At 39.1% G+C, this 144179-nt stretch overlaps 5 protein-coding genes across 8 annotated transcripts; 2 read left to right on the forward strand and 3 right to left on the reverse strand.

Annotated features, from left to right (window-relative positions):
- The first annotated feature begins 1414 nt into the window (after nucleotides 1-1414).
- Nucleotides 1415-16778, forward strand: chs1 (chitin synthase 1). The gene is made up of 19 exons (XM_035400152.1): nucleotides 1415-1511; nucleotides 4090-4225; nucleotides 5171-5353; nucleotides 5574-6616; nucleotides 7195-7290; nucleotides 9332-9496; nucleotides 9760-9907; nucleotides 10173-10238; nucleotides 10352-10586; nucleotides 11536-11736; nucleotides 11973-12257; nucleotides 12508-12687; nucleotides 13343-13892; nucleotides 14090-14193; nucleotides 14387-14730; nucleotides 15308-15418; nucleotides 15514-15728; nucleotides 16308-16374; nucleotides 16687-16778. The coding sequence occupies exons 1-19, from the start codon at nucleotides 1465-1467 to the stop codon at nucleotides 16759-16761; spliced, it is 4251 nt and encodes a 1416-aa protein (XP_035256043.1). The 5' UTR covers nucleotides 1415-1464; the 3' UTR covers nucleotides 16762-16778.
- A 2952-nt stretch (nucleotides 16779-19730) lies between these two features.
- mpc1 (mitochondrial pyruvate carrier 1) lies at nucleotides 19731-27180 on the reverse strand. The gene is made up of 5 exons (XM_035400154.1): nucleotides 26920-27180; nucleotides 23973-23976; nucleotides 21784-21880; nucleotides 21319-21451; nucleotides 19731-20554 (listed from the first exon to the last, which is right to left on the reverse strand). Exons 1-5 carry the CDS (start codon nucleotides 26988-26990, stop codon nucleotides 20530-20532), a joined length of 330 nt encoding a protein of 109 aa, XP_035256045.1. The 5' UTR covers nucleotides 26991-27180; the 3' UTR covers nucleotides 19731-20529.
- A 4544-nt stretch (nucleotides 27181-31724) lies between these two features.
- rps6ka2 (ribosomal protein S6 kinase, polypeptide 2) lies at nucleotides 31725-65058 on the reverse strand. Of its 3 annotated transcripts, none has more exons than XM_035399415.1 (21): nucleotides 64340-65058; nucleotides 53786-53902; nucleotides 51349-51430; nucleotides 47907-47987; nucleotides 46808-46887; nucleotides 43595-43707; nucleotides 43259-43296; nucleotides 42894-43036; nucleotides 40968-41038; nucleotides 40502-40590; nucleotides 39883-39947; nucleotides 39531-39633; nucleotides 38900-39024; nucleotides 37453-37578; nucleotides 37189-37278; nucleotides 36729-36887; nucleotides 36471-36632; nucleotides 35956-36032; nucleotides 34549-34666; nucleotides 34128-34265; nucleotides 31725-33467 (listed from the first exon to the last, which is right to left on the reverse strand). In XM_035399415.1, exons 1-21 carry the CDS (start codon nucleotides 64436-64438, stop codon nucleotides 33342-33344), a joined length of 2202 nt encoding a protein of 733 aa, XP_035255306.1. In that variant the 5' UTR covers nucleotides 64439-65058; the 3' UTR covers nucleotides 31725-33341. The 3 variants fall into 3 exon arrangements, with proteins under 3 accessions (XP_035255306.1, XP_035255307.1, XP_035255308.1); XM_035399416.1 differs by having other exon boundaries at nucleotides 43595-43701; nucleotides 64340-65057; XM_035399417.1 differs by lacking the exon at nucleotides 64340-65058 and adding an exon at nucleotides 48095-50412 and having other exon boundaries at nucleotides 53786-53837.
- Nucleotides 65059-73946: 8888 nt separating this feature from the next.
- On the reverse strand, nucleotides 73947-80545 carry rnaset2 (ribonuclease T2). The gene is made up of 10 exons (XM_035400281.1): nucleotides 80277-80545; nucleotides 79231-79322; nucleotides 79020-79074; nucleotides 78705-78754; nucleotides 78423-78480; nucleotides 77929-78002; nucleotides 77382-77495; nucleotides 76397-76442; nucleotides 76090-76164; nucleotides 73947-75001 (listed from the first exon to the last, which is right to left on the reverse strand). Exons 2-10 carry the CDS (start codon nucleotides 79302-79304, stop codon nucleotides 74774-74776), a joined length of 774 nt encoding a protein of 257 aa, XP_035256172.1. The 5' UTR covers nucleotides 79305-79322; nucleotides 80277-80545; the 3' UTR covers nucleotides 73947-74773.
- An 84-nt stretch (nucleotides 80546-80629) lies between these two features.
- Nucleotides 80630-118335, forward strand: myom2b (myomesin 2b). Of its 2 annotated transcripts, none has more exons than XM_035400279.1 (37): nucleotides 80630-80679; nucleotides 81867-81930; nucleotides 83029-83157; nucleotides 85011-85326; nucleotides 85849-86003; nucleotides 86823-86915; nucleotides 88528-88616; nucleotides 88894-88944; nucleotides 89420-89584; nucleotides 90732-90893; nucleotides 91259-91400; nucleotides 91987-92186; nucleotides 93897-93950; nucleotides 94740-94867; nucleotides 95559-95742; nucleotides 97329-97503; nucleotides 97863-97984; nucleotides 98938-99125; nucleotides 99476-99602; nucleotides 100014-100192; nucleotides 100420-100534; nucleotides 101404-101566; nucleotides 101923-102029; nucleotides 102357-102401; nucleotides 102987-103123; nucleotides 103498-103642; nucleotides 103747-103809; nucleotides 111206-111273; nucleotides 111459-111566; nucleotides 111968-112055; nucleotides 112239-112277; nucleotides 112958-113063; nucleotides 114281-114444; nucleotides 115355-115391; nucleotides 115562-115584; nucleotides 115698-115753; nucleotides 117314-118335. In XM_035400279.1, the coding sequence occupies exons 3-37, from the start codon at nucleotides 83054-83056 to the stop codon at nucleotides 117743-117745; spliced, it is 4530 nt and encodes a 1509-aa protein (XP_035256170.1). In that variant the 5' UTR covers nucleotides 80630-80679; nucleotides 81867-81930; nucleotides 83029-83053; the 3' UTR covers nucleotides 117746-118335. The 2 variants fall into 2 exon arrangements, with proteins under 2 accessions (XP_035256170.1, XP_035256171.1); XM_035400280.1 differs by lacking the exon at nucleotides 80630-80679 and adding an exon at nucleotides 82122-82181 and having other exon boundaries at nucleotides 81869-81930.
- Nucleotides 118336-144179: the final 25844 nt, after the last annotated feature.

Here is a 144179-nt window from a genome sequence, read left to right on the forward strand (position 1 = left end):
GTTTTAATGTTGTGGCTGATTGGTGTATATCTTAATTTATATCCCCCACAGATTTGTTTAGGGACACCAAAATCCTATGGCCGGCCCTGCTACCCCCGCTTTATATTTGTGTGTTTATTTCTCAAGTGGATTGTTCAAGGCAATATATGACCACTGAATCTTGAAAGGGACATATTTACATGAAAAACCAATGGTAAGATTATATATTTATTCCATATTTAGTTCCAGATATTAATAGTAAAATGATGTGGTATAACTCCACACTATGAGTGGAAACAACAAACTCTAGCTTAATTAGATCATATTATTGTCCACCATTGTTGCTCAGGTGGCCATTTAATAAGTACTTCCTCCCTGCAGTCTCATCAGCAGCTACAACCCTAAACATGTTGCACTAGACAATAGTGTCTATCTGGGTATTCATAAAAATATTATTTCGCCACCAAAAATTAGTATTCCATCATAGCAACAAGATAAAGCCAGCAATAACCCGAAGGTATTTGATCACTGAATGGCTGAGTTGAGCAATCTAAGGATTCCAGTGTCCAGGCCACTAGGGGGCTTGTGCAAAGGGATGGATTTAATTAGCATCATTTCATCATAAATCTTATAACTTACACCTTACTCTACACAATGCAGAATGAAAAGATATGTTACACACACACACACACACACGCGCGCCTATATAAATTGTCTAACAACCTGTAAATGTAAATTAAAGGCATTTGAAGGTTGCAATGATTCCATTGCAGGAAACTGGATGATTTAATTCCCTACATTCTACTCTGTTTATCAATTCAGTAAAATAATTCAAACATTGGCAAGGGATCTTTTCATCATTCGTTTTTCCAGTGACTTCATGTGACAAATCAATTAATCACTTCTAAAACCCTATGAAAAAATGCTGGCAACATTGGGTCCAATGCATCACAATTCAAATGGAACTGAAAATTTGTTACTATCAAGGTTTGATACAATCATTGGAGTTATATTCGTCAAAGCGATTGTCGAATGTGAACAATTATCAAGTATAGTGTGATCTTATGAAACCAATTGACAGTTACTAACAATGACCTTGATTTTACTAGTTGTTGCCACAACTAATTCTAGTTCACACAACTGCACAGGACAATATTAAAATGTAAAAGCATATGTAGACAGTGTTGATTATGGCAGAACAGCTATGATTCTCAGTAAAGGGAATTTCATAACCAGAGATAATTCTGTGAGGGTAAATTATAAGCGTTGGCAGTATCACACGCAAGTGAAGTCGTTAAACAGTAACATCTCCAAGGTGATCCTTCTATTACTGTGTAACAATAAACAATAAAAAGGCGGGCCTAAGCAGAAGTGATAACTGCTTTACTGATAAATGTTTAAAGTAAACTTACTTAATTCTTTTATTACTCTAGTGTGTTATGCCTGACTGTGGTTTCAACCAACACATCCAGGTATCAGCCAGACATGGAGGAACTGAAAAATCGGGGGAGGAAAAGAGAGGGTCGTCATAAGTGAGCCCCTTTTTTTTACCCATTTATATCTGTCTGACCTGACTGTGTTTGTCTTACCTAGCTGTGTTTGTCTTACCTGACCGTGTCTGTCTCACCTGGCTGTGTCTGTCTCACCTAACTGTGTCCACCTCACCTGGCTATGTCTTTCACTTGGCTGTATTGTGCATTAAACGATCATTGACAGCAACCAAAAATGTAGTTTATGATCAGGTTAAAAACTAAGGTCAACATTCAATCAAAATTTGTCCTCAAGTTTGACTTACAAAAAATCTAGTCAAAGTTTTTATTTTCTTCAAAAAACAGTTGGCAAAATTGATTCCAAATGCCAACAGCAACCTAAAACTGTCTTGTAGTCATTGTTCTGTGGGACTGCTATGCATGCTGTTTATATTGCTGTTATTCAGCTATGTGCGAATAATTCAATTAATTTAACTTTTGGTTGAATTATATTGAACATTACTGATCGTAATCTGCTATAGATTGTAAGAGAGAATAGTTTCAGAGGTTCTGTGCAAAAAGGTATAATACTCCTGAATTTACCTGTTACAGAGGTTCAAAAATGTGCTAGGTTTTGTTTCCAGTTCATACCTTCAAATTATACTTCTGAAGAAATAAAACATACGATCAATTCATTAACAGTCTACTACACAAGTTAATTTAAGCTATATATTACCAATTCATGGGTACATGTTTTTGTTTGTAGGCAACTTAAGTAAATGAATAGTATGAATTTATAATATTAAAAAGAATAGAGCAAGTGACAATAATATGATAAGTGATTTACACACGACTGTTTTGAGTGTAAAAACGACTAATTTGAGGGTTGAATTTTTAAATAAAGGCACAAATGAGGAAAATAGAATAAGCTCAAGTAGGTCCTCCGCAAAACAGTTAACATACTGTACATTTTACCTGATTGTTTTATTTGTTGTTATTGTTACTCTTTTTGTTGCATTATTTAATTGGAGTCCACTGAAAAACACTTATCTTCCATTTACAGACTATGGGTTCAATTTTTAGGAGGTAATTTAACATTTTATTTTTTAGCTTGTAAATATAAGTTTATTATGCTTTCTTAAAATGTACTTATCTTGCTATTTGGCTCATTTTTGAAATAAAAATACTGTAGTCATCATTTAGAAACATACGGAACAGTAACATTTTACTGTGTGTGACTTTGACATCCATAAGGCTAAAAAGACTGTGGGGAAAAGGACTTTAATCAGCCTTGTTTGGGTCATTTTATTGAGAGGGCTTCCAGTGTTGTGTAAAGGTGCTATACCAGAAAAAGGCAGGTTTGATGAATGGGTCTAAAATGTCGTAGTAGAACTGTCTGAGTGAGCCTTTTTGTGTAAATGTTTAACATGAGCTGTTCTGAGATTTCCTCTGGATATCCTTTTTGCCAGAGTTGTGTTCAATTCCGAATGGAACTAGACATTGTGGTAAATTTCAAATGAATACTTTAACTGCAATTAGCCACAGAATCGGACGAATATATTAAAATGAACCATACTGCCCATAACTTACATGAAATTAAATTACATGAAATTAAATTTACCATAATAAATATTTACCTTTTCCTGTTAATTTTGTATGTATTTCTGACATTTCCTAATTCCACTGTTATACACAATCTGATTAGTCGGGATGGTGCCGAATACAAATACCATATTCGCAAACACTTGAATATTGCATTCTCTCCAATTGTTTTTTGGTCAATATTACTCGGATTTGAACATTTTCTCCCAACTCTTTGATGCGATTCGCTCAGATGTCGGCACCAAGTTTCTCAATTAAACACACACACCTGCAGAGACACAGTGAGTGAGAGTTTCCCTTAACACTAGATAGGCCAAAGCAACGCAATCGGACTTTGTGGACTTCAACATAGAAATGACTCAGATGCTGTAAATGCTATACACTCCTCCTTCCACGGCTTTCCTGAACAATTGGGGTTCAAATAGCTGCGTTTTTAAAATTGGAAAAATATTGACTCGGATAATATTGCACTTTGTATTTCATGTATTCAAACTACTTTAGCCATTTTGTGTTTTGTCATGCACATTTTAGCGCTTTTCTCATTTTCTTGTAATATGCCTTGATACATTTTTACCTTAGCCTATATAACAAAACTGCTATAATTTAGAAATACAAATGTAATTTATTCAGTTGGGTGAAAATAGTTTTGCAATAGATGGTTTTACAATCTTTGTAAAATTAGGTAATTGGTGGTGCAGAAATCGATGTAGTAATGCTGGATATGTCTGACTTTCTAGAGTTAAAACATTATACACACAGGTTGTTGACTAATGACACACCCAGCACTGGCTCCCGTGGCTGTAAAATATGTGACTTGCCCCCCAACAAATGTTTCCTCCAAGCAACTTTTCAGCATAGCAGGAGATGTTGTGTCTCTTCATCACTCTAGACTGCTACCAGCTTGTGTGCAGGAGCTTGTCTTCACACGAAATACAATTTGGGGAAGTTTGAGGTCATCATAGCTGAAGATATATTCCACCCAGCATCAGTATTCAGGTTTCATCTTTTATATGAAGTGAATTCATTTTACCTGTTGCAGAGACACTTGGGACCCCTTCCAGTTGAATCCTATCGGGGCTGAGAAAGAACAGAAGAGGCGATGCTTCTCTCTTGTACAGCATCTGGTGGCCCTGATTGTGGGGGTCCTTGTCCTGGCGAGTGCTGTCATCAGTAAGGTAAATCTCTACAGTCCAAAATTTCTGTAGCCTAAATCTTACTGTAAATCTCTACAGTCCAACAATTCTGTACCCTAACTCTTACTGTAAATCTCTACAGCCCAAATGTTCCATACCCTAAACCTTACTGTAAGTCTCTACAGTCCAACAGTTCTGTACCCTAAATCTTACTGTAAATCTTTACATATCCAACTGTTCTGTAGCCCAAACATCTAATATAAATCTCTAACCTTTACTGTATCTCTGTCTCTACAGTTCATAATTCCTCCTTAACCCTTGCAAACCCTTGCAAAACATAGACAACTACAATTGATAATGTCAAACTGGAATGTCAATTATGGAAAAAAACTTGTTGAACACATTGATGTTTAAAGTTAAGCTGCAGCTATTGTAAATAATATATTCTATACCAAGAAAAAACATGAGGATGATGTTTCTGACAGAGAAGAGAAGTACTGAGGACATGTATTTTATATAGCTGAAGGAGACATTTTAATCAAACCTTCACTCAGCTATCAAAATCTCATTTCTCACCTTCAAAAGCAAAATAAATCATCTAAACAGATCATCTTGACACCTAAAATAAATTACCCAGACAGGCACGTGCTGTCCTACGTAGGTGCTGTGGAAGTACAAATAACAGATTCATTGTTTGATTCAGTAGAAAAATAATTATACCACTGTAAACATAAAAAGATGCTTAATAGGTTGATACATCTGGAGTCAGAACAGGAAAGTGGCCATATGCGAATAAAGATATATATTCGACATTTACTAGTTAGTCACATTGTACTGCTTGTTGTCCTCTTTTTCCTCCATGTTCAAATAAACGCAAGAAAAGATACAAAAGAAGGGCAGTCTGTCTGCTCTCTTTAAAAAAAAAAAACATACAGATGTATGCTATGCACAGCCGATGAACAAATCATTTGTGTTTTTTAACACTAGGGTTCCCTGCTGGTGCTCACCATGCTCTCCAGTCCTGCTTCAATACAGAAGGATGATCACCAATTCTACGTCCTAATGCTGGTCTTCTGTTTAATTGTGCCAAACGTACTGATGTTCCTGAAGTCACTATGGAAATGTGCTTTCAAAAGCTTTGTAACTCCAAACATGAGGACAATGGGAATTGTGAGTTACTTCGCCTTTTTTGTTTTGTACAGTATTAGAAAAATGATGCTACTGTAGCATTGTTAATGATGTTGCAGTGCTGTGCAGCTCATATTTTTAACAATGCTGCATATTAATTGCACAGTTAAGCTGCTAAAAACCAAGCTGTTTTGCTGCTAACATTTAAGCTCCTGTGCAGTTCTGTCTATTAACTGCATTTTCATTTTTTTCTATCCGACAGATGTGTCTGATTGAGGTACTAGTGTCCCTGGGGACATCCATCCTTGTGTTGGTTGTGATGCCACAGTTTGACGTCCTTACAAACCTCTTCAACACTGGTGGCGTGTGTTTTCTGTCAGCCTTCTTACAGGTCTTGTTTCGCTTACAGAAAGAAAGCTGGAAAATCATCTTTCCAATTTGTTCCTTGTTTCTCGTCCTGACAGGCTATGTCCTTTTAGCACTTGACTATTATGTACGTGTCAGGACTTATGTTGACGGACAGCAATATAATTGTTATGTGTATGTGGGAATTGCACTTTTTGCATCTGTGCTGGTTTCCCTGAATTGGTGGGAAAATCCTTTTCAGGCCAGCAACAACATTCAAGACCTGCTGACAGAGCTAGATGGCTTCCGGGACTTTGTGTTTGCAATTTCCAGTCTTCTCAGGATAGTAGTTATTGGAGCCGTCTATGGCATTCACGCTCACTTTATTGAGAATTGTGACTGGCACTACTTATCTAATGTTCCTTCGGATGCGTTGAACATTGGCATCGGGCTAGTTCTTCTCCAAGCATTTTCATCTGTTCTATGCCACTGGTTTGGGGTTGTGGCCTGTAAGATCCACGCTGTCCAATTTAGCTTCGCCTTTCCTCTCTCCTGCACTGGGCCAACTGTACTCATTTTGGGCATGGTGCTTTTTCTGACACAGGCCAGCGAACTTGAGAATTCTTCTGCAGGTAATTTCACAACCTTTTGCTTGAGTGTGACAAAAATTCCAAACAAGAACACCACACAGGTCATACTAGCTGAAATCTCCAGGAGCATCTGCAGGACCACACTGAACAGCCACTGGGGGTCCTGGCCCTTTGCCATGCTGGCTCTGGAGGGGATGTGTATGTGGCTGGGGCTAATGACCGCCACATACTATGTATGGAAGATTAAGGTCCAGAGGATCGAGCGGACAACTCAGCTGTTTGTTCGACGACTGTATGAGTCTGCCTTCATTGATCAATCCATGCTGCTCAACACCAAAATGAAAGTTGTACGAGGAAGGAACCAGGAAAGGCAAGTTCCAGCTATCGTCTGCACACCACAGAAAAATCACTGAAATGAAACTGAAGCCTGACTGAAGCAAGACACACAAGTACAATTTATGGGTACCTACCACAGGGTGAGAGGAGGTCTGTGGATAAAATCACTGTTGCAGGGGAAGTTCAGCACACATCGTAATATACACCCCATAATGTGCTTTTGAGTGCTCCATTCTATACTTGTCCATGCAATACTTGTCCTTAACTTTGACTTACAAAAAATGTATTATTATTGCATAATTATATTATTTATGAATAATTTCTGAAAATTAATTTTGCAGATTGCTGTGCTTTCCAGTTTATATTCATTATTATTTTTTTTTTTACTGAGGTCTAGTGTTTTTTTACTTGTCTTTTATTTTTTACACAAATGGTGGCGAGATCTTTTAAGAAAGTCACAAATCTGGGAATCTTCATTCTGAAATCACACATTCTGAAACTTTTGTGCTAATTGAAACAGCTATGTACTGTACATATACAGCCTGTATGAATTAATATATGTATGTATATTCATCACTAAAATGCGCCTTCTTTATTTTTTCCATGCTGTAGCCATGATGAAATTGAAAGTTGTGTCATTTACCTTTGTGCAACAATGTGGCATGAAACTTACGACGAAATGCTTAAGATCCTCACATCCATGTTTCGGTAAGTAGAAGTTTACATGCAGTGTATTGAAACAAGTTGGATTTTTGAGATTTTGGGAACAGATTTGCTGAATTGGCTTTGTTCAAACGCACAAGATTCACAATGATATAAGCCGCGTTTCCACCAAAATTACCCGGAACTTTTAGTCCCAGGAACTACTTTTCAAGGAACTAAAAGTTTCCTTCAGCCCACTGTTGTCTGCGTTTCCACCGCGGTCTAAAGTCCCGTGAAGATTAGGCAAATTAGCCCACTGACGTATGAAAAAGCGATGTTGTCGTCGGTCCATCAGTCCTATGATTTCTTCTGTAACCCCATACTACCACCGAAGTAGCCTACATTATTTTCTAATAACCGGGACAGCCCGGAGGGGATTATTCCACTTATATACAACGGGTTACCAACAATGACTATATATGGTTACTTTTGTATTTATTGATTTTTATCGATTTAATCACCTGAAATTGAAATATTCTTCTGCAGCCGTTTGGGCATATTTTACCGTTGTCAAGCAAAACTGTCGTTGGTAGTTGAACTTGGACCGTTGTTATGCAACAAATAGGACATAACAGGCCAACAGTCAGATTGTAACTGTTTTATATATCTACTCAAACACATTCATTATGTTTTTATGCGAACATTCACTTTCATGTCTTGACATCCGAGGCGACAGAATGCATTCACATTCCACAAATAACTGGCAACAACAGCAGAAAACATGCACATGTTGTAAACAATTTGCTGTTGAATTGTTTGCTTTCTCATCGTCAATTCCATATAGGCTAATCGCAAAATGACAAGAATAGAACGAAAACTCGGACTTGCGTGAAAATTTAAATTAGCAGTGGTACAGCCACCGTTTACTTTCCTTCAAAGTTACTGCTAGCCGAGCAGCGAAGTGTGCCCTCCAGATGCGAACCATGCACCATAAATTAGTCCATAGTCTTCCTGGTCTTTTTGTGGAATTGAAGAATGGAAGAGTAAAATTACGGCAGTCTGAAAAAGCAAAAGGGACGATTACTATAATTAACCTGTTATTTTACCCTGACAAAAAGTGCGGAAGGTGATTTCCAGTTTGCTTTTACTGTATCACCAATGTAAATTACGCATAACTACCGCATACCTCACATAACTGTTTTGAGTCAATTACAACGGGCTAACAAAGAAAATCCGGAAGAAAATATTCAGCAACCGAATTAAACCGTTTGAATGTTTTGGTACGTAATATGCTGTCCCAGCACGAATGCTTAGCATTTTATAAAACAAATACTAAAGCAAGAAAAGAACAGAAGAGCTCACGTTATAATTCCAAGATGTTGGCAGGCTATAACCAAAAGTAGGCTACTGCGCCGCATAACATACACGTTTGATTTCAAGTTATTATGAAAACAAACTGGTTTGCGGCTGCAGGTTTTTTAAAAATGGCGGTTGAAATAAACAAAAAGACTACTTTCATAAGGTTTTATGGAAATGTTGTTGAATACACCCACTTAATTCATCACCTCCTCCCTTTACCAAAGGACTAGATCAACCTTGAATAAGTGGGAAAGTGAAAGCTATATATGTCATAACAAATACACTTAAATTACATTACAAGCATTTAGCAGACACTCTTATCCAGAGTGACACAACTTTTACATAGCATGTACACTGCATTCATGTATACAGCTGGATATATACTGAAGCAACGCAGGTACCTTACTCAAAGGTACAACAGCAGTGACCAGTTCCTTAACCATTATATTCTAAACATGTCTGCATTATTTTTGATAAAAGTTTTTAAAAATAATTTTATTTAATCTTTTTTCTTTTCAAAATAACTAAACATTAAGAATTTATGTTGTATGTGGAATAAATGGGGCCTCAGGGCTCTATGTTATGTGTTATTATTGTGATATACTGTATGTTATTATTATTACTATTTTTATAGAGTATATAACTCCAGTACTGTATTTTCATGGAATGATGAGAAAGGGGGTTTTGCCCTCCAACAATAATAATAATCATGACCATTATAATTTTTATTGTATATTGTATATTTCAGGTTGGATCGATACAGAGGAGACCCAAAAGAAGAGCATAAGGATAACTTTGAGTTTGAATGTCATATATTTGTGGATGATGCATTTCGGACAGATAAAGAAACGGGAAAACTGTTTGTCAACGAATATGTGAATGACCTCATCCATGTGGTGATAGAAGTGTACAGGTGAATTATTTGATATTTTCCCTCATGTCATACGGATGTGTGAACCAGGAGTGGTTTCTAATGGCTTGAATAGCATATGTTCACATGCATGCTATCATAAAAAGGCCAGTCACACATAATATTGCCAAATAATAATAAAATACAAGAAAACATATAACTAAACAAAGGACCATACTACTCTGAGAACTAAGCCACTTCTTTAAACAGTCACATTAACACAGTGAATATCTATTTATGCACCTCTAATATGGTTGCTTTTGCAGGGTATTTACCAACAAAGAGCCAGATGAAGTGTCAATTATTGAAGCGCCTTTTGGTGGCAGATTAATGTTTGTGATGCCAGAGGGAAACATGTTGTATGTTCATCTTAAAGATAAACAACGCATCCGCAACAAGAAGAGGTGGTCACAGGTATTGATCTTTTTAACCCTGTCTTTTGGTTCATTTGTGCACATTTAAATAGCATTTAGGCAAAGATGTGGCTGGATTGCAGATTTGAATTTGCTCCATTTAAACTGATAACCTGGTTTCTCCTGTTTGTCCAATGGAATTGTGCTTAAAAAGAAAACATACAAGAGCTGTTAAATATTAACATTGAAGTCAAATTTTTTTACATTTTTTACAATTTTATGAAACATCATTTATTTGTTTTAAAACTAAATGATTTTTGTTGTAGATAATGTATTTGTACTACCTGCTTGGCTGGAAAGGCTACAATGCCAAAAACCCTCAAAAAATAACGGTATGTTATTTCAGTATTGTTTCTCGTGAAATATATGTTTATTAATAAAAAATATTTCAGGTGAATTAAATAACTACATTTTTAATCCCATAAAACATTTTTTTACCTTGCAGAGGCAAAATAATCCATGCCGTGCAAGCCTCATATCACTGGATGGTGAAAGCTATCTTTTGCCCACTCATGACAATGACAGTAAGAGGAAATACATTTCAGATGACAACACGTACATTATGGCATTGGATGGGGACACAGATTTCCATCCCGCAGCTGTAATCTTATTGGTGGATCGTCTCCGAATGTATGGCAACGTAGGTGCGGCCTGTGGCAGGATTCACCCCACAGGAATGGGTGAGTTATTGTGCTGACCCACAGAGAACACCAAAAACGGGCTAAAGATTCAGGCCACATTGACCACTGGAAACTGTACAGGCCACACCCAATGCAACCAAACAGAGTGTGCAGCGGGATGGGCATGGTATTTAATCTACACAAAGTCAAACCCAGCCATTCTGCAACACCTTTTTATCCTCACGTGAGAACAAAGATGCCGGGAATACAGCCTTAACCTTTACAGTAGCCTGTCATGTCCCACCAAAGCATACATTTATCTAAGTACCCATGTTGTTTAGGGGTATCTTGGACAGGAGTTAAGTCGCTTGTAACCTACAAAACGAATTTCACCGGTGGCAAACGGAGAAATAAAATAGTAGGATGGGCTTATCAGTCTAGAGCTTGCATCCAGACCGACCTGTTAGTATGCTGCTGTCAGCGACCAGCTCCGTCCATCTGCTGCCAGGTTTATTTTAAGGGTGTATACTGTATACAATGTTCGTACTTCAAAGGGGAGAAGTGTGTCAAACCTCCGCCATCTTTCTGGTACTTTGAACAATATATTCATGGCATGTAATATGGAGACAATCTTACAAAAAAGAACAATCTGATGCATCGTAATCCTGCTGGAATTTGACTTTTGTTTATGATCTGATGAAATAGTTAGTTCTTCAGGGGCAGGGGACTCAAACTCAAATCCTGGAGGGCTGTTGTTTCTGCTGGCTTTTGTCCCTGCACTTACTTAAGTGCTTAACTAATTGGCTAAAGAATCCGCACAACCTGTTTCCAAGGCCTGAATTGGCTGTGGGTTACAAGGAAACCACAAAAACCAGCCGAGACTGCAGATCCTCCAGGACTGAAGTATGAGAGTCATGTTACCTGGGGATGTATACTGTAGGGCTGTTAAAATATCTTTTCATGAGGTCTGCACATGTTGCACAGGTTTACAGTCTGTCTATTTCTGCAGGGCCAATGGTCTGGTATCAGAAATTTGAGTATGCTGTGGGTCACTGGCTCCAGAAGACAGCTGAGCATGTCTTTGGATCTGTCCTGTGTAGCCCTGGATGCTTCAGTTTATTTAGAGGTTCAGCTCTAATGGATGACAACGTCCTGAAAAGATACACGACCACTGCCACCCGAGCATCGGAGTACGTCCAGTATGATCAAGGTGGGTCTGATTCAAAATCAACCTTAGTTTCAATGCACAAGCTTTTGTTGGTTATAACTAGTATTTGGTTAAATGAATGTATCTGGTGAATCATAAGCATCCTTATTTTTTATTTTATAATGGAAACCATGGGATCAATAACAGAAGAGGACTGCTGGCTGTTCACTTATTAAGCAATTTATTATGTTTAAAAAGAGAGGATGACTAATTGATTTTTTGTGGTTATGGTTATGAAGGGGAGGACCGCTGGCTGTGCACCCTCCTGCTGCAGCAGGGTTGGAGGGTCGAGTACAATGCAGCCTCGGATGCCTACACTAACGCCCCTCAGGAATTCAAGGAGTTCTACAACCAGAGGCGGCGCTGGGGGCCATCAACCCTGGCCAACACTCTGGACCTCCTGCACTCCGGGAAGGAAACGGCCAAGAGGAACTCCTCAATCTCCATGCTCTACATCATATACCAGATTTTCACTGTGGGCTCCTCTATCCTAGGGCCGGCCTCTGTCAGCTTGATGGTTGCTGGTGAGCGTCTTTAAGATGCATCTCACACACCGTCCGTATAGCAACAGTGTCCTGTCCTGAGGCTCAAAGAATCTTTTTTCATTGCACATTAAACAAAGCAAAAATGTACAATTCTTCAGCTGATTCAGTTAGTTTCAAGAAATGAACATGGCACAGTGTCAACACTGGAGTAGGTTCTTTATTAATAAGCCACATTCTTCTAGAAAACCTTAGTAGAGTGGTGGATGAAATGGGTCTGTTTGCGTTTCAGGTGCCTTCCAGTTTGTATTTAGGATGGAGGGGACCCTGGCCATCGTTGTTGCAATCATTCCGCCCATTGTATACATGGGGATATGCTTCACATGCAAACCCAACCTCCAAATTACAATAGCAGGGATCCTGAGTGTGCTCTATGCCTTCCTCATGACCGCGTCCTTCTTTTCCATCATTGGTAAGAGCTCCTCAGTGTACTCTGCCATGTGGACTGTATGCAGTGAACTTCCCTCCTTAAGTTTTGATTCCTAAATAAATCCCAACTGTTTCTTTTTTTTAACTTATTTTTCAACTAATTTAGTTTCCTGAATAACTGACATTAACCATTAGATGTATGTGTATGTCTTTGTGTCTATATGCGCACATATACACTGTAGTTTATAGTTATGTGTGCAGTATGTTTCTATGTTGAAGGTGATTTTGGTGCGGACGGACTGATATAAAAACCAGCATTCTTGCCAGTAAATTAAGCTTCATGACAGTTAATATGAACTCTTTGAAGAGTCAAACGTCGTTCTAGAACTATATGACTTACAATTACCAGTAGTGATTGTTACATCAGCATTAGAATGTTCTGTTAAGAGCAGTCTAATTTCATGTGATCTTATACCTTAAAAGGTTAATAGGGTTATTTATTTAAGGAAAATGTACAGGCTAGTATTATTTTAGGTTGAATAATAATGTTAAGTAGTGGCACTTCAGGCGCCCTGCTGTTTGTGTTTGGAGGGGACTTTGATCAACACTGTTTCCGTAATTCTATGTGGTAATACGTCTATGGTGATATGCTTCACATGCAAACCGCACCTCCAGATCACAATCGCTGTGTGCCGTAGGTGACATGGTTATTCAGGGGACCTTTATCACTCCGACTGGAATCTTCTTGGTGTCCATGACCATCCTGTACCTGGTGACGGCTTTACTCCATCCTCAGGAGTTCACCTTGATCATCTATGGCCTGATGTACTTCATCTGCATCCCGAGTGGCTATCTCCTACTCACCATCTACTCGCTGGTCAACATGCACATTGTGACCTGGGGCACACGAGAGTCCAGTCGGGAAAACGTGGAGGGGAAGACCGTTGGGCTCCTGTGTGACCGTGGCTGCAAGCTGTGCTGCTGGGACATTAAGTGTCAGGTCACCCAGGAGACGACGAATGCAGCCCTGATGCAGATCCAGAACACGATCAACCCCAACGCAATAGTTGCCCCGGTGAACGTAACGCCACAGCAGGCTCAGGAAATGCAGAAACTAAACAGCATACTCCCCGAGGAGAGGATTGCAGAAGGCACCACAGACAGTGATCAACACCCAAGCAAATTTAAATCCAAAGGGACCAAGGACAAGGGGCTTCCCAGAGATGGTGACAGCGGATCAGAAGGAAGGTACGCAAACAGACAAAAACTGCAACGGTGCATCTAATTATTATTTCTTTTACATTAACTTACATGAAACTCATCGTATTGTACTGACCATTTGAAAATACCTTCAAGACAAATATGCATAAACGTATTGTTAGCCCGTGCCTGTGCTTATACCTGCTTATATGTATATTGCCTTGACATATTTTGTTTGAAACCAGTACGAGTGAGGACTACAGTGATGTTAAGGATTACGACTATGACAGCATGGAAGAGGAGGACGACCACTCTGAAGAAAACAAATCAGAGGTTGTGCCTGAAAGTGGTGAGTCTTCATTTTGTACATTCCCCAGCTACATAAGCAGTGAATAGCAGAACAAGCTAGTACTGTACCTAGCTTTGCAGTCTCTGTTTAATTGTTTAATTTGGTGTTTATATTTAGCTCATAACCAAACTGCATTTACATTTATGTACAATACAATGCTGTATCCTGAATATTTCTGCCTTTCTGTCCAAAGACTGGGTGAATCCTGTTAAAACGGAATTTCTGAAGAAACTGACCTACGCCAACATGAAGAGGAACCTACAGGAGCAGATCCGCTATTCTCTGAGGAACAAGAACCAGGAAGAGACATGCGAGGAGCTGGTGATGATGCTGACAGACACCGTGAATGGAGAGCTGAAGGACAAGGTGGGGCCGGAGGACGTGCTGACGAGCAGCCAGCTGGAGGAACTACAGTATGCGCTCAACGAGACCGCCAGGAGGATCCTGAAGACCAACCGTATGGAGAGGCTCGAGAGGCGGGTGAAACAGGCTATAGAAAAAACTCTGATTGCTCCTCAGGTTGAGAAGATGAGTGAGGTAAAGACACTTCAGTAACACAACAACCTTTTCTTTCATTTTTGTTCAGGCAATTAATGTGAACTTGCATTTACAGTCCATATATGTATAGATATGAAACATTCATTTCACATAGGCTAACAATATTGCAGAGTAGAATTTAGCTGTTAACAGCAGCAGAGAGACAGAAAGAATGTTAAAATACAACCCCCTACAGTATATTTATCAGGACTATCTGGTAAAAGACTGGTATTTCAATTTAATAAACACACATACCTTCATATGTGCAATGATAAAAGACACATTATGATAAAAATTGAAGTTCTCCATTCACATAAACTGCTCTTACACACTCTATACACACTACAATTATGAAAACATAGAGTAGCATCTCAAATGTATAATAAAAAGGTAGCGTTGTTATGAATAATCTACCAATTATTATTTGAGGGAAATATTAAATATTGCATAAATTCTGATCACTGGGGAAAACTGAGTCACTATTAGATTTGACTGTACATGTTTGATTCAGGCATGACGTTGTCCTGTAAAATTGAGGTTGCTGCAGGCATAATTTTCTTTGACTGTTTTTAACCAGGATGAAAATGACTTCTGGGTGAAACTGCTAGAAAGGTACCTGAAACCTATAGTCGATGAAAAAGCACACAAAGAGGAGGTGACAAGGGAGCTTAAGTCACTCAGAAACAAGGTGTGACTCATTTGAAACTATCTATTTATTACCAGTTAGACATATCAGGAATCAAGGATTCAATTCCATGACGGCCTCATGGCTTTCTCTTGCAGGCAACCTTTCTGTACTTCATCGTGAACGTCCTTTGGGTTGTAGCTACCTTCTTCCTCCAAGCAATCGGCGACACGATCAGCATCAAGTTTCCAAAATTCTATCCAAATGGCCAAAAATCTAATGAAACTATGAATGTAGAACCTCTGAGTCTGATGTTCCTCCTGTCGTTCGCTGTGCTTCTAATCGTTCAGTTCCTGGCGATGCTATACCACAGGTAATACTTCACCTCCTCTTATTCTTATGATTCCCTGGCAGGTACCCTAATTAAAAGTGACTTGATACAAAGGGCAATTATAAAACTAGTATTAGCTAAATCCTGAGAAAATGCATTACATATCATATTTAATATTAGGCAAATCATACAAGAAAATATTGGTAATATTGGATCATGTTACAGAATATTAACTTCAAACAATAGTCAACCACATGAATGATATACACATACTAACATAAGTGGTAGCACTGCCTTAGTAAAATTTACATACTAACATAAGTGTACTGCCTTAGAAGATTTTACCACCATTAGTGGTAGTATTGCTTTAGTGCATTTTACATACTAACAAGTGCTTGCATAGCCTTATTATATTGGACATATAAACATTAGTAGCGATACTGAATTAAAGTCAGCAGTACAGTATATTTTACATAACAACATTAGTGACCATATTAGTCTATTTTACATCCTGACATTAGTGGTAGTGTTGCTTTAATATATTCTTCCTTTCCTGCTTTTCTTTGTTTTTTTCTCAAGTGTGACTGTTGCAAAGACTGACTGTCTTTCTATCTTCTGTAGGATTTACACACTGATACACGTGGTATCCTATAGAAGCACAGAAAAAGACTACAAGGTCAATGATGAAGTGAGTGATCTACATTACATTTTTCACAATAGTGTTTACATTGATACCGTTTAGATTGTAAACGATAAGGTGTGTCCAGGCATGATCTTTGCACTCTATCTCCTCTGTTAGTCTACTTATACTGCAAACTGGAATTTCCATGTGGTTCACTGAACAGAAAAGGAGTACAAATACAAATGCTTGCAATCAAAATATGATCAATTATTGGCAAAATAAAATGTATTCACTCAAAATAAACACATGTATTTGCACCCATGGATCATCAGGATGGTGGTGGTACCTGTAATTTAACTTCTTTTTTTGTTTTTGCAGGAGGATGAGGACAAAGGCTTAACACTTGAAAACCACATTGCAAGTGGTCTTGTGATCACCAGTGATGACTTGTGAGACTACACACATATCTCCATAATCACAGGCTACTGTATCTATGATTCTCTGCTGTACCTGTGATCCTGTATGCTGGACCCTGCTGTCATTTGTATCCATTCATGAGCCATCTTAAAGCACAGACCACAGCACAGTACTACTGCTCACTGCTTGAAATCTAATAGATTTTTTTTTTGATCAAAAACTTTAAATTAGTAATAAACACAATTTTTCAGTGGCTATAATTTTGAACATTATGTAAGAAATCTACCTGTGGTTTTAATACATTGGGCGTACAGTGCACTGGAGGATCTGGTTTGGGCCCCGGGGGAAGAGAAATATCAGGCAAATTTATTTGTTTCTGTTGTGAGTGCTGTTACAGCCTGGCAGGTATACTGTTTATACAGGCCTACAAACCCTGGAGAGGGTTGTTTCTGCAAGACAAGTGCTGTACGCCACTCAAATATTGATTTTTTTATGGCTTTCGGCAGGACATCACTTCCCAATCCATTTTTACGTGAAAATAACTAGCTGGTTCAATTTTGGGACAGTTTTGCACAGTACGTCAAACCTCTACCCACAGTGCATTATTTTGCTCTTAATACAGGAGATTCAGCAGATTAAATATCAGTTAATTACTTGCTTTGCCAAAAGGCATTTTGCCATATCATACAGACACACATCAGTTTTTAAGTGTTTTTAAGGTTGCAAAATATTTTTTGAAGAAAAATGAAGACTACTGTATTTATCATTTACTTTTTAGAATGTGTTCAGTATTGTGATTTGCTATTCTTAATATGTTAAAGAACTTGTTGAGTAACTGACTGTTAATTGTATGTGTATTTAATATAAATAAAAATGTACAAATTATTTTATCAAAGATTAAGAGAAAATGATTAGTTCAACATTTGTGCTTTTCACTGATATTAACAATTTTTTTAACTTTGTTTTTTAATTAATGTTTACCGTTCATAACAAGTGCTTAATTTGAAGACTTATTTACTTATTGGATTCAAACAACTAAAATATAGATGCTACATTTCCAAACGTATGTGGACACCTGAATATCACACCCATATGTACTTGTTGAACATCTTATTCCAAAACCATGGGCATTAATATGGATTTTGACCCCCTTCCACTCTTCTGGGAAAACTTTTCAGTAGATTTTGGAACATGGCTGTGGGGATTCGCTTCCATTCAGCCACAAGAGCATTAGTGAGTTTGGGCACTGATACTGGGCGTAAGGCCTGACCCACAGTCGGCATTCAAATTCATCACAAAGGCTTTGACAGGGTAGAGGTCAGGGCTCTGTGCAGGCCAGTCAAGTTCTTCCCCACCAAACTCAAAAAAACATTTTTTAATGGACCTTACTTTGTGCATGGGGGCACTGTCATGCTGAAACAGGAAAGGGCCTTCCCCAAACTGTTGCCACAAAGTTGGAAGCGCTCAATTCTCTAGATTGTATTCTGTAGAATTAAGATTTCCCTTCACTGGAACTAAGGGACCTAGCCCTAACCAAAAACAGCCCCAAATCAATATTCCACCTACACCAAACTTTCCATTTGCCCCTACGCTGTCCACAAACCCAGATTCATCCGTCACACTGCCAGATGGTGAAACGTGATTCATCACTCCAGAGAACGCATTTCCACTGCTGAGTCCAATCGCAGTGCGCTTTACACCGCTCCAGCCGACGCCCTAGCATTGCGCATGGTGATTTTAGGCTTGTGTACGGCTGCTCAGCCATGGAAACCCATTTCATGAAGCTCTTGGCAAACAGTTCTTGTGCTGTTTCCAGAGGTAGTTTGGAACACTGCAGCGAGTGTTGCAACCGAGGAAAGATGACTTTTACGCTTCTACACTCGGAGGGGTCCCCGTTATGTGAGCTTGTGTGGCCTACCGCTTTGTGGCTCAGCTGTTGTTGCTCCCATACGTTTCCAATTCACAATAATAGCACTTACAGTTGACTGGGACAGCACAAGCAAGCAGAAATTAGGCAAATTAACTTGTTAGAAAGATGCCATCCTATGAGTGCCATGTTGAAAGTCACTGGGCTCTTCAGTACAACCCATTCTACTTCCAATGTTTATCAATGGAGACTGCATGGCTGCGTGCTTAATTTTATGCACCTGTTAGCAATGGGTGTGACTGAAATAGCCAAAACCACTAATTATAAGCGATGTCCACATACTTTTGAAAATGTAGTGCATAAGAAAAAAGTATATTTTATAAATACATCCATAGCTTACCACACTAAAGTTCTCCACTTCTGTACATAACTCCAGACAAGAATGTTTGCTAAGTGACTGCAATGTAATGTCATGCACTGTAACAAACTGGCTAGCTTAATCTATTGCTTTTTCATGTAGCCATCACCCTCCCTAAACATACATAATGAAGTTTTCTGCCTTGGTCATTGTGCTATCTGTTGTTTTCAGGGTAGAATATCCTGAAGTGCACTCAACACTTACGGGATATCGGGGTAATACGTAGGTGCGTTAGATTATGGACATGGAATTTGAACTTTTATCAGTACAAAGGAGAATTGTAGACATTCATAGTACATGAATGTATTCCAAGGTTTATGCGATATAGTTTTAGATTAAACCCAGAGAATATTAGTAAAAATTATCACTAGAAAAAAGCCACAAAAAAAAAAGAAGACCAATTTCACAAATGGTCTCTAATAAACAGAGGTGGAAAATTGGAAACAGGTTCAGAAAGTAAAAGTCCTCCCCAGTATTTTGTTCCACTCACCTTGATTTGCTGATTAGCACAATTCTTCAACAAGGAGGAAATGAAATCAGCTTGGGTGCAATCAGTTTATGGGTGGAATAATCACATGCCAAGACTTGGACTTTCCACCTCAGCTAATAAATTAATAAAAATGCTAAGTGCAATCGGAAATATGAAAAAACACAGCCACGTCATACATAAATCTTTTAGAATCCAAGTTTCATTTTGAAGACAAGAATTGAAACAAGTAATTGAGAAGGTGATTGAGTTTCATTATGTAGGAGTATGTACCCGCGGTTATAGCAACAGAATGCAGAGTAACAGGCTTGGTAGGATCTTACGGGTAAAAGTACATTACATTCATTCATAAAAGATCATAAAAGAAAAGTCAGAAAGAACAGAAAGAAGAAGAGAGTATACGCTGTCAACCCTCTTGTGCTTAACCCCCATGTTCAGCACTTGATTATGCAGAGTATGCAGCTGTTGTTTGCAAAGGAAATGCAGAACAGGTTCAGCAGGTAAAGTACATCTACTTGGAGATCCTGATGAAAACACCTGCACATGTTGGCCTGCCCACACCTCAGCGCACGCAGGTACTCGTTAATAATTACTGCCCCCGTGAGAGCCATTTTCCAGTCTTACACTTACTGTAACTCAATATGCACAAATACTACAATAGTCCCTACTTTGTAAGAAAGACTAAAAACATGTCAGTATCAAATTTATTCGGTAAGGTAAGAATCTCATAAATTATCCTCAATTGTTATACAGAATAATTTAAAAAGCCTTAATTACAGATGACATTTAACATTTATACCACATCAACACTGTAAGATTTTGCAATAGACCTATGCTTGAAACCTGGATCGAAATTATACAGGATGCATTATAGTCTAATTTATCAAGGCATTTACCCAACAAAAACTAAAAATTAAAGCCAGATGGCAATGTTCACTTGACATTTGATGGCAAATTTGAATGGGCATAATTTTATTAAACACAGGCACTGGCTCTTGTTTTTCTGAGCAAATCTTCAGTGTTCACCCGTTCTTATGAAGCAAGCTTTTTCTCCAGCCTAAAACAGAAGTACATTATTCAGCAGATTATTCAGATTCTTTTTTAGTATTTAAAACTATAAAATAAAAATCTTTACAGTGTACTATAACTAACCCAGTATTGAATGTATAAATGGGTACACAACGGAAGAAAAGTAGTAGTTAACTATAAAATGAAAAACAAAGTATAACTATGGCAATATTGATCATTATGGGAGACTTAAATTGGATGTCTGCACCTTGAGATTAGAGGTTAAGGAAATGTTGGTTTACTGCTCTTTATGTGCAGTAAAGTTATAGGTGAGGAGATAAGATCTGCCATTTACCAAACTATGCGAGTGATCTTTGGACATCTCACTTCTTTAAAGCTATGTCACCCTACAAGAAGATGCTGCCTTCCTCGTCCTGCTATTCATTTTGTGTTTAAAAGGGAAACCCTGACCCCTGCTGGGAAACAGTTGCACTGTTTTTTGTGTTTCACTTATTCTAGGTTCAAGATTTTATAAATTGCCCATCCCATATGACAGGTAGGTAGGTCACAGGGGAACCTGAAACCAATTCATTTTTTCATTTGTCAATTTCATTATCGGTGGAAGGAATTACTTTTTTTAGTTTTCGTCCTCTGATGAGTCAGCGAAGTGAGTTTGTAGTTAAAACATTGGGTTTACAATAGAAGACACCTTTCACTGTCCTTACTCACTTGTACACTGGAGTTGCACCTTAAACTCTCCAATGCAAAAAAGGGCATACATTATTAACCAGTCTTTCTTTATAAGCCACTTACTTGTATTTAATTAGTCTTCCTCCTTGTATGAGCTGAGCTGTTTCATTGGTTACATGACAGGCAAAGAGGAGCCAATTCCTGGGCTGGACTTTATAGGCAAATCTCATGAACACCAGAGAGTAGCAGGTAAGAGCTGGACAAATAAATGATACTCGATTCATTTTACAGACAACAGACAACCTGCAGTATGAATTCTGTACACAACACAAACTGCATTCTCACAAAGAAAAACACAACAAAAAAATGAGATTTGTGGCCAATGCACAAAATGTTATGGCATGGGAATTAACTCATTTAGCATTAAAAGTAATTTTAGTTTTTAACCAGAGGTTTCAATTCATTTTGTTTTAAGTTTTTTTTTCCCCTTTTACTGCCAAGTCAAGTGATCATTAATAATCTATGAGCAGATGTTGTCACTGTGACACTGCATTGCACTGATGAAACACGGTGTGCAGTCTCTCTTACCGAAGGTCATCCTCCCACTGATGATCTCTGGGCTTTTCTTCATGTCACTGATGGCAGCTATAGGCAGTCCCCAGTTTGCTACTGGCCCCCAGAAATGCTGCGTCATATAGTACACAAAGTCAGCCTAAATTACGCTTTCAGTACATTCCACATAACAGCAACATTAGCTACTGCATATTAACATGCTACACCATGTTAACTGTAGCTTTGCAGTGGGGGGTCATAAGTCATAAGAAGCATTGATGAGGTAGTGATGATGACTTGTTTCCTGGGCCATTTCGCCTGTGAGTGAATGAACATGCAGCTAATTTAATGATGAGAAGCAAGATGGCTAGGATGAGCTTGCCATGTTCCCCCTAACTCTCATATGTGGTACTATAGATCATTAATACTGACACATCTATGGGGTTGCAGGTTAATTCTGTCTCATAAAAATTAAATAGCCTTTAATCATGCCAATATAAATAATACACTACACTAATACAATACATAATGTATTTCCAAAATGAATTTCTATTTATGTATTCAAAACATTTCCAAGCTATCTGAATGTTTAAAAAAGAATAATATTAATTATTCTTCAAACAATGAACATCGTGATAGTTTGTCCCAAAAATTTATTCATAGCTCAGACTCATTTAAAGCTTTTGTACTCTTAAATAAATGTTTTTAGCCAAAACCAAGGTAATCTTCTGATTATTAAATTTTTTTTTTTTTTAGGTGTGTGTGTACAGATAGTGGTGTGTAGTCATTCGTCACACTGCACTGCCACATACAGCTGCTGCATTTTGATATCTCAGGAAATACATATTATGCCAACTAATGCTACAGTAGCTAGTATGCTGGGTACTTTTTTCTGGATATCGACTGTTACTTTCCATTGCTGTCAGTTCCAATTTTTAATGACAGCTGCCTGTAACTGCAAAAACATCTTGTATTTGACCGCTGAAATGGATTAGTTAACCAGTTACTTCCAATACCTTACATATAAAACATCTGGGAACAGCACCAACAGCAACAGGAAAACTCTTTATGTTGATTCTGTCCCACTCAGTAGCCATTCTATTCCAGTAATGGTATTTAATATATGGTATTCTGTAAACTGACCTACACATGTAGGCCTACATTCCCTGTGTTTAAAGACATTTCATTATACATTAAAAAAAAACAAAAAAAAAAACAACGAGAATTCAGGTCATTATGCAATCAGGACCAGAACGACACAACTTATTGCCTAAAATTATCATTATTTGTTTATAGTGCAAACAGTAATTAACCTTGTCAGACTGATTTCACAACCTCTCTGGTGCTAGCCTGGTCACAAGCAGGTCCTTGCAGCTGTGTACTGTTTTTTTGAAATAACACCTCTCAAACAAGGACCAATATAAAACACAGGAAATTGTCTGAGAGCTCTAGAAGACTTTCTAGTGCACTAGAAGAAATCTAGAAGATCTTTCATTCTGCACATGAGTTTATAGCCGCTGGGAAATGGACATACACACTACTCAAAAATGTTTGTGGGGCTGGGAGCCGTGTTCAGAAATTCTAATAGAAAATAAAACCCACACACCTTCCTCTGTATCTGTCATTATATCTCAGGAATGTAAAGCCTGAATACTTCAGTGGAAATCACCTGAACCTAGTCAGCCTGCTATGGTTCAGCTTGGCTTCTGCATAGCTTCTCAGTTTGATTCTGTCACTGGAAAAGGGTCAAAGCATGTTATGAGAATTAGTATAAACTTCCCCTGTGGTGAGATATTAACTCCCATAAACACTTCCAGGATAATAAGTGATGACCACCACACTAAACTTTCTTCTTGATTGTAGTGACTAACTGGAGGATAATTACTTGGATCTGTTTACAGTAAATTTAAAAGTACCGTAAACAACTACTTTTATTAATAGCTTATAATTATGAGGAACCTTCCTGAAATTATATGCTATGAATAAAACCACATGGGTCCACTGGATCCTGCTTTGTGATTAAGACAAACTGTCATCATTTTCCATGTTTGCACTTTAAACATCAGAGCACCTTCCTCAGAAGCAAAAAGAAGACAAAAAATAATGACGCTAATAACTTGTGTAGCCTAATAATATCAAAGTGCCTCCCAGCCAAGAACACACTGGTGGTAATGAGAGATTAATGCAAGACAACACATGCAAGAAAATTAGGACAGTTTCCTCACCGTGCTGAGTTGGAAGGTTCCACAGAGACGTGCAGTGGTGAGGCATTTGGATGGCAGAGATAAGGCCACAAAAGAAAAAAGGATCAGACACCAGGAAGCAGATTAATGCAGACTTTTTAAAAAATTAGTAGAAATACAACAGACATAAGAACAGATTCAAGACATAACCGTGGCACCATATAAACATGTATTGTCTCCTTTATTCACTTTAAATACCTTTACAGTTAAGGTTTACTTTACTTGAAACCCAATATTATGTTGGAGTGAGGTATATGGAAACAAAGCTTTTCAAAACTTGCATGGTTACACACTCAGGGTGGCCTATATGCGATAACCTGGAAAGAATTATTGCACATTCAGGTTCCTTAACTTGGGGTGATGTTTTAATTCAAAGCATAGTTCCATGCTACACTTTCTAAATAGGTAGCTACTTATTATATCCCATCATTCTCCTCATGCAGCAAGTGTTTAAATGCAAAACATGCGTAACTTTGAGGCACAGTATGTAAAAGTCAGACCTGGATAAGCCAAAACAGTAGCCTACATGTTGGAGTCATTATAAAACTCAACGTAACCTGCTCGTACAGACCAGCCCTTGTAATGTGTAAAAGTGAAAAAAAAGAAGAAGGAAAAAAGCAGCCTTTTAACTTTTTTTACCTTCAAGCATCCAACTCGTTATGCAATTGTTGTGCATATTAATGTGATGCAGACAAGGCTTCTGGACAGTAATAATTCTCCAGTATGGTGCTTTTCAAATTTTTTTATTAGTATACTGCATACAACTCATAAAATATGTAGATTAAGGTGTCATAAACAGCAGTACTGATAGGCTACTATTCAGGTCAATAGTTGAAAGTTAGTACCCCATTTGAGACACTACTGTCATGTAGCATCACCCCTTATTTTACTACAGGGTGTAGCCTACATTGCTCCCAATTTAGGAGCATGTGCTCCTGAAAACTGAGGTGTGCCATAAAACTGGAAAAATAATTTAGGAGCACATCTGCAAATGGTGTGCTCCTAAATTTTTCAATTTAGGAGCATATGTGCTCCGTGAAAAAAATGTTAGTGTACAGCCCTGTACTAGAAAGTGAAATTGAGATTACAACCTCTTTTACAAGCGAGGCCTAGACCACAGAGGACAACAAGACAACCAACAGAATTAGAAACTAGCAAAGCATAAATTTAGGCCCACATCGGTCTACACACAGATACTAGGCTATACGAAACAACAAAAATATGCCATAAATATTAAAATAAAGTAACATGTGAAAGGTGGAAAGAAAAGATGTGCAGCATTCAACAAGCAGTACTGGCTAATAGGTTTAAACTTACAGAAATAAAATAATTAAGTTAGATTTTTGTCTGAAGATTGCTTCAAGGGCTGTAATAGGTTAGGCATTACTTTCTGTTCTCACACTAGTAACTTTGAATTTCAGCCAAATTGCGTGATCTACAGTTTTGTAACAGCTACAAGATTAAATTTCATGAAACGCATCCAGGTAGTTGGCTGTGAATGGCTCTAGAATGTCAGCTGTCCTCTGGATCCATTTACTGTATTGCTTTTATATGTTGGTGTAATTAAGCAAGGAATGGGCTGAAATTGAGATATAACAAGATGTGATCTGTAAAAGGGATGTATGTTATGTAATCTATTTTTGTATGCTATTTTTGATGTATTCTGAAATGTTATAAAATCAATAAAGTTATTTAAAAATCCTAATACTTTAAAACAAACACTTGTCGGTGGTCTACATAACGTGTAGCAGGCGTTACTCTGAATATTTTACAAAAGCAATACATATGAGACAGGGGTCTCTTAGACCTCCATGGTGGGGGAGGGATGTCTTTCAATGCGGTGCGCCCACACGTCCAAATGCAATACAATACAATATTTTACAAAGACGATGGTGCAATTCTTTTTTAAAAGCGCAAGCATATGTTGGACGACCGGCGATGGACCTGCTGATAGCTACAGCTGTACGCGTGGACGGACAACACGCAAGTACAATAGCCTACGATTTGTACAAACTACTCGGATGGCGTTGCGTACTGAAATACACAGAGTACCATACAGCCAACTGACCAAACAAAGGAAACGTCGCAATATCCCTCCTAGTATACTTCCTGGCTGCTCATGACCTAGCTGATATTTGCAGTCGACTGATTCAGAGTTGTTTGTGTTTAACCAATGGACGGACACCATGGTAGATGATTATGGGCTTTTATTCACAGTTGCCCCTGGCTTCTCAGATCTGATTTGAATGATCACCTTAGAAACAGTGTTTGTTATAAAATGTCAGCAAGTTCAGCAGTCTTAGTCACTGTAGTGAACATGCCAAACTTGCCAAAATAACCACCCTCTTTCAATGTCACTGAGAACTTTTCACAACCTGAGCATGCTGGGGTTAACTAAGTAACTCAGGCACCACACCTGTATGCAAGCGCCTGCTTTAAATTATCACGTTTACTTTGTTCCTTTATTTTGGCAGTAACCTGTAGTCTACGTGAAATGAACATAGCATGGGTATGCCATGTAATAGCAATAAGAGTTATAACAAATAAGTAACGTTAGCTAATATAGCATCATAAGCATTTTAAATGAGAATTCAAAGGCAAAATAATATACAGAGGAAACAAAAACAAATATCTTCGTGAGTGCAACGTTTGCTTTCTGCCAACAGTACTGTCAACGTCACATGCACTAGCTAGCTCGAGAAAGAAACTAACATACTATCAAGTAAGCGACACGTCATTAGCGAATAGCACCTGGTAAACCAGCAATAAATCAAGATTAAGAGATGCCAGAACTGTCATTCGCACGACTGCAATGATAATGCAACTCAACCGGAAACTACATTATCGTTAGCAACCCGACGTAGCTAACTGAGTAACACGACAGGAAGGTCACTTCTAACACTAATTTACAAAATTAACATTAACGTACCTCATCAAGTAATCCCTAAATTCCTTGCTTTTTAGATGGTCAATCGCTTTACGAGCCAAAGTGCCAGCCATTGTTCGTGGTTTAAGTTTATGAAATTTACGAGAAAATAGCTTCCTAAATGCCACCGTTATCTAAATGAACAAGACAGGTTCTTGTTTCCCTCTAAGCCATATAATGCATATTGACGACACTGTCGCAACGTCTCAATCATCGACACAGAATGAAAACCAGCGCCCATTGGCCATTGCTGTGTCGTACATACTGTTTTTGAAGTTCTTCGGCTGTCTGAGAAGTCCAATAGCTATTTCTAAATTCTGACTCTGGATCAGTTATTGAAAAGAGAGCATAGAGTAAGTAAAACGTCTATTTTGAATCGCGCCGCATAGGCTGATCCAGAATCAGCTATCTCATAACCCCTAACACAAACCATTTTGGTCGGGGGGAGGTTTTCATACTGGTGTATCATTGGTCCAGAACAAGCCAATGGCCATTATAGTTTGAAGGACAAAGCAAGCCATCTGTATTAAAATAATTATTTCACGGATTATTCCACCGGCTATTTTTACACTGACATTACATATCATCCTTCGATGAAAGTCCGATGAATACTGAATGTATTTATTATAAAGATTAATCATATTTTCATGCAAATGCAGTTTACATTTGCGATAGTTGATATTATGTTTCAGAGCGCTGCTTTTAAGCCTACTAGAATAGGCCTAATAAAATTGCTCAGCAAGTTATGTCTGATTCTGATAATGCAGTGTGGGCCAGTGAAGTACGTATCAGTTCACCTTTAACTCCATAACCCTGGACTGTGATAACATGACCTCATTATCTCCTTTCGTCATGTTTACACATTACACACGGAACATTTTGACAGCAGAACTAAATTACCAAACAATACATTTAAATCTTTTATTAAAAAGTGGTATTTTGCATTTCCATTATAACTTAGAATTAAATACCTTTGGTTATTTTTGTGCTGTAGAAACAATTCAACTCTCCACCTGAAGTTTTTTTTCCCTTAAAAATCAAACAATTAGCTCTGATGCATGCACAAATTCTTGTTTTATTTAAATATTACTTTTAATATCTGCTGACCACAATATGGGTTCCAGGAGCTCACACGGGCTCCTGCAATGACCGACATTACACAATAAAGTGTCCTTATTGAGGACTGTTTATTTATAAATGTTTGACATACCTGGCCAAGACAATGCGACCATGGGCTACATACAGCTCAGCTAACATACACATTCAATCTTATTTTGACATTGCTACAATATTATAAAGTAGCTACAATGTCACCATGAAGCTATGAGAACATATTTATTCATGTGTCCACCAGGAGGGCATTATTTTTTTCTAGTACATCACAGAAAAACATCTGCCAAACGCCCTGGGGCAGTTATGTTAGTATGGTTTTTAAAGATTTTCAGCATGCAGGAAATGTATCGCAGATGAAATATTCTTGGCCAGTCTATAAACGAGACACACCAACACTAGAAAAAATTATTCTTATTTAGGTCATCTACTGTGACAGTCCATGGGGAAGGCCGCTTGGACGTCTATCCTTTCCAGAGACTGCATTTGGAAATAGGAAAGAACTGTTACCTGTGTTACAAAAAATATTACTCTATAAACTCTTTAAAAGCTTATATACAAAATTGTGGCTTTTGTGCAGTGACCAATTTTTGAGCAATCACAAACATAAATGTTGAATGTATAAAAGTTTATATACGGGACTAACAATTTAGTCAAAATATTGAATGAAAATGTAAAGACAGGATGGTGACAGTTGCTGTGAACAAATGGTAGTGCATAACTGTAGTTCTGACAACCTAATGCATGCATTTGTAAAACCTCAGAGTCTAGTAGCACGGATGTTTTAAGGCTTTACAGTATATCCTCTGCAACCTGTCCCTTTTCGACTATTCTTCTGTCACAGTGCTAAATCATTCATGGTCAAAACCTTTCATTTTTTGTATACAGAACAGAATACTTATGCCTAATCCTGCAGCCTCAAACATGCCTGCGTGGCAAACAGCTAAATCACATGTCAAAATCACAGTAGGATCCACAGTTACACTTCAGACCAGGGGTCCTCAATGTTACCCAGAAAGGGCCGTTTCTGGTTTTGTCAGTTTTGTGAAATGTTGCATTTTCCGAGTTATCAATTTATTTTCTGAAACATTTGTGTTTTCTGTTTTGTTAATTTGTTTTGTGTAATGCAGCTGTGTTTTGCACCTATTGGCCACCATATGCAGTAAAATGTCTAATGTTAGTTCAACTCTTACAAAGTACACAAGTCCAATAGGGAATATATGTACTCTGTAAGAGTTGATTTAACACTGATCATTTTACTGTGTAGTAAGGTGACTGAAGACATTGAACAAACAGCATGATCTCACACTTTTAAAGGGATACTCTCAGTAGTGTCATACTTTTTAAAAGGGACACTTTCCAAGACTATGTTTGCAAAAATTCCATAATCGACCATTTGTAATAAATATTTTCACCAGCATACACAACTGATATAACTTTCAGTATGTAGGTCTGTGTTCTGTTTTACACCCAGAATCCTGGAAGCTTGTGCCATCTCTTTCAGTTAGGACTGAAAAGGAATACATAATACTTCAGAAAAATGGCCCAGGACTGACAGCCATTTGCTAAAACTAAAAGCTACTTTATTCCTTTTTAAAAATGAACCAAAAACTTAACATATTAAAGCTACTACAGTCAACACCAGGCTGTTTTTTTGAAGTGCACTTATAAAATAAAATGATAGAAAACACACAAATACATAGACAAATAAATAATTAAATATACAGTACAGGTGTATGGGGTATACAGCAATGGATGCCGTTAATTAAGACCACAGGCCCAAGTCTGCACAAGCAGACCCAGTGGTACAATGCTAATAAATGTGTACCAAGTTGCAATGAAAAATTCTACCTGTTGCAACCTGTTTTTTTCTGGCTTAAGTACTGTTCACATTCCAGTCATACATGTATTTCTTTATGGTTCAGTTATTTGGGAAATTCTGAGATTATATAAAATCTAACACATTGCAATGTAGAGAAGGATCCATCTTTGTCATTCAGTATCAACAAAAAAACAAAAAAAAACAAAAAAAAAAAAAACAGTTGACTAAAAATAACTGTGCTGATTAAAATGGTTTTATGAAACATAGCCCATAAAACCAATACCACTAAGGCTGGAAACATACTTGAATTTTATTGTGCTATGTGTATGTGAAGTGGTTGCATCCTGGGCTACATTATTCACATACTCATGTTTACTTTTTGTCTGAGGTTTAAAAGGTATATCCACTAGGGGCAGATAAGGGCTTCTCTTCAAATGATTCCACCATTCTTCCTGGTTTCCTAGCATCTGCTACATCACAAGGCATACAATGAATAGTGCCCCGCAGTATACACAGGCATTGCCCCTTGCAGATGCATGACATTAATGTTTAAGGACGAGCACAAAGTATGCTTTGAATGACCACAGGATACGCATGAGGCCCGAAACATACCCTACGTAAGTATGCACATACTCAACGTGCGTTCTTGTGTCCCTGTGGAGGTAATAAACCTCAGTCAAAATGTATCACCGGAAATTTTTACCGAAACGCAAGCGTGAGCTGCAGTTTCAATCGTGGCAGCGAGGGGTATTATAACAGGAAACGACAGTAGGAAGCTGCCTTCTTCCATTTGTGCTTTCTTCTGCTCAGTCTTTTCCATCTGTCCTGGATCGCCCACTTGAGGACTCGTGTTCATTACCTCCTTGTGGACATGAGAACGCACTTTGAGTATGCACAACCAGGACGAGTGTTTGAAGTGCGTCGGCCTGGCGTTGTCAACAAGTGACATCAACTTTGCATAACTTACTTACGTAGGGTATGTTTTGGGCCTGACAGCAATCTTGTGTACGTGTTTGCGTAAATTTTAATCAAGTATGTTTCCAGCCTAAAGCAACACCGTAACTGTGATCCATTTACTGTAATTAACATGATTATAATTATGATAAAAACAGTAGGCTTTTAGGCTCATTGGTAAATCCCATGATAAGGATATTTGTAAAACAAATAATTAACTTAAGTAATAAGTAATATTGTTTGACCTCATTAAACAATATTACGTAGATGGGTAGGAGCTAAGACACCATAGCATGTGTGCTTGTCCACACTGGAGTTCTTCGTATGCTGCTACTAGATGGCAGTCATATTTGAAATAGTAAATAAGTATTTATTTACTTATTTATTAAACATTATTATTATTATTATTATTTTTTGGAAATAGAAGTTGAAGTTTCCATGCTTAATTCAATGTAACCTGAATTTGAGGGTAGTGTGATTGTGATCAGCAGCAAAATACTAAATGTGTGAGAACGCCAAATTGACACACAGCTCATGTTTCATTGCAACTAGGCCACAGTGAAATATCCCTCTGGAATATTATAAAAGATAAATAACATTTCTTTTCTAAAATAAAAAAAAACAAACAAAAAAAACAGACAACATACACCATCCTCTTGCACACTACAGGCTGTTGATTACATAATACAAAAGCAAAAAGCAGGATTTTTTTTATCTCAGTAGGCATGCTATGATATCAGTAATACAGGAAAATCAGGGAAACTTTGTGAGGAAAGTCAATATTGTATTGACAGAATTCAATTTCTTGTAGTCTGACCTTTGAAAGACACATTTAGGTTTTAAAATAAAAAAGTCATTTAAAAATGGTTCAAACAGAAAATATTAAATGATTGATGAAAGTATTAGGGGAGAACTGAGTTCAGTCTTAACTGTTACACAGTTTAATGCAGCTGAATACATATCATCTTGTAGCCGTCACGTTCAGTGTGGACATATTTATTCATAATTTATGAATACTCTGTGCATATTTCAAGATGCATTTTCAATTTAAATACATTTGGTTTGACAATGAAGTATAGTGACACATTAAGTGTTGACAACTATGTACACCAATATACACGCAAAGTGTGGCTGCTGTATGTCTACGTTTCTGTGTTTATCCCGAAGATAAGTGTCATTTTGATTCCCGCGAGAGTACCATTACAACTGACATACTGTACAGTACATATAGATTACAACACATTTTAGCATAGCTTCCCCACATAAAAGGAGAACTACTGTACATTGCCTAGAATTTCTATATCAGAAAAATACATAAGTGTAATGAAAACTAACTTTTTAAATTAATTTACTAAACTCACAGTGCAATCACTAAATACCTGTTATTATCTGTGCTTGGAAGCCAGATCCCTGTCCAATAAGCATAGCTAAGAACCAAGTGGGTCTGACATTGCTCCTTGCTTTGCTCATACTAGAACCCATTACCAATGCCAAATCTATCAAAATGTGGCTGAGCAACCTGATGTAACAGGAAGTTCAAAGGATCACTTCTGGACTCTTTAGTCATTGCTAGCTTGCCTGGACGAGTGACTATGACAGAACTATTAGTATGAGCAAAAAAATGTTATTAAAGACATAAACTGTTTCACACTATCTGCAAAGTTTGGCAGATGCTGAGGTTGTGTCACAAGTGCAATATTGGTAAGACTGACTGTGAAAACATTTCATAACATGCATATATTTTTAGAAGGGAAAACACAATTAAGTACTTATTGTTCTAATTAAAGGCTTCTAACATGTAGGCTTGGTGGTTCCTACATATAAAATGCAGTAGGACAGAGGAACATATGAAAAGGACACATATACAATATTCAACATTATACACAGGTATTCAGTAAACCCTGTATGCTACAGCCTGTATAAATCATCAGTATTTCATCAATATCTTTTCTGTTTATCCTCACGCTCCCTGGTTAGAGCCACACATAATTCTGATTTAAATTGAACTCCATCATGTGGGTCCAAGAGAGAACAGTGCATGTAACAAAGCTTAGGACATTATAATGTATGCAGACGGCACTTTAAAAATTATTAGTAGCTGGTATAAAAATACAAGGCCTAAAAAGTTTAGATGGCAAAAGCTAGGTTTCCTCTTCACTGGATTGGAAGAACCCTTTGAATTAATGTTGGCTCTTCATGGTTTGTAATTTAAGGTTAAACTGAGGTTGTGCTTTTTCTTCTAAGGAGACTACTGTGGAGATCTTTTGCTTATCATGTTTCATCAAGTCGTATCTCTGCAGATAGAGAAAAGAGTCAGGATGATGTCTTGGGTGCAGTACCTGACAAAAAGGTCATCGCATGGAATGTGGCTGGGTCCCCGTAATTGCGCATGTCTGTTATGCATACCAATATTCCACTGCATTCTGCGCAACAGCTGTGGTCGCTGTTGCCAATGGGTGTTAGTCATGTGGTCAAACTCAAGCCAATACCTATAGAAGATGTGAGGGCACTTGGTTGGTCATTGGGTACTGAGCATATGCTACAAGCGTGTGGACGTGAGCCTCTTCATCCCTCGTCTCTGGGCCAGGCCAGAGGAAAGCACGGGTTCTAACTTTGGGGCCTGAGGGGATCGATTCAGAGCAAAGTACGTAGCAGCCATCGCTCCCTATAGACAGCAAAGAAAATCAATCAGCTTACATGGCCTGGGAAATAGCTTACATGCAACAAGAGGGACTACAATGAAATAAAAAAGACATACAACACTCCTCTTAGTTCTGATAGGTGTTTGTCAGGTGTAATTAAAGTACTGAACAGATGGTGGCAGCAGTGAACAGCAGCCAAAAGGGAAATTTATATAAGCAAGTCCCCTTTTGAAGGGCACATAATCAATACAGGCTTAAAATATTAATGTTCAAAGGTCTTGATATACCACTTCATAAATACTCTTAAAGTAAAAAAAATCTTAAAGTAACAACAGCGTTATATTAATATTCTGGAGCATATGTGCAGTGTACAATTTATCAAATTATAATGGTCATTGTACGTTCTGACATGTCCACACCATATCTTCTTAAAGTCCTGTCTGAGAGGGCAAATTAAAAAAATGTTCTTAATTTGTATTGTCAGATTTGGCTTTAAGCAGCTTTTTAAAAGGAGAAAGAATATTATTTCAAATGAGATCAAAGGGTTTGAAAACACTTGGCTTTCTTGCTGTGAAGACAGCGGAGAAAGACAAAGTAATCTGCATGCTTGTGTGTATGCACGTGTGTGTGTGTGTGTGTGTGTGTGTGTGTGTGTTTACACACACTTGGGTTAATGGTCTGACCTTCACCAGCTGTACATCCTGTCTGATGAGCTGGCTCTGTGAAAGTTGTTCTCTGTTCACAATCCAGGGGTGCCTTAGGACCTGGGGAGCTGTTAGACGCTGGTGGGGGTCAACATGGAGCATTTTAGACACTACGTCCTGGAGAAAGAGACATTCGATAGTCAGGACCACGTGGTTGCGGTGTTGATGTAGCAAGCAATTTGCAATGCGCTGCTTCTTTAGAGAGTGATTTAGAGCACAGTCCCAACCCCCCACCCCTTCCCACAGGTTAAGCCATCAACAATATGTGGTTTCCATGGATACTGTGATTGGAACTCAGCCAATATGTCAAATCACTGTCTGGATCCTAGCCACTTGGATGCCTTTTTTTTTCTTCAAAAATAAATAAATGAAAACACAACATAAGTGCATTAAACATCACCTTTGCTGCATCGGACACAGTGTCCCAGTTCCCCCCTGAAAGTGCGTACTTCCCGCTGCCGATACGTGCCAGAATTTCCTCTGGAGTGTCGTCAGGACCGTTAGCAAATGGGGTGAACCTTGGGAAGATGGGACAGGAAAGAAGGTCATGCCCAACCCACACCACACCGACACTGCTAAAATACAGTACTTAATTCAAAAATATCACCACACTAAAATACTACTGCACAGAACTGTCTGTACTATTTACTTTAGCAATTTTTTAATCCAATGGACTTAACTTAAGCTGTGCTCTTAAAATGCACAGATATTTATAATACTTACAAGTTTAGACAGATTCTAGTTCACTGAGCAAGTTCTTAATATGGGAAAAAGATCTCATTCTGATATTTTTAGAAGGGGTTTTAAGAACAGATTTGGATGCTGTGCTGTATTATAGCAACATAATGGTTTTTTTCAGATGCCCTGATTATGGAAGACTTAACCCCCCCCCCCCCCCCCCCCCCCCCCCAGCCACAGTCCAGAACACAAAACTGGCAGCAGTGTCCCTCATGGGTTTGGCTTTGTGTAAGAGTGCAATTAAAGTGAATCTGCTGCTGACCTGACCTCAGCTTACTGAAAAATCCCTCTTCTCCCGTTCTCAAAATTAGACCCTTCACCAGCAAGGGGGATGGGAGAAACTGAATTGTTTTCAATAATGCTTTGGTGTTGTATTATTAACACTAAATACTGTGAACCAAGCTTACCCTGTGTTGACGAGTTCCAACATTCACCAAAATATAATGTTTTAAATATATAAGATAACGTTAGCCAATAGAGGTATAGTTTCTCTCATGAAATCACACACACACAACTAATTTGATTTGCCTCATGTATAATAGGAAGTTCTGTTCTGCTTCATGCGGCTCAGTAAGTCAACAATCCTTTTTATCCCATTATGTTCTTATTAGAATTAAGGGTTGGCAATGTCAATGTGGGAAAGGATTGTCAATATAATTACTACATTGTAATTATATAAATTGACTAAGCACAAAATAACTCTTAAGTAAAACTAATATGAATAGCATTATTTCCATGAATAATACTAATGTTGTGATAATTAACATCATTTGGATACAGAACTAACCAATACTCCATTTCATTACCATTATTAAGGTACCATTCTGTAAAAAAAACATTCAATACAAGAACATTTTGTAAATTATGAAAACTATAAATCCATTTTAGCGCAGTTACTGACAATTACTGACAGAGATCAGGTAACATACATTTGTCTGTGTATGTGCAGTATATACAATTCTAAAGTAGATGAGAAGAAAAAAAAACCTGAAAAACAGATTCTGTGTCTCTGTTGCTATAATATATTTATCCTGAAGTATTTATAAGGAACCCCTGTTCCATGCCTCACCCAGCAAGCATCGTGTACAACAAGATCCCCAAACTCCAGATGTCACAGGCTGCATCATATCCCTGCCTCTTAAGGACCTTGAACAGGAAAAACACAAATCATCAGACTTCTGATGAAATAGAATGTTGGCTAAAATACTCATCACTTTACAATTACTTCAACTCACAGTTTTAGTATCTTTTACATGTGTATTTTTTGCCATTTTATCATTATTGGAGGCATTTTGATAATATAAAGGTGTATTTACCTTTTTAATTGCACATCATGACTTGAAAATACGCTTCAAATTTGAAATCATGAATATAATAGCTTTTCCCCACTAGGGGGAAGCAGTGTTGCACTTGGGTTATAGAGACCACAATGAGAGGCCCAAAGACTGAAACTGGGCTGAGAGGCTCCACCAGAAGTGGGCATTCAGACTCAAGTTTGCAATACATATATATCACAATCCCATATTCATATGAACAAAATACTCAAAGTAAACAAAAATAAAGTTGAAAAATTGTCCTGCATACCTCTGGGGCCACAAAGTTTGCTGTGTAGCAAGGCGTCATGAGCAGGCCGTTCTCAGCCCGCAGCTGCTTAGCGAAACCAAAATCACAAATACGGATGGACTCCGGGTCTCCAGTTTCATCCACATAGAGGATGTTGCTTGGCTTCAGGTCTCGATGGACTACCTTTGATGATGACACAATAAATAGAGGTTTATGAAAAGGCACTGAAACCATGGTTCTTCATATTGACTGCACGAAGATCAGATGATGGTTCCGTACCCCCTGTGAGTGCAGATACTCCACAGTTTTGGTGATGGTGCAGAGAACAGCGCTGGCCTCCCGCTCTGAGAAGCACTTCTGCCGCAGGATCCTGTCCAGAAGCTCCCCGCCCCTCATTAGCTCCATTACCAGGTACACGTACTTTCCATCGTCATACACCTGCAAGCACATGTATACCCCATGGATCACACACACCTACAGGTACATATATTCACCATGTATCACTGTACAACCGCAGGTACATGTACTTTCCATTTATTACACATATGCACACCTGCAGGTACATGCTTTTGCACAATTACTAAGATTAGCAGTTTGACCATCATATGTGAAGTTCACAATGATTAAAGTAAATTTCCCTTTATGATACATCAGATGAATGTGATTATTCTGAAATGCACTCAAATCTTCACTCGCTTCACTGATCACAGAAATATATTGTAAGGAGTTTGTTACACACATCCTTTAGAGTTATGATGTTGGGATGCTGTCCGTATCTCAGCAGGATCTCAATCTCTTCTGACGGATCCCTCCGTGCTCTGTCTATGATCTGCAAGAAATTCAGCCTCTTACTGTTGCTTCTTTGAAATAAGGGCAGGCATTTGTGATGGCTTGACAGGCTTAACAATATGAACAATAGCAGGAGCATAAGATTTCAAGTGTCAATCAAAAAGTATCACAGACAATCATTCCACCCAGAAACCTCAGCTTAGTTCTCACTCACTTTGACTGCGTACTCCACGCTGGTTATTTTGTGAATGCAACGCTTACAGATAGAATATGCTCCAATGCCAACATCCTCCTTCATTTCATATCCATCCGTGAAATGGATGTTATTTCCATGTAGTTGCTGAAAAAAGTTGAAATGTCTTTTTACAGTAATTCTGACAGTATTTTGGAAGAAAAAAAACATTTCCTGGATTAAGTTTAAAATATCTAAATTTAAATTTAAAATACAGTTTTTCTCATGACTTTGGGCCTTAGAAAATTATAATCCTGGCCATGCAGACTACAGAATCTCACAGTGCGCCTATAAACCTAATATTTATGCAGATGGGGTCCCTATTTCGCATGCAAAGCACTTCTTTCTTCTGGTCTGCATATAAATCTGTATTAATGTTGCAGATTCTAATGTTTGACCTTGAAGACCTCCTCTGAGACACACATATACACAGAAAATATAGTGGTTTTAAAAGTTATAAAACAGCAAAAATTATTTACATTTTGTCTTGATGTCTTCTTTGATTTGTCTGTTTTCATATATTTGTATGCTTATGCAATTTTTGCAGCTGCAACCTGAAATAAGACTGCACAGACTGCGTAAACAAAATGGTCTCCAGGCAGAAGGGATACCAACATGTGTCAGCGATCAAAAGGATGATTTTTTATACATCAGTGTGTGTCAGTCATCCAGAGAGTGATATTACGCACATCAGGACAGTGTTCTATGAACATGGCAGCTGACCTACTTCACTGTATTGCTCACTCTAGCATTGGGATCAAATGGTTCTTTTTGGAAAAACAACACTTGAGTTACATAATGAGAATTCATTTTTCTCACTGTCAATGCTTTCGGGACATTGAAACAGTTGGCCAAATCTAACACATGAGATGGAGTGATAGTGATGTCTGTACTGCATTTTTTAAATAAATTTTATTTTTGATGCGCCCTTTTTGCAATAAAATTGAGCTCCATCAATTGAATATTTTTAAAAAACTAACATGGTAGCTGCTTTTAGCATGGTAGGTAATTTGTCCCATCATGTAGCTGATTATATTTGCACATTGAAGTGGGAGATTTGTTTTCATATTAGCAAGGCAAGTAAATAACACATTTTTCAGTGTGGCATCATGTTGAACTGTTTAAATCAGAAAATAATTATTTGGTATTTAAGTTTAGACAATTTTTCAAACAAAACAAATTCAAAATATAGTGCTGTAGCTTCTTTAGAAACCATATTTCTCAATCAAGAAAAACATAATGTGAATATGGGGTGGTGAACGCTACTCACTGCTTACCTGTACAGTAGAGTTTATCACACTGCTCACCTGTACACTAAGGTTTATCCTCACCTGTACACTAGAGTTTATCCCACTGCTCACCTGAACACTAGAGTTTATCTCGCTGCTGACCTGGACACTAGGGTTGACAGTAAGGATTGGCTGCTCACCTGTACGATAGGGTTGACAGTGTTCTGGTCAGTCTGGGTGAGCTCCTCATCCAGGTTTGTGGCCACGAAGCTGAACCCGCGGAAGAGCTGGTGGGCGTTGGAGCTGGGGGCGACGCCGGGGGAATCTGTAACCAGAGGAAGAGGGGCTGTGGGCACGCTGGCACTGAGAACAGAAGCTCAGAGTAGAGTGGAGCTGTTTTACTGTTTCACTACAGCCTAGATGCCCTGGGACATGATTATGAACTTCCAACTTTCGCGACAACAACAGGGTGCCATGGAGGAGTTATTTTAAATATTCTCATCTGGAAACTTCTATGATCTTGCTAGGAAAAACCTCAGTGTAAAAATAATAGTCAACAGAAACATGAGTTACTTTTTAAGTTTAGCCAATACACAAATTTAGCCTAGCACATTTTTTCAAAATAAAGACAAATTATTGTACTACAATCACTAGTAATTGCAACAGAATTCCTTTATTTTAGTGCTTACGTTCGGAAAAAAAAAGTAAATAACTCTGAGAAGACTGAAATATTTATGAGAAAATATCTGTGTTCAAAGTGGTGCAAGTTGGTCTGTTTGGCTGTTTGTGATTATAATCAATAAACTGAAGCCATAGGGTGAAGTCACATACCTGTTGGTGTTCGTGAGGTAAATTCAGGGTCAAAGTGGAAGGTATCTTCAGGTCGCCCCACAGCAGGTTTAAAGGGTGGCTTGATTTCTCTCCTGAACAGTTTCTGATGGTTTTTACCAGGAAACAAACTATATTTTACTATTTGTAATATTAAAATGTACCCCACAAATGAAGATTGTGTAGTTAGTACAGGACCAAGCTCTTCATTCACACACTGTTTGATCTGATATAATTCTTCACAGAATTCGTATTGCAGCCAAATACTGTGCATTTGTATATTATTTTTGAGATATTTTTTGTTTGTTTACCAATTGCTAAGGACAGATGGAATGACACTAAATCACATACTCACATTCCAGTCTATCGTGCTGAAAAAATGATGCCGTTTGATCTCCTCAACTCCATCTGGCCCGGCACCTTTTATACATATAAATAATAATAATTACCAGGAAGCCAGATTAGGAGACAAGCACACAGTTGTGAGGCTAAAGATAACGTCCTTGGACACATACTCAAAGAAGGCAGTTATGATTTTTTGAGAGTAGGACAGAGCTCCGCAACCCTATTCCTAGAGATCTACATTCCTTGTATGATTTCACGCGAACCCTAACAAAGCACACCTCATTCAACAGATAGGGTGCGTCCTAATACTTTAAAAATGTATCTAACTTTCCTTCACTACCATCTTGACTCCTCTGTACCCTGGAAACCAATCTTTGTGTCCTCCCTCCCTCCAGTGTCCCAATATTGCAGGAGACGAGTGAACCGACTGTAGTGATTGGACAGTGGAACTGTACAGGCTGAAGCACTGCCATTGGTTTTTTCCTCTGTGTACAGGAAGTGACTAACTTATTTTTGTCTGCAGTCAAAAACTGCTTGATTTCCTGCTCTGGTTGTGAACAATAATTTGACTATTCACAAATGTAAGTTAATGTGTAGAACAACGTGTTAATATATAGGTCTCTACGTACCCAGTCTATTAGCAGGATTTCTCTTAAAAAGGGCCCGCAACAAACTTTGCACTTCTGGGCTTAAAAACTGAGGCATACCCAGCTTTGCCCTAAGTAGAAAAGACAAGCCATGGAAACGCATTGACAATCAAGGCCACTCCACAGTTTAATGATTATTATCCTTTTCACTATTTGGAAATTTATAAGCTGTACGTGTACTCAAAGGATCCGGCAACACAGTTGAGGACATCAATAAACATTAAAACAGACAATTAGATTTATTTAAATTGAGTTTTACTGTTTATACAGCTTAGCACTTTGAAAAAACCTAGAATAGATTACAAGCTGGTTGTACCTTCTGCTTAAAAATTACATTCTGCTACATTATTTAGGTCTGCAGAAAACCAAAAATTAAAGGAAAGTAGTTGCATGCACATGCAATCCAGGAAATTTCACCTCCTCCTTGGTCAACAACATTCACACTTACTTAAGAATGAGAGCCATGGTCTCCTTGCGGTCTTTGCCTTGAAAGGGCAACGATCCCGTCAGCATTTCAAACTAAACGGAGACAACGGACAAATGTCACACACTGGCATCCCTCCAGCACACACACAGGCGAATGAGATTAACTATGCAGCGCAGCTGATGGCTGTATTAATTTTGGGATTGTGCTAATGGAGATGGCAGTAAAGAAATGCACAGCAAACACTTTCTCCAGTGGCAAAGGCTGTCGCTCTCCTGCAAGGTATTATGTAATGAGTGAACATGGACTGGATAGGAGCACACTGCAAAATCATATTTTATTAAAATTCTTTTTGACAAATATGAATAATCATCCTGTGTAGCCTCATGTTTTTGGCCAATCAAAAAGTGAAAATGCTCAAGACAAATGGTGAAAGTAATACTATAGTATAAATACTATATACGGCTGGACTAGGCCACAGTGCATTATCGGACTCTGTTTACGTGGCCTTTTTCTCCCCATATTATAAATGGAACATTAGGTCGCCAGGTACAGAACCAAATTTGTACTGTACGTATTGGGCAGCTGTATAAATAAACATTTCCAGCCAGGATCTGATATGCTATCAACCTTTATCATCATCTGTACACACACACACACACACACACAGCTGTACACACACACACATACAGTAGCTGCACATGCACACACACATGCATAAATACATCCATACCAATCCTCCCCCCACCCATCCCCTGACAAACACGTACAATTTGTACCAAAGTAATTTATTATCCTGACAGCGCAGCACCTCTTAATTTCCACCAAACCTCACGCTGTGTGTGCTTCACATAAACATTCACCTGCTCCTCTCATATGATAGATTTTTCCATTGGGATATCCTTTTTCTTATGTTGCTATTGCAGATCAGGTATTACAGAAAAAGTATATATTTTTATAGCAGCAATCTCTTTCCATGACTTGTTACGTACATGCACTAATGAACAACGTATTAAAGAGAGCAGTGAAGCTTTGATAGGCTGAAATGTGCTTGAGGTTCAGGCTTAATGGATGATGTACCTGCAGGGTGAAAATACCGGGCGGGTCTCTCAGCTCTTAGACTCATCATGGCAAGTCATAAGTGAATGAGTCAGCAGGGATGGACCAAGCTGGCTGTATCTAATGAGCACTCCAGACTGGAGTGAAGTTTTAATACAGAGTGTACTGACACACAAATAGCCCGCAGGGATTTTTTGTGTTTTGTTTTACGTATCAATGTGAGGCCTTATTAATCCCTTAAGCAGACATAGTGGCACAAGGTGCAACTGCAAACATGAACTGTACAAAATGAACAACAAGCAACCCACTCATTTGTTTGGTCAGTCTAGTCCTCCAGAAAAGAAAAGAACAAAAACAAATAATAAATATGAGAAAACCAAACTCCGCAAGCACATTGGGTTGACCATGGTCTAACCTCCTCTCACCTGGCCCAGTGTTCAAACAAACAACCACAAGGTACACTTTTGGAGAGTTTACACCTATGGCTCACAAAACTTCTGTACTGCATTATACTTGTTTCCCATCAGCAAACATATAATAACCATGAAGCTGGAGACTCCATAACTTGAAAATATAATAGAATGCATGTGTGTGAGTGTGAGTGCGAATGTGTGTGTGCGTGTGTGTGTGTGTGTGTTTTTAATGCCATGCCTTAATGATAACTGAAAATTAAAGGTAAATTTGTGGTATGGACTGTACATATGCTCTCCATGGTTAAGATTTAATTAATTTGTGTAGGAATTGACCCTTTTTTCAAACTAAAACAGCATATTGTAGTAGGCAGGCAAGTAAATGTCATATGAGATCATTCTATGTCCATCTCAAGTACCCCTGGGTGTGTGAAAACAATCGATAAAAAAGAAACCAATCAATGTGGTGGGAGGAACATACCATTAACACACCAAAGGACCACCAGTCTGCACTCTGCGTGTGTCCTCTTCGGTTGACCACCTCAGGGGCCATGTACTCAATCGTACCACAGAAGGAGTACGCTCTCTTGTCGTGATCGATTGCCTCTTTGCTCAGGCCAAAATCTAAAAGTGATAAACGATATAACATGTTGGGTAAAGGTAAAAAATGTGCTGTACGGGTTAAGTAACTGGGTGTGCAGTTCTGGTGTAAGGGTTAGGGAACAGGTCCACTGTTGCTCCCAGGTACACTGTACACTTGGGCAAGACACTAACCTACAAAAGTTAAATATCTGGTTGTACTGTATGAAATGCTGAATACAAGCTGACTAAAAAGCTGTTACTCACCTGTGACCTTAATATGGCCCTCTTCATCCAGAAGGATGCTGTGGAAATAAGTAATGTGTCATACACATTGTATTGGAAAAAAATAATTAGAAAATAATAATAATGATATATATATATATATATATATATATAGAGAGAGAGAGAGAGAGAGAGAGCTTTGATTTCCTTGTGCACATTCATGAGTATCAGAAATGTACAGGAGCAAGCTCTCTGATAGGCACAGTAAGTGCTCACATTGACAGACAGCAGGGTTCCCTCGCTGCTTATTAGAGGTTACTATAATAAAAAACACTGATAGGTGAAAAATGAGCTCAGTGCTATAGCAGGGACTCTTACTTCTCCGGTTTGAGGTCTCTGTAGATAATGCCCAGGCTGTGGAGGTGATCTAAAGCCAGGGCCAGCTCAGCCAAGTAGAACTTCACATCCTCCTCTGTAAACATCACCTTAGCCAAGGGGAGAAGAATGAAACACTGCACATGAGAGCCACTTTTATCACAGACAAGGGTTTGAACAATACCAGTTATGCGTATCAGTTACACAGCACTATACATTAGACGTACTGGTATAATAGGTCGGCATAGGAGCAGAGCTAGCTATGTGTAGCTGCAAAGGGCAAACTGAGAACAAAAATGTGGAGCAGATCCAGCCTGAAACACTTGAAGCATCAGGTGGATAGGCGCTGTTAACTTTAGCTAGTTTTGTGTACTGCTCTGTAAGCAGACCTGAGCAACACTGTACCATGGGTAAACACTGCCAAACATGCAGGCAGCGACAGAAAAACAATTAATTCTCTTTAATAGTTTCAATATAAATTGATTCCACCACATTTTTATAACCGTTATAGAGAAACACCTCCCCAGATGATGTAAGTCAGGTTTTAATCAAGCTGGAGAAATGTTTAAGCAGATTCACACTCAGTGGCAATTTCATTGGTCCATTGTGGCTATTTTGGTTTAACTATTAAAGTTAATTTCAAAACCTAAAAAAAAAACAAAAAAACAATGATGCGCTTGTGCTTGTAGCATTAACACTATGTGACCCTGTTCCCAGAGATGAGAAATTAGAGATGAGAAAGCAAAGGAACACAATCAACACAATCTATGGAATGAATCTTCCCATACAAGGAAATATTATGAATGCATTACCAAATTAATCCCACATAAGGAAACATTACTAAAACGTTACCAAATCATCCTAATTAAAGGAACATTACCAGAACATAGAAAAGAGCATTCCCTTTTCAAAAGCCTGCACATGACTGCACAAAATGAATAACAAAACCTGTGGCAAAGAGATTCCATATACATTTTTGTAGACTGAAAAATACGAAGTAATAAAAATAATAATGCATGTGAAAGATACAAGAGCATCCCAACCCCCAACTGAATGATTTTTATTGAATAATTTTGCACATATTCAGCATAGTTTAATCATAATATATCAATAGAAATCAAACAAGCGAGATGTAAAATGTGGCTTTGATTTCTGAATAGACAAAAAAGTGGCTTTTATTGCGGCCAGTGACTCAAACTGCATTCCTTACACACAGCAGTAGTGAAACGGTTATCTATTCTCTAAAGGATTGAATCACAGGTCAAGAAAAACCAAGTCGCATTTTAATTTCACAGAAAATAATTCACGGGATGCATTCACAAGACGGCATAAATATTCAGCCTCTTTTAAAATCCATTATTGTGAGCTATATAATACATCACTAATTTTAACCAGGATATGATTCATCGAGTTCCCAATTACAGCCGTAACTGAAGAAAACAGGAATGTTTAGGAGAGATATGAAGCTGCCAACAATCAATCAGGACCAGCTGAAGGTAGAGGAGCTCAAGAGCAATAACTCCTCCATTCAAAGGATCAGATAGGAGTTAAACACAATTTTATGGAAGGCTGATGATAACAGAAGTGGCATATGCAAAGAAGGCCTAGTAACATACAATATATTTACAGAAGCTGTAGAAAGCTCTGACTGTGTCGCTGAAATGTGCTAAGCATGCTGCAGTACATCAAGGAACCCTGTGAAGTGAAGGTAAATGAGCCATAAATGGATAAAATGTCATCTGTAGCGGTGGCTGGAAGGTAATCAAAATGTTAATAATGCGTTAATAATGCACTACTAAATGGCATGGGCTTATCAGAGATTAATCAGACAGAGAGACTCGGTAATCTCCAAATGATGATGTGTGTTGTGGCGAAGGCCGGTGTAGCTAACAAACAGTTCAGCTTAACAGCCAAATGTGAGTGAATCATCAGCGCATGACGTGTAGGGCAGGCATGCAAGGTACATTTGGGATGTATCAATGGACTGGATTTGAAATAAATACGCTATGTACGTCGTTCTGAATAAGAGCATCTGCCCATCACCCCATAATGCTTTCACTGGAACCTGCCCTGCCAAAGTTCACTCATCTTCTGTTCTTCAAATATATTATCCTAATTGCTTAACGTGTGGTCATAAAAGAAAGGCAAATGTGTCCAATTAGTGCAACATATCATCTCAATCTCAATCCAAACACCGTGGGTGTTAGAGCAGTATGTTTCCAGTTCATTCTGCTCAACGGGAGAAAAATGTGCCTTCTCTTGTTCATCACCAGGGCAACAATATATCTTGATAAAATGTTTTTTGTGTCATTTCTGCTATTCCACTGGATGGAGGTTTAGAAGTACAGAACTGTAAGCGAGAATCATGGGAAAAAGGGAAGTTTGTAGAACAAGAAGACCATTGGAAATTAATGGGCTAAAACCCTTAAGCATTGTTAAGTGATCAAGCAAGGAAACCATTTCCATACTAAAGCAAACCCAGACCAGTCCATCCTATGCATGAGATTAGGGTTGATTTAATTGAATGTGTGTGCGTGCATGTGTGTGTGTGTGTGTGTGTGTGTGTGTTTGTCTTTGTGTGTGTGCGTATGTGCATGCTTGCATACATGGGTGGGGTTTACCAGGTCTAGAAGGTTGTTTATGCAATGTTTTCAGTGAGGGGGATGATGCTGTGTATTTTTTATATAATTTACTTGCTTTTCTCCTCAATTTCTATTCATAAGTGCTCATAGCTGCAACTTCTGCTAGTGATCCAGGACAGCATGGACAAGCATGTGCTCTCTTCAAAAGCAGGCAGACTAATAGAGCTTTCATGTAGATTATTCAAGTGCCAATTACACATATGGCTGCAGGTTCTGTTAAGAATTCCACTGCATACCCTAACAAAAGCATTACAGCTAATCTCATAGAACAATTCTGTTTAAATATTCGTAACTGAGTGATCAGATTAGCACACTTTCCTTATTTATAAAGTAATGTTTGATCAAGAGCAGAGCTCTGTTCTGCGGGAGTTGAAAAATGTTGCTTGAAATGATAATTATACTTACGCTGCATGTAATTCTTTTCAACGGCAGGTTAATCAAGCTGTAATTACCATTAAGCACAAGAGCCCCATAAAAACAGATGAATACTGTTGCTGATGTGCTAGCACAGGGTAGGAAAGAAAAATCTCTCAAGGCAATCAGGAAGGCTGGCACAGGCTGTAGAGACACTCACCTCTTTGGAGAGTCGAGTGAAGAGGTCCCCCCCTCTTAGAAAGTCTAGAATGAGATATAGCTTCCCTTCTGTCTGGAAGGCTGAGGGGAACAAAATTAAGACAAAGACATTGGGCTTCACAGTGAAATCAAAACATATTCACAGAGACAACTCAATCTATGAAATCATATTTGCTAGACCCACTCAATCCATATTTGATGACATTCTGCAGATATTTTCAGTCATGGCACTTGCCTATCAGGGGGAATGCAAGTGCTGGTTTATTACACGGTTCTGTAATAAAGTACAGAAATTGTTTCTATCCCATGGCTACTTCAGGTCTACATTCACATGGCTCCTGCCAGCAGCCCCGCCTCCCCACAACAAAGTTCGACCATCGGCAAAGCCAAGGAAGAAAACACCATCACCAGCAGATTTATTAAGTTAAAGTTAATGACACAATTTTCATTTTTAAAAAATGCTTTTTAATCCTTTTCTCCCCAATTTGGAATGCCCAATCCTGTTCACGCTGTTATGCTCATTGCAACCTCCGGTGTCGATGTGGGAGAGCGCAGAAAAGAATATGCACTCTTACAAAGCACATGACGTCAGCCACCGCTTCTTCTCACAGTTTGCAAGTGGTGCTCGCACAGACATGAGTCAGAGGGGCACTGCATGTAAAATGGCACCAGCTGGTGTCGCTGGCGTACAGTGCGATGTCACTCCAGCTGACAGAAACCCTCCCATTCCTGAGCAACGCTAAATCCAATTGTGCAGTTAATGAAAAATGTTGCCTGAATCACTTGTGGTGGACAACCTGGTATGAAGCACATTTTAACCAGACCTACAGCACTCAAATATTGATTATAATACAGGGACTTCAGTATTACTCTTGAAATGTAAGCATGTCATTCAGGATGACTGCTCACCAGGATGAGTTTAGGAAAGGCCTCAAATTTACAAAGATTGATTACAAGTACATGTCCAGAAAGCAGCTGTCTAGATATAGAGTGGTACAGCATATGTCTTTTAAACTGTAATTCTGACTGTGTTTTAAGCCAGAGGAAGGTTCGGCTTGTAGAAGAGATGAGCACTGAGATGTGCAATTCAAGGGGCTCACCGTAATGCAGTTTCACAATAAAGGGATGGTTGACTTCTGCCAGTATGTCTCTCTCCATCTTTGATCGCACCTGGTCCCGCACTGAGAAGACAGATAGGAAGAGTGGAGGTGTGGTGAGGAAATGGGACATAATAAGATGAGTGTCTGTCGTCAAAGTGGAAGTTATGTTCCATGTCATGTACACTCACCCTTTGAAAAGAGAAACTACTGCTGATGAAGAAATATGCAAGTTTCATTTTTTTAATTGCAGAAAATCCCAAGAATTATAACAAGATAGCCATCTGTCTCCTGTGAATGCAAATTTCAGTATCATCAATGTATGACCAGTCTATAATAGTTTATAGTATTTCTGCTAAAATGTAATTTGCCAGCGATTTCCTTAAGAGGTTGTTCTTTTGTAGGAGTGCAATTTAAAAAAATGGGAGCTAATTCCAGACCATGAATCACTTGGTGTTAAGCAATTTGGCATGCTATTGGCACTGTAAAACAGATGGCTACTGACTGCAATATTTTATAATACAGGTGTCAGAATCCAGCCCCAAAGGGCCATAGTGTCTGCTGGTTTTCAGTGTTTTTCAGCACCAGTGATTCATTTAAGTCTTTTATGGGCTAAAGAGTCCACACCATGTTCCCAAGGGATTCACTGGCAGCTCATTTAAAGGAAATCATAGAAAGCCGCAGACACATCAACCCTCCAGGAAGTATGTTTCAGAAGACTCATTGAGGACAAGGATATGTTTCGTCAACAGCTGATTCAGTATCCGATAATACAGTAAAGAAGGCAGCAATATTATCCATTGAAAATGAGTAAACTATGTAAATAGCTCAGTGAAGTATATAGGAGTGAGAGGCTCCAGCACTGTTCATATTTTATAAACACAGCTAGGAATATAAGGATTACAATTTCCCATTTTAATGAGCTTCCTTCTGATGCATTCAATAACATTTCCTTGTATTGAGTTCTTGAAACACCTTCATCACTGAACATGAAAGCCTACCTAAACATATTTTAATAGGTCCTTTTTGGTGTTATTGTTTTGTGAAAGATAATGTTTTCTACAATCTGCAGTCTAATTTAAGTTTAAACAAAAGCTATTACACTGGATTACACTGCATATTCTTCTTAAAATATCTTCAGTTAAAACATTTTTCTAATTAATTTCACCCACATGTAAACAATATAAAGAATCAAGCAGCACACCTCATAAATTCATAAAATATCACACTGTTACATGAGATCGAACCACTGCTGCTGCATGCTGAATAACAGGATCAATGCTAATCATGTGAATCTACTACAGGTCTATTTATTCTCTTTCAGTGAGAAATAAAAGGAAAAGAAACAGTTGAAACCCCCCTATGAGAAAATGCACAGAGGGCAGTGTCCAGAGAGCTGAAAAGGCGGTGTTCAAGCAGGCTGTGCTCCATAACAGGCCTAAGGACAACAATGGAAAACACCTGCACTGACTGCTGATGGGGGCCTGCAGGTCTCCCAGGTTACGGGAGGGAACAGGGGAAATTAACAGCTGCCGACCATGTTCTACAACAATATTAAGTGCAGTGCGGTTGAATGCGAGCAGAGACCAAGAATGACATGAGGTTCGTGCAGCCTAATCAGGTGACAGATCACCCACAGTGGAGATTCTGGGTAATCCTGGGAAAACACGTTTACATAGCTGGAAATACGGGCATGGGGCCTTGGACCTTGGCCAATGAAAACACTTCTCATGCTATGGAATATCTGTGGACTATATGACTAAACAATATGCCATATCAGAGCAAATTTGGGGATACCATCAAGATTTAAAAAACAAAATAAGATAATAAAATAATAACTGACTGGAGAAAAGAATACTTCAGTCAAAAAATTGTATTTTCCTGGTGTAAACCAGCCTTTTCATTCTAATACTGTTGTTACGGTGCAGATTGAAAATATGAAAATATTTTTACAACCTTTGTGAGTCACAAAAAGAGAACAGGTTAAAAGCAGGGTACAGATGGCTGTCAAACCAAAACAAGGGCTGTCCTGAAAATCCCCCTTTGATGTTTTTTCCCTTTGTACAGTGATATATGAATAAAGCCATTTCCTTACTCTCCCAGTCTTCCTGCATTGACAGTGCCGTGGTGGAACTGTAGAGATTTCAGTTAAAAGAGAAATGAGGTGCAAAAGCAAAACAGCATTACAAATTAATACATGCAACTGCTCGCACATTCAATGGACGTTTTGTCAAGTCTCGGTTCAGAAAACACCTCCCCCAATGGAAGTGACTGCGTAATGATTTGAGTGAGTGAGCAGTAGGTGAACAGATGAGGACTGGAGAATGCACTCAACCAATCCCCACCACTGGAGCTACATTCCCATGGGATTCCTGTATTCCTCCAGCTGTGACTCCCTGTTTCTGCAGACAGTCTCTGTTGCTTCTTATTCTGAAGTTGAGCCACTTCAGTTACCACTTGACATATGGTGTTGAGAGAATCCGCCCAGTGACAGTTCTAAAGAGCGACTCTGTTTTGGCATAAAACAAGAGGCAGTAACCATGGTTACAATTATAGAGTAGGTGGCTGCACTCAAAGCATATCAATGCAATGTTGAGATAGAAATATAGCCATTATCTATTTTTACAGCACAGTAAATTTGAACATGGTTAATGTAATTTGCAGAAAGATAAACCCTTACAACAGGAATGGGGAAGTTGTTAAGATTCAGAACTCATAACGGGCCCAACTGAAGAAAGAATGAAATCAAATTCTTTATTCTACATGAGAAAAACCTGATTCTGCGTTGCAATACAGAGAATATTCCAAAAATAACCTACTGATTTCACTTTCCAAAAAGACCAAGATTGATTAATCCCAATATGGCTGGCTTTGGTACATTTGCCAGTGAAGTGTTCACACGACTCACTTCAAACAAACTTACACACAGAACTGAAATAAATCAAAACAATACAATACAATGAGCAATACAAAGCTGGTATTTATAACAAGCCCAGTGACATTTCTGTTACCATTAGAAAGGCCTCTGTGCTCAGAAACCCTTGCAAATAAAATAGTCCATAGTTCTGCTTGACCTTTCTAAAGCCACTTATGACTGAGTTCCAGATTCAGAAAGCGCTTCACACTACCACAGCCATGGCACTGCCCCTCGGTCAAAACTTTCCAGAGACCCAGAAATGCACTAGAAAATGTGGCGGATTAGCCAGGTTTGCACAGAAAAGGTGAGATGGTATTGAAAAGATTCATGCACCACCCCCGTATAAAATAAATAAATAAATAAAAAGATCATGACAAGGCCATCGACTGACGGTACAAGAGTCTACGCTGTTTTAAAAATATATACAGTACTGTACATATATATATATATATATATATATATATATATATATATATATATTCTCCACTGCATCATAGGTCACGTTTTATTTTGTTCCAGACGTCTTACCTTTCAGTGTGGCTTTCTTCAACACTTTCATGGCATAGAGCTGCCCTGTGTCTGGACCTTTGATCTTCCTCACCAAGAACACCTGTCAGTCATGTTAAAAAACAGCAGAGAGCAAATCATCATAATCTCTAGAGGACTAAAGAAGCAGCCAAAGAACTTGTTTTTTCATTAAATAATGCACAGGAGCTGTTTTGTATGAGCTCACCTTGACACCAAATTGTTTTCGAGTGAAGGGGATTTTTCAATGAATATAAAACAGAAATTGATATGCAAACCTTGTGCTTACATCCAAGGGCAGAGTTTAACCTGCAGGGTTTGCAAAAGGCAATAAATAACAATGACTGCAGTGTTCCAAACCTGAGGATATTTAGGATTGTTGATGATTGAATATCAGGCATTTTGGCTGAGTGCTAGTCAGCCTGCAGACAGTAATTTTCAAGCCATCAGTCTGGACAATGGTGTGTATATGCCTTATCTGACTGATCACACCAGGAGCCTCATTTATAGAACTTGCATGTATTTCATGCACAATTTGAGCATGCAAACAGTTCCTTGTATTATGCTCACGCATTATATAAAATGCATAAGGAATGAAATAAATTGAATTTAAATCTCTTATATGCTTGTTTCATTTATAGATCACAAATCACAACCCCAAATATCCTGAAAATTGTGTATATGTGAAGAAGCTTTGTGACTCTTTTTCAGTGGATCCACACAATTATCCCAGAAGGGTGGCTTACTGTAACTTATATACGTTCACCTCCATGTCAACTGCAGATGAGTAGATCTTCTTTTGGTTTTAAGAGGCGGGGGGGTGATTTAAATCTATTGAAATGATTTTAAAAAGACCGAAGAGACTGAAAGCCAGTGAAACAGTGACATCTTAGGGGCCCATCCTGCTAGCACACTGTAGCTATGTCATATGGTGAACAGGAGCAGGTTAGCAGGCTGAATTCAGCTCTGAAAGAAGCTAAAGGCGAACTGCACATATTCGTGAGAACAGTGTCTTAATCTGTGCTAACTGAATCTGATGGAGGATGCCAACTCTCATTGGGAATTCCAAAAACAGAAAAAACATTTAAAATATTAAAAATAAACCAGCGTTGCTCTGAGAGATGTTTAAATGGGTCCAATCATTCATCTGGACTTGACATAAGTACCATAATTGCTGTTGACAAATATGTGTTAGTCATCGGAATGACAGGATGCTGCAATTTTCTGCTTCAAAAGGCTAAATGCAGATAAATCTGCATTTCAGTACTCTACAAAAAGAACAATTGTGTTATTTTTGAAAACATAAACACCATAATTGTAGGTTTTAGGTTATCACAGAATGATTCATGAGAGATCAATTTGATGCATTTCTATTGTTTCTGAGACAATGCACGAGCAGCACAAATTCTTTCAAGGGCACTTGAGCTTTAAGAGTTTGGAGGTTTATGCAGATAGAAAGTTAAACACCCAGCATATGTCTCTCACAGTGTTTCAATCCATGAAAAGTGTTCAAGGCAGGGAATGTATTGTTGGAGACACTTTTATGCTATTTAAAAAATCCTTATTTTTTGTTTGTTGTACATTATACACAGTAAATTCTTGAACTTATTTGACTGAAAAGTTTTACTTTTTATGGGTTCATAACACTGAGGTTGTTGGTGTTACTCCCAGGTGAGCCACTGCCATTATAACCTTGATCAAGGTGCTTAACCCACATTGCTTCAGTAAATATCCAGCTGTATAAATGGATTATATGCAAAGAATGTTAGCTGTATATAAGTCGCTCTGGATAAGAGCATCAGTCAAAAGACTAAAAATTGTATGTAATTAAGCATATACTACAAGAATACAACAGGAATACAGCAGCCTGCAATGTACCTCACTGTATCACTTTTGCATTCAAAACCCAGAAGAAATGGATATTAACATGGGTCCACTGCTGTTTGGGCCTACAATAAATAACTATCAGAACCATCAAGTGTGTGCAATACAGTTATGGGGGAAACCTGCGCCATATTAAACATGTATATAGATTTTATAGTCTTTACAGTATATTATACATTTCCTTTTAAAAACATATTTGTTATAATTTACAATTAGAATTGTGTTTTCAATAATGTTGCAATATTGCTGTCAAACTCTACATGACCCTCTCTGCATAACAAGTTGCTTTGCTTTATGTAAAAATAATTTCTACTATTGATTCTGATATTTCAGTATTTCTACAATAGGGTAATATTGTATTGTACAAGGTCACAGATCCATTTACCTGGTATTCAACATATCCAAGATCAGCTTTCAGGCTATAAAGCCTATTCCACGAGCAGTGATTTTTACTAATCTGATTTTTTATTCATTTTACTGACATTTCATTACAGGCCTCTTATCTCTGAGGTTGAAATATGCAGACTTATGTAACATCAGTGCAACCGTTTCTTACCTTTCCATAAGAACCTTGACCTAATACCTTGAGCAGTTCAAATTGTGAAGGATCTGCTTTCTCAAAGCCTTCTTTGACATGGTGGCTGATGTCGATTTCTTTAAGAATGCCATCATCCTGTGAGAGAAACAGAAGAAAGTTCTGTCCAGGGTTTGGGGAAAAAAACAGCATTCAATCAACATCTGTCTTTAACTTACTGACTCAAATAAGTATAAAATAAGTTTGTGAATCAAGTAATCAACTAAATAAATGTAAAACATAGAACTTGCATTCACTTGGATAACAGTTAAAGACATATGTTGATTGAATCCAGGGTAACACATGATTTCTATTTGACTTATTTGGAGTTACACAGATGTTGTAATTAATTATCTGCACTTTCATTGAATTTTATATGGCATTGTGTGATGAAATATTTGTACTGATGTAACATGGCTGTTGAAGATTGGCCAGATGTCATCCAAGGCTGGGTCAGATTTCTGTGACCTGGCCCTGACTGGCATAAGAGGCATAGGGCAAGGAAAATAAAATGACTTCTTCCTGGGGGCCAGACTCTATTTAAAAATAGTGCATATAGGCCAAAAATGTTCCACGTCCTGTACAATATTAAATAATATATGAATAAGATGCATTCTTTCTGGAAACAGAAAGTACATGCCTTCTCAAATGATGCAGTTAATAATTATGATTCTTTAGTAGTGGGAGGTATCCTGACGTTACTGCAGTACAAGACAGATCATCACAGTTTGATAAATATGAATAATAATGTTTTCATCTCAGTCATCAAAAGGGTCAAATTAGTCTTTGGCAGGCCACATTTGGTCCACAGGCTGCCATGTGAACACAGTAATACAGTGATCATTAATCTCTTGTTAAACATTGTTAAACACTGTATCTATGAGAGGCTGTTACATTTTGAATTCAATGTTTGCCAACTGCAGTAAATCTTAACTGCCTTTAAGTGTTGGTAGGCAAGTGGCTCCCTGGCCCCCTGCTCTTAAGGCTACGAAATGCACATTCCGCTTTGAATGGATTTCACATGACTCCCGAGTGTACGGATCCACATTAGCAGTGCCTGTTCTTCACACTCAGCGGGCTCTGGATGGCGAGTCTCACAAAGAATGACCTTGGCTGATAGACCCTCTGCCCCTCTGATAGCCCCCTACAGAGAGAGCACATTACCGCAAGGGCTTTTTGCACATTCGAAAACTGCTTGGGTACGAGAAAGCTAGCGGAGGGGCGAACATAAGTGTCCTTAAAGTGGAGTCTCGGCAGGGGGGAGGGGGATGTGGGAAGTGTGGGGACAGCTTAGCGCGTTACTCCCAAACTGCTCCTGCAGGATAGGGAACAGGATGGGATGCTTCACAGTCCATAGATCAACAGCTTACCGCAGCCTACTGAAGCACCACTGATGAAAGGCAAACGATCAAAAGCAGAGGAACACCTGTAACGCCTAGCTAGTAAGCAACAGTCAGCATGGAGCTTTCAATATCTTATTTGAAGGACTGGCAGATATTTCCATGCTGAATCAAGTGGTGGTAGATTGTTTGTTACTAATGCTCATATAAACCTGGGTAGAGACCCAGCAGCTTGGAAATGTCAGCAGCAGTATTTCTTAAAGTATGGGTCAGGACCCAAAATGGGTCAAGGGAGTGCATGACGTGGGTCCTGGAATGAGTCTGCAGTTCACCAGGCTATGCTAGTATGTGTATTTGACAGATTCCTGAAAGGTATTTTGGATCCTGATATTAAAACAAACATTTTCTAATTTGGGTCCTGATATTTAAAGGTCTAAAAACCAGTGCTCCACAGGATAGCATGGAATTGTACACAGAGTGGGTTCCGCGATGGATAATCTTGATTCTGCAGTCAGCGTGTGACAAGGCAGCCGAACAGATTTTGGCTCTGAGAAGGTGACGTGATGGGCAGGCTGTCTGCGAGTCCGTGGTGTGAATCTCTCCAGGATTGTGGAGGTGTTAAGCTTCCTCCCTGTTTTTCTAACTTTCACACTTCCCTCCTTCTGAGAGAAAGTTGCGCGGTACAGATGGCCAACGTTATTCATGCTTATCGAGAACAGACTAAATTGTTTCTAAATGCCTCACATTATAGCCAAGATGTAAGTAGGAAACTTACTGGAACATAAAAGTCTTGATTTGTTACCAGGTAGTTCAAACCAGTTGTAAATCTCACCAAAAACACATTTTCAATGTACAAAAGTGGCAAGTTACTCACACATACAAAGGACTGTCTATAAATCATGAATTAAAACTAGGAAAATCTAGACCTGCCTTTAAAAGGTTTGATATTTTTTTTAAAATCACACACAATATTGCCAGTCATAGCTCACACTAATAAAGCAAGTTCTATTCCAAAGGAATGCTACCCAATGTTTCCTAAATCATTTAATGTAACTTGGCCCTGTGTTTTTTCATTTTGCCTTTAGGGTATGTGACCATTCAAAGTGTATGTGTCATTTAAAGTGGAAATAATCTGCAATTCAGCTGTGTTACACTTATAACCATGAATAAAACATCGCAAAAGTCTGAATGTCTACTTTATGCAAATGAGATGGACACACTCCATTCACCCCAGGAAGCATTTTTTCAAAATTGTGTAGTAAGTGTAGCCAGGCTGAAACAGTGAGGGCAATTGCCCTTTAAAAATGGTAGCTACAGTAAGCTAGTCAGAGAGAGTTTATTGCCGGCAAATGCCATCTTACTCACTAGCCACAATGCTATTGTATTAATCAGAGCCACTAATATTTTACAACCTACAATTCACTACTGCATTAAATACAGTGCTAAATGTAAATTACCATTTGATTTTTATTTATTTTCTATGGCCAGTAGGTTTACAGCGAAAGTCTAAAATAAAATAAAACCTAATATTTTAAAGTACACAATCATCTGTGCTTTAAGCTACCTATGGTACAGTTCTGAATCTTTAAAAAACATTGCTGCTTGTTACATGTTCGGCTATAAGAACAATACAAGTGCAATATGTCTTTATTCTTGAATTAATCACTTAGCAGGAGGTTGTTACACAGCTGTTCTAAACCCAGATGTATTTTGTGCTGTAACAGATAGCTTTCCCCATGCGGAAAAAAAAGCCAGGCGTTGTAAAAAAATTAAAGGAATTCAGAATTGGCAGAAGTACGGCAATTACCCAGACACAACAAAAAATTGCTTCGGGGAAAACAAACAAAAAATTACTTATTTACACCTCAATTTATTTTTTCATCAATTTCATATAGTACTAGCGGGTGAAATACAACAACTAAGCCTTGTTAAAGGATAAATAAAGAGATAAATGTTCTACATAATATATGAATTTAAACTCAGTAATACATGAATTGCATGACACACATATTAAATTTCACAGCATGTAAGCAATCAATTTCTAGTTTGAGCTGAATGAAATCATTTGGTTACTTCCCATATATTACATTCACTGCATAGAAAGCCTGAGTGAAAATGAAAATGTTTCTCGAACATTTTTGTTCAATAAACCTCAAGAAGCAAATATAATTGACTCAAATAAAATTTGAATCAATTTCCAAAGTGAACATCCATCCAACACGAAGGAAGGTCGGCTGAATTTCACATGCTTGTCAGTCTCAACATTCCTGTGCTCTTGTCTGGATTGATACAAGAAGGTATATCACCTTTATTAAGGGACATCCAAAGGTATGAACAGTTTCTGAATATTGGACATGGTTGTGGAGTTATTTGCATGTCAAGTACACACCTTCAGATGGGCAGAATATGAGCTACATTTGAAAAACCGTTCATTTTCTATTTGTATTATATTTTATTAATGTATAGGCTACTAAAAATGTATGTGCATCAAGGAACTACCTGGCAGCCACATTCAATTCACTTTAATTTATCGGTAGTTTACTGGGAAATTTATATGACTAAGGGAGTCGGCTGACAGCAATAAACCTATCGGAGTGATTTATTGTGCTGATTCTCATCATCAATCATTTAAGTAAGCAATGTTCAGGTGGTTTTGTACAGGACCATAAAAAACAAGCATCTCTCCTTTTATTGCTATCATGTTATGACATTTATGACTAAGACAATCGTGCATCATGCATTATGCTTTTCTTGATGTAGGTCACCAGCTGTTTAGGATAAATCTGCAGATTCCAAATGTCCCCTTGGATTACAGAAGCAATCGCAAAAACAGTTTGACTAGTAAACGCTACAGGGTGCTTACAGCTGCTCTGTGTGGAACTGCAGTATCTGGGGTTTAACCCCATAGCTGTGATTTAATGTGAGTTTCTGTATGGAGATTGAAATTAATTTCATTTTTCTGGACTAACATCTATTACTACCGAATGTAAATCATTTAGTTGACATAGCTGAAATTGTTTTGTCAGCTGAACAGCCACTGAAAGGGTATAGTTAAAATGCCCGGAATGTCCAAACAACAGTTTCCTAAGTTTTTTTCTGTTTTACTAAGTGATGGCAGAAATTAATATTCTGACAATGGTTTCTTTTGAAATAGTCATTCACTTCTGATACATGTTATCCATGTTAAACTGTCCATATGACATAAATTCAATAAGACATATGAAAATATACTAATGAACAGTGACCACGGAAATATGAACAGCATTTTCACCAGGTTCCATTGGTGAAAGTTTTGGGCCTTTGAAAGGTATACAGGTAAAGACTGAACCTGGAAAGGAGGTGTTGTTCTTCACCTTCCTCTGTTAACCCAACCTGGGAAAACATGCTAATCTGAGAGCGCTGGGAACACAACACTCCCCTACCAACCAGGTCAGAATTATATAATCAATCTGAACTGGACACACACATGCTCATGCATGCCCGCCCACGTGCATCAACCAGTCAGTAAGAGAATGCGCTTTCAGCCTAATTAATTAAGCTTGCATGGCCTACAAATCCCATTCATTTCAAGGTAGCAACACGTGGCTGATGTTAGCATTTCAAGGCTTCCTTGCTGAAACATTTGAATATTTAGAGCAAATCAATTCAGTGCAGCATTGAAACTTAGGCTTGTTTAAACAAGTCACAGTCAAGCTTGACTTGGTAACCCCTGGGCATCTGTCCTCTCTGTGTGAATCTAATTATCACACTGGTGTCTTCATACTTCTTATTGATCCCAGCATGCACTGCTTCAGCTACCAACAGATTACTGCTCACAGGATGCCGTAGCTCATTTGATTACAGGGATATCAGACAAATGACTCCTCCAAGGTAATTACATAATTGAAGAGGTAGTCTGATGCTTCTCTGCTGTACACAATGTAAATTAATGCTCTTTTTCAAATTCATGTTTTTGTGAGCAGCAATCAATGCTTTGATTAGAGATATTTTAAAAGTATTAACATGCCACAATCAATGCAGGATGTTAGGTGGTGCGCCCAAGTGAAAGAACCGGTTTTGAGTGCAGCGGCACACCATGTGTGTAGCTGTAGCTAATCTAAATATATTTTCATCTTGCTGTGTGTTCTTTCATCCACTCATCTCTTCCCCTTCATTCCTCCACATACTTCCAGGTAGGAGACAAGCAGTAGTGGGGGAGTGGAGGTGAGGAGGGAAAAGTAATGGGAAGCACTCTGTATCTGAGTTTGAGCTGCAAAGTGCAATATATTTTGTAAAAAACTAACCTAACGCTACTGAATGGCATTATGCTGTCTGCTCCTACAGATGAATCTCTTATCAAAGAGTCTCTGGTGCAACTTGTTGCATTGTGAATATTTGGTCTGAACTAGCCTTTAAATTGTGTAGAATATAAAGCAGTCAATATAAAGCAAAGAAAAGGAATAGGGTTCTAAATTCAAAACTTAATGTGTTCAGCAGTCCACTGCACTCTGGTGAGCCAGACATGACACCTACAGTAAGCTATAAACAGCAACAACAATCTCCTGGATGGGTTTATTATGTTTTAATGTTGCATTTCATGGACAAAACAACAATCGGTGAGCTACAGATTATTCTATGAAAACCTGTAATTACTTTTACACATGGGTGATATGGGGTGTTTGATAGTTTGATAATTTTTTTTAATGTGGTTTGAGTTTACTGAATTTCTCTTTTTGGGTGGGGGCAAATATATTTCGTTGGGCCACCAAAATAAAGTCAGTGTATGGGAAATACTGTTGTATTCATATTGATCAATGTGACCACTTTAGTCTTCAAAATACACCGTTTCTACAACTGTTGCTGACAGCAAGAGAGACTAAAAGAATCTAAAGAATCACCAAAAATATTATGGTCAGATCATCATAATTCACTTCAAAATACATACAGAGTAACTATACTATATTACCATAATGTTCAGATATTTTGCAACAGGAGACTCAAGCTGACCCCACTGTTTTTGATCCTACTGCCAACCTGTCCAGTATTGAAAATAATAATCTTCTTTTAGGCATTAGGCCTGTTGTCACCCGTAAAAAACATCCCAGAGAGTGAAATGGTGTATTGATTAAGGCTTGTATACAGATTGGGTCAACTTAACCTATCCTGAACTTAAAGTAAAAGAGGAATGGTACTTTTGAGAGATATATTTCATAACTAGTGACTAAACCAGTGTAAATTAGGTACTTATTTTATGTTTCTATTCGTTGTTCATCATCTGTATTCATTTTGTCTTTTTGCCTGTAGTGTTTCTTCGAATATATTAAGAAAGAAAATAATTAAGAGTTTCAGTTCAAAACAATAAATATCAATAATGTACTGAATGAAAACCTTGTTTCATTTTCATTTTTCACAGCTAAGCATGATTTGTGCTCCCCATGTCTTCATTACATTAGAGGCATTTAGCAGACGCTCTTATCCAGAGCGACTTACACAACTTTTTACATTTTTTTTTCTTTCATTACATCCTGGCTGGGGCCTTTCTGTGTGGAGTTTGCATGTTCTCCCTGTGTCCATGTGGGTTTCCTCTGGGTACCTCTGGGTTTCCTCCCACAGTCCAAAGACATGCATGTCAGGCTAACTGGAGACTCTAAATCACCCATAAAAGCATGAATGTATGAGTGAAAGGTGTATGTGCCCTCTGGTGGATTGGTGAGCTGTTCAGAATATATTCCTGCCTCTGGCCCAGTGCATGCTGGGAGAGGCTCCATGTCTACAAAGAGGCCCATTTTCAAACCTAGGACTTGTGTGCATGGATGTGTACTAGGATGACCATAAACTGGATTTAAACAAGTGCGAATCTGCAATAGCTGCGACCGCAAACACGCATGCATCCATGTGTGCCTGCATCCATTCATGACCAACCTTTCCACAAAATCTTGTGCAAATCTGTGAATCCATTCGGGAGTTATGCGCCTTTTTGTGATAGGCCACGCCCCCTCACACACCCTCACACAAACACGTGACCTCTTCTTTGGCTCATGACCAACCTTTCCACAAAATCTTGTTCAAATCTGTGAATCCATTCGGGAGTTATGCGCCTTTTTGTTATAGGCCACGCCCATCGCCACCCCCCGCCCCTTGGTCAGTCGGCCTTGAAAGTTACTCAGCTCAACCTTCGGTCATGACCAACGTCCATGCCAAATTTCAGCCTCCTGGGGCGAAAACTGTGGGCACTACGGGGTGGTACACCTGAGGACCAACCGACTGACCGACAGAGCTATAGAGCTGCGGTCGCAGCTAAAAAAAGACAGGGGTGGGCAGGCAGGTGTTAGGACATAATACTAAGCTATTTGTTCATAATCTTACTGGACATTTTTAGGAACCTAAAAATCCTGCATGGAGCGATATTTTGGCCCTAAAAAGAAGAAAATTGTCCAGAGAACAAGAGGACATCTGGTCAGCCTAAAGTGTAGAAGTTTTCATTTTCATTTTTAAATTTCACTTATCAATTTCATCTAAAGCCTGCATTTTTTAACAGTATCGGGGAAGAATGAGAGCTTGATCATTTGGTCATATATTTTATGAGAAAACTCCTAATCCAAAAATGCTACCAAGTTTGGTGTAAGCATTTAGGAAGTTACTAAATTTATACGTTCGGTTATTCACGTTGAACTTACTAAAAACAAAAACATACCTGCTGCAAAGTAAAATGACTGATGCCTAAATCATGACCAGGTTACTTTAAATTATGTCAATAAAACATGTAAAAGTACCGTATTTGGAATATTTCTCATGTCTAAATTCAGATGTTTCCATTCTAAAAGTTGATGAAAGTCTATAGAGAAAGACTGAGTTGGCTTTGGGGATCTGTAATGAACAGATGTCTTTGGGGCTTATTTGTATTTGCAGTTGAGGGCCAAATTAATAAACAGGACGGGCTCACATCTCATGACCTATCTGACCGAGACTTTTGCCTTAATTCCACAGATAGGCATGTTTATGAGCACAGATCAGCAGTAAACTGCATGGAACTATAATATGTTCCTGGAGATAAAGATTGAATATGGATATTGAGTTTCCATGTACAGGATACTTACACAGGAATCCATAATTCATGGAAGGTTTTGTTTTAATCCCTCTGTACAAAGCGAGGAGGGGAGGCCAACCAAACAGGAAGCCTCTGGAAGATCAATATGGCAATAGAACAAAAATCAATAGAGACTGCTGGATACCATACGTCATGGAAAAAGAGGGTTTCATTACTATTACTTTTTATTTCTTGACCTTTCATTTTATGGCAAAAAGAATATATTGTACCGCTTAAGGTAACACTGCAGAGTGAGTAAGGCTAACGCAAGATGCCTAGAATTACCTATACATTTCTGTTTTTTATATTGGATTATAAACAAATCTATGTTTGTTTTTAAGCTTACTTAATTAGTCATTTTTCATTGTGACACTTTAAAACAACACCTGCATTAGGTTTATCTACAGGGTTACTTCACTATATGTGTTAATAAATATTAATATGTCCACTAATGTGTATGATTCCATTATTACATTTTAAATACAAATGGCCCTTTCAAGCAAATATAAATAACATAATCATTTAAGTTAATAACAAGGATGCTTAATATGTGACAGTCATAAAGGATATAGAGCAGGGGTGCTCACAGACCGATTGCATAATGGCCATTTCCACAGCTGGCTCAGCAAACTGGCTCATCCCTAGACACACTGCAGGCCAGCTGAATGCTGAGACTTTCCACTTATAGCCTCAGCTGGAAATGTCATGACACAAAAGAGCTGTATCGAGTAAAGAAAATCCGAGTGGTGCAGAAATTCTGAATTGTGCTGCGCATTTTCAGTTCAAAAATCAATCGTGTATATTTTTTTCTTTTGCTGTTTGAATTTCAAATTGTCAGCTTATTGACAAAGAAACATCTATGCTGAAGGCACTGGAAAAAATGTACAAACAAATTAAATGACCAGGGAAAAGCATACAAGAGATACATTCCAGATAAACTCCAAACAAAGATGGTTATGCTTCTCCCCCCAAAATGACACAGTGTTTATAATACTTCAATGGTTAAAGTTAACTTAAATGATATTTAATATTCTTCCCTGGATATACTTATTTAGCTCTGATAAATGCTGGCCAGAATGGGGAGAAGGAGAAAAAAATCACAGACCTACAGCTAGATGCAGGCCTTCTCTCAAAGCACAGTGTGTCTCTCCCTGCTTAGGGACTCCTCTAGTTACTCACACACCTGTCAAACGTAGGACCTGACCCAGTTTTTTGAAGTTAAAATTTTTAATTTACAGCGACAGGTATGCCAGGCTTGATCTATGCTGTTGGGGGGACGTTTGAGTACTCAGCAGAAAATCCCAAAACTGAATAACAAAGAGTCCCAGGCGGGTTGGGAACAGGTCCCGAGAGAGAGAGAGAGAGAGAGATAGAGAGAGAGAGAGAGAGAGAGCTTACTGTTACTTCTATTGTGGCATCTCTTATATGCATGAGGGCTTTCTGTACCATCAACAACCAAATTTCATGGTCACATTTTTCACATGGATAACATTTTTTCCCCCCACATTCCAAAGTGAACCAGAAAACAGCTATTATAAATGTAATCTTAAGTAAAATACATAAAGCGTTAATTAACTTTTTTATACAGGTGTTAAGGCTTGATATAAATCCTCAACCCCTGTGGTGAATAAGGTCAGGTAGTTAGACTACAGCACATGACGATGAGAAGCCATTGGTATATCTAGTTATTTATTTTAACTCTGAAACTGTTTCGTGTAATACTGTTTGCATGCGGAGAATCACAGGATTTCTGAATCACGTTAGACGTTTTTAGGCACGCGGTGAGGAAAATACCACAAATAAAAAATAAAAAAACACACGTGTACACACGTGGGGAAATTATGCGTCTGTTTTTCTGTGACTGGTTATGCACATACGCGTTGATACAATGCATCTTATTTCCAACTATGCACAGTTTGCATTTTCTAAAGTTAAAACCACTGTTACTGAAAAATACTTGTCACTTCCATCTACCTTTATGCAGCATAGTGTAGCCTACCTGTACGCCCCCTGACAAACACAGCTGTACTCATTATGGCATCAATAGCACGCACTGCACACACACCACAGTATTCGTGCACACAAGTTAAAAGAAGTGGTAACAACGCCAAACAAAAAAGTGGCACCAACCTCCAATTTGCAAAGACTCGAGCTTTTAGATCGTGATTTCTTGTGCATATAGACGGAAAAGAACCGTCGAACCGCAAATTTCCGCATGTTGGTGTCCATCGTCGCTTTTCTGTTCTTATTGTGACGAATCTTTGTCTCTTCACCGCTTAATCCAGATCAGCGCACAACAAAATGGATTTAGGATTGCTTTCCTGTCACCTTCTGCTAATCCATAACGCTGAATTAGAAAGAGAAGACCAAGCCACCGAGCAGACCATTAAGATTGGCAGCTACACGTCTCGCAACTCATCTCTCTCCGTTACGCGTGACTTCGATCTGGAGGTGGTAACTAAGCGCCGGCGTGACAGTGATGCTGCTATGCCCTGCGCCTCTTGAACTGTACCGAATCCCCTTTTCTTCGTCTTCTGCTAATACGATAACGTACGATGCTGCAATGCGCGCCGAGATCCCCTAATCCATTGCAATGCATGCGGTCTCGACGCACAAAATTAGACCTGGCGAGATTTAACTCGTGTACCTCAGGTCTGAGGTCCTCTCCCTCCGCACATGTATAATAGATTTTCCCTCTCTCACCTTTTCCAACGCCCCTCTATGGGGAATCCACTAAGCTCCGCAGTGTTCTCGTGCACATCCAAGTGCAAAACGCAGCCACCGCGGACTACAGTGGTATGGCCTGTAACCCGTACCGAAGCGCTGCATGATTACTTAGAACTGATCCAGGTTGAAATTAATATCATGGCAAACGTACAACATCCAGATATAAAATGGGGGAGGGGGGTTGTGGGACACAATTATGAAAACACTTACGCAATGGGCATGGAACATCGAGTAAGGAACCATAACATGACTAGAAAAGACACTTTGGGACTGGGTCAAATTCTTAGGATAGAAGGTCAGATACTAAAAAGCTTTCACAATTATGAACAGAAAATTAATTACGAGACCCAACAAAGTACAAGCTGAGTGTTCAAACAAAACATGGGAGGCGTGTATAGTTACTCAATTATCTTGCCACCTTTGAAAACAGTTACAACTGTGCACTGTGAAAGAGTGAATTTTGTAGGCTGAGGTTAGACTCAATATCAGAACCAAAGCATTTGAAGTCAATAGCATTATGGCTGCAGAACAGTAGCTAGATCAGCAATAACTGGAGGTAAAGTGTGTTGAAGGATATCATGCCAAACAATATACCTTGGGTAAACGTGCTTTTGTATACTATTTTATGTGCATTCCCGCATTTGTGCTGATACCCTTAATGCTTATTATTTTATATGTAATAAGCAAATTACATAGAAGAACTGCAATCTGATTGCATATTACAGCCATGGTTTTAAAGCAAAAAGTGTCTTTTAATAGCCTTTGCATCACATTTGCATGGAAAAACATTAAAGGGTCTCCTGGGCGATGTAAAAAAAATACAAATAAATAAATGCCAGGAATACAATATGATGAGCTTAATAAATATTAAATTCAAAATGTTTATCAAGAGAAGATTTATATGTTTTCCATGTTCTACTAAATGTTTATGTTTTCATTTATTACTCTTGTTAAGGATCAGAGTTTGAAAATATAATAACTGTGTATAGTGCCACCATGTGGTCAAATCAATGCCATGATGACTTTGTGGACTCTTTTGATATACTGAGTGTTTTGAGAATCTATCTGAATTTTACAGCTATTTTTCAAGTTTAAGAAGCTGATGATGAGGCCTACAGATACAGGTCAAAGATGTGGAAACACTTGGGTAAATGAGGGACAAAAAGCAAATCAAAGCAGGTGCTTCCACCCAGGTGTGGTCCCTGAGTGAATTAATCAGGTAGTAGCCCAGCATGCTCAGGGTCAAGTGCAGAAATGCAGAGCAGGCCTAATCGCTTATAAGTGTGGATAGCAGGGTTCCGTGACTTCGCAAGGAGGGTGTTTGTTGGGGTGTGTTTGGCAGGAGCTTCGGTGAAGGAGACGGTCAAACTTGTTGATGTCTCATAAGGAACAGTGTCAAAGGTGATGTCAGGATTGAACTCAGGTAGTCAGTGTATAAAGGTGTGTGAAGCCACACGGAGGCCCCCGGCAACAGCCAGTAATAAACAATCACCTACTCACTTCTAAAATACTTGACTGTGTGCATGCTCAATCACAGCGATAGCTCTGCAAAGATTCGCAGCGCCTCACCCTGAAATTCAGACCTCACTGACCTCCTTTTTAATTTCATGGGCAGGTATGAGACCGGGATGAAGAATGGCCTAGAGGGAGAGGTGAAATGCTTAGTAGAGATAGGCACCGCCATGCAGCTGAAGGACTCCCAATGTTCTTATCTATAATTAGAAAGTGATGACCCAGCCTCACCGACTGATCTCACCCTGATCCGTAGTCTGACTGAGGCTATTGTAGGCTAACAGAAGCCAGGGGAGGGCAGAAAAGGGTGTGCACTCGGGTGCAGGACCATTTCGGGAGTTTTGTAGGGTAGGAGTTAAGATCCTGTGCCAGAGAAGATCCTATATATACAGTGAGCTCCGTAATGCTTGGGACAAAGACATATTTTTTTGACTCCGCTCTGTACTCCACAATTTTACATTTGTAATCAAACAATTAAAATTCGGGTAAAGTGCAAGTTCTCAGCTTTTATATGAAGGGAATTTTTTTAAATACATTTTGGTTTCAGCATGTAGAAATTACAGCATTTTTTATACATAGTCCCCCCATTTCAGGGCATCATAATGAACCTGAACCTGGGCAGTATACCTGTTCATCTCAGACCTTACATGAAGTCACAGACCAAAACTTAAATGCATTTATGTAGAGAAGAAATGTAGATTTGGCAAGAAATTTCAGAAAATCCCTCAGCCTGTTATCTTTAACCAGCTAAACTCTTGAATATCCACTGTATGAAAATTTTGTTCTGATAAACTGAATTTTGTAATAGAATACATTTAAATTGTCAATCCATTAACTTTATTTCAACTATTTTAATTTGAAATAAAAACTAAAAAGTAAAAGTATTTTAAGTGGAAGCATCGTCTTTACACAAAATGAACACTTTGTTACAGAAAGTATTGACAGAATAGTCAACCACTGTCAGCGCACTCAACCATGCAAGACTAAATCATTACAGCTAATATGGATGAATGAGTTGCATGGAATGGAAGAGGTGGGAAGATAAAGTCAGGCAGCTGGCAAATAGCTATTGTTAGAACTGTGGAGGATTCATCATAATTCAAAATGAAACAACCGGTCGTAAGGTGGAACAGGACTTGAAATGTGGGCCATCTCAAAAAACATTTGTGTGTGTGTGTGTGTGTGTGTGTTGAAATGATTTAACGGAGAGCCTGAAAAGCAGCACTGTAGCACTTACGTAATGTATCTAACATACATGTATCAGCACCATTGGACAACGCAGACTCAATTATCCAAATGAAATTTGTCGCGAGGCAGCCATCGAGCACACTGCACGCTGGAGGATTACACAAGTCTCTCGCCCAGCAGCGGTCCCAATGGATCAGCGGTGCAGAATCTTTAGTATAGATCGCCTGCATTATGCAGCCCACATCCCCGTCAAGGACACACAGAGATTTCACCCCAGCTATCATCTGTATTGTAGCTCACATACTATAGCGTATAAAAGACAAATTACATGTGACATGCTAATGTAATTATTCGGATTATTTGATTCCGTGATAATAACCATGTTCTCCTTTATTTAATTTAGATTAAACAACCATGCTTCTAGTGATGGGTGTGAATATACGTTTTGTTTGTGCAAGACAGTATAGTCACTGATTATGAAACCTTTCTCATGGATTTCCACAAAACAAGACCAGCATAATGCCATATGACCAAAAGTATCTGGACCTTTCTCATGGGTTTCCACAAAACAAGACCAGCATAATGCCATATGACCAAAAGTATCTGGACACCCCTCAGTCTGGGGCTGTTTTTTGGACTTTTAGTTCCAGTGAAGGTAAATCTTAATGCTACAGCATACAATCACATTCTACACAATTTTGTGCTTCCCTAACAGTTTGGGGAAGGCCCTTTCCTGTTTCAGCATGACAACGCCCCTGCACACAGTAAGGTCCATATAGAAATGTTTTGTCAAAAACAGTGTGGAAGAACTTGACTGGCCTGCACAGAGCCCTGACCTCAACCTCATCCAACACATTTGGGATCAATTTGAAAGCCCACTGCGAGCCAGGCCTAATCGCCAGTCAGTGCTCGACCTTACTAATGCTCTTCTGGCTGAATAGAAACAAATCCCAGCAGCAATGCTCCAACATCTAGTATAAAGCCTTCCCAGAAGAGTGGAGGTTGTGACAGCAGCAAAGGGTGGACCAACTCCATATTAATGCCCATAATTTTGGATGAGATGTTGGATGTCAGGTGCCCACATACTTTTGGCCATGTAATGCAATTTAGTGATTAGAGTATACATGTATGAACCATAATATGTTAAATGTATGGCACAAATACAATGGTGTGATACTAAAATATAAAAATGAAATTCTGAACAAAGAATTACAACTCCCTCCCCCAACTGGTAATAGAAGAGGTGGGGATTAATTGTGCCATTATCAGTGTGATACTACAAGCAGCCAGGACAATAAACAGGCAACTGCTATTCTGTAAAGTGATTACAGTACTGCATGTATAACATAAGGAGTGGCAGGTCGAAGGAAATGGGGAGGGTGTCATTTCTCTACTATAATGCCCAGCCTGACCTCTGACTTCCTGTTAAGGGTCATCTCTCTGGATACAGGGCTGGCTAAAAATCATAAATTATAAATCATAATCTCTCTCCAGGGCAGGGAATGCATCATGCCCCCCCCACCCCCCCTTCCCCCTACCTCGCCTATCCCCCTCACCTCGCTTGGCTATCTTCTGTGCCCCCTAGTGGCAGTGCGAGTACATGACCACGCAGCTCACTGAGAATGAGCCCGGGCCTGATTTTGTGGGGTCAGTGCTGTGTGCAGAAATTTTGATGATAGCCCTGATCAAATGTGCTGACCTTCGCTGCTACACATCCAGTCTATGGCCACGGGGGGCCTCCTAAAAGCCCATTTAAGAGCCTCAGAGTCCTCCAACGCAATCACAGGCTCAAGATGCGCTCCTTGATGGCCTCTCTGTGGATTACTTTCCTCTGCAGGACCGCATCATCCTCTCTCAATCAGAGCTGAGCCTAGGTCACAGCCACCAGCACTGCATCCTACTGAGCATTTTGTATGTCTGCTGCAGTTATAAAGGAGCCAGTTTGCTGACACAGTGGGGAATGCTACGTGGCTAGGATTCCATGAGCTGGGATTTACATTCACGTCACATTTAAGGTTTAACAGAAAAGATGATACATTTTATTTAACTGTGTGTGATAGGTTGGAGGGAGATGTCCCGTATGTATTCTAAACACAGCATGACTCCAATAAGACATATTTCTAGGGAAAAGCATATTTTTTGTGCACTGCCTCAACTTCCTGACTGCCTCAATTTCCTGACTATTTAGGTACCTAAACTGAAAGTTAAGGGACCTAAATATGTCCCAATCAGTGCAGAATTTTCAGGATACAAGAGCAAGGTGTTAAATTCCCTTTAAAATGAATTAGCGGAGCAGAACCATACAGCATTTCTCAAAGTCACTTTTAAATCTATAACTGAAGATGAGCAGTGATCATTGTTCACTCATCCTATAAATCCCTAAGTGCAATGCACTGATCTGAGACTGAGCTGTTCTTTGGTAGTGCCTATCATGTCTTCCATGTGCAGTCATTTTATGCTAATTAAAAAAAAAAGAGAAATGTTGTCTTTCAGTAGAATACTCAGTGTAACCAATAACATCAGCAATATGCACACGTAAAATGCCAGCGCTGTTTGAGAATGTGCTTTGCCAAAGTGTTATTTTTTCACACCAGTTAGACCAGTGAGTAACAGTACAGGGAAAATGCACACAACATTAATCAGACAGCCAGCCAGAAGTCCACAGCTAGTCAGAATAAACTACGTTCAAGCACGGCTTTGTAACATTCTGATATGTGGTGGCTTATTTTCCTGACACATTTGTATGAGACTGGCAGTTTATTATTGCAAGAAAATAGTATCTCAAAATCATGGATATCAATCATTTTACCAATTTCAGCGAGAAAAGAACCCCAAGAAACAACAACTTATGATTTCTTGTAACACTAGTCTTGTCAAAATTCACCAAAACACAATGCTGAGAAACTATTAGCTGCAGTCACACAGAGAGCAAGGCAGTAACACTCGAATAACACAACAAACAAAGGCAGATTATACCTGTTACAGAGAATGTGTGATTCTCTGGCACTCCTTTAGAGGGGGGTGTTGGGTTGGTGCTACTTACTTTAGACCGAGGCGATGTGCTGGGGTGCTCCTGGGTTGGATCAAAAGCACCCTCGTCTTCAGTCCACGATGCGAAGGCACTGTCGATGGAGGTCTCCTCTGTATTGGAGCATGGCCTCTCCTCAATCCTTGGCCCAATCCTGCTTGGTCCATTCAGAGGGCAGAGATAACTCATGGCGAGCACCTCTTCTCCCTCTCTCTCCTTCTCAATGGTAGGAGGTTAGAAACCTGGTTGGTCGGATGCCTCTCTCGCCCCGGATGTGGCCAACGTGAAAAAAAAAGGCTTTCAACGGCAGCCTGAATGGCTCTCAGCAACAACCATTATCTCTGGAACCGGCTCCAACAATCCCCAGGGCGTAAGAGCCAGCTGGTCTGACCCGGCATTGTGCTCCTTGCCGCTCAGTACAACCCATCCTGCCGGAAGCTCTGCAGAAATTATAAGCACTTGTCTTGGGGATATGAGACACTTATCCTATGGAAGCCTGTTTCCGCCACAGAAAAAAAAAAGTTTGCTTTATTGCGACTTTATTTCTCTGAATTCTGACTTTTTTCCTCACAATTGTTACCTTTTTATCACACCTGACTTTATTTTTCATAATTCAGATTTTAGTTCTTGAAATTCTGACTTTATTTCTTGGCACTTCGACGTTATTTCTTGGAATTCTAACTTTTCTCGTAATTGTGACTTTTTCTTACAACGGCGAGTTAATTTATCTGGTTACCTTCATCGCTGTGCAAGGCTTCCCTGGTAACAAGGGAGTACAAATAATCTTCGCAAATGCCATCAAATTTCATTTGGCTCCTTAGACTCGGAGAATACAGATGAAGTGATTCGACTGAAGTTTTGTAAGGGAAAAAATGTTCAAAAAGTTAGAAATGACTACCTATGCAAATATGAATTATAAAGGACACTTAAGGTCAAACAGAGCAACTTTATTAATCACCATCTGCAGAAAACAGTAAGAGGTCCACTATTTTTACACCCTAATTATGGCCAACTTGTGTACCATTTCTCAGCAATCAGGTACAAACTGCATGCATAGGCAGTAACAGTAAAAACAGAGCTCAACCCTGGCAAATACCTAAGCCAATACCTACTGCATTGTGTGTGGAACATAACTCAGGTGAATGAGGCTGTAGTATATTTGGGATTCTATGCACTCTTGCATGCAAGCAGTCCCTGTCTATATATAGCACAATGGTCCATGTGATTTAACTGGCTATCAGTCTTATGGACATCAGGTACATTAGCAAGAAGACAAGTCAAGGACACGGTAGCTAAAGCGAAAGAGCCCTGGTTTACTGTCCATGACTAAGGTTCTCACTCTCCGGAGCTGCATTCAACACCCTGGCACCCAACATCACAGTGCTACTGCACACAGCAGAGCTAATGCTACGGCTCTATAAAAGCCTATAACTTTCATAAATATGACCTTAGGGGAGGCTTTTCTAATGAAATGGTTTCTGTACTCTCTATGTCCTGGTATCAGATTGGCTGAATCTTATCTTTGCCCCACTTCGGCTTGGTGCTTTATCTTGATTTGTGTCCATAATGCCCCAGATTTTTCATCGCTAATGCAAAGCGCTCTGCAAATCTTGCCACACATGACCTTGTAAGTTACTGTGGCCAGGACCGGACAAATAGATAAATAAGAAGTCATTAGTGAAGTATGAGTCAGGTCTCAATTCCCTGCTGGTATATGCATATACAGTACATATAAAAGTCAACAGCATCTGTACACAAGCAAAGTCACTACAAACCTCTATGGTACACCAAGGAGTCCCCAGGTCAGGCCCTGGACATCCAGTGTCTTTCAGTTGTCACTGAGCACTGAACGGATCAATTAAAGTGGTTGATTACACAGACAACTTATCTCACCTGGTTTGCTGGGTCAAAACAGGCGAAAACAAACAGAGCAGACCCTGTAGTTCTCCATTAGCAGGACCAGGAGCCCCAGTGACATAGTGGTGAATGACAACAGCACACGGCAGGATGCAAGTAGCTGGCAGCATATTAAGCTCTAGATAGATATGTACAGTATGACAATACAAAATTCATTCAAATAATGTTTGCAAAAGACACCATTCATCAAACCAGGAGCTCAACTATACTGTAAGTGTTTCAAGCGTAACAACTGTTACTATTAATAAATGTATAAGGTTGATAAATGCATGAGAAAAAGTATTTCAATATGCTGCTGCCAACAACAAACCTTTGCATTGGTTTGAATAACATTACAGCCTCTTTCTATGACAGAGATGGAAATATTTTCCTACTGCAGAAGCTCTGGTTCCTCCTTCAGTGACTGCACCCGGAAATGTCACTCACAGCATTAGCACCGGGGTGTTCAGGGATATGGAGCTCATCTCTGCTGAGGAATAAGGGTGCGCTCTGGGAGGCTTCACCCAGCCGTAATTCTTCACGGCACACTGCATGCTGGGAAGGACTCTACAGCCAATCCCGGGCAAGCCAAATGAGAAATCCACAGCTTTATTTACTAAGCTAGTCTCACAACCTGTGGCAGCAGCATGATATGGTATTACAAGAAATAATGGAATACGTAAGGTTAAATGTAAGGTGAGAGACAGATTCAACAAGAAATACTGCACTGTGATAAATGTCAACTACTTTGATTAAGGGGGACATAGTACTGTACAGTACACTCAGCAAACAGGCAGATTGAATTCATGCATACAGTATGTGCAATTCCCTTAAAATGTGCTGCCACCTTCTGGCACAAATCTGCATGTGCATAATCTCCCATCCATTAACTCCACCATCCAGTCAAAATCCAGGGCACTATCCTATTTCCACTATTCCCAAACTGGGATCCTGAAAAACAAACAAAAACAAAAAAATTGTCATCTGATCTAAGTCTGACTATTTGAAGTATTAAATATTAATCTTGTCCTAAATAGATACATCTTGCATGATCCATGTCATAATGAAATCTCAATTTAGACAACCTTCCAATTTCTAGCATGTTAAATCAGCACCGCGTTGCAGCCTGTAGTGGGTGTTGAATAATTATACAAGCTTCAACCATTTTATTATTCCTCTGACAGATGGTGAATATTGGCTACCTTCACGTGAGAACCTCAGCTTTAAACTGTAGGTTTGACACCAACAGGGATTCATTCCAATATATTAGTTCTTCAAATTCTAGTCAAACCATAATTTAAAAAAAGGGGAAAATACAATCAAGAAATAATTTCTGAAGCACTGTGTAAATAAATATTTGGGTGGAGTCACAAATAAAGACTCAAGTTTAATTACACCAAAAAACAAATTTATTTTTAAAAACGGGGCACAATTACACAAAATTCAAAAGGAAGAATTTTTACAACTTCATTAGATATAAACTTTTTATACTAAGAATTCTGAAAATGACTTAAGAACTAAAACCATCCATAATATTACTAAATCAAAGTGCATGAAACGTTTCCGCAGTTTATAAACATGGCTTTACTTTGTAATGAAAAATGCTGTGATCTTGAGGTTCATGCACAGGAAATGCTCATGCAATGTGTTGTTGTTTTTTTGGGGTGTTTTCGCCTAGAGTTTTTCAAGTCAAGTCCAAAAGATTAAAGGCTGAATACATGTAATGCAAGAATGTAATGTAAAAATGACACAATTATACAATCATGATTGAGTGCAAAACAAACAAAAAAATCATCTAGAGTCAAAATATCCCCTTCCACTGATATTTTAACAACAGTGAATATCCCCTTCCACCAATAACTGAATAAACTTGAATAAACGAGCCAATCCGTGATTCGATGACTCGTTTACAGTGGTTTAATTTTATGACATCATTGAAAGTTAAAAAGTGAAAATGAATTGAATTTAATGTGATGCGTTGGTCCCATTAAGTCAAAGGCCAAGCCAAAATGATAAAAGGCAGACAGTTTCAGAATAATAATACCCATTATACATATAACCCAAATGCTGCTGCTAATTAGCTCACAGACAGCACAATTTAAAAAACTGATGTTGCCATTTGGCATGTTGGAGCACCTGAAATGCACAGTATGCTGATGTCATTTCAATTTACAGTATTAATTGAGTATAGATGGCAGAGACTGGGCCCAGACTTAAAGGAACCCTCTCATGTGATGCTTAATGCTTCCCTTATTTACGGGAGGGTAGTAAACCTTCGTGGACCTGTCACACACTTTGAACCCTGTATCGCCATAGGGGTGAGAGGTCAGGTTGTCATTAGGGCCGCTCCTGGGATCCTCTGCAGCCTTGTGACAGTCGACCAAGGTAAACTCTGGGTCAAAACAGATCTCGATTTGCCCCAATACCTGCATCTGTTCTCCCTATGTGGAAAAAGAGCATTCGTCATTTCTACTGCAGACTGTCAAAGGGATTCACTTTTCCAAATTCCTGGTAAGCTTGCAGAAGTTATGTACATGTCTGCATTTATTTAATCATGAGGACCTTGAGGATTCAATGGATGTCAGGCTGGAACAGCTTGATTTAGGACAAGATTAACAGTAGATTTCCAAGACATATTTATAGAAATGCTTCTGTGCAAAGGGCATGACATGCCCTCACCCCCACATTTTGAATCAAGCATCAGAAGCTGATTCTTCCTTACAAACACTTCACTGTGCATGAATTGAAAAACAACACATTTATACAACTATGTACACTAATTATGGATCAAAAGAGAAATGACAATGATTTAACATTCTTTCCTTGATGGTCCTGGTAATCGGCACTTTTTGAATTCGTTTTAATTTCTTGTCCATCACTATACAGAAACATATCCTTCGCTTACTGTTATGCAGTGCCTACCCATGTGCAAACTGGCTTTTCACATCAGTATCAGATAGTAAAGTGTAAATCTGTGATGGCCACTAGGGAAATGCAGGGGGTTTCACAGACAACAAATGAGGACTCAAGAGACCTGCGATACAGGGACTTTGACAAATCTCTGCACTAAAGCCCTAGAGACCTCCAGTACAGGTTCAGAGAGCTCTTCACTGAAGGGAAATTTAAAGAGCTCTTCACTGAGGGTCCTACAGAGTCACAGTGTAGAGAGCTTTACCTCTTCAAACCAATGGCTGATTGGCTTGAGTTCCCATTCAAACAAGGCTAAGGTAATTAAGATGGATAAAATGCATGAATTATTCCTGCAGCCATCGCTGTTACTTCTGCAAAATGGGTAAAATGGGATTGTCCAAAAAACAGGGGCCTCTATGTTCACTGATTCAGTGGCTTTACTAGATTGAGATATACAATGTGTTCTATTCACCCTGACCAAGTAGTGAATTACAAATCACGCATCCATTCTTAAAAAGTTACAAATGAATTCATTCTTATCTGCGGTTTAATGCCTGCAATCCTTGTCCATATCTGACACAACATTCCCCCTGTTTAATTCAAGGAAGAAAAAAATTACCGTTGCTGGATGGATACACTGGATCTTTGGCTTCACTTTATAAAAACTTAAGATGGCTCCTTCAATATCGTCCAGCTAAAATCAAACAGACAAAAATGGAGAAATTACAAATAACAAAACAAACGTAGGTTGTTTTCCTATCCAGCCAAAGGTATGGCATGCACTGAAATCATCATTAATAACTTTTTGTACTATCTAGCTAATTTGAGGACAAGATTTACAAATAAAATAAGATACCACAATCAACTGGTCTTTTATATTGGCAATTGACCTCAGTTAGAAACTGTGGAAATGAGCGTTTACTCACGGAGTAATAGGTTTCTGATGGCACAATGTTGTGATCCCTCAGGGTGCTGAAATGGTAAAATGCAGCCGCTTGGAAAATGCACCGGAATTTAAATGGTTATGCAGGACAAAGAACCGCATAACAGCACAAACTGTCAGCAGGTCTAGCCACAAGTGCTCTTCTGCAAGAGACAGAACCATGCAGGACTATTTCCTGGACATGTAGCGGAGGCAGAAACACTGGAGGTATTCAAGGCCCGGCTAGATACAGTGTTAGATCCTATCTAGCTTTTAGATAAACTAAGCATTACGTACAGTTTAGTGGTAGGAATAGACGAGCAGTGTTGGGCTGAATGGCCTGTTCTCGTCTTACGTTATGTTATGCACAGCAAAACATCCATGGAAACCAAGCTCATCCTAGTTCACACAAGCTGCCAGTCTCACAAACAGGAAATACATTTTTGTTAACTGGAAGGAATGAAAGCAATCTGAAACTGGCTCAGCCACTCTTTCCATTGGTCACAGTCTAATTCTGCCTGCAAATGAAAACTTCTTCTTTTTTTTTTTTAGTTTTGAATCTTGATCAACTATACTCCTGTCTTTGCTGACAATGTCAAATACTACTTTTCTTTGTTGAACACTATGAAAGCGAATGATGGTCCCTGCAAGGGAGTAAACAAGTGCATCATTTACAGCTAATGTATCTCCTCTTAAACAAACAAGGTACATTACTAACTGAATAATCACTATGAATGAGGAAACTGTATGTCATAATAATAATCAGTCAGATGTAGTGGCATCAAAAATATCCAAACAAGGCTGGAGACTATTTTTTTACTACGCATAATATAGACCGAGCCATTTTATATTCATCATGACCATTCATGGTTACAAAGTAATAATTGCAATAATAATATCCAGTTTATGTAACAGGCGTTGTGCTGTCATAGTAGCAAGAACAGCACAGTATGAAACAGTAGCAACACATGCTGTAACAATCAGCCTACCCATCAAGGTTGAGTTTGTTGTAGAGCTCCAGGGCCTTGCTGAAGTATTTATGTTCCGTGTCCATGCTCTCTAATTGGGCAGCACAGGTTCCATGTTTCATCCACTCATGTTTCCTGGAAGGGCAAAAAAGGCAATAGTCACAGCCGGCTTTAGTATTCAGTACACAATAATACATTTCCATTTTCAGCATTTAGCAGACATACATATCCAAAATGACTTCGCACAGCGTACATTATAACTCACAGACCATACAGCTGGATTATTTACTGAACTGGGTAGTCTTAGTGGTCGACCAGAGATTTCCTCACTTTTAGTTTGACTTGCTGTAACTTTACTGACTTAGCCTATGCTTACTGCGTTAACCAGATCTGATGGTCATGGCCATGGATAACTGATACTCAACGAGAATTGTATTTTATCGGACCTGTGTGCTATAGTTGTTCCAATGACCTTCAGTGCGCACTTATTGTACATCGCTTTGGATAAAAGCATCTGCCAAATAAATGTAACGTAACATCTGATGAATCTTAGTGGAATGTACTGTACCAGAAGGCAGTGGCTGGAGAGGGAGAGGGATGAAGGAGGTCAGGCCACCATTTTCTCATCTGTGGCATCAAGTCCTGCAAAACCAGGCCATAAAAACAGCAAGAAAAATGTTCACACTACCCAACACTAGGCCAAAAAAGCAATAACCTCTACACTGTCTGAGCTACAAATTGTTATAAATCAAAGAAAGGACACTGTGTAATTCGGCAGTTTTTTGACTGTGGATGAGCGTTTAATTTCCAAGTAAGCCGGCTAGACATTGTATCACAAATGAGGAAGACCTACAATCCCTGTCTAATAGGCAATTGTGCGTGTGTGTGCGTTTGAGTGTGAATATACGAGTGCATGTCTGTATATATGTGGTGTATGTGTAAGTGCATATTTACGAACGTGAGTGCATGTATTTATGTGTGTGTGTGTCCACTTTCCCCTCTCACTGACTCCTGAGGTTATGTAGTTTACCAGCACACAATTGCACCACGGTTGATAAATACCTCTATTAGACTTGCATTGAAGTGCCAAGATGAATTGCATGTAAATCCTTTGTTTGTCCTGTATGAATACAGAGATTTTAGTGATGACATCACTACTTCATAATCAACATATAAAGCTCAAAAGGTTCACTGCCATAAATAAATTCCCCCAACACTCAATTATTTCTTAACCTGGAGAGCCGCAGCAAAACACTTAAAACATTTTCCTCCTATAATCTGTTCCCCCACAAACAATCCATACCAAAATAACTGTCCAGGGCAAAAACCTATGAAATGTCTTACCACAGTCCATGCAAAGTCCAGTAGCCAATATCTGTCTCACAATGTTCCTCCTAAAAGCACACAAACAGTTATAAATAGTACTATATACCTACACAGTAACTACGAAATGCAATGCATTACGCAAAGCTGTCCCTTTCAAACCTAAAGTATTTTTTAGAACATTATTCAATAAAATGTCAAAAGGACAAGATCCACAGCGATCAGATCATTCAAAATAATTATTAAATAAATGTGAAGGAATTACAAAAAAATAAAAAAATAAAATAAAGGGCAACATTTAATTTAAATATTTTTTAAGTATGAAAAAACCCTTACACTGCAAAATGTCTGTGGCCAGTGATGAGTCAAAATCAGCATTGACCATTCTTGCCTGCAAATCAAAAACAAGAAAGGGTATCAGTTATTTGCAAACATGCACATTCTATTCCACTTCCCTATTTATCTGTAACAAAGTGATGACTAAATGTTTGCAGTTGGAAGGCATATCAGAAAGGTTAGAATAAAACAGAAACACAAAGTCACTTACCTAAATAGTTTAAACGATAAAGCCCCAGGACCACAGGCCAGGAATAGCAGGGCAAAAAAGACAAATGAGCCCATTGTCCAGGAAAATCAATCCTGTGACAAAACAAGTAAAATAATTAAAATATTTCTCTCAATGGCCCTTCGGTTTGGTATGTACGTATTCTGTGGGAACCTATAGGCATAATGTTTTAGGCCACGCTGTATTATTATTTTTTTTAGAATAACTGCACTCCTGTAGTTGCTATTCCTGTCAAATATGACATGCACTTTATATGGCTGTTTCAGACCAGTAGGCCAGGGGAATAGAGACAATGGTGTAAGCTATTAGGTTGGTTTTTGGTTGATTTGGGAAAGAGGAAAAGCCATTTTTAATGAAGAACTTCGTTTTCTCTTCATACCTCGATACCCTACCATCTGAAGGTGCGAATACGCAACATAAATGCATCTACAATTAATTCAGTCTAAATAACTTGATTGTCGTAAACAGGCACTGCATATGAATGTTCTAAATATAAATATAAATAAATAGGAATTGATACATATCTTAAAGTAGGGTACATTTAGCCTACAAGGGGTGTATCAATCAGAAAAAAAACAACCAACATAACGTTAGATTAGTCTGCAAGAAGTAGCTAGAACAAAATTCTGCCGATTGCCATTGGCACTACCGCGGCAGCAAATGCGTATTACATTGCAGTGTTAATGTTACTGGTGTATTATTATTACATTGAAAACATCAGTCCCGTAAAACAACCTTGCTATCTAGTAAGATAATTTCAGTTTTACTTGAAGGCAAAATTTTCACAGTATCAAAATAACTGCGACTAATAACCAAACAACGTTGCGCCTTTTGTTTACCAATAACCTGTCTTGCACTGAAGTATAGCAAACTTTTAGTCGTCTCTAGACTTGGTTACTTGAACGGAAGTGAAAAAATCAACCGTAACTTTGCGTTCAGCTAGCCAAACAACATTGGCAACAACAAATAACATTTGTACGCGACTATTAACATGAATTTAGCTACCAAATTAGCAAATAAATTCTTACCTCCTGTCAAATGTTTCACCTAGACTAACTTAGGGCAATTGCCAAAATAACGCAAGATCTTTAGCTTGCTATCGGTAGCATTCGTATGGTATGTAAGCTAGCAGCCCGGTTGATTGTTTATCGATGTTAAGTCAACTTCTGAGTCCTCGCAGTGAAATTACTCGGTAAATACAGTAACGTCGCTAGGGTTAGTTTAGACTTCTGGTTTAGACAGTAAACAGATGCGCTTTGTTCCGCTCTGGCTGGACGCGTCTGCGCAGACTTGCCTTTGAAATGCAGTCACGTGACAACGCCTCACATTTATCTCACATGACTTCTGTAATTTCCCATTTGCCAGCTTCAGACTTATTTAACTGTATAGCGTTCACACTAATGGTTCACATCGGTGCTCAATTCACAATGGGTAAGACAATTCCGCGTCACATGGTTATTGTTGAAAAAAAAAAAAGAAAAAAAAAATACATATCTCAGGTAGTGGTGCAAGTCGAGATATGTAAATAACTTTAAAAAAATAATTGACGGACTAATCGCAACACCCTCAGAAACATACAGTGCAGATACATTTTTTGGGACACATTTCCATAATGTACTAATACAGCAATGTTATATGTGGATAGGCCTATTCGTAAGTGTAGTAGGCTACTATAGTATGTAAGACTACTATAGGGTACCACCCCAGTGACAAGATCTGTACCTTTTTAGGCACTTTTCCGTAGCCTTCCTTTTTCTGAGAGAGATGGTGTAATTAATATCAATATATGAAGTCCGTTCGGACATTTATTCAACCGGCGGTGGCCTACTGCTCAGCACGACAGCAATAGGCTACTGCACCACATAATATCCATATTGTACGAAATGGAGAATATAGTAGCCTACTGAAATTTCTCTATTGAATGCAACAAAGAAAATCATCTGTCTTTGATTATTTTTATTTCACGAACACACGTTGACCGATATTTAAAAATAAAAAACAGTAAACAGTATCCCTTTACTGACTTCAAGAAAACTTGATCTCTTGTTAAAAATAGAATTTGGAAGGAGCTCAGCTGAGGGGCGGTATGGGCTGTCTTAAGAAACCTAAAAAGGGTTTAAGGTAATGGACAGTGCTGTACTTTAAATGCAATGGGCGACTAACACCGCATATATCCCTCTATTTTATCCATCAATATATGAGCCATTAAATACATTTATCGCTCAACTTTTCAGATAACACCTTCTGTAAGCCCATGGGCTCAGATGTAGTTTGTCTTCACACCCAATAGTTTTTTTCACCCATGGAGACTTGTTCGTTAGCCAGTGTTTTTAATTTTATTTTTTATCATTGATTAGCTCTGAGTCCATACACACTGCATTCCATTGACCCAAACAGCACTTTTAAGCTATGTGTAAGAAAGAATAGCAAATATATTGTTTAAATAATGTTTATTATGCGTATTCAGTGTACCCTGTAACCTGTAGCGATGCGTTTTACTGCAAGTGAGAAATGAAGCAGAAAGTTGATGCAAATGCTATATATAGTTCTATGCATATCCTTAAATGGGGTGCGAGTGGAGAAGCATTCCGTGGGGGCAATATTTTTGTTTTCATCAGCAAGTGATTCCCAAGTGGGTTCGCGCCGATCATCCTCCGCTCTGCGCTCTTTTAATCTCACGGGGTAAGTTGGGTTTCCTTTGTTGCTATATTTCATCTTGAACATTAACGCGTGTCCTCCGACTATTGCAAATGAAAATATGGGGATTTTTCATATTTTTGTGAGTAACAAGTTAAAATATTGGCCGAGGGGATGAATAATAGGTTGATTGGCTGCACACCAGAATAGTGGTAAAATTGAACCTTTACACCCAGTTACAGCATCACCTTGAATGGAGTCAGAATAAGAAGTCACTGCAGAACTGACACTTGAAGGTATATTTTTAAATCCTGGATAACATTGCCTGGTATGACTTAATGGATTTTTCAAAATAAAGTTTACGCACAAATATATTAATTATACGAGCTTTAATCCACATTTAGGCCTACTATTAATTTAAATGTAAATGTAATCATTAGCCTTGCCCACTTGCACATTTTTATTGATAGCGTTATTTGCATTAGTGATCTTAACAGTAATGTAATGATCTTAATAGTTTTTTGACAATATCTTTATGTCTTGGAAAGATCTGGATTTTCAACATAAATTGCAGCTATATCAATATAGGCTACTATTTTGTGTGAAAAGACATTAGAGCAGATATATGCTTTTAAGTTATATGAAATAAAGTAACGCTCTTCAAATGCTGGGAGGAATTACATTGCTGTTCACATTTACACTGAATTCGTACCACCGCAACTGATTTAGCTTACCGCTCTAAAGATAGGCTGCTTGAACCTGCAGCGGAGAGACTACATCCGGAAAATCATCAGAGAGAGTGTTCCAAGTTTATGGAGATTTTAATGTGGATTTGAGAGCGCAATTTAGAACTACACTCTCAAATGTTTGCAGTGAATCCACCTGCAGCAAAATCGATATATTTTTAAGCTCATTTAGGCCACCATAGAAACCTATGGTTATTATTACTGAATGTGCATGTGATTGATATGTCAAAAACTGTAGACCTAGTATTTGACATTTTAATCCTAAAACATGAGACCACTTGAAATATAATATCGCTTAATTTACTCTCGCTTCAAATTGCGGAAATGTGTTGACCACAAAAATGTGTTTAAATGTTTTTTTAGTGATGTTTTCATGTATGTTTTTTTTTTTTGATAGGTCTTTTTGAAATTTGTTGGCGGCCATGACGACCAAGGTCGTGCCATTTTACCCGTGCAAGTACAGGCATTACAACTATGACTACCGCAGCAGTGATTCTAAATATGTAGTCAAGGAATACTCCTCAAGGTAGGATATGCAGCTCATCTCTCAACATAATTTTATCTGTAGTTGGATAGCTGCACAGGTAGATGTTTGGAAATTAAGTGACTGTCTCAGTATGTACATTCATTCATGGAAGGATTAATTGTGTAACAAAGTCCACTTTCCAAATTCCCTCCACAATGTTCTCCTATTTCATTTCTTCATTATTATTTTTATGTGCTGATGCAATCCTCGGGATTCAAGCTAAATGCTGTGATAAGTTCACAGTCCTGTTCTTGAACTTTACAGTGTCCACCATCCAGGTTATATAAATGAACAGAAGTGCTGTACTTAGCCTATATTGTAATAAGGATAGACTTTAATGAATGCTAAAAACACAGAAACTGATTGGTTGGTGTGCGGTGTACAGTGTGTACAGTGTTATGTCATAACATTTAGGGCACTGAAACAGTGCTTGACAAGAAAGCTTAGCTTTTTTAAAAATTATCTATTTGTATATTTTGTGATTCAGACATTCTTACACTTTTAGTAAGCAATCTGTGTCTTTTGTCGTTCAGAAATTTATAAAAAATATTATCATAATGATGGGATCTATTTAATATGCAATAAAGTGAAAAAAATGTGTTACTGGGAGGTGACACTTAGTCTGAAGGATATGTTATAAGATGTCCAATATTTATCGACATTTTTTTTAAATGACTGCATTTTCATTAGTTACTTCACCTGTTGAAGGATATCACATTTGAAAAGCAAATAATTCATACATATGTTAAAGACTGTAATAAAAGGTTTCAATAGGTATAAGAATTTTCTACGGGAAGCCATATAACTGCATGACTTTGTCTGGCCTGTTTTCTGAAGCTAAAGGCTTAGTTAGGCTACTCGGACGGCAGAGGACACGAGAAGAAACAAAATAAATTGTTGCTGGAAGAGGTGTTGGTGGGACTGTAGGGGGTGCTCTTCCCTCTAGACCAAGACTAAGTCGAAAACCAATATCCTGGAGCAATTGTGGTGACGCTATGCTATGGGAATGTAATCTCTGGATAAGGTCAAGGTCCTTACCCACTGGTGCTCCACGGCACTTATAGCAAAAAGTTTGGGGTCCTGTCCAAATTCTGAATGGAAGCAATTCAGACTATAATATTACCCCTGATTCAATTGGCTTAAAACAACCTATCCGTCCACTTCTGCTGTGCTGTGCTGAGCTTAATACTGTAAAATGGCTGCCTAGCTACTACAATTTTGTGGAAGTTGAGGTGATCCCCCACCCTCCTACTTCACAGTAAACACTTTGAGGCCATTCAATATGAAATTCAATCTACTGTATTCTACTGTAATTTATAAACATCCTCATAGTTCTCATATTTGACTTGCAAATGTTATATTTACAGTTCTATTTGGGTAAACATAACTGATAAAATGAGTAATGTGAACTATAGTATTTTACACTTGTACACAGATGATTAATCCTGTGTCAATGCAAACAGATTCAGCAAGGCCACTTTATGAACAAAAAACAAACAAAAAAAAAAACAAAGAACTAAACACATGTAGACTACAAGTTTCATATTTTAACATCATTCATAAAGGTTGTGGAATGATATTTGGTGGTTGTATTGCATCATTATTTAGCATATTTTTCACATGCTTAAAAAAAGTTGTTGAAAATTTCTATAAAGATTAGATAAAGGACTCACAGAAGTGTATATCAGTAATGTGGGATGCAAGCATTCTTCCATCTTATGATCTTACTATCACATCAAAGTGGGACTTGCTCCACAGAATTGTGCCATGTCATTTTGTTTATGAATTCCCTTTAATTCCCCTTCTCTCTCTCTCTCATTCTCTCTCTCGCTCTCTCTCTCTCTCTCTCTCAGATCTAAAACTTCTGCAACTGCTGTGGCTTCTGCAACTACTGCAGCTACTGCAATAAGATCAACTACTGCAGCTAGTGCAACAAGATCAACTACTGCAGCTAGTGCAACGAGATCAACTACTGCAGCTAGTGCAACAAGATCAACTACTGCTTCAAGATCAACTACTTCAGCAACTGCAGCAAGTGCAACTACAGCAGCTACTGCGTTTACTGCAACTGCTGCGTCTACTGCTGCTTCTTCGTCCACTGTAGCAACTGCTCATGAGGAAGAGAGCCTAGAATACTCGTACAAAGTACGGAAGAGAATTAATGAAGTGGTAAAGTTCCTTTTTGTTCTTCTATGTGACTGGAAATTTTATGTCTGTGAGGATCACATGATCACATATCTCCAGATATCAGAAGGGTTAACTGCACCAATTTGGCCTGGGAACTTCACATGACTTTCAAAACATTCTATTTAAGAACATATGAACATACAAATACATAATCCATATCCTTTAAGATATCGCTTTTTCCTAAGAAAAAATTACAATAGAACATTCCAATCTTTTACATGGAATGCAAGGTAAATTAATAGGCCTATAGTTTGCTGGATAAGTGCTCTTCTTATATTTGATATTATAGTAGTTTGCTTCCAGTTATCTGGTATTTCTCCAGTTTTTAGACTTTTAGAGATATGCATAAAATATCTCTAAGCAGTTCATGAAATGTTGACTCCCCTAGTGCTTGGAGCACTCTTTGACATAGGTGCCCTTATGTAATGAATTCTATATCTGAATTCAATTAACAAAATGTTCTACCTTACCAGCATTCAACTCATGAAACTTGGCTCCTGATAGGTGAAGACGAAGGTATCAGAAAAGTACATTCGTGAGGAGTCCAGGATCAGGGGTCCCGAATTCCTGGTGAGGCTGAGGTCCCATACAGTCTTTGAGAACACCTCTGTGAAGCTATTCTGCACGGTGCATGGATACCCCACCCCCTATGTTAAATGGTGAGGATTCCATAGATACAAGGCCAAATTAGCTGGCGTCTCCACTCAGCCCAGTCATGTTTGTCTTTTATGAATGTTTTTTGTATGTTGCAGGTCGAGGCCACTGTAGTACTTCAGTTGTTTCCTAAGGATTTTATCATAGTTTACTGTCAAATCCTTGAAGCAAGTTTGTTTTCAAAGGGCTCTTTTCAAATGAGAGCCAAACACATCTGCCAGAATTTTTCTCATGTTGTTGCAGCCAGCTCTCTCTCTTTGAAGTCAGACAGATGCTTTAGACTCACACACACACAACACACACACACACTCTCTCTCTCTCTCTCTCACACACACACACACACTCTCCCCCCCTCTCTCCCTCTCTCTCTCTCTCTCTCTCTCTCTCTCTCACACACACACACACACACACACCATTAAAGTTGACATTTATGTTTACACATATTCCTGTTAAATACTTATTTGGCAGTATGTACTTTGAGCAGTTTGTTTGACCACAATATATAAAATGGAAACCAACTGTACTATTGCATGTATGCATTCATGCATACAGTATATACATCTTGTACAGGTGTGCAATACATAGAATGCCTTAAATTTTCAAGGGGTCATCAAGATCCTGTAATTACAGATCCTGGTGTAAAGTAAATATAATTATATAATTCAAACATTTATGCAGCATAGTTGCATAGACACCTATGGTTTTTATTTATTTTTTTTTAAAAATGTTTTTAGCAGTATGCTAGATTACTACTAGGGGGAAAGTAGGAACTGCCGAATAAAGAAGGAAATGGTTGTATTGTTTTGTATTCTTCCTTGTTTCAGGTTTAAGGACAATGTCCTCATTGACACAGCCAGCACAGCGGCGAAATACTTTGTGGAGAGCAATTATGGAGTTCACAGCCTGGAGATCACCAGGTACTGAACTCCCTGGAAACCCCACGAGACCTAATGTCACATTTACGTCATTAGAGCCGACATACCACAGTCTTAAGCCTTGCAGAAAAAAACAGGCTTTAGGTACATACAAACTCCTTTTGTGCATTTATTCTGTGATTATTTTGATTATCATTTGCAGTTGTTTATCTGGTTTATGCTTTTACCCAGTGAAAGTGTGTAATGTTTGTCTATACAAAAAAAAAACACAAATAGTTATAAATAAATAAATAATTAAATATCAGTGCCGTACAACCAGTAAGATAACACACAAATCCCTATGAGAACATAACACTATAAGCTATATAATTGTAGTGAACTCAGCTACTGACTACCTGTGTCAACTGTAAGCTAGTTTAAGATATTTATCTGAATTACAGTTACATGCTGATGTCTGGTGCCACCTTTCTCCTGATATTAGCATGAAAAAGAAATAAAGAAAAAAATCCATATTTTAGTGTGAAATTACATGGAGGTGTTGCACTATGTAAGATTTTATGTGAAACTACAATGAAGCCGTTTCATATGTCTTACATTACTGCAGTGGCATGACCATGTTATGACAATATATCCTGTCACTTTGGGTTAGTCTACATTCTTATTGCGGTACATGTACTGCCAGGAAGGAGGAGGGAGCCGTGACGGCAGCTTGCAATGGCTGCATTTAGTGTGAGCGTGATTTACACGGAGGTGCCCAAGAAAGGTGGTCACGTGCCCAGGCGTCGCAGGTTAGCTTTTCCAATTTAGTCCAGGCCTGGGCGTCGGCTACGCCCCTGATCGCCGAGGCTCCTCAGCTGTTCCTGCTGAACTGCTGAGCGATGTGTCATCTGAGACCTGACCTCTTTAAAGAGCACCCCGGCTCCTCGCTGCCGTTCCGTCTCTCCGTCTGGCACAACTGCACCCACAAAGCACAAGACTCCCCCCTCCCCACACCCACATTCAACATTTGTTTTAATAAAGAGGCCGAGGACTCAGAGCCAACCCTCCCTAAATCGAGAGGAGAACGGGGTGGAAAAAAGGGTAGTTGTTCAGGCGCTGAGGAGACAGATGAAGAAAACTTTAAAATAGCACACGCCGGAGGAAGGTCACATTGCTGCGTCTCCCCTCTCTTCTCTCCTTGCACTTCTCACCCAGGATCCTCTCGAGCTGAATGTGCTCTGAATGCCTGAGCCAGGTTTTCCTGAATGGGTTCATGAGACCTGGCGGTGTCGAAGCTTCTTCCTTTACAGCTTGAGATTTCAAATATGTTGTGCATACCATGTAGGAGTTACTTGCACAGTACAGTTACATTTGCATATTTTACTGTAAATGTATTATACTAATTCGTTTTTTTTGTCTAAATAGCTTCTGGTTTTCATCTGTACTCTCAAGTAAGTTAAAAAAACAGTGAGTGGGTAGGTGGGAGGACTTCAACTGATTCAAAAGTTCAAAATTAAAGCAAGAAATCAAATCCTGAACAAATGAAGCCAAATTACCTCCCTTGCTTTCTATAATGTTTTTGTGATAAACACCAGTACTATGTGTGAGCCCCAGTGTTTCTCCCCTTCTCTGATTTGTGCTCCAATGTTGAAATGGCCCCCTTTCTTCCATTCAGGTGTAGCACGGATGACACAGCCCTTTACACCGCTGTGGCCACTAACCTGCACGGGCAGGCATCTTCTCAAGCCGCTGTCATTGTGAAGAGTGAGTCTGTAGCGAAGCTCTATCACTCACGCTAATGAAAGTGTGGAGTTATGCATCATGCAACTTACACAGCAATGTGCAATGTCACCATTATTGCAGAGAGCAAAGAATGTGTCAGTGGAAAATATTAATCTGTCTGATAACTGGTGTCCATGACAACATGCTGTCTCCTGCACACTCTCATGCATAAGATCTCATAAGAAATGATATAATTATGCCTTTCTGCTTCTGAAAAAGTAATATAAGCTGAATATGTGTAATCTGTTTGTGTCTGCAGGGTTCCGAGGGGAAGAAGAATCCTGTCCCTTTGCTTGGCTTCCTTACCAGTGTAAGTTCACCACCACTGCTGACACTGAGCCAAGTCAGCTAGATACTGCAGGCCACAATCACAGCCACTGCAACCCCAATAACTGTCTGAGAAAGGGCTGACATTACTGTGTGAAATCTGTGCACTATGCAGTATTGTTCAGTGTTAAATGAACTCTGATAGTGTGCATTTTACTCGGTATATTTTCCACATTGTTAACTGAAACTGAAAGTTCAATGAACTCAGAAGGAGTAGTTTTGTGCTGATCCTATAATTTTAATGTGTAGTACACAATTATATATTATGTATATATGTGCTGAAATATACAGGTTTATTTGTATGTTTACAATTTTTTTTTCTCTTTTTAAACTGAAATAATTGTGAATTATTAGTCATAATTCACACATCTTAGTGATCATAAGTGGTCACACTTAGTTATCATAAGTGGATTCTGAGAGAAGATTCATACATGAAATAACATTATTTTTAACCGTAGTCTCCATGTTGCCTGAGATAACGTATACTAAGATCGACATCACCTTCTTGGAGACGTTTGATGTGACCTTTGGAACTGAGGGGGATACTGTCACTCTGGTCTGCAAGATGGACATCAACCCTTACCTGGCCAACCTACAGCCAGACGCTGTGTGGTTCAGAGACGGTAAGAAAGCAGCGACACTCACAATTTTATGCATCAGTTGTAAAGCAAATGGGATTTTGGTATAAGAAAATCATTCCAACACTTTAAGCCATACAAACAGCACCATTGGGTTATGATTGTCCCAAATGGGTAACTGGAAAAATCAGACAGTAGAGAGGGCTGAATAAAAATATATGTCAGCAAGTGAATCCCCTAAAATCTCATAAAATTATTCCCTTTTTTTTCAAATATTGCAGCATTCCATTTTTTGTGTACAAAAGAATAAAACATGCTGAATGAAAATAAATTTTGAGACATTAAACTGTATGCCTACTTAAACGAGGGAAAATATCCATCTAATATCCATCCATATCCTTCAAACATCCATTGGATATTGCCCCATATCAAGGCTATCCACAGGCCTTCCCACTTTCATCTTTTTATGTCACAAACTAGATTATTTGCTTCTAAATCTCTAAATCTTTTAAGTCTTCAGTGTGTCAGTAACAGCTGCTTGAAATGAAACTTTTAGACAAAATAAGCATTATCAAGGTTGGCATTTATCTTTTGTTTCACAAAAACAAAGCATATTTGGAGTTAAAATAATCTCCAATTAGCCACACAACAGATGATTTATGTAGTTTGTGCCTTTAGTTGTAAGGAGTATGATAACTGATTACACCTGAATGAAGCAGACCTGTGAAGATATGCTTTCATTGATCAAGACACTTGTGAAATGCTCAAAGCACAAAACAAGGTGGAGATTGAATCACATCCCTGTGAAGCTTTCTATTTTTACAAATAACAAGCAAATTTAACCCTGAACCCTTTGCTTTTTAATCCCTTATGTAGAATGTCTGTTTTAATAACAGGGAATGTGTTTTTATGACATTACTGTGCTGTAAATGAACGTTCCTAAAAGATACATAATATAGAGACTAATAATGGACTGAACACACCCAAGTAGATGCAGAACATTTTAATAATGCAACAACAGGTGCTTCAGCTTTCTGGGGTACAGCTATACCAGTGCACATTTAGTTTTTGACTTTGAATGCCGAAAGTTACATGTTCTTATATTATGGTTTATAGGCTTTGAAATACACATCTGCAGTTGTTCTCTCTCTACGAATGGCCAGGCTTAATCTTTTTTCTTTTTCTCTTCCAGAACACCTGCTGAAAGAATCCAAGTGGGCAAAGATTGAGGCAGGGGGCGGGGTTGTTAAGTTGACTCTGCCTCAGCTGTACAAGGATGATGAGGGCCTTTACACTCTCCGAATGGTGACAAAAGGGGGCTCTGCTGTGCACAGTGCTTACGTCTTTGTGACAGGTAGAATGCACGACCATCGCCATTGCTTTCAAACTTGTTTGAAGGGGTTCACATTACTTATCACTTCTTAATTTAGAACTTTATCAGTGTATCCATGTCAGATTTGTAGGGCTGGAACAGGATCTGGGGTGTGTCTTTGTGTTTGGCACTCTCACAAAGAGTGCAAGATCAGCTGCCTCTGGAATGTGCGTGTGTGTGTGTGTTGCGTGGGTGTGCGTGCATGCGTGTGTGTGTTTGTATGTGTGCGTGTGTGTATATGTGTGCTGTTGTGTTCAGCAGACTCTGTGTAGCCCTCTTTCAGATGAGCAGTAGAACTAGCGTTTGCAGTTGTTGTGTTGAGTCAACCCAGTGTACCCCTCTTTCAGATGGGCCTCCCCCTGTTCCAAAGGCCCCAGGTGCCCCCATGGACATAAAGATCCATGATGCCAACAGAGATTATGTCATTGTGTCCTGGAAACCCCCCAACACCACCACCGAGGGCCCCATCATCGGATACTTTGTTGACAAGTGACTAATAATTTTTAAAAATTTTATTGTACTATTGTACTGCTATCTCTACTGCTGCTATTGCAACTGATACCGCTACCACCATTGCTACTGCTGCCACACACACTACTGTTACTCTTACTGCAACTGCTACTGCTGTTGCCATTAACGTTACTGCTGCTGCAACCTATAACTATAACTGTTGCTGCTGCTATTACACACGTGATTATTCTAAATATTTATATTATATCATTTTATTATTAAAAATAATAATTTTATCATCCTAAACAATTTCTATTTTGAATTTAACTTTACAATTATTATTTAAAATTATTAAAATTGGAATGACTTCATACCCAAATTCTAAAGCTCTGGTGAATAGCAATGATGGAAATTATATTTACACAAATAGCAACACAAAATATAATCTTTAAGAAGAACAGAAGATATTAATTGGCTGACTGGTTTTTTTACGTTATGATACCATACTACCTTTTTAATAAAACATCACTGACTAAACAACACACTAGCGTAGCAGCAAGAACGTTTTTCCCCATTTGGACTAATGAAAATGAGAATAATTCATACTTTTGTTTTTCTTTCCTAGATGTGAAGTTGGGACTGATAACTGGGTTCAGTGCAATGACTCTCCCATTAAGATTTGCAAATACCCTGTAGCGAGCCTGTTTGAAGGACACTCCTACTATATCCGTGTTAGGGCAGTGAATGCCCACGGAATCAGCCGGCCTTCCAGGATGTCTGATGCCATCGCCGCCGTTGACCCCACTGAATTTGAAAGGCTGCAGGGTAAACAGCGACCGCATCTTTCTCAACCCTTCTTTTCCAAGGCATTCTAATCAGTGCTTCAGGCTAATTCAAATTGGGTGGAAAATGGTTCCTGATATATTTCACACCACCAGGAAGTGTTCTATCCCCTAGAGTCAACAATGAATGGAATGGCTGGGCAGGTATCAGTAGAAGCTGTTGGGGTGTTGGAGATCAGGCTCGACAACGTGCTGGAAGCTCTCTAGCAGACAAAATGTTGAGCGTTGATGAGCTAAATTGCCTGTACTCCTAATCAGACAGGATGTTCTTACTGAGTATTTTCATTAAATCATTAGAAAGGCTCGAGTGCATTACAGCGGCAGCAGGCTTTGTTTCTCAAGGATGACCCTGGGACCACCCTGTGCTGGCTGCTATTTGTTAAAAAACCCTCCTTTAATTAGTTTTGGCTGAGCTTTTTAATTATTAATTACTCTGGCCTTGACATCTTTGTTAATGGAATGTGTTGTTTTAGGTGTATGTGTGTGTGTGTGTGTGTGTGTGTGTGTTTATAAAAGACCCAAGTCAAGGGGTTTCATTGGCTTTGTTGATTTAGAGCCTCTTAAATTAATAATAGCGTTTAGCATTCAGGTTAATTAAGATGAATTACTTTGTAAATTAATTATAATCATTTACAGCCTTATGAGGCTATATTTTTAAGGCTTTTTTGGATTAGTGCAAACTACCCAAAAAAATGTAATTTTCACTGCCAACTTTCACTAGGTTTGTGATAGCTGTTAACTGAAATATGTTTAGTAGTCAGTTGAAAAGAGAGATATGGTCTAACAGTTACTGTACTGTTTTACACCACACATGGATTTAAGCAACATTCATTCTAAGCTATGATTTACAAATATAACTCTCTTCAAGAAACACAAACTAGATATGGTTATTGTTTAACTGTCCATATTGGGGGGAATTTGAATTTAGAGTTAAGAATACAGGCGACTGAAGGTTTACAGGTCCAAATGAATCACGTTGTCATGAATCGGCAGGGATAATGATAGTTTCCATTAGACTGAGAACAGATGCAGCACAGTTCGACATGCTGAGTATAAAAACACATACTGGAGCTAAAGTTTTATAGTTCTGCACAATTACTCACATAGGACTCTCGAGGCAGAATACATTTAAGGATAGTGGTAAAAACATGCATAACTTAAACACTTTCAGCAAGATCCTTTAATAAATCAAAACACAGAACTGTAGTTTTAATGCATTCAGTAAATATGTGTATCACAAAGGGTCCACATTAAATGGCAGGTGTCATTAATAAACATAATAAATAATATATTGCCACAAACATACCATTTTTATTGCTGGATCAGTTAAATTAATCATTTGTAGTAACTGTATTGTAAATAACAGCATGGTCCTTCTGTCGTCTGGATTACAATCTAAACCACAGTGGTCAGGCATGTTCAGAAGTTTATCATAATTTCCAGCTTGCTGTTATCTCTTTAAATTCACCCAATTGCATTTGCGTACTTTAATGAGACTAAATCAGGTTAGGCCACATGATGCATTGTGTCATTACAATCAATAAACTGCATTAATACGAGAATCTAGAGAAATTGTCTTGACCAGCTAAGATGAAACATCAGTTGAAATGTAAACCATGTCTGTGTGTCTGTGGGTCTATTTGTGTATGAAACCCATAGGTTATGCTGGCTCTCCCTTCTTTCTCTATAACAGCCATGAAACTGGGAGGAAAACTGGATGTTGTGACATATCATGACGACCTGGAAGGTACGGTAGCACGTCTGTCTTAAACACTTTTTAAACGCTTTTTTTTTCAGGCCCAAAATATTTCCACAAACCTTTACTTTTTCTGAATGAGTAATTAACATAGTTTACCATTATTTAATAGTACAAACGTTATAAGCCGCTTGTTTTGTCTTCACTTCATTTATGGTGCTAAAATAAAATAAAAACCTTATTAATTATAGACAAACTAATCAAGTATAAATCCTTCTTATTGATGCTTAATTGCATCAAACATGAATTTTAAATAAAGCCATTTAATGTCCTTCAGATTTTACACTGCTTTATATGCTGTTAATTCATTATATACACATGTACACCACACTAAATGTCACTTCTATAATTTTTCTTTTCATGATTCTCTCTTTCAATAATTAGCAATCATTATGTTGCCTGTAATTAGGTCTCATCTGAGAGGTGCTGATTAGTTTTTGATGAGGGTCATATCTGAATGCTAACTTCAAACCATCTGTGATGCTTTCAGATTTAGGTGATTGAATTTTCCTGCGTCAGACTAGCGCATACCCGCTAAATACGGCTGAGGCACAATGTCACTCATCCACCACAAGAGTGAGCTTCAAACCTGAGGCACGAAGCACAGTAAACGGGTGGGGAAAGTAGGTGGGCGTTTATTGTAAACGGTGCGATGCGCGGGGTGTTTTTCTCCCGTTGAGGCGGGCATTGAAGGTCGCGCGGCGTAGAGGTAATGAATCATCCGCCCGCTCCCGGGCTTCAGAAGCGAAGGCAGTTCTCTTTGATGTTTCTCACCTGCAGCGGAGGGAAGTCCCCCGGGAGCGCCTGCCAACGTCCACGCCTCGGAGACGGACCGAACATATGTGGTGCTCAGCTGGGAGCCGCCTGCCTACCGAGGACGCGCTCCTATGTGGTATTACATCGAGAAGGTTCGTCCCCAAAATACTCATTACATTACAGCCATTTAGCTGACACAACTTACACAACTTTCATATTTTTATATACACAGTAAAATGTTGTGTATTAAATCAACTTACAGGGTACAGGTGGCCCCAATTGGACCATGTGTAGGCTGGTCGAGTTGAATTAACACTGGGCATCTTACTGTGTAGCATACATTTGTACATCACTGTATAGTACAGTGTACTGAAGAAATTTAGGTTAAGTACCTTACTCAAGGGTACCTTTGGGTGACAGTCCATTCCCCATCATACTAGGTGACAGTTCCTTACTCATTATACTACAATATGCATGCACCACCACTGCTTAACCGCATTAAGTGTGTACAGTCTGATCCCTTTTAAACCCTTCTGACATTCTGCCGTTCACTACTGTTTCCTGCCCCACAGTAAAATATACCAAGTCTTTAATCAGAGCAATAACTAAATAAATAATGTAACAATCACATAATGAAGTCTAATGAATGTAAAAAGCCTTTGCTGCAAGTTAATCAAACATTTGAGGTTGTTCTGTGTGTAGTTGTTCTACAAGTTAAAGTGAAGTTTCCAGCTTCTCCGCTGCAATTTAATACAGTATTTACTGAAACAGAACATTGAGCCATGATTGTTTGCTGCCGTTGTCATAATGAGTTTTTAATTAGCGTGAGGTCCTTTCCCGCAGTCTCTGGCTGACAGTGGAACCTGGCAGAGGGTGAACACCCAGGTGCCGGTGAGGTCACCGCGGTACGCTGTGTTCGACCTGGCGGAGGGCAAGCTGTACAGCTTCCGCGTTTTATCTGCGAACATGTACGGCCTGAGCGAGTCCTCCCCCCCTTCCCCAGCCGTCCAGACCCAGGAGCTGAAGGGTGAGTTTGCTCTGAAAAGGAGCGTGCTCGTCACTGTATACACATTAAGAAAGCTTTCTCACCCACTCTACAGTATCAGGTGTTTCATGTGTTTGCCATTGTATAAGATGCTGCTATATGAGATCATCGTGCATGGTGATGGTTTTACAAAAACAAATTTGTCAACATTCACCATCTCATACACCTGGGATATGCACAAAAACATAGGTCAGTGCGCATTTAATGAATCCCGCATTGGTTTTTCATATGAATCTTTTTTAAAAACAAAAGTAAGAATAATTTAAGCAAACTTATGTGAAAGATCTGGGTCACATGTAGCCCACTTCAGCCTGCCATGACTGCCAATACTGCTTCCTTTGAGTGCCGCGGTCTCAGGTTCCATGTGCTAGGTCTCAGACACCTCTGTAAATATCTACAGTATTTATGGGAGTGTAACATAATGGTGAGGGAACTGGATTTATTACACCAAGGTTGTAGGTTTGAATCTCAAATGGCTCACTGTTGTTGTACCTTTTGAGCAAAGTACTTAACCTGAATGACTCCAGTAAAATATACAGCCGTATAAATGGATTAAGAATTAAGCAGCATAAGTCACTCTGAATAAGAGCATCTGCTGAATGGCTAAAATGTAAATGTAAAATTTATCTTCACTGGGCCCAATCAGAAACATACACTAAATCTGAAAAAATATTTTCAAGAAACCCAGAGAGTTAACTGTCCCTTTAATAAAGCAGAACAGAATAATCCAATAAGTATCTCTCCTCCCCTTTTTTTAACAATATAAAAAAATATATATTGGCCAGTTCATACATTTATTATTAATAAACTACACATTACCATTTCTTAAGATTAATTATTTTGTGCCTAAATGGCCTGACTGGGCTTGTTCTCATCCAACATTCTTGCGTCCTTGTTAATAAACAAACGGACTTGGGAACAGGCTTCTCCTGGTGAATTGAGACTTACGGTATCTGCCTTGATGTACTATTTAGAACGTGAGCTCAGTAGTTCTTGGCAGAATAACAAGTGTTGGAACCAGTGTAGGTTTCACACTTTCAAGACCAAACGTGTTCAGTTCTGAGAAGGTGCGAGACGACAGCCTCTGATGTTGGTGTTGTCTGCATAGCTGTACTACAGTAGACTAGGTCCATGTAAAGGAATGTGTGGAACAGAAGTTAAAATTAAAAAAAAGCTTTTTTTCTACAATTTGAAATACCAAAATTGCACTCTGCTCAATCCGGAATGACACTGGAGTGAACAAGGATGTTCAATAGAGTGGAAACGTTGGCGCAGCAAAGGGAGTTTTTTGATGCATATTCTTCAGATCATAGATTTCAATAAGCAGTCTTGTACCCTTGCCTTTTTTGGAATGAACTGAAATTATTTCAGTGCTATTGCTAATTTTTTGAGCTTATGATTCACAGTGCTTGCTTCCAGAAGCCCCTCAAAATAACCACACCTGCATTTCCACTCTATACTTATGAATGCTCCTTCTCTCCTCCACTTTTGTGTTTCAACGTGTTCAGAAGAACACAAAGAATTTAAGAATTTGATTGTAACCCCTGACTCTTAATTTTGTCCACCAGGTGTTCCCTCTGCCCCTGGTCAAGTGGTCGCTACCAGAAACACAAAAACATCTGTTCTTGTCCAATGGGATCCACCCAAACACCCCAACAACCTGATTGGTTATTATATTGATTGCTGTGTGAAGGGATCCAAGGACTGGGTCTCCTGCAACCACAAACCACACAAACACACCAGGTAGGTGAAAACCACACAAACATACCAGGGCCCTGTTTCCCAAAGCAAGATTTCTGAATTAGCTGGATAACTGCACTGAGTAAAATCTGGAACCCTCCCAGATCTGGAACATAGACTGAAGTAAAAAGAGCTGTTCTGGGTTTTACTCAGTTGCAGTGGAGTTATCCAGCTAAATCGGTTATCCTGCTTCATGAAATACCCCCTGGAAACCAAAACTACACAAACAGTAATATTTAATCGCACTGACTCTCCAAGTAATCAACACTCAACCATGAGGCAATATGAATAATTGCTGTCACTGAGCAACCATGTGGACTGTACGCAGGTCAGAGCCAACTAACTGCTGTTTCTTTGGTCAGGTTTGTGGTTCATGGTTTGACCACAGGGGAGACCTACGCGTTCCGCGTGCAGGCGATCAATGAGCTGGGCCTGAGCGATGAGTCCCAGGAATCAGCCCCCCTCTCTGTCCAGGCGGCTCTGAGTGAGTAACGTCCCACAGCGGAACCCACAAAATCACCCCAAAACTCTACACCCCTGACTGCCACACCCAAACAAAATCACCCCAAAACTCTACACCCCTGACTGCCACACCCAAACAAAATCACCCCAAAACTCTACACCCCTGACTGCCACACCCAAACAAAATCACCCCAAAACTCTACACCCCTGACTGCCACACCCAAACAAAATCACCCCAAAACTCTACACCCCTGACTGCCACACCCTAACGAAATCCCACATCCTCCAAACTGCAACACCCCCGAATGCCGCATATCCCCCAAACCAAATACGGATGATATGTGTCGTACAAGCATTTATAGCTGGGGATTTATGGTAATAGCAGGGTTTTATTTGTTTTAATCAGTGTTTTATTAACGAGATAAAATAAGATTAAGACCAATGATTAAGACCATGATTACACAACAAATACGTCGCCTCTCTGGTGTATGTGTTACGCCATCATACCAGGTAACACACCAGGTATCTGGTGCAGTACAGAATTGAAATTCCATCATACCAGCCCATCACGTGAAAATGTCCTTTTCAAAAGTAGCCTAATCAAACCTCTATTTGATGTTAGATAATATTAAAGAAGCAGTAATATGCTGTGCTGTTCGGGACATGAGTCACAGGCTGTGTAGAGTGTATATCTGTCTGATATAATGATTTGCCAAAAACTGCTGCCTTATAAAGAGAGCCTATGAAATGGATTTGGCATTTACTTGAACAGTATGAAGCATGCATTTACAAAGAGCACATATGCTGAGTTCATAACGTATGCTTATTTGCAAATTAGTGCCTGATTACAGTGCACATTGCTGCCAGAGTACATTGCACATCTCAGTGCACAGGGATTTTTTTTGATGTTATTCAGGCTTTCAGAAATCATATCTGCTGATGGAGGGTGATTTAAAAACTGCCTGTCCATTTCAGAGGTGCCCTCTTCCCCCTATGATATTGCCCTGCTCCTCTGTGACGGCAACTCCATGATCATAAACTGGAAACCCCCGAAGCACTCCGGCGGGGCCAAGGTCACAGACTACTATGTGGATAAGAGGGAGGTCTCCCATCACACCTGGAGGGAGACCAACATTCCTCCCATTAAGGAGAGAATCTTCAAGGTGACTTGTTTTTATAAATCACTTTTGACTATATAATGATAACTGCCATGGCCAGTATTTAATTCTGGACTGTGGAGCACTTCACTTTGCAAAGGGCCAGTGTCTCAGCTAGTATTTTAGCCACACAAAAGCCCCTGATATAAACAGCTTAGTTCTCCAAAGCATAAACAGCCAGCCATTTTGAAAGCTGTGGCATCCTTAGAAGGCATGACGTTAAGCTACAGTATGAAGCTTAAAGATTTATTGCACGTCATGAAGAATGTTACACAAAAATAGTCAAGTCAGTACCACTGAGGTGACATTTTCACAATGATTTATTTTACTTTTTTTTACTCCTCCCTTCTGGGCAGGTGGAGAATCAGAAGAGCGGTGCAGTCTATGAGTTTCAGGTTTATGCTGCGAGCTTTGTTGGAGTGGGGAACCCATCAGAGCCTAGCTCTCCTTTTGTCTGCCAGGCTTGGACTATGCCAGAACCAGGTACCATTGTCCAAAATATATATACATGCATACATAAAAATTGCTGTTAAATATGTACCAAAGAGATGCATTATGGATGAGAGACTGATGAACTACCACTTCTGAGATTAAGAGGACTGGATTCTCCATTCCTCACAGAATGCCCACCCTAAAATGTATGTCATTCGGACATTTTCTTTTCTCAATATTTCTTGGACCCAACAATGACAGCTTTCCACAGTATTTTTGCAGCTTTGCAAAAGTTGCTTTCATTTAGTTGCTTTAATTGCTATGAGAAAATCCAAAACAAAATGGTTGCTGTGTCCCAAACTGCATGCATCCATGCTCAGTGTACACTGAGCACATGCGCATCCAAAACCAAAGTACTGCCAGCCATGACTTACACTGGTGAGTGTTGTGTCTGAATTTCAGGTCCACCTTATGATCTGACCTGCTGTGAGATCAGGAATGACTCTGTGGTGGTTGAATGGAAGGCCCCGTTATATGCAGGCAGTAGTGAGGTCACTGGCTACACTGTGGAAATGTCCAAGAAGGGCTCGGACACCTGGACCACCGCAAACGAGACTGCCGTCAGCCACCGCTACTTGAAGGTGAACATCCCTTAAAAGTCAACGTGGAAATGCATGAAAATGTACAATTTGTGTTTATTCTTGTCTCCACGGAAACAAACCTTGGGTGAGCGGAGGAATTTGATCTTGGCCATGTCCCAGATTTCCCTTAAATTAGTCTTTGTGAATATCCGGATCAATGCCGCATTCTATCGATTGCCAGTATTTCCAATGAGGTTGTTGTATAATGAATCACATCTGATTTGCAGGTGACTCAGCTAGAAGAAGGTGAATCCTATGTCTTTCGGGTACATGCCCAAAATGACGGAGGGGTGGGAAAAGCCTCCATGGCCTCAGATCCGGTGGTTGCCAAGGCCCTGGAAGGTACTGACTGAGCAAACGGCACAAATACACCTGTGTGACAACCTATATTCATTGTGACACCACACTGGATTTAATCAACATTTATTCATTAACTTCTAAAAAAAACTAAAGGGGTTTTTCTTTACAAACACCGTTCAGCAATCCTTCACAATTAGCTCTGTGGAGAAAGAAAAAAAAAAACCTTAACATCATAAGTCACAATGTGAAGAACAAATGTTGATTGAATCCAGGCCAGTGTATACATTTGATATAATACATGTAATTAATTAAAAATGCCTGTATGTGATATGGAGCCATAAAATGCTTGTAAGTATAAATCATAAATTATTCATCTTCAAGCACTGCAGATGTAAATATATCATACAGGTGCCTTGGGTTCGGGTTTATACAACTTAGGGAACGATTTCTGAAAGATGTTATCAATCTGCACACATTTATGCCAGATGTACTGATGCTATATCGGAAAAGTACCAGGCTAAGTGGGACGCACCCAGTGGAAATCAGGAAAATATCAAGATCAAGTTATTTCGATTTTGCATTTTAATGTGAAAAATGAATGCTTTTAGGAGTAATTTGACCAGCGAGTCAGTGGGGCTGGATTATTGGGCATGGTGGGAAAGGAAGAGCTGTGGGTAGGGTGGTCTAATGGCAGAGATGAGTCTCAGGTGGAGAGAGCAGATGGAGCGGAAAGGTTTATGTACCCCTGTAAGGTCCAGGATGAGAGACAGAGGAATGGCAGCCCAAGCAATCTCTAGACACATGTCCCCATCCCCAGCTGGGCTGCTAACAACCAGAGCTTTGTTGAAGAACCGTCCAAAGGTCAGGCAGTGTATGGTGATTGGTCACTCAGGATTCTTTTCACCCATCAGGCATCCAGGAGGTGCAGTGTGGGGTCGATGCAGAGACGGGTGACATATACCTGTCCTTTGAAAGCTGCGAAATGTCTGAAAATTCATCCTTCGTCTGGAAGAAATCCTATGAAGAAATCACCGACTTCTCGAAAGGAATTGCCATCAAAACCGAAGGGAGCCGGTGAGAGCGAAACCTTCTGCCCGAGGCCTGTCCAGAGGGGATTCCAGGTGCATGTGTTTCACCCTGAGCATATTGCAGCGCCGCAGGGGGGTCTGCTCTGAATGTGATGTGTAAATGGGCTGGTTTTACAGGGGATTCTCTCACAAATGGGCCGCAGGCAAGATTACATCTTAATCATTCTTCTACTGTAAAAAAAAATTGAACATAAAATAATAAGTAAATTAAAGTTCCCTTCAAGCAGTACCTGAAAACAGACGCTGGTCGGCGTATTATAAACATAGTTCTAATAAATGTGTCATTAATGCCTGTAATTACAGATTTATGTTAAGCACAGAACCCTTCCCCATGTTTTCCAGCTCCAAGCTTATTTTCAAGAACCCTGACAAAGATGATGTGGGAACCTTCTCAGTTGCTGTTACCCACACCAACAATGTCTCCTCCAGCTATGTACTCGCACCTGAAGGTGGGTGAAGAAAACAGATTTCTATTGAGCTACTCAGCAGATCCCCGTTTATTAGGGTGACCCAGCACATGACATGTGAATTAAAGTAATGATAAATATTGATATCAGAAGAGTTTTCTGTTTAAAATTTTCTTAGAAGTATAATAGAACAGTTATCTGTTTTCTTTTAATAATACAAACACATACGAATCAACATTGGTAGTTTTTTTCCCTCCATGCATAATTGTAAAAAAAGCCTTTATAAGAAAAGATTATTTGCTATTGTTGCCATTTGTCCTTTTTAATTTGTGAAAATATTTCTGTATGTCTGTTAACTTCCTCTTTCAGAGCTCGAGAAAATGCTGGCTCAGAGTTATGACATCAGACACCCAAGTAAGTTTTATCTTTGGGATGTTATCCCATTCACACAGGAACATTAACAGGTGGTAAAAACAACTTTACATTTTAAGCATTGAGAAAGTGTCCCACCCTGTCCATGATCACCTGGAATGAAGCAGTAGGACAGAGATGAGTGCAGCTCAGAAAGAGTTTAACCAGGACACCAATGTCTTACACAGTAGCTCCCCCCACCCCACCCCTCAAACGTGCCTTAATGAAAACAGTAGTTTCACATGTAAACATTGGCTTCCTTGTGAAATCTACAGTAATCCCATTATAAGCACATTGTGACTGAACTGCAGTATGTTGACATGCAGTACATCTCCAGACTTCTGTGTGTAAGGGCTCCTGTGTACACACAGGAACCTGTGCAAAAATGGGAGGTCCTTGATGTTATAGCAGTAATTTAGACTCAGGCCTTTTGGGCAGAGGAGGGGAAACTACTGATGGACAGTTGGCCACGCCTTTCAGACAGACTGACAGGAGTAGAGCTGCTTGGTGAGGGAGCTTCCGTCTGTGGTACTGTTCGTTTGATCTCCTCCCCCCTCCCCCCTCCCCCCTCTCCCCTCTCTCCTCCAGTCATTCCTCTGAAGAGTGAGCTGTCCTATAAGATCCTGGAGAGAGGCCGCATGCGTTTCTGGGTGCAGGCAGAGAGCATTTCCTCTGCCGTCACTTACAAATTCTTCAAGAATGACAAAGAGTTTGTTAACAGTGAGGTAGGCTCTCCACAGGGCTGTGTTCTGTGCCGGAAGAAGCACAACGATGCAGATCTCTTTATATTTGTTATTGCATAGCTTCTGATTCTGAAATTGATGGTACATATTCTCGTTAGCTTTTATTTCTAATTATAAAACACATGGTTATTGTGAGTGTTACCATTTCAATGGCCATGACATACTGTTACTTGCCATAAAATTAATATATAAAGGATGCATTATTAATGTATGTCCTAAGGCCTGGATTCAATCCGCATTTGTCTTTAACATTTCGCTCTCCATTAAAACAAAAAAGGTTTTGCTTCGTAATTGGCAAGTATGACGAAGATGTATATGTATTAAAAAAAGACGGTTCATATGTTTTTTGGTTTTAGCAATACAAGATGAGTCACGATGTGGCCACAGGCATCATTGAGATGGTGCAAGATCATTTCACTGAGGACAGTGAGGGAACCTACACGGTCCAGATTCAGGATGGGAAGGGCAAGAACCAGTCCTCTTTGGTCCTGATTGGAGACGGTAATATGGTTCTCTTACATGGCTATTCTTCAGCAGCTTTGACTCCCGGGATTTGCAGTTTACTGAGCGATTCTTCATGTTTTATCTTGTTTTGTTTTTTATAGCTTTCAAGGCAGCGCTTGCTGAAGCTGAGTTTCAGAGACGGGAGTACATCCGAGTGAAAGAAGGTACCACAGAATAGAGGAATAGCCAAAAGCTCAGCTCTTAATCTTTTAACAAGACCGACATTGCCTTTGAGAAACTGTATGGTGTAATTTATGCTGGATTTTTTTTTAACTTTACTAAGAAAACTTAGTAAGGTTAGAAAAGCACAAATCCAAGCACACTCAAAGCACAAACCCTTGCAGTGTGTCAAAATCCAATCTATAATATTAAATAAAAAACATCTGCATGTATTAAAATCATAATTCAATCTTCAATAAATTACCCTAACAGTTGCCAACTTATTTCTCACTAAATCGCACTAATCAGGATAATGATGCCATGCCATAAAGTGCCACATTATGCTGCAGCATGTACATAATGATGTCATGCCCTAACGTTTGACATTTTTATGTAACTGCATATGAATTGTGCTTGGAAGTGCCAGATTACATTGACAAATTGCGACAATGTCATGCCACAATATTAGAAGTTTTGGATTGATTATGTATATCTAGGGCCCAGGAAAACCCCAGGGCACTGTGTATATGCCATGATTCATGAGGGCGCCAGTCAATATTCTGTCCAATCTAGTTATGGGCATTATGGACCTGGATTCAAACTGTCCTTAACTTTGATGTACAAATAAATGCTAGTGTTCTTTACACAGTTTGGCCAATGTGGGTTTGGTTGAATGAAAAGTTTTGTCTCCAATTTACAACTTTAAGAACAAATGTTGATTGAATCCTGGCATTGGTTTTGCAGGGAATAAACCATGATGCATGGCATGCATACAGTACTGTCTGGTAAAACAAGGAGTACCTTATTTCATTAACTTCAAAATGGTTCACAAGCAATTTGAGGATTGCAGTACTCTGGTGGGGTCTGATGGCCACTAAATATAATGGTGCAATTGTTTTAACTGATTAAGATGTGAGTTAAGAATGTACAAGGCAATGAGTTAATCATCATTTGAATTCTGGGATAAAAATTTTTTTTTTTTAAAGTTCCCGAACTCCCCAAAATGTGATTGTAAAGAAGGTAACCAATTGTATTTAATTGTGAGTCAAAGTTGCTGATTGAAAAGTGATGCTTGAATCAAGGCCTAAGTGTCAGTATCAGTCCTTTATTATTGTATTATAAAATTAATAATCACGTAATCATGAGCTGTGCTTATGAGAGGTTGTTGGTGTCCAGTTATGACAGCATAATAATTTAGTGACAAAATTGCAATTACACATTATTAGACCAGCAAAATCATATTAGGAATGTATACTTAAAATACTTAAAAGTATACTATAATTAAAATATGATTTTGTTTCATCATTGATCATATTTACACTGGCAGCCAAGTAGGACTAAACATTTAAGTTTTGTGGCATGAAAAAAGAGAGTGACCCAAGCGAATGGAAGAAAAGTGAATTTAGGTAAGTCTGAAAGGCAGTAATTTACCAGCAGGGTGATGGAGAGGGCAGGGAAATAAAGTGAGGGCTTAGAAGGTATACAGAGTCTGGTTCAGTGGCAGCTGGTGAGATATAAATCTGGGAAGCAGAGAAGTTTATTCATCATTTTTCAGTTTTTTATTGTTTCGCAAGATTAACATGCTTGCCGTTTTAAGCAATTCTCATACATTAGTACGTTTTCCGTGTTTGCTTTCGGCAGCATTAGTTTTGTGCACGTAAAATGAATTAGTGAAGAGGTTGTAGCAATCACACCTGTCAGACAGGGTGATGTTGCTAGAAAGAGTGTTGCCGAAATAAATTCTGCCTGACTAAGGGGGTCAGCTCATTTGGCTCTGTGGCAATGTGTTTATATTGTGGAATGGAATACCTAGCCTTGGTTCCCATGTCTCACAAAAAGGGCATATTTAGATGATTAACTCTATTCCTAGTGTAAACTATATTCAGCAAAAGGCGATCTAGGGCTGGAATGGGAAACACATTTTTAAATGCTCAGGACAATTAACAGGTTAAACTAACATTTTCTGCTTCCCTTATTTATTAACCATTAGCTGCCATTTCACCAGATAATGCCACTTAAACTAAATGTGATATTTCATGCTTTACATCTGGATGTGAGGAAGATTGAAGAGGCATCTATTGTAGTGTTGACGCAAAAGAAGATTTCGGCTAATTAACCCAGGAAGACAGCTTTGCTTTTGCGACACCTTGCAATTAACTGAACAATGCAGCTAAATGTCTTCAGCTGAAACATGTATTTAATTACTTGTGAATTGATCTTGAGCTGCTAGTAACGTAAGCATAGCTTGAAAAGTTTGCCATTGGCTTATGTAATTATAACCTTTTAATTTTACTGTGCAAGCCAAGTCATTCTGAACACCAGTATTTGCATGGTGATTCAGTCAGATGCTTTTTTTGGGTGTGTTATCACTTGGGTGTTAAAAGGATACCCATTTTCACTAATTTAAAAAAGTGCCTGTCGGTTAGCTTTACTCGCATGCTATTGATACCCTAATTTGAAGATTATGTAGTTTTATACAGTTTCACTCTGTTCCAAAAGTCAATAATAAAGACATTTGAAGTCACTTTGTCCCACTGTGACTTGTTTTCATACTTGGGGTTGAAAAGTTCTGAAACATCACACACCATAAGTGATAACTTGCCAACTATTTTAGTCATTTAGTATTAGAATGATGTTTCTGTGATGTCAGAGCATGTCAATGCAAAGTAACACAATACGTAGTTTGTGTTTGTAACTAAAAGATGCGTGTGTTGTTATTCTGGTGAATCTGCTTGTCAGAACTCAGTTTGCTCAGTTCAAGTACTTTCCTGTCATTAGCCATTGTTATCTTTGCTTCTTGCTTGATGACCAAAACTATTGCTTGCGTTTTTACTGTATGGAGAGCATGCAAATTGCAACTGTGTGCTTATCTGAGTGAAGAAGCATGTTACGGGTAAAGAGATGTCAGTCATGCTGGATAGCAAAGGTACTGAACATGCAGTGGCCCGTGGCATGATATTAAATGTAAGAATGCAAGACTGGATTATGTTTATAAGCTGATTTGAGTGTCAAAACTGAGGAAAGTTTGCATGCCTATCCCTGGGCTGGTAAGTAAATCTGAATTTCTCTTTAGCTTATATTCCATAAAGTAAATCATAAATGTTAAATGAAAAAGGTTGTTTAATAGATGGCTGATAAAATCACTTGCATTGAAAGAAGCATTTGGTTTTCCACTGTTTGTTTTTGCTGTGCAAGATTACATTTACAAAATTGTGTTTGTTTGTGAGTGTTTTGTGTTTGTAAGATCAGGTGAACTGATAGCTTTTGGTTTCTGTCCATTGCCAATGAGCTTCACATCTTTCTATGATGCATTTTCTGAACCCAAAATTATCATGTAATGATAAATCACTAGTTTAATATAAAGTATTATTTCAAACACTAATATTGTAGGATCATGTTCTGTTTATTCGTTATTCATTTTTATTCAGTATATATTCATTTTCATTCAGGTGTTGCAAATATGCAAAAAACACATATTCTATTTGTTCGTTGCAGACTTTTAATGCACCCGACCAGGAAAATAACATGGTATCACATTTCCTTATATATTTTATGCTGCAGGTAGTAGTAGTGCACGTTTTTGGATGGGTCACTAACAATAGTAGCACTGCTCATCTACCCAGCTAAGGGACACTCGCTGATTCCAGTATGGAATGATTGACAGGATGGAATAGTGAGTGTGGGATTTAAATAAATGTGCTGGGATTTTAGTAAATGTACTGGGATTTTAGTTTAGAGTAACGTGGGAACAAAATGGTTGGTACCTAGGAGTGTGATATCACATGAAGGCAGTCAGTATTAGCCAGTCGCCTCCAATACCAGCCAGTCACCAATTTTCCAGTCTTTAGTTGTACCCCCAGTGAGGTATATGCCACTGGTTGAATGGACCACACACAACTGTCTCTTTCCCTCATGGATGGCCTTGTGAATAGCTACTCCCTGGATCATTCTAGTGCCATTTTGTCAGATTGCTTTGTGCCTACTTGGGTGTAGCTAAGCATCTTTTAGCTTGTGTTTCTTTATTCAGAATGACATTCAGTACTTTCACTGGCACACACTGAAACTCACTCAGACTACGAATCAGTGTCACTGGAATGGCCCAGGGAGGGAGAGAGTGCTGACTCATTCTCTTTCATCCAAAGCATTGCCAGTTGCTAATATCTCCAGCTTCACAAACACAGTCTCCTTTCTGATAGTGATGGGCGTGTGTACTTAGGCTATGCTAAACGTACAAAAGTAGAGCTCTCTTCTACACTTTGTACATAAACCGACAAGTTAATCCCAGAATTCAAAACTTGGCTAGGCAGCATACCACATCATGGCCTTAAATCCATCAACATTTATCCTCAACTTAACTGACCTGCAGTTAAATGTAATTGTCAGTTTTTATTTTTCACATACAGTGTGGCAAGTTCTGCAATAACCAAACTTTTTTGTGGAGAAAAAAAAAATCTAAAAGGAATTTACTTATTAGAATGAACCTGTTGCTGATTGAAGACAACAGCAAGCCACTATTCCCCTTTTTAAACACTTAGACAGTCAATACATATAATAACAGTATATAATATTCTGTATACTACATAGTAGTGGTCTTTACCACACTCCTTTGAAATGAATACATTCATACAGTATATTAACTAATAGTTTTATTTACTGCTGTAATTTACATATTTTTGAAGGAGTGAGACCTAATTTTGACATGTTCAGGCTTTCTGAGAGGGTGTACTACATATGCACAAGCTCATCAGCTTTATTTGAGCATGAAAGCACTTTTTAGTATTTTAAAGTGCTGTTCTCATTATGACAAAATGTTGCCTTTAGACCGTTATTAAATTTTCAAGGCCAACCAATTTTACAATGTGATTACATTGTCTTTTAATTTGGACATTTTAATCACAGCACTAAATAGCTTCAGCTACCTTAGTTCTCTTTAATCATGTGTTTATTGTCAGAGGTTATCAGGTGGTGCCAATGCTGCAGTAGCAGGCCATTTAAGGTAAAATTGAATTCAATTTCAGAGGTGGACCGCCATGACAAAGGTATTTTAAACAGTTAATTAACTTACATTAGTGTACTGCAAGACACACACACACACACACACACACACACAGGATTCTGTTAACACAATGTTGACACAGCACCCCAGACTACTGGCATGCTTTGGTTGAGACTTGGTAGAAAGTAATTTCATGAAGCCATACACAAAGAGGCCTGTGAATGCTTGTGAGTCATTCTATTTCGGAAGAGTTTTTCGCTGTTGAGTTTTTTACTTGTACATTTTTGGTGCATTAAGCGCCATAAACATTGGCAGGATTGAGGTATCAATCAATCAATCCATTATTATTATTATTATTATTATTATGTACTGCACATAATTCATGTAATCAGCATATATCATCAATGTGAATGGGACACCAAGTTTATAATGGAGAACCATGTGAGGCTGTGTGCACATTATGTAGCAAGAGCGTAATAGGGAGAGAGGTTTTAAAGGAATGGTCATTAATAAGGGCAGAACCAAAGAAAATTATTTTCATATGATCACACCTTTCCTTCCTTTTTGAATTAGTACAAAGTGAGCTTTTAATATAGATTCATAGCCATGTTGTTAGGAATAATTTATGTTATGACGATCAGGTGTCCTAGAGCAGCATTTCAATGCAGTACTGCAGAATGTAAGGGTACGTTCTTGAGTTCAAAGGACATACACATGCACGTACATGCAAACACACATACATCCTAGCCCAATGAAACACATAGGCATGTATTTTTTTCTTTAGCATGAATTACAAATATATGAAAGTGTTTGTAATATTTTTAAATGCGTTACGGTAAGTGTTTTTGATGGGTTATTGCATACATGATAGACCTACTAATTATTTGTATGTTGAGAGATTGCTTGTTAGCCTAGCTAACTTTAATTTAAAAATAGTTAACCCTAGAAACGCCACAGCGATCAATTCAACCATTGCCACAAACATCTGTCATGAAATCCATATGGCTCCCACTTCGTGACTTTTCCTAAACATATGTATTGAACATTGTGATATAATTTGAATATCAATATTGAGTAAGGAAATAAAATTATTAATTTTTACTTGTGGTGATGAATGGTCAAATTGACCATCATTTATCTTGCATGTATTCTTGATCATTTTGACCGCTGTTGCAGAGGGACTCCAGTAGTAGCCAGCTGCAGCCCTGCAGAACGAGCCACTGGCTAGGCAAAGCCTGCAATAGTAGTCCTAGGTTTTAGGGCCTACCTTGTAGTCATTTAGCTGTTTGACTAATGAATAAGTTTGGATACCGAAACTCGGTAGCAGTATGACACCGGTTCCCATACAACTGGTACCTACCAGACCAAATCTCAATGCACTTTTCGGTGCCGTCGTCACTAACACTGCCGACTAATCCAGTGACAGCAGGTACCATTAGCAAGCTAGCTATAGTTAAACTCAAAGGGATTCAAACAATGGAACCTGCCTTTGCAAAAAAGAAAGACATTTTTTAATGTCGTCATTTGCTGTTTATTGAAAGAAGGTAGACTAGTTTAGGGCCAGTACCATTTGTCAGTTTTGCCTGTGTATCCGTGTATCTTGCAATTGGCTACTTTGATCAAACTACTTTGATCAGATGTTGTTTTTGGCAGAAGATGTAGCTAAATGTCCGATGGGGAGAATTATTTATTGTGGGAATGTGATGATGAAATCGGCAAGAAAAAGGAGAATGTGTAAAATAAGCCAAGTGTGGGCCTTTAGGTGGACGTGTCCACAATGTTAATGTTCTGAAGGGCTGAGAGTCTGTGGTCATTGTGGTTATTTGTGGCCATTTAATTATGAAAATTTCAAGTTGGATTAAATTGGATAATTTCCATTGTGATTTCATAATGATAATTTTTATTATCATTATGATTCATGCAATTCACTTTGAAGTGCAATTGTTCTTGAAAAATTGCCAGTGCCTGTGGGAAATAAAATGAATGGGAAGTGTGCATTGGGACTTAGGTTCTGGGGCTGAAATGTCTGAAGTGCTTTGAGACAATGGTCTCAAAAGTGCTGTATAAATAAAACTGAACTGAACTGAACTGAAATAATGTGGAGAAGTAATATATGAGACAATGGAAGTAAATCTGTTTTTAAAGAATAAATCCAGCAACCTGGTAAAATTAAGTTGACAGTTGGTCTTATTGTCATACAATCTCACTGTGAGTGTTAAAAAATGTACTACTTGACAACATAATTTAATTATTGCATTTATGTCTGACATTTAATATTATTTGAATTGTTTGAATGAAATATTGTGTTGTACAGACACTGCTGCACATTATACACATAATTCAGGTGCAGTTATTCATTTCTTTGTCAACATGCACATCATCTAAGTGAAAACCTTTCATTGCAGGCCCCCACTTCTCCGAGTTTCTGTCTGTCCATGTGGGAGATGATTGTTCCGTCACGCTTCTCTGCAAGGTAATGAAATATGAAGTTCATCATCTCAACTGAAGGTAGACTGACCTGCAGTGCAGTTCAATGTGTGTTTACAGTTTGTTCAACAGGTCTTTGTTACTGAGCATAAAGGCATTCTTTAGCCATTACATGAGCTATTTGAATTTATTCCACTCTATTTTAGCTTCAAATGTTGTATCTTTCTGTAGGTGGCTAACCTCAAAAAGGAGTCTGTGTTCCACTGGTACAAGGAAGCTGTTGAGGTTGAAGCACTGGTCGATTTAACATCTGGAGTTTGCAAACTCCCCCTCCCCCTGGTATCTATCTGTCTGTCTGTCTGTCTGTCGGCATGTCTGTCAGTCTCTCTGTCTATCTCAGGAGGGTTAAACTGATTGAGTAAGACTACAGTCGCTCTTCTAGTGACTGAATAATACAGTGCAGTCTTGCATGTCAGCATTTATACAGCACTTTCTATGCCTGAAAGAGATCAGAGCAACAGAGTGTTCCCTTTCTGCCCATAAACCTGGAATCATGATCTCTTCTTCGCAAAAATGTTTCAGTATGCTGTACTCATGGGAAATGAAGTACAGACTGTCCATTCTGTCATTTTTAACACTGGAACCCCCCTTCTCGCCTGGGTTCTTTATGTGAACATGAACCTACTCGTCATTTGGGTTGCTCAGTGAACCTATTTTTTTTCAAACGTTATTCTCTCCAGTTCTCCAAGAAAGACCAGGGTGTGTACAGAGCTACAATCAGTGATGACCGAGGAAAAGATGAGTCTCAGATCAACATTTCTGGCCAAGGTATTTTTCTTCCCTCCCAAGTTAAAATCAGTTCACATTTTATGAGCGTCTGTGGCTTCCGTGTACAGAATATGTAGGCTGTTGGTCAGCACATTGGCATTCTGGTCAGCACATTGGTATTTCAGTTTTGACCAGGCTTTACACATGTTAACCTCTTCTTTTGCTGTTACTTCTGTTTTGTAGTGTTTGATGATATCGTCATTGAAATCACCCATCTTGCTGGTATGTATTCCTAACAGATTTTCCAAGATGCGTCAGTATAAGATTACTTATTTCCTCTTTTACTGATTTGAGTGTTTATTGGTTCATGGAAGCTGAACATATTACTCAAAGCTTACATATTTGGGCTGCTTAGTTTGAGAATTAAGTAAAGGTTGAAAAGCCTGAAAGTTTGGCTCCAACAAAACAAAATCCCCTGAAATGTCAAAAGTCTTAAAGCAAATGTACATTTTCTGTGAATGAATAACAATATATAACATGCTTTATTTATGTTAGACCTTCATCTCAATATAATAGCTAAATAAATGCCTAAATTATGCTAGAATTGTGCATATCAAATGGTGAAATGTTGCAATCATATTGTATTTATTGTATAGTAATCATTGTAAAAATGCAAGTTTTCATGTCATATTTCCCTCTTTCAGACCATGTCACCTCGTTCTGATCATGAATGAGCCTATTCCAACTTAAACTTACTCAAAGTTCTGAAATTCCTACTAGAACAAGTTAGTCATTAAAGCATAATGTGTACAGATTGGATACCACTGGATTACCCTATGTAGACACCATGTGTGTGGCATACACTATGTGTGCATCTACAGTGTACTGTATATAAGTGCATGGAATATAAAACGCATTGTTGGGACATTAAGGCTTACAGTGCCCCTTTTGTCTCTGTTAAGGAGTTTCAGCAGGTGATTTGGTGATCCATTGCACCGCAGAAGGCATTCGTCTGCAGTGCCAAATGAAATATTACTTAGAAGAGATGAACATCAATTGGTCACTCAAGTATGCCCACTTTCTGGTTTTCTCCTTGTCATTTTTCATGAGAACAAAAATTATGTAAATGGCCAATCGGGAAAAATTCACACAAAAATGCATTGCAAATGCATGCAAAAATGCAGGCTTAACAGGAGCTAAGCATGTAAATGCGATTTGAGATCAAGTATAAAATCTTGCTTCTTTGACATGAGGATTAAACAGGGTATTGACAAAAAACACTGGTATTAATAGCTGTCTCTTTTTGCACTGTAATGTGGATGCTAAGTAAATCAATCCTCTTTAGAATCAGCCTAATGTTCTGCCCAAGGCAGTTTTGATACAGAGCTTGACACCTGGGGTATATGGATGGACAGAAACTCTTCCCTTAAGCTACAAGATGGCTGTTGGCAAAAATGACACTGATTGTGATGTGGGCCAAATTTAACTGCATGTTTGGCATAGCCCCCACATGAATGTAGTGAGGAGACTCCCCAGGGCCAATCCTCCTGTGTGTTTCCCATTAGCACAAGTTCACAAAAGGAGCTTTTGTTCAGATTGACAATGCGCTGCCTCTCTCATCTTTCCCCTGATCTGTCAGCCATTTTAAGACCTTCCTGTGGATTCCAGGGGAGGGATTCTGATCAGTCATTAAGTGCACGTCTATTTGTTCAAGTTACTGAGTGAACTTGTTGTGAATATGACATTATCAACAGGGGAAAGGATAGTGAAGAAAAAAAGAGCAAGAAGCTACTTGTAATGACAAGACAATTACTGCAGCGCACAGAAAGCTTGCGATATGATGTGATTTACTTCAATAGTCATAATAATAATAATAATAATAATAATAATAATAATATTGTTATTATTATAATAGAAGTAAAAATTCATTGCATACTTTGGAAGATTAACAATATAATCACTGAAATTTTCACATCCATATTTTTAAAAAATTGACTTTTTTCCAGATACGTGTAGGTGTAAGTTTATGCTTATGTGTAAATCTAACAAGCATGTTGACACCAACATCTGATGACATTGTACAAACATGAAATATCCATGTAGCTGACCTATTGACCATTTTCAATAATTTGACCTGTCTCCTAATCATAAAACATATTGCCAGTTGCATTTTTTACCCAGAATGTTAATTAACATTTACGGTGTGTGTGATTTTGTTTATTCATGAATCCTGTACTTGAATATCACCACATGCATAAAGTGACCCCCGTCTTTCACACTTTCAGGGCCAAAAAACTATCAGCATCAGAACATCTGAGGATTGGAGGAACCCCACAAATGGCCACCCTTGAGATAGTGGAGCCTACTGATAAGGACAAGGGCACGTACACCATTGAGATTGTAGATGTGGAGAAGTCACACACTCGCACTGTCGACCTTTCAGGAAAAGGTGTGTATACTGGAAAGCTTGGTGCTTAAACAAAGCCTCATGTGTCCCACTTTAAATTAATGACCATGAATCCTTGGTGAGGTAGATAGTCACATAGTGTACCAACAAAGATCTTTAAGTGTATTGATTGCTACTATGCCCTTATTTGCCCTGACGGTCGACTCTGAGACTGCAGCTTGAAAGGCGTCCCCCCCCCCCCCCCACAATGTACTGTTTGTGAATTATCATCCAGTCACCAAACACAAAAAGTATAAAGAATAAATAGATGTGATTGGCAGGATATGCTTTGTGTTACCCTCAACTTGCCACTGCACGAGCATCTCCTAGCAACTCACCAGGTCCCCAGCAATAAGCAGCTGTGTTCAGTGAAAGCTCCACCTCTCAATTGCTGCAAGCTGTCCTGTTGGATGCCGTAGATGCTTACCTCTACTTAAATGAGCTCTCCTTTCAGGCGCATACTGAGTTTCCAGTAAAAGAGCTGTCCACTCCACTTGCTGTGTAGATCATTGCATCTGAACAAAAACAGAGGATACTGCTCCGTATCTGAACATACTTCAACAAATTGGGCTCTGAAATGATGAGAAACACAATGTCAGAGGTGTGATCCTGGCTCCCAATTCTGTCTGTCAACACAGTTTGATGACAAACAGAATGAAGGGCTGGCCAGTGCAGGGTCATGCAGTCAATAGACAACACTGACAAGACCAAGAATGAGCAGTCACAGGCACAGCATTGCTACCAAAAATAAAATAAATTTAACGCCTTTTAAAAAAATAATCAGTATTCAAAAGTAGGTCAAGTCAAGTCATGTACTTCCAGCTTGTCAATTGGTTTGTTTTTTTGTACATTAATACAAAAAAATAGTTTGCATATTCATAATTTTATCATACATTTCATCTCTTCGCTGCAGCTTATGACGACGCCTATGTGGAATTCCAGAGGCTCAAGTAAGTAGCCCCTCTGCCTACTGTCCTCATTTACGATCAGCTGATCACTACCCCATACGGCGAGCAGTCTCACAATGCCAAAGCTTAGGAGCAGCGTTTCACTCTCTGTGATAAACAGACCTTTGTGCCTTTGAGCCCATGTTAATACCCGTCTCCTCTTTTCCCTCCAGGGCTGAGGCCTACGCTGAAAAGAGTGAGTAATCTGTGTTGGCGCTGGCACGCCGGAGCCCTGTGCTCGCTGTCCATTTCCACTCGTGAACTCGGTGGCCCATTTTAGGTGCTAATTGTGATTGTGTGAATTCTTAGACCGTGGACAAATGGTCGGTGGCCTGCCTGATGTTGTTACTATCATGGAGCACAAGGTAAGAATGGATTTACATTCAGTTCAGCTAATTACTGCCACGGGTGTTAAAATAATAAACCTATACTTTATAGATTTAATAAATGTAATCATTTTTTAAACATTGATTTTATATACATTTTTAAACGTACGCATAGACCAGTTTGTTCTTTACTTATTTGACTTGGCTTGCACACTGCACACACACACACACACACAATATATGACAATTCATATTGTGCAATGTGCTGAGACTGATGGAAAGATTGATTAGTAAGGCATCCGCTTGAATTTTCGCGATGTCAGTGTGTAATACGATGCAGTCCGACAAATTTTTCCGCTTGACAGCTCGTTCAGCAAGTCTTAACTGCGGGGAGCCAAATTAGCATTGGGATTGAGCGACACATAGAAACTGGTGAAAAGGCCTCATCAGTATAGCACGGCTAAACGCGCTCTCACCAGCAGCCTGGCTGTTTGTCCACTTTAATTCAGCCGTAGACTCGTCCCGACCTTAATATCATCCAAATTATTGCCATGCTGAAGTAATTGCATTGCAAATCTACAGTGTCACAGAGCCTCTTACTGCACTCAAATCCCAATTACTCCAGAGATGGGACAGACTGCTAAATCAGCTCCTTTCCTAAGGAGCCCTATGCTTGGGGCTCTCATATCCATTCATGGCTGCTTTATATCAATTTAATTTGTCCCTGCCCTCACAGCCAATTGTTGGGAAGTCACTTGAGCCTGGCCTTGTGGGTGACGGCCAGGAGCCAGGGCCTGCAGTGCAGGGGAAGCCTGTCCTTGTAGTGGAGTTACTCTGACACTCACGCTAACGCTGCAGGGGCTATAAACTCTATAGTGGGTAGGGCCCCAAAAACTGCACGTCTCATTCATTTAAACAAGCGCGGCAGGCCGACACCACAGTACTGTAGTAACCTAAATATCCTGCCGGTAACTTTTACACATTTTTTTGCGACTGCCATTTTACCCAGTAGTGCGAAATGTGTGCAGTGTACACTCTGGATTTTTCTTGAATTGTGCACTTTATAAACCAATTATTTTACTGCAGATACCGGCACCACACAACACCATACATGTTTAAGAGGGCTGCTGCTTACTTATAAAGAAGTGCTGTATGTTTTCTATAGGCCACAATATAGAATATAGCTGCACCCAAATTAATTTTTTAAACATTATGTAAGATGACCTTACAGAAATGAACTACAATAATAAATCAATCAATAAATCAAAGCTTTTCAAAAGCTTTTTTGATTGCAATACAAGATGCAGATCTACTAGTTGAAGGGAGGTTGTTCCATAGGGTGGGTGCTAGGATGGAGAATGCACGATCAATCTTTGTGGCACGTCTAGAGCGGGGAATACCTAACAGATCTTTGCTTGAGGATCTAAGTGCCCTAACAGGGATGTACAGTGTATAAAGGGAACTGGCTCACAAGACCCCTCATAATAAATTTAAAACCATTCAGTGAAAAAGATTTGGACAAGAACCATCTGTTTTGAGGGGGAAATGTGATTCTGTATTTTTGTGGGTCTGTACCTCTCCTGTCTCTGCCCCACCCAGACACTTAGCCTCACATGCACGGTGTGTGGAGACCCTAAACCCCAGGCATGCTGGTTCAGGAACGACCAGGAGGTTGACCCCGATGACCACTTCATTATTTCCATGGACTCGAGCAAGTTCGCCACCTTGACCATTAAAGGGGTTTCCATGGAGGACTCTGGCAAGTACACCATGAGCGTGCAAAATAAGTACGGCGGTGAGGCGGTGGACGTCACCGTGGCCGTCTACAAGCACGGCGACAAGATCCCCGAGGTGAAGCCCGTGCCCGCACCCAAACGGATCACGCCCCCAAAGCTGCCAATCATCATACCAACCGCAGCCACCAAGGCCCCGCCCACTCCCCCTGCAACCAAAGCTCCCAGCCCTGCCCCAGCTGGTAAATCTACTGCCGCCCGTGGCATCAAGTCCCCTGTCCCTGGCAGAAAGAAGTAAATAACCCAACATAATTGGTATACACAATGCTTGAAAAAAGCTGCCAAATAAAAAAATAATTTATAGCATGTGTCTTAAAGTAAATTATCACAAGAAGGTAGATGACTGGAGATCATTTCTCACTAAGGAGGCAACTGTGTCCCCCTGTCTTCCTCCAAACATTAGAAGTGGCGTCAAAGTAAATAATTTTGAACAGAAGGAGTCTGGTTATTGTTGGTGCATTAGCACACTGTAAGGCCTGCATTTGCGACTGATTGCAGCAGAATGTGTTGTGATGGTGGAGGGAGGGTGGAGGGGGGGCTTGCTCCTGAGGTGCTTTGGTGAAAAATGACCAGCTTTTGATGTTTAGTTTTAAACGCAGAGTTTTCAATTGGCCTGTGGAGTTTTAAAGCCTCTGTTCCCTGTATGTGTATGTGTGTGTGCGTGTGTGTGTGTCTGTGTGTGTATCCCGGAGCAATAGACCCTCCGCTTGGCCCCCAGCAGTAGGGCCAACAAACCAGCATCACTGTCATCACTCCAAATAAATCAATTCACTCCCACGCCGAGTTATGTGTACTCCTGCTTTGAGCTAATAAAAAAATAAAGATTAATTCTCTCTGTGTTGTCCTTGCACCATTTACAGTAGAGGCTCAGAGGCAGGTTCAGCTGGGGGTGGGGGGCCATCTGAGCACATCCTAAAATTGAATAAAATTCCAACTTTTCTCATCTTTTGTCTGCTTTGGTATTTTAGTTTCTAGCACTTTTTCCATTTCTGCTTTTTTCATTTTGTGAAAGTAATTAATTCACAATGGTAGAGGACATTTGATCATTTTAATGATAAATTGCTTCTTGTAATCATTACACTTGAATAGAAATTCTATTTGAATAATTAAGATGCAAGAAACTGAACTTGTTTAGCCTTTCAAATCATTTTAAATTTAATTCTAATTAAATCATGCATATTTAATCATTGAAAATTATTTGCTTAGAAGTTATGGGTTTCCATGGTAAAGTAAAACATCCATACATTCTTCATTTTGACCTTCCTCTTCGGATCCCATTTGAAAGCCGCATTGTGACTTACTGTGGCTCAGTAATAAAAAAGACATTATCACCCTTACCTGAAGCCAAAATCTTGCAAGAATATAACTCAAGGACATGCTTATTTGTATTCTGACGGCAAGTGCAGTACACCCAGTAAGCCCGTACAAAGCGGCTGCATCCTAGCGACCACATGGGGGCACTGTTGCGTCACAGAGCATGCCGGAGCAAAAACACCACACCAATCCGAGTGAGCATGACTGGCAACACTCAGAATCACGTGCTTCACCTTTTACGTGTATCGATTTGGCATGCCATAACCAAATACAGCAAAAATATATATCTCCATGGCCACATTCTTCTGGTGCAAAATAAAAATAAAATAAGGGTGGATTGTATCAACACGCAATGCAAACATTCCACGACACTTAAAATGTATTCAGGACTTCAAGTGATACAAATCAATATACTTGAGCTTGAAGTATTAATCTGACCCTTGCAATGAAAATGTAAAAATTGTCAACAGTGTGGACCAATATTGTGGATTATCCTGCGCACCAGTGTCCATTTTAGACAGGTCTATAAGGTAACCATTACATCTAGTACCTTCTGCTCTGGGCCAAAGCTGAATAGTTGTCTGTGGGCATTGTTGTGCAACCTGTGATCCCGTCAGAGTTTTATGAGAAGGGTTGCTATGGGGAATCTTTATTTAAATGGAATTTGCGATTACTTTGAAGTAGAAACACCGTCATTGTTAGCGTCTGTAGAAATGTGAGGGATTTTTGCTCTTCCAGATAGGGTGGGTGATGTCCCTTTGAAGATATGCTATTCTCCTCTCTGCCAAATAGAACAATGGGAACAGAAATAGCAGAGTACCTTATGAATGCGGCATCGACTGAAAACAGTCCTCACATGGAAAAGGAGATGAGAAAAGGATGATTTTCCACGTATTCAACAGTGTTTCTTAGACACTGAAGGCTTAGTTTCCCATGCTTGCTCTAAGCTGTGCAGACACATGCATGCAGTTTATTTTCAAAACATATGCACAAAACCACCCTTTTTGACTAATTGTGCATGAATATATTTATACAGACACTGTCAGATATGAAGGATGATGTGGGTCTGTATTAAATATCACAAAAATATATATTTTTCTTGCCTGATGTTGTCTTAGAAGCAGTTTAATAAGAAGCCTGTCATCCTGTCAGCCTATTCCAGCTAACTGCCTCGACATTTTATGGAATTGCCACACCTCGTTCTGTCAAGAGCAGGCAGCACAAACCTCTTACAGGTTTGTTTTGACCAAAATATTGCTTGGACTTGAAATACCCTTAGCCACAAACAGCTATTCAGTAAGAACAAGGCTCCTGTCCTCAGTGCAGAATGTATTTTCCATCTTCTGTTAAGGCCTTGTTTGTTGTGTAGCATACACAGTGCATGGCTATTTATGCAGTTATTTATTTTATTACCTGATTTTAACTAGGTAGGTCAGGAGAGAACTTTAATTCAGTGAATGTGAAATTGTGGCATCTCGGTAGAAGCATTTGCTTACGGTAGAATTCAACTAATCAGCAGCAAGCTAAAAACTAGGTGGCTAATTTCTGAGAGGTGTTCTTTAATTTATTTATGGGACAGTCCATCCACCTTTTGAGCATTATTCAGACAGGCAGAAAGCAGGGAGGGTAACACAGAGAAGGAAAGCTAACAAAGTCACATAGAGTATCTTTTTAACAAAGACGGCCAGGACCATCCAGTTTAAGCATCCTATATATAAAACATTCAGATAAAGATACTTCAGCTTGTCCACTTTCATATAGGACATTTTCAAGTTGTCAAAATATATTTCTCTAAAACAGGTGTCATTCTGTCATAGGGTTTTATTTATCATTTTGTCTCCCTACAGACACTGCACAGAGCAATATTTCATAATAGACAGAATGCTTTAAAAGAGATACACTTTGCATTAAGTTAATGATTGTATCATTTCTGGAAATGAGAATTGGTACTTGTTATCACTGCAGTCTGTGAAGTACAAATAGTTTGTTAACTCAACACTTATTTAGCCATTTTCATACATTCACAAGTGAACATCCACAGCTTTGTGTTTAATGTTTTTAATTACATAAATGCTACATTTAGGAAATAATAGTTAAGACAAGGCTAAAAAAGACTCTAATGTTTTGCCTTCCTGGGAGAACTTGTGTTGATTTGCTGAACGGAGTCTTATGTAACCAAGAATCACCACAGGTGCACAAGCTAATTAGAGAGGAACTACAAAATTTTAAACTCCTCGAAAACATAGATGTGGTCACTCAACTCAAAGGGAATGACTTTGCCAACCAAAACAAAACAAACAGGGGTTCTGTTTCACCCATGAGGGTGCCAACTGAATGTTTCAATGAAACTAGGAAAGTCCCAATGAAACTGGAAGAGTTCCAGTTTCCTACCAGCCATACACCATAGATGCTTGCAAAACTTGCCCCAGAAGGGACAAACTAAATGAAAAGCCAAACAAAGTGAAGTTAGGAAGTAGCAAAGTATCTTGGCTAAACTAAAAAGTAGAATCAGTACACTCTTCTTTTGGCTTTCCAGTGGCCCCGCTAACACGCACTAAAGCATTTCAAACCCCCCTCCGGATGTACTGGGCCAGTGGGTCTTAAATACCAGCTGTGACAGCACAGGTGAAACATTCTGACTAACGAGGTGAATCCAATGAAGAAGCCCCATACCTAACCAAAATCCACCTCGAAATTGAGAGAAAAACATAAAGCATGCAACGCAATCACAGCCGTTTTCAGGTCAGCTATTAACAGGTACTTATCTTGTAGCAGCAAATCCTAAAAGCAATATACATTTGAAATATAAATGGACTGCCTTCTTATCTCAGCCCTTTAGATTAAAGCAGCGATGTACAGATCTAAAGAATTCAGTAAAACACTTCAGGAAAGATTCACATCCGGTGTTTTAGTTAGGATGAGGCTAAAAGAGTCAAATATTTTAGTGTATTGCCTTCATTAGTAAAGAGGTGTTGTATGCTGATGGCAGTCTTAAATGGCCAACTTTACAGCATCACCACAGGTGTACTAACTAATTACAGAGGAATTGCCAAACAACCTCTAATTTTCAGGTAGGCTATTACTGAGCACTTAACTCATGGCAGCAAACCCTGAATGTTGTTGCTTCATGGCATATGTAAAAGCTGGAATAAAAGTGAAATCCATTTGTGTTTATTTATCCATTAATCGACTGATTAATTCAACTAATGGGAAAAAATGAATAACTCTTATCAGTTGACAGCCCTACTGTCGCACAGTAAGTGTGTCTATTAAACCCACCCAAAACTAAATTGAATCTTTTCCACATTTTGTTGTGTCAGTGCCAGTCCCCCCACACAATACATTATATTCCACATTCAATCTCAAGGTGGGCATTTTGAAAAATGTGCCCAAAAATTTAGTGTGGAAGGGACCTTTTTCAGACATTTTCTTTCACTAGTACTGATTTTTAATGTGAAATTACAGTAACAGATTAATGCCTTGATATCTGTATGTGATAGCAGATTACTCAAAGAACACTCATTTATCAGAGGGATTTTCTGAGTGAGCAGTCAGACCTTATGGTACAGTACAAACACTAGTGACATCACTGTACTTGGCACTTCAATAGATATCAGTTTAGCTATACATATTTTATAATTAAGCTATTATTTGGTTGCTGATGACATTAACTTTCTTTTTTTGGTTGGCAACTCCATTTAAATGAGCTGTTAACATCTCTTTCTCTGACTTGTTCTCTCTCTCTCTTTCTCTCTCACACACACATGCACACACGTGCGTGCACACACACACTCACACACACACACACACACACTTTATACAGGCTTTCTGTCCCCATGCAGGCAATGTGTTTCACAACTATACACACAGATAGCTGAACAGTTTGGGGGTGTACTATGAAGAAAGCTTAATATACCCAGAGTTTCTTTGCGTTAGGAGATGCCTTTTTCCGAAAGAAAGTTGATTGGTCAAAGGGCAGTGCTTTTATACGATTTCAGTCTGTTAGCTTGAACATAACCTGCCCTGGCCCAGGTTAACCGTGTAGCATAATTTACCTTGGTGATATACCCCAATTAATAGTGAGTCAGCTACGAGTCATGTGAGTGATCATATGGAAATGCTTGGGTTAAATCTTAGCTTGCTAGCCCCTAAATTTTTCTTCATAGTATACGCCCCTGGCTCTCTTTCTCAACCAATCACCATTATGCACCAAAATCTGGAAACAAACATATAAAAAATGCAGATACAAACACAGACACAAGAAAACGCAAACACAGACATGTACAGACATAAATACAGACACAAATACAGACATCATTCCTTCTGAAAAAGTTACACGACTTTTATACTGTATTTCTTTTCAGTAATTCTGTAGACGCTCTTAATGCATGTATGTGTAGAAACTGCACTAAGGAACACCCTCATCCATATTCATTTGGTCCCAGCAGTCACCAACCGGTCCACTGCAGGTCAGATTTTAAAGCTTTTCACAGTAGTATGCAGACACCACCATCTTCACTTTACTCTCTCTGAGGGTGAGTGTTCTCTAAATGCATTATGGGCCATCCTTCTCTTGAGAACAGTACAGCTGTTTACTGCTTTTAACACCACAGTGCCAGCAAAGCAGAGAACTACACAACGCAGACACCTGTGGAAAATAAAGCTTTACTATGTGTGCCATTTGCTAATGGGGATAAACCACAAAAGAAAAACAATGAGCAGATTTGTGAAATGCATATATAGTGAAATTGAAAACTATTTAAAAACCATGGAAAAGGTCGCTGCACATTACATGAGCACTTGCCAGGTGAACAGACTCTAATGTAACCGTAAATGTAGGTGCTGGTAAAAGCTGTCACATGCAGCCTGCTAATTCCAACAGTCTTTGTTACAGAAGTCCTTGTTATGGAAAAGATATATATATATATATATATATATTGTTACCATATCAATTACTGTCAATTATTTAAATGGGATATGGTTCTCAACTTCAGACCCCTGCATGCTGTGAGCCATGGTCAATTCTGTCTGTTCTTCTGCTGCACCGGCATGTTTACTACACTTCTTATTCTAGCCCCACTGCATTTCAAACCAATTTAGTGGAACCAGTGATAGCGCACGGCCTTCCTACGTTCCAGTGCATTTGATTCTCTTGCCTTATTGCAAACATGCCACAAATCAAGTGAAGGTAGCTTGGCTGGAGTTCTTCTGGAGAGAAAACAAAACAATCAGAGTTCTGACTGCAGTTGCCTGTGAAAGGTATGTACACTCGAAACAGCAAGACCGCATAATGCTCGACACAATGTGAGGCAGATATTTTGATGGAAAAAACTGTTACATCAAATCAAATGCATTAAAAATAGGAAATGAGTGTAAAAAAATCAAGGGCAGGAACACCCAGGTATAATTTACTATACAGGAGCAGGTCTCATCATGTGAAGAGAAGCAGACATAATGAGACATACTTTAGATACTGTACTCATCTTTAAAATAGTAAACAACAAAATAAGTAAAACATATTTCAACCATGCACGTCCAATGTTCATGTTGTCTAGAGAAGATTTATTCAGTTTCAGATTTTTTTCTATGCAGTATGGTTGGTAAGACTCATGCAGAAAATAGTTATAGGCACATATTGTCGTACAGCTGTAATATGTTAAAACAGAACTCAATTTATATTACACTTCATAACAGGCATTTAGCAGACACTCTTATCCAGAGCAACTTACACAACATAGCATTTACATTGCATCCATTTATCCAGCTGGATACTGAAGCAATGCAGGTTACATTCCCTGCTCAAGGATACACCCCTGGAATTGAACCTTTGACATTTAAGTTACAAGACCAGCACCTCACCCATTATACTATCCTGCAGCCCCGTAATGTAGATTTCTGTTCAGAACCATCAGGAAAAACAAATGAGTGTCTGATCAGAAATATTGTTGTCCACAGAAATGTATATTAGTAAATTTGAATCTTGCAGCGTCAACAATATTTATACCAAGAGTGAATATTCCAGGCTGCATAAAAACAACACAGAATGTCGCATATGATTTATTACTAAATTAAAGTAAAAGTTGAAGTCTGCAAAACATTGATTAAAATTACGGGGAAAGTCAGTCTGGCATTTAATATTTTTTAAATTATTGTTTTCATTTCAACCCATGGCAGACTGAAATCATTATTACAAGTTCAATGAACCTTTTTATTTTGCCCAGCACTACTAAGTTACAGTAGTTATTGGGCTTATGTGATATTTATTTAATTTTGCCATGGGGGAAGCCCATGATTTATGTATAGAAAATGGCTGTAGGGCATTTTCCACTGTGTGTGTATGCGTGCATGTATGTCTGTGTGTGTGTGTGCATGTATGTATGTGTGTGAGTGCCAGTGCATCTGTTTCCCTGTCGCATTTATGAATCTGTCCATCAGCATATTTTATAATGATATGGTAATTCACAGCAGAGATTTGGTAAAGAAGTGATAAAGCTCTGCAGACCCTTGCTGCCCCTTCTCTTAGAGCCGATTTACTTTGGAATTTTTGAAGTGACCACTGAGACGCAGAAACACAGTGTGAGCTGGTACATCTCACCCCTTTGGGAAGGGGATTTTCTGTATGTGGGAGCTGGATCTTTCATAAAACTGATGCTATTGAGCTGTAACACCTCAGATTATGTAGAGATTTTCAGCATCCCATAGAAACGCTCAGGTTTTTATCTCATTGAGACTTGCTTTGCATCTCATAATTAATTGGCCATATGGTCACTCTGGCAAGGAAAACTCCCCTCTGTGAGCAACTGTTGTGTTTGAAATGTCCTCATCTGCAACTTACGTTCTTTTATATGGAAATCTCTGTCAGTAGTCGGTCTAGCATATAGTTCATATACAGATTGAAAGATTGATTTGATTCAATTGTAATGTTGTCTGCAATAAAGAAATAATATCGTTTTTAATCACTCTAATCCCAAGATAATGCCACTGCAGAATAACTTATGATGTGACCGTACCTTACAGCAGACAGGAGACAGGGTGGAGGAAGAGCTTATTTAGATGACGTACGCTATGCCTTCCCAGATGTTGCTTCTCATTAATATTAGTCTTGTATTCATTACAGCTTCCTGTGTATGCTAGTCAAACACCCTAATGTATCATTTATCATGAACAAACAAGATCAGACCCACACATTCAAAGCTACTTTTACAAAGTGAACTTTAAGGATAAACAAATGCATGCATATGATTTTGGAATATGTGAAAGCAAGGTAGATGGGCCTTTAAGAAAATATCAAATTCTATTGTTTAGGATAGATGCAGAGCACTGTTTAACTGCAATATAATTTTTTTGAATTGCCTCCAAACAGCCAGATTTGAATGATTTAAGTAATAAATCACAGTTTTTCAGCATTTGAACTTGTGACAAATGGCCTGTATTTTCAGTATATAAGAAACCCTGATAGACATTAATATTTAGTATGCCTTAATAACCAGAGCATATCATTTATCTATAAAATGATTACTTTCCTCAACAAGAAGGCGGTCAACAAAAAGCACCGAAAGGTTATAAGTGTCACTCTTATCTGGATACTAAATGGAGCTTAGGTGTGCTGTTTAGCATCCAGTCCATCTGTCACCTGTCCGAATGATACTCAGTATGTCCCATGCATTCACTTCATGGGAATTCACTCCATGTACGCTCTGCAAATCTTGCATCCACAAGATGTCCGCTGATACAGATGTGTAAGAAAAATAAGCAGAGATGACTATGAGGGAACACAGAGCCAGTACAGCATGTCACCCTCATCCATTTTATCTTTCTGGCTGCTCCATTTTACCTTAACCTTTATTTCCCAAGCTTGTTACTGTATTTACTGCATTAATGACCTTTTAACACATCGATTCTCTGTATCCTATAAAGGTACACTAATTGATCGATTGAGTGATTGATTGATTCATTCATTCATTCATTGATTTAGGGTTGTGTATAGCTTGGTACAAGAAAACAAATAAATGGATAATTAAGAAACTGAAATCATGATAAAAGGTTAAAGGTTAGCATCCTGGGGTGCCCACTGCTCTCTTGGCCTGTAACATACATCTTGCTTAATACCAGTTGTATAAGTTTGTAAAATGTAAGCTATGAGCTAACCACCGTGGGTACGGGGATTATGGGAGAACGTGAGGAGAGATTCCCCTGATGACTGGAATGGGTTTAAGGAGGTTTAGTATTACAAATGTATAGGATTGAATATAATGGAAGGGGGCCTGATGGAATTGTTGGCTTCATATGGGGTTCAGTACATCAGGCAATCGATGCCGGGCAGTCATTACACCGCCCTGCCCACGTCCCCGTGGGCCCCATGAAGCCCAGGAAAGGATGTTCTTATCTTCAGGATTAGAACCCTCAGTCGAACCCGGAAGACCCTTAGCCGCAGACCACGCAGATGTACAGCAGCGGAGGACAGGACCAGGGGAGCATCTTATCACACAGAGAGCTGGTAATGCATGGAACGGCTCACCAGGGCGTGCATGTGAAGCATAAAGCAAAGAGCCTTCGGGAGTTCAAGACAAGGCTTGACACTACATTGAATACTCTAGGCCAGGGTTCTAGAGGAAGTGTGGAGGGCCACATCAGTTTTAGGATTTCAAGTTAACATCTGCCATTATTTAACAAGTGCAATCAAGGGCGTAAACTCTTGATGAAGTCAATAATTTCACAGAGGTTTATTTTATAACAGTTGATATAAAACATGAAAGGACTAGGTCCTTTTTATATGAATGCATATAATGACTTTATAAAAGTACATAACCAAATAGTTACCAAAAGAAACTGTGAAAAAAAGTTATTAACAACCATACTCTGCAAGGAACCATACTCTGGAACAAGAAGTAATCAGTGCCTCCTTGAGATTGGCATTTGTGTGTGTGTGTGTGAGCTTGTGAGCATGCTTGTGTGTGTGTGCTGGAGTATGTGTGTGTTTGTATATAGATGTGTCCGAGTATGTGCATGTGAGCATACCTGTGTGAGAGCATATGTCTGAGTATGCGTGTATGTGTGTGCGTGTCTGTGTGTGTGAGTGTCTGAGTGTCTGAGTATGTGTGTGCGTGTGTGTGGGTGGATCAAAACCAGTATAGCTTCCAGCTTCTTGTACTGAGCCCCCCACTGCCTCAAACATCTAGACTGGCAGCCATACTCTGACTCGCAGCCTGGCCTGGTGTTCAGCCCATTATGTTTGGCCTCCCACTGATTCTGCACTCCTAATTTGCCTGTGTTTTCACTCCAGGAACAAAGGCCTGCCCTTGGTGCGCCCAGGACGTACCATCTGCACTCATAGACTCGAGCGCCAGCTCTCCTTGCTGTTGTGCATTTTCAGTCCTCCTTTTATTTATTCATGTTACTTATTCTCCACCTGCTATCGGTAAGAAGCCACAAGTGCTGTTGTTTTTCTCCACCTCCACGCGGAGGCCACTGACAAAATTATTCAGAGAAGCGCCGCCGCTATTCCCTGCCGTAGCTCACTTTCAAGTGCTGCGTCGAGCTGCTCTTATTGTGGAAGCACTCGGGGTGCGGAGACAGGAGGAGTTCACAATGCGATCCACCGTGGAAGATTCCGGGTCCCCCCTCACTGCCAGGCCTCTGCAGGGCCCTTGACCTGCAGCCCTCCCAGGGTTGCCATGGATTCGGTCCAGGAAAGGTTATGCTCAAGTGAGGAACAGTCTGCACCTCCCACAGCCAATGGAGTCTGCCTGTCAGTGGAGACGCAGAGCTCACATAGGTACGCTGAGGGTTGGCAGAGACAGCATCCAGCTGGAGCAGAATGAGGAACAGCCAGGGTGCAGGAATGCAGGGCGTTCAGACAAAAGGAAGAGCTTCTGCGAAACGAGGAAAACAAAGCGTGTCATCTCTGGGGGACTGGCAGCTGATTCAAAGCACCCATTTGAGGAGACGCGGGCGGCAGACAGAGATGAAAGGGGCAGCTGACAGACGCGGAGGGGGTGTGGCGTGGGTTAATAACAGGAGCAGTAATAACAGGAAAAACTGGACCAGCAACCCATGAAAATCGACTATGAAATAAACTGCATTTTATTGCAAAAACAAGTAATTAAAGCAGATTTCACTACTTTCACCAACAATACTGCATTACTGAACATAAAAATTAAATTAAAAATAAAATGGACGTTGTGGGGCAATGGAGATTCATGCCTCAAAATCCTAATTAACTATTAAAATTCCCTCCTTTGTTCACACCTGCAAGCTCATCTATTCCTTACTAATTACCTGTAACATTCCCCCACAGTGCACACATCACAATCCAATCTGCCTGCAACAAAACATTGATTAGCAATTGCTAGGGCTGTATTGGCAGAGTTAAATTGCACTGAAAAAGGTGGACTCTCCCATTGATTTCTGATTTCTAAAGATGCTAAATAACTCTGCACCATTTTCTGATCCATAATTACACCATTCTAACAAATGGGGGACAGCGAGTTTCCACTGGAATTTTAATCCTCTGCAAGGCCACCCAACAGACCTTCTGAAATTAAGAGTCTAAAATTAAGCGTCATTTGGTACAGTAACATCTTAAAAGCAGTGTGTGTAGGAAAGTCACATGACACGAGTCAAATATTTGATTCTGTGGCTTGGATTTCCCTCAGTCACAGCAGCTGTTGTCTCTTACAGTCCCATGTATATTTAAGTCACAATTATCATAATATAGTATAAACAATAGTGTCTAGGCACAGCCTTGCCAGGGACTCCCCATAACTGTAGCTGCTGATTAGTCCTCTCATTCTGCCACCAAAGGCCCTCACCACCAAACAGGAGGATCACCACTGCGGCTCTGCAGCTCAACCCACTGGGTTTACATTCATATTCATATTTCATATTTTAGTATTCATCTGATGCTTTCCCCACAACAACTCACACAGTTGACAATTTTTTTTCTGTACTGATGCAATTATGGTGACTTGCTCGAAGGTACAGTGGCAGGGAATCGAACCTACAACCTTGTTGAGTTTCAGGCCCATTTCCCTAACCACCATGCTACAAAACCATCCAGGTTTGTTTCCATAGTGACCGTGAGACTGCAGACTTTGGCCCTGATGACCACATGGAGGCCAGAGAAGCAGCTGTGAGTGTAGAACATTCTTGGAGGGAAAGTCTCGTTGTAGTACTATTTCTTTCTCAGGAGGAAACCTGAATATCAATGGGTCAACCTGTCTTCTGTGTTTGAAATGATTCTCCTAAAACCCACAATGGACCAATACAAAAATATGGCCATAGGGAAACAGAGAGAAGAGTAAGAGATGTATTTTAGTAAAACAAGTTTATTTAACTAATATTTAACTATATCTAATAGAACCCAAAACACAACCAAACATAACCCTGCCAGCTGGGATGAGAGAGAGAGAGAGAGCTGACATATTCAGCCCTCTTATATAGCAATCAGGTGTGGCTCCTCCTCCTGACACACCTCTGCCACTCTGCAACCAGGAGGAATTGATTCAGGTGTTGCTTATCCTCCTGACACACCTCCTACACAGGAACAGGAAAAACACAGGCAAAACACACACAAGGAGCCACAAGCAGAGTGGGAGGGGTCATCACAGAGACAAAAGGAATCTTGTCTTGTAAATGTTTTTTAGAATGATACTTTATTTCAGATCATGTTTTCCTTTTAGTTTGAAAAAACTTTTGCGCAGTAGATCTAGTGAGTTGTTTAAAAGACACTGTAGAGAACTTAGATTAAGATTATAAGCTTAAACTGACATATTTAAAATATATAAATATTTCACTTTGTATTTCTGAAAACAAAAAATTAGAGAAACGTGAAACGCTTGCAGCTAATTGATCACAATACCCTTGCGCGTAATATGACATTCTGACAACATTCCTGCAACATTGCAATGCATGCTGATGCAATCCACATCAGGGGAGAACAAAAGAAATCGAGGAGGAAAGAGAGATCTCAGGGGGTCTTTTTCTACTCTCTGCTTTGTGCTCTTCCCCCTGATGGTGACTGTACACACCAGCCTGGCCCCGACGCAGTATTTATTATGCACAACGTGACACGAGGGTTTTACCACCACCGTAATGGGCCTCACATGAATTAGGAGGCTCTGCCTGACAGGATCAGCATTTGTCAAACAGACACAATACAATTTCTGCCCACGTTTCCACGCGGACATCGCCATTCGAGACATCAAAACACATGTAGAATGTAACGCCGTGCGTGTCAAAGTAAGAGGAAATGCAGGCAAAGACATGTTTAAATTACTGCACGCCCAAATGCAACAGTAAATCAGTCAATAATTTAAAAGCAGCTGAGACCAACTACAGATTTAAAAAGCTATATTTCCGTTGAAGTCCTGCCCAGGCCTCAGCATTAAAATAAGAGTAAAGTGAACTAAAAATGAGACCCATGGAAAAAGTACCATGAAATGTCTCCCTGTGTAATCAGCTTGCACAACAGTGACCAATCCATTTCTGGCATCGGTGCTGATGCACCATTTTACTGCGGGAAGCACTGAAGTGGCTCCCACCTTATTTCCTGGGACATCAACTTGAGTATGCCTCAAAATAGGAGCACATTAATTTATTTCTCTTTTAATTTTGCCATGATTTCTTCAGGTTCTGAATAACCAATTAAATGTGTTTATCTGGACCACTGCCACCACCTCTGTCAGACAAGCATACCACACAGACACTGATTTGGAGGCAGATGCTACTTGCGCAGACTGGGGAGGATGGGGAAGAGGTATCCATGTGTGATAAGACACAGGCAGCCTCCTACCAGACGCTATGCCCCGCCCACTCCTTCCCAGCCCGTCACAGTCAAGCCCTGACCAGTCCAGCCCAACCCAGCACCGCCCCGCCCAACCCAGCCCAGCTTCAATATCGCACAATGGGACCTATTTACACTACAGTTCACTGTTTTAACAGGGTAAGCCACCCAGTGGCCTAAGAATATTTTCGGAACTGGTTACGATTTGGTCATTGCCTGTAGCCATTAGGGCTTGTGCGGAAGGGTCTTACAAAATGCCTGTAACTATCGAAAGCCTTCAAAAAGAAACCAAGGAAAAATAATGTATTATTTCTTAAATCTGGGAATGTACTGAATCCGCATCTTTGAGGATCTGCCAAATACTAAAACAGAAAGATTTATAGATTTATAAATTCTGAACCAGATGCCGAATCCAAAATACCTTCCAAAAATCAAAGGATGCCAAAGCATTCTTTTATACTATTTTATGTGAGGGCTGTTACTTTTAAATGCTTACTGCAGAATCAGAACCATTTTCACTGCTGCCGCTAATGCAGTTGACCTGTTTAATTAGTTAATTAGCTAATGTTGTTGTCCATAGCAGTCCGTTCAGTCCAACTGCTCAAAAATTGAGTCCAACTGATTCAAAATTCAGTTTAACTGCTTTAGTAATGGTGATGCTGTGCATCCTTTATCATGAAGATCTTTCTTTCTCTGAAATATTTCCATGCAGATCTTTTACATAATTTCATACCGTTTCACTACACAGCAAAATGTACAGTGTTAATTAAACTCTAAAAGAGTACATATGAGTCCAATAGAGACCATATCTACTCTGTAAGAGTTGATCCAACACTGAACATTTTATTGTATACAACATTTGCCTGCCAACATACAGCTACAGGCAGTCACTTGGTCAATAGAAAAAGGTGTTCTCCTTTGGTTTAGCTCATGGTGTGTATTCAACCAAACTGAAATTCTGCTAAAGAAAAAAAAAAGATTTGACCACAACTGAATCCTAGACTTACAGGATCCTTAATAATTTTTATTATTTACAAGGTAAAAAAACATTCTCACCACAAGCACTTCATTTTGACACATCCTCCTGAAGATTACTATACAGATGCTCAAGGCTTTGTTTTGTAATAGGTTCCTTTAACTAAATTTGAAAAGTCTACACGCAGAGGATGGGGAAACAAATTAGAATCGTTATTAAAAGAGAGAGAAAAACTGTAAAATGCCTAATAATTTTGTTGTGGTATTAATATTTTAGTGGTAATTTACACGGGGTGTCCAATTAATCAAGGATGAAATGAAAACAAGGCGTCCTACTGAAACGTACTGTTTTCTTTCGCCAAGGGATCACACTAATTAGTTCGCTCCATGCTTTCTTTTATCCGCTGTTCTGTTTCTCCAGGTAATTCTGCACGTACTCTGTATGATCAAAAAACACTTATGTGGTGCTCCAGACTCCGTAAAAGTCATTAGAAACTGGGAATAAAAACTGCTTTGAGTAACAATCTGACCTTCATAACATCCTTGAACACTGAACATTTCTAATGGTCATTTTACCATAATTTTGGAGCTGAATCACTTCCATGACAAGCTACTCAAAGGACTGTGTTTCAAGTGAATTATACAATGAATTTAATATGTGATACTTCTGCTTGCTGTAATTGTAATTACATTAGCGCTTCAATATTACTGCAGCACCCCATTTCTTTTCGTTTGTTCATATTTCCCCTGACAGTTATATGAGCTTTTAAAGATGATAAGACCACAGATTCTGATTAAGGACTTCTTAATTATTTCATTTTAGGCAGAAGACTATAAATAATTATATTGTGGGCAACAGCTTCATAAGCTGGTAAAACCTGATATTTCCTGATAATGGCTGGCACTTTAAAAAGCAGGCCTGTGCATGTGCCGTACCTACGCCTTTAAAGATACAGTGTTTCTTTTTGTACCACAGCCTTGTAAGCTTTTGCTAGCCCACATATTGGAAGTAAATAATGAGATCTCCTGTGTATGGTGACAAAGTGTCTGTGAAGGCAATCCTTTTTCTGGCAGGAGAAAATGAAGTTAACGTTTTTTTTTTTGTTCCTTGTTCTGCAAATGGGAATTTCACTGGCGAGTGACTGAGGCTGTGCCTCTCTCCAAGCAGACTGCGGTATACAGCGCATCATATTTCTTTGTGAGCGGTGGATTTAAAAAAATGTAGGTTGTCTTGATCAGCAGGGCAGGATTTCAGAGGGAAATGCTGAGCCTAGAAAGAGAGAAAGAGAGAGAGAGCATGAGAGAAAGCGCGAGAGAGAGAGAGAGAGAGCATGAGAGAAAGCGAGAGAGAAAGAGAGAGAGAGAGAGAGAGCGTGAGAGACAGCGAAAGAGAGAGTGCTGTGATTAAACTGACCGTGGAGATGTCCTACTAACGAAAAGGCTTCACTCTGATAGACTCAGGCCTCTTGCCGTATTGAAACTGCGATGTAATATTTGGCTACATGCGAGTGCGGCAAATGCTGCTCTACAAAAAGGCAGGAAACCAGAGCTGTGGGTCTCCATCAGCAGGCTGCCCGGGGAAAGTGGTGTCGCCCTGCACATATGGGTTTGGTGATCGGCTGATGCAGGGCAGGCGAAGGGGAGAGAGAGAGGCCATCTCCAACAGTGCCACGCGCACCAGGCTTCAACGCTCTGCCGTCCTCTGCAACCAAACCCAGTCATCCAAGAAAACCCACTGCCAAGAACCCCAATATATACCCATCAACACAGCAGAGGAGACTGCAGACAGTGTGAGGGCAAAGAACATGGCCAAATCTATGAGCGCAATGACCTGGAACATTTCACTTTTTTGTTGATAAACTGAAGAATGTACAGTGAGTGGACTGATATAACCTTCGGTTTCTCCCCCGAACATTCTGGAGAACACAGGCTTTTCCATTATGAGCACTGAAATGGATTTGTTTTCCTGTTGGGTAGTTCCAGGTTATGGGATGTCTAGTGAAGCTGAATGAACAAATACAATACATTCTTCATTGAGAATTGCATTTTGCTTCCTCTTAGAACATATGGCTTAAAAAGTTTGGTTTTGAAATGATTAATAACAACATAAAATAATATTTTCTAATCATAAATTGGTTCAAGGTAACCAACAATGACCAGTACATAGGAAAATGTTTTGATCTGAAATGGAATTATACAAAAACCCTATTTATTCTTAAATTCTAATTTGGTTTTGATTACCTATTTTCATAATTAAGCAGAGCCTTTCCACATTGATCAGAGGAGTCCGAATGAGAACAGACTGTTAAAACAACAGGATGTTAGTTTTGATTGGTGTGCATCCTATGGGAAATAAATCACAGTTTCAAAGCACAAAGATTTTTCTTCCTCAGGTGTGAAATGTTTCTGTGGGACACGCTGGTAGATGAAACGCTGGCTATGAATAGTTCAGTGCTGTAGAGAGTGTCCCGACGGGCTCTTTCGGCGTCTTTGCTCGTGTTAACGCAGAGATTATGCCAAAGAAGATGGAAAACATTAAGAATAAATCACCGGCAATACTGAAGTAATGATGTATACGGGAGAAACGAGGCCATTCAGATTGATTGAACCTGTACACGGCCGTTAAACATCACCTCAATGCCGCCCCGCGAACAGACAGAACAGCCTCACTGGCGAGGAAAGTGCAGAGTGAAAGCTTAATCCTGTTCACATCTCAGGTTCGCTCCTTTGTGACAGAACCACAAACCACCCAAACTTGGGCAGCAGAAATGAAAACAATGGAAATGAGGGCAGCAATTGAGGGGAGAGAGAATTGTCAGAAGCACAGGAATAATACAATATTACTTAACTCTCCTTTGAAATGGGGGTGGGGAAAAAAAAACGTTTTGTCCAGGGACTACAAAAAAGTTAGAACTTCTTCTTTGATCTGAAAGAACACTGACTCAGGAATATAGCTGTTCTTCAGAGCACGAAGGGTACGGCAAAAATATACATATTCATATACCAAGTTAATACAGGGCAGCTTTCAAAATAACATTGTTATCTTTGCGCTTATAGGCTGCTGTGGCTAATGTTAACAGATGTGTGAATATGAAAACAGATGTGTTGTTGGGATATTGTCAGTCAGAAATGAACTGAAGATTGAACTCTATGATATGCTTTACAAGCTAAATTTAGTTGTGATGTTGGACTAAACTAAGGCTGATAGACACACAGGCAGTTGAATAGATCCAGGCATTCAGATAAAGCCTGCACTGTTTCTTTGGGTTCCCGGTAGGTACTTGTGGCATTAGGGCGGGGTAATGCCTGGATTCTTTCACTAGAAGCTGGTCATGCAGAACTGTACTGTAGCAGGAGGAATTCCTCAGGCCACAGAGGGACGTTTCCACTGGGCATGTGCACAGGTCACCTCGGCTCAGAAAGATAAACACGGCGTCGCTTTATCAGAAAGCAGAGACACACACTGCGCTATCTGTCCTCTGTGTCCCACATCTGGCCTGTTCCCACACCTCCCGAAACGATTTGTTCACAACCATGTTTTTCTGCGATTCTGCTCCTCTTGGGCTAGATAAGTGCAAGTACTGCAGGGGAAGTTTGAGCCGAACGAACAGCAGGGATGAGAGACACCATGAGTACACTGAGGGGTTAGTCATGTGTGAAAAGGAATTCTGTTAACCCAATGAGGTCCACAGGGTTCAGCATTGAAAACAAACTTCTGCTGGCAAACCATGACCCGTTATTCCGAGACAGATTGATGCATATGGAAAGTGCTAAATTCTGTCTGAGGTAAATATTTACACATATTAAAACACACAGTAAACTTCACACAACTTCAGAAAATTAAGATTGAAGTTTTCTAATTATGGCATACAAAGTACACTTAAGAGTAAGGTTACCTGTGTGCATAAAGAAAACAATCAAACATCACATGTGCTAAAGAACTAAGAATTCTCTTAAAAATACTAGCCATCTCCAAGTCAACAACTCATAATTTTTGGAGTCATTCCTCGATGAATGGGCAGGGCCAGTCACACCCATACTTATTTACAGCTTTAAAATCTTAGGTACAATTTTGTTGAGCGTTGAATGTCATTTTAATGGGTATACACTAAAGTGTCGCCAACAGCATCTCTAACTGTTGTAACAGGAATTGAAGTGTTACAGCAACAGCACCCCAGTAATGTTTCTTTAAACACTTGCCAGATAGAGCATTGAGAGCTGCAATGAATTGTGGGTGATCTGACAGTGGCCAAGTAAGCATGTATCTATCCAATAGGAATTCAGAAGTATTTATACTACAGTAGTCTCTGAAGTTTTTTTTTTTTTGGATACAAGCTGTACAGTTAGCTGAAGTTGAGTGACCATTAACAATCCACTTAACTGGAGAAATGGTTTTCCTGCCAGTCAGTTGAAAGTGGTTAAATATAGCCCTTAGTATCAGTTTGCTTTGTATATGGAGTCCTGTTGCACTTGCAGAGATTTTAAGAGCTTAATAGGCAGAGAAGCAAAATTCTAAAGCAAGCATCAAATTTACACTGGCTAAATTTAAATCTTCAAAACTGTTTAACACTATGTAGTTTCAGATACATAATTATGTTATTCGGATGATTAGGAGATGTTCTGTTCTTTAAAAATGCATTTAAGTTAAATTAGAAAAAAACGGAATGTGGTTTCATTTAAACCACCAGTGCTGAAAATTATTAGCATGTGTACATTAGTTACCATTTAGAAGTAATACGGTGTTACTTTTACATGAAATTTAATTAAGCCATATATATGTTCACTTCAAAAGTGTTTCTTTACTATTTAAGAGTTAAAGGAACACTGAGATTTTTCTAATGATATATAAAAATATTACAGGCCTCAAGAATCATCTTTAGAGTTTAATAGATCCACCTTTCATCTTGTGTAGATGGTCCATGTACAAAACTATATGATGCTACATGAAAAAGGAACTCTGGAAATGTCGTCTGGCATGTGACATTTTTTCCATTTGCAATGCTTGTGTAGGATAATCTTGGACACACACCTTTTATCTCCTGTTGATATCTTATTACTTGCAAAGTCTCAATTTAGCATGTAATTGAATTCCACTTTCCATTCCTTTCCCAGGTGAGGTGTTGTCTGTTTTATATAAACATTAAATTATTTCTTGCTGAACTTACACTACTTACACATACTCTCTTATTACATGTTGTCTTCATTTTGAATTTGCTCCACTGTGTTCATTTTTCTATTGGGGATTGGGACTGTGGGACACATGATGCTTCAGCTAAAGCAACCTTTTTATAGGACAGCTTGTTTGCTAATTACCAACACTAAACAGTTTTGATTTGTTGTACAAAAAAAAAAAAAAACGAAAAAAAAAAAAGATTTCAAACCTCAGTACTCAGCTATGTTCTTACCCATAATGCAAAACACCCATATAGAGTTAGGTATAACCAGGTGATATGTGCTCCTGGTATACACTCAGAGCGAATGAGAATGTTCCAGAAGAAAAGCATTCTACATGGTTTTTCATTTCTATGCCAATGACAGAACTATGTCACTTGTCCAATGGCTAATCCTTGGCTAGTTTCACTGTCACTTTTGATCAGTGCTACCCACCCCCCACGGCAGGATTTCAAAAATGCATTTTCCCTGTAAACATAGAACACAGGATGTGGTTTTTGTCAATAGCTTGACATGAACTGTAATGGTGCTCAGGGCATGTTCAATCCATGGACCACTGATTTTCAGAAGCTGAACCATCTTGCTCTGTAATATTTTCAGATTTCAGCAGCCTCAAAGTGACATACTTTTCCCAGTTTCTCCTTCTGAATGGAAAATGGATTGTACATGTTTAATGAGAGAGATCTGGAATACACCTTTAAAACCTGCTTCTCTACTGAAGCTGTGTGTGGGAAAACATTTTTTTATTTTGTTTTATGTTGAGAAAGATGGCATACGTGACAAGGATCTACATAACTACACCTTTGCACTAAGCAGTTCAGGCAATCAAAGTTCTCTCTCCATCTTTATCCTCCCCTTTCAATTCCACGCTGTCATCTGGAGCCAATAAAATCCCTTTTCCGCTCAGTAAATACAGTACACCTACACTTTTGATATGAATTGTTGGTCAGAATGCACAGGCAAATAATTAAAACATACATAAGGCATATATACTGTTTATGTAATCATTAAATAACTACTGCATAAAACATCTATAAAGCTGTGTTCATGATATCTCAATACATTATAGCCCATGCAGTAGCAGGGGTTGCATAAATCCAACCGACAGTGTCATGTGACACTGAAGCTAAAGCTAATGTGAATGCCTTCATACATGCTTTAAACTTTTTGTTTATGGATTTAGTTTATATGTCCTTGTCTATCTGGAGATTTTCAAGAAAACAACACAGACATATATTTGGCATGCTGCAACCCAGCACGGATATCCACAGGAAATCACACAAAAAGATAAAATAATGATCAGGCAATCAAGAAATCTTGGACAGATTATCGGCTGCTAGAAAGTGCTTATAAAGCTTTTTATGCACACATCAGCTCTGGCTACAGAGTCATGTGAAATTGTTGGCCGGATTCAGTCCCTACATAACACGTTATGGAATGTGTTACAATTATGGCCCAGAGAAATAATCAAGCATGTCACCATCTGGGCTGGCAACCTGAATTTCAGCAGTTACCCTCCAGATGTCCCTGTAGTCACTCCGAGTTCACCAATTGTTTGGCAGTAAGCACAGACAGGTGACTAATTATACAATTAGGGACTAATTAGGAGGTGTTCATTGGTGGAAAACAATAAAATGATGCTGTTATGGGTAAGGGTGGAGGCAGTGAAACACGGACACACAAGCAGCATCGAGACCAGGAGCAGAATAATAAAAAATCCTTCTGGTATGCTGTGTCTGCTGTGTCTGCTGACGGATTTCATTTACAGCTTGTTTCATTGCTTTGTGTTAATATTTTTAACACTGCAGAGCAGGTTTCTTGCTTTAAATGATCCACATCCATATTTTTCCCTGAAATAAAAATTATTTCAAATGTTCTGGGTGAATGTTTTATTATATTGCAGCATTGTCTACTACATTACACCGAGACATGATACAGTAAGTATCAAACAATATAAACATTGCGCTCTTTTTTTGTTTTTATGACTGATTAAGTGGTGATTGAATGGTTACCTGAGATAATTGCCCTAATTGCCTAATTAAATGAATGGCTGACTCATGGTTTGAAACAGAGGTTGTATTGCCCCCTTGGTGGGGGAGGACTTAAATACAGATAACACTCAACAGTCCCAACTTATAACACTCTGCGTATGAAGAATACGGCTTCATAACAGCTTTGCACATGCTTTATATTCTAGTTATGTCATGGTGCATATGCTTTATGCATGCATTGTGTATGCTTTATGTAGTTACACTTAATGTACTTCAGAAGTATAAAAATGAATGACAGTCTCACAGTGACGATGGTCCCTGCAGCGAGTCTCAGACTGTGTTTGCAGAGTACACATCATTATTCTTCATTTCATCTCAAATGTCCCTGCAGTATAAAGACAAGGGGATGAAAACAAAAACAAAGCATTAACCTCTGGATCACCGAGGCTTTTCACGCCGACGTCCCGGAGATGAATTTGACACTGACAATTACAGCAGTGTGGGCTTCAGGCTGGGGAAAACGCCTTTTTCAGCTGGGCAGCATGTCCTTTATTATTATCAAAACACAGTTGCCTGATTCCAATGACATTTTTATCAGTGCTCTCTGCAGACACAAGTTATGGAAATGTACTCTAATGTCCAGCATTAAGCAGTGATATTCCTTGGAGTTGGCAGGTTAACTGTATTATACTTTCATACAGGCAGTTTTCAATAAGCAGACATCCATACTGCTATGCCTATTACCCCCTATTTCATGGTTGACTGCTTTGTGTTTAAAATCTTGAAAGCCCTTTAGGTACCTTGTGTTCCTTTATCCCAAGAACTTGTAGATGTCTTAAATCGTGTTATTTTCCACAGCCTGCAGGACAGCACCTGGACTGGTGGTACACGTATTTACAAATACACAAATTCAACTTTTTTGTTCTAACAATGGAGCTCCTTTTTTTACCATAATGAGGCTTGTGACTTACAGTAATAATAATAATGATAAATATAGCTGTAAGCAGTAATTACTGAGGGAGAAGACCCCAGAGAACTATAGTAGAAGACCTTTGAACTCCAGAAAAACAGATCAATAGCCAGTTGGTACAAAGACAGCAGTCCTGGGATAATAGATGTGAGTTCTTAAATAACAAAGTCTGATATGATTCATTTAGTCAGTGCAAGAGATACATTTGTTGCTGATGAGGATGGATGTGTTTGAAGTGTGTTTCATGTCAAGGTCAAAAAATCTAAAAGGTATGAGCTCTATAGTGGCATCTTATTAGTTGCTTTATTTTCAAATACATTTTCAGATATCTTACAATTTTTACCATCCTTAACAATCATGCCAAATTTAATGAGTTTCCAACACAACACACAGGCTCAGAAAAGTGTTCAAAAAGAGTACCTCAAAAACATGAAGAAATCAAAATACAAACACCAGAATTACACCAGAATAACATTTTACCAAACTATCAGTTCTCTACATCATTTCTAAATGTAATTTTCTGACCGAATGAAACCATGCATTTTCTTATTACTTCTGAATCACAAAGTTTAATTAAATTTCATTCAGTATGACTAAGCTCCCTCAAGAGGAAAATTCTCTGGGTTTCTTATGCCATAACTACGAAAGTAGATTATATCCAGTAGGATCAGGACACAGGATTTTAAAAGATTTCTGACACAATCATTGATTAAAACTGTTGATTAAAATGTCCAAATCACCCTTTTCAAACTCCAATTTATTCCATGCCACTATATTATTTCTAGTATTTGTGTACTATGAATGTGCACAAATGCATTATTTAAAACTTTTTTTTACTGCCAGCAAAATAAATTAAAAACTTTGAGAAGGCAATAGGGGTAGCATTTTTGCTAACTGCTATAGATAGGTTGTTGTACATTGCCCATTTGTCCACCCCTTATTCAGTAAGACAAATGGGCAATAATATAGGAAATCAGGAAGGGGGCAAATACTTTTTCACGGTACTGCAACTTATAAAACAAGGTACAGTTGAAAAATAAGAGCTGCTTAAAAGGCTAGAGTAACATAAGTAATTATTCCAATAAATAATTAAAATTAAAATAGTTGTATTTTGACAGAATTTTCAATGTTTATATTATTCACAGTTCCAAATGGCCTCCATAGTATAATGGACAACAAATAATAAAGTTTTTATTTTGTAAGTTCTGCATGATCACCGTTTACACAGTGTTTTTTTCTTATGCCTTGTTTATAGTCATTCCTGCTTATCACCAACTTTAGGCCTTGCTATAACACAAGAGTACTGCATATAGATTGTTGTTTCAGGGCCTTTGACCATTTTATGTCAAGATAAACAAAAACCCCTCATAATCTTAAAAAAATGTGTAACTAGGAAAACCAGACTTAATATTTCACACCATACAGCACTAGTGGGGATGCTGTGTTTGTTGTTGTTACAGCAGGAAAAACCGCTCAAGGCTGTGCTATGTTTATTCATGGACAGGAGCTCTATCTTGGCCCAGCGCAGGGGGATGAACACTGAGGAGACAGAGTGAGTCACCTGCGCTCCAGGGGCCCCCCATCCCCCGTCCCTCAAGACTGCTGTGGCCCCCCAGGAGCTGCCACATAAGAAAGGGCACTTCCTTTAAATAGCTCCAGATGATCTTGGTGTGAAACATGGGGACTGGCATACATGTTTTGGGATTTTCAATCAGCAGCTGACATTGGTCAGAGATTGCCTCAGCATAAAATACATTAACTGCTGACTTGAATGTTTCATGTTGGACATTTCTGGTGGCTAGTGGCTAGAGCATTCTTGTTAGCCATTTTGGTAGCTGACAAACAAGACTTTGACCCTTATGCATAGTTGCTGCAAGCACTGAAATAATGATTGATTATTTGAATGATTTCTTGAATAAGAACATGCAATATGCAATACGGAAAATATGAATCAATTGTGGAATATGGTAAATGGACTGCATTTATATAGCGCTTTTATCCAAAGCGCTTTACAATTGATGCCTCTCATTCGCCAGAGCAGTTGGGGGTTAGGTGTCTTGCTCAAGGACACTTCGACACGCCCAGGGCGGGGTTTGAACTGGCAACCCTCCGACTGCCAGAGAATTGGTCTTACCTCCTGAGCTATGTCGCCGCATATGATATGAATAATAGAGAACAAATTGATTGATCAAAAAGTCAATGATGGAAAACATGACATACATTCCTTAGAGAAAATTAACAAAAATTAACAAATGGCTCATTTTTCTGCAGCTGTCATTCAAATAAAGACTGATTATACAGATTGATTCATTTGTGGATCTAAGGTAAATAACGTTTTATTTTCACAATTCTGTTATTCATCCCCTCTCGCGGAACTAGCGGTATAAATTTGAAACGGAATGGCAACCGAACATTTCATAACAATGTAATGTAAGAATGATTTGGCAAACACAACACAACACAACACAACCCCCCCCCCCCCCCCCCCCCCCCGCTCGACAGAATCCAACAGCCCCCCCCCCCCCCCCCCCACCCCCCGACAGATTTGCTTAGGGCTACCAAAATCCTAGGGCCGGCCCTGCATTCATTGCTAACACATTAGAGGAATTTGGGACCATTTCAGACTTGATGTGAAGGTTGCTTTTGCAATCTTCTCCCTAATCCACCATCCATACTTTTACATAAATTAAGAGGAGCAAGCACAGGCAGGGGGCTGAAAGTATGCACTAGTACAGTGTAACTACTTTAATTCAGAATATAAAATAAAATTAAAAAGAGCAAGGATGACCTAACAGAATTAGTAGGCAGAAAACAGAGAGCAGAAACATACGTTGACCTCTGTGACACCATCTCCAACCATGGGTGTCAGTTACATACCGTACTCCATAATGAAATGCATCATCATTTCATGCAACACTCAGAGCCACAGATATAGAAAATATCAGGATAATATGAGCAATGTACTTGGGAGATAAACGCACACTGTAAATGGTATTGTTAACACTGACATGCACCTCCTATGGAACCCACATGGGTGTGTATCAGGAGAAAGGTCTAAATTATTTCCCCTCACGTTCCTGATCCCCACAGCTTAGTACCCCCAAAGTTTCCATAATGAAACATTAAGAGTTATATTAAACTCTCACAGCACGCAGATAACCTTCCCCTGATGGTCAAAAACATTCTTTGAACATAATTCATCAAAGCAGAAGGAGTCTTTTAAAATATAAGTACAATTAAAATGACAAAGTGCCAAAATCATATTATGTCATGCTGTTACACAACTCAAATAAATTTATGCTTTAGGTTACTCCCCAATTAAAATAAGTTTCTGGGAAGACAGGGAAAAGTACATCTAACTACATAAATCCATTTATGAAATCTTTAATGCATGAAAGGCTGTTATATCATGAATATTAGTATGACTTATGCAGTTGCAGCAAAAGCACTTTGTCTCACCTTGTAT

Source organism: Anguilla anguilla, chromosome 18 (genome assembly GCF_013347855.1).
Source record: "Anguilla anguilla isolate fAngAng1 chromosome 18, fAngAng1.pri, whole genome shotgun sequence".
Classification (NCBI taxonomy): Eukaryota; Metazoa; Chordata; class Actinopteri; order Anguilliformes; family Anguillidae; genus Anguilla; species Anguilla anguilla.

What these genes read in the sequence shown, in the direction of transcription:
- myom2b (XM_035400279.1), top strand. Translation starts at nt 83,054, where the DNA reads ATGACGACCAAGGTCGTGCCATTTTACCCGTGCAAGTACAGGCATTAC. An exon ending in CCAGACCCAGGAGCTGAAGG is followed by an intron (nt 95,743 to 97,328) that starts GTGAGTTTGCTC and finishes TTTGTCCACCAG; the next exon opens with GTGTTCCCTCTGCCCCTGGT. An exon ending in AAACCACACAAACACACCAG is followed by an intron (nt 97,504 to 97,862) that starts GTAGGTGAAAAC and finishes TTCTTTGGTCAG; the next exon opens with GTTTGTGGTTCATGGTTTGA.
- rps6ka2 (XM_035399415.1), bottom strand. Translation starts at nt 64,438, where the DNA reads ATGGACACCAACATGCGGAAATTTGCGGTTCGACGGTTCTTTTCCGTC. An exon ending in GTCAAGGTTCTTATGGAAAG is followed by an intron (nt 51,431 to 53,785) that starts GTAAGAAACGGT and finishes CATGACTGACAG; the next exon opens with GTGTTCTTGGTGAGGAAGAT. An exon ending in GAAGAAAGCCACACTGAAAG is followed by an intron (nt 47,988 to 51,348) that starts GTAAGACGTCTG and finishes CTGTCTTCTCAG; the next exon opens with TGCGGGACCAGGTGCGATCA.
- rnaset2 (XM_035400281.1), bottom strand. Translation starts at nt 79,304, where the DNA reads ATGGGCTCATTTGTCTTTTTTGCCCTGCTATTCCTGGCCTGTGGTCCT. An exon ending in TTATCGTTTAAACTATTTAG is followed by an intron (nt 79,075 to 79,230) that starts GTAAGTGACTTT and finishes TTTGATTTGCAG; the next exon opens with GCAAGAATGGTCAATGCTGA. An exon ending in GGCCACAGACATTTTGCAGT is followed by an intron (nt 78,755 to 79,019) that starts GTAAGGGTTTTT and finishes GTGTGCTTTTAG; the next exon opens with GAGGAACATTGTGAGACAGA.
- chs1 (XM_035400152.1), top strand. Translation starts at nt 1,465, where the DNA reads ATGGAGGAACTGAAAAATCGGGGGAGGAAAAGAGAGGGTCGTCATAA. An exon ending in AAAAGAGAGGGTCGTCATAA is followed by an intron (nt 1,512 to 4,089) that starts GTGAGCCCCTTT and finishes TACCTGTTGCAG; the next exon opens with AGACACTTGGGACCCCTTCC. An exon ending in ACATGAGGACAATGGGAATT is followed by an intron (nt 5,354 to 5,573) that starts GTGAGTTACTTC and finishes TCTATCCGACAG; the next exon opens with ATGTGTCTGATTGAGGTACT.
- mpc1 (XM_035400154.1), bottom strand. Translation starts at nt 26,990, where the DNA reads ATGGCTGGCACTTTGGCTCGTAAAGCGATTGACCATCTAAAAAGCAAG. An exon ending in CAGTGGGAGGATGACCTTCG is followed by an intron (nt 21,452 to 21,783) that starts GTAAGAGAGACT and finishes TTATTTGTCCAG; the next exon opens with CTCTTACCTGCTACTCTCTG. An exon ending in GGAAGACTAATTAAATACAA is followed by an intron (nt 20,555 to 21,318) that starts GTAAGTGGCTTA and finishes CTTCTGTTTTAG; the next exon opens with GCTGGAGAAAAAGCTTGCTT.